General features: G+C 37.7%; 2 protein-coding genes and 1 pseudogene across 4 annotated transcripts; 2 read left to right on the top strand and 1 right to left on the bottom strand.

Annotated features, from left to right (window-relative positions):
- The first annotated feature begins 33104 nt into the window (after positions 1-33104).
- Positions 33105-97786, top strand: CHD1 (chromodomain helicase DNA binding protein 1). Of its 3 annotated transcripts, none has more exons than XM_026672717.2 (37): positions 33105-33495; positions 35725-35921; positions 47699-47900; positions 53025-53129; positions 53572-53639; positions 54895-55044; positions 56179-56450; positions 57833-58058; positions 61751-61851; positions 63430-63608; positions 65938-66065; positions 67365-67581; positions 68416-68505; positions 69033-69223; positions 70015-70203; positions 70321-70483; positions 71709-71861; positions 71984-72055; positions 73462-73611; positions 75796-75944; positions 77420-77516; positions 77604-77699; positions 78992-79168; positions 79295-79455; positions 79988-80029; positions 80533-80663; positions 83043-83181; positions 83559-83709; positions 86094-86216; positions 86497-86643; positions 87875-88129; positions 88591-88731; positions 90569-90747; positions 91104-91200; positions 92798-92855; positions 93223-93433; positions 95823-97786. In XM_026672717.2, the coding sequence occupies exons 2-37, from the start codon at positions 35869-35871 to the stop codon at positions 96166-96168; spliced, it is 5409 nt and encodes a 1802-aa protein (XP_026528502.1). In that variant the 5' UTR covers positions 33105-33495; positions 35725-35868; the 3' UTR covers positions 96169-97786. The 3 variants fall into 3 exon arrangements, with proteins under 3 accessions (XP_026528502.1, XP_026528511.1, XP_087814259.1); XM_026672726.2 differs by having other exon boundaries at positions 92801-92855; XM_087958133.1 differs by lacking the exons at positions 33105-33495; positions 35725-35921 and adding an exon at positions 41276-41313.
- Positions 97787-101788: 4002 nt separating this feature from the next.
- RGMB (repulsive guidance molecule BMP co-receptor b) lies at positions 101789-121181 on the bottom strand. Its single transcript, XM_026672696.2, has 3 exons — positions 120606-121181; positions 118368-118876; positions 101789-105330 (listed from the first exon to the last, which is right to left on the bottom strand). Exons 1-3 carry the CDS (start codon positions 120748-120750, stop codon positions 104671-104673), a joined length of 1314 nt encoding a protein of 437 aa, XP_026528481.1. The 5' UTR covers positions 120751-121181; the 3' UTR covers positions 101789-104670.
- On the top strand, positions 116004-116940 carry LOC113415346 (dicarboxylate carrier UCP2 pseudogene; annotated as a pseudogene).
- Positions 121182-143514: the final 22333 nt, after the last annotated feature.

Genomic DNA, 143514 nt, shown 5'->3' on the forward strand with positions numbered 1-143514 from the left:
ATGAATTGGTTTTCATATGCGCAAATACATTCTAGATATGATAAAGATCTCAAAACAGAAGGTTTTTATGATAAACTGACTGCTTTAGATAAAGCCCACCTGGGCTTTTACCTGATCTTTATTTCCTGAACGAGCCACAGCTGCAGTTAAAAAACCAAGAAAAGGGGGCTGTTTCAAAGGCTGCCTCTCGGCAGGCAGCGTGCTAATGATGTGCTAATGATGATTTATGACAATTTACAGCAGGCCGGCTCACAGCGGGCAGGGAAGCTCGTAAATCCCGAACTGGTAGTTAACCCTTTCGAATCCCACCCCTGGGGGGAATCCTACCAGCATAACAACTGGTTCGGTGAGCGTGCACAGTACTTGCAAAACAACTTCTCCTGCAAACAATCATCATCTTGTGTTGACACGCAGCATTCAGCTGTGCTGCACAAAGCAACTAAGGTAAAAATAAAGGACAGCCTAGAGCCCATGCAGGCAGGTGGGCCGAGGCAGGCAGGTGGGCCCAACTGAAGAAAAGTTGATCTTCAGAGAGAACCAGTTTAGTGTCAGCTGCTCTTCAGAGCTACCAGTTCTATAGAACCAGGCTGAACCACCCCTGTTTACAATACCGGCAGTGAAAGTTTTCCATAGTTCAGACAAAACATGAAGCTCAAGTCCTTTATTTTATTTCTATTAAAAATTAATATTTGCATATAAAAATGATAACAGGAATTTTTAAGAGGAATTACATCTTAGAGGATTTAGTGATCACTTCTAACAATGTAAGTGTTACTGAAGCTGAAAATATCACTGCTCCAAATGAAGATGTTAATAAATGTTGCAGCTGTGGCTGTAATTAACAATTACATATTTTTCAAAGCAGAGGTGAGCTGCTGCCAGTTCACAGCAGTTCAGAAAAACCGGTAGTTAAGATTCTGCACAATTTGGCAAACTAGAAAATCCCACCATTGGCTGGCCCCACTCCCACTCATTTTTTAGCCTGTTTTAGGCCATTTTTCAGGCCAAAAAGCCCTGAAAAATGCCCTGAAAATGCCCCAAAATGCCCTGTTTGGGGCTGGTTTTTTTGGCTATTTTCGGGCCATTTTGGGGGGTGAAAATGGCCTGAAAATGGCCCAAAAATAGTCTGAAAACAGCCTGAAAAACAGGCCAAAAATGGGTGGGGGCGGGGCCAGCTAGTGGTGGGATTAATCCCAACAAGACGAATCCTATCTCTGCCTTTGAGGAAAGTGGCCAGGAGGAGGGGATGGGTGTGATTAGTGATGTCACCCACCCAGTCACATGACCAACCAACCATACCTACCCAGCCAAGAAATGGTTGTTAAGATATTCAAATTCCACCACTGTTTCAAAGGTATTATCAAAACTGAAGAATCTTACAGAAATTTATGAAATACAGTCCTACATTTTTAAAATAGTTTTTGGAAGATAGATGATAGCTATCTATCTGGATGGATGGATGGATGGATAGATAGATGAGATAGATGAGATAGACACACAGACAGACAGACATGCTTGATAATATGATCAGTTGAAGCTTTGTCAACAAAAATATCAATTAAAAGCTTTGCAAACTCTTGCAAAATGTTTGAGAGGTACAAATGTATATAAATGAATGGCATTAAAATTAGCTACAGTGAAAGTAATGTCCAAGACATTTTGCCAACCAAGATGCAGCAAGAAATTATATCTTGACTACACCAATCAAGGATAGATAATTTTCAAGATATGGTCACTTAGGCCAGATATGGTGCATAAGCGCACCAACTGCCTACCGTCCCTGTCCTATTGTTTCTCTTATTCTTTGATTTTTCTTATCATGTTTGACCCAGGACTTTCATGTAACAGGTTGTGGGCAACTATATGGGCATGGAATACTTATTATCTTGTTAATTTATTGGCAAATCAAATAAATAACAAGATAAATAAATATTCCCACAGGGCTCTCTGCCTTCTAAGCAATAAACTGCCGTGAATAACTGATGATGTTCGTCCATCATGTTTGAAGAGGACTTTGACATCTAACAGGTTGTGGGCTGGTAAGGCCTATATGGGCATGGAATGTTCTGCCACATGTTGGGCAGACATGTGTGGTCACCATTGTTGCAGCATTTGCAGCTCTGGACTTTGCAAAGTGCTTGCTTCTCTTGTGCTGTGGTTGTTCTTCTAAACACCTCATACACCCCACATAAACAACTAATCTTTAGCTGTCCACCCCTTTCTTCCATATATTGGAGATAAACTTACAAGCTACTTTTATCTAAGTTAAAATTATTGCTGCTAATTGCATTCATTCTTTTTCTTTTTGGGACACAAATGTTACAATTTTATAAAAAGGTGAAAGTAACTGATGAACGCATTGGATTGGGCTTGTGACTGGAGCAGCTGTTGGGAGTTAAGCATGACCCTTTATAGCTTGTTACATTACATTATCTTTATCCTTGTGGGCACTTTAACCAGTCCTGATGAACAGAAAATGTGACTGTATGTAAGAGGACCACCTTCTGCTTTATGTTCTTGTTTTGCTAACAACAACAACAACAACGAAGAGAGAACATAATTTAACTTTCCTGCTGCCATAAAGCTTTGCAACCCACTCAAAGTTTTGAAAACTGAACTGCAAAAAAATGTGTATATGATAGAAGGTATTATATGTATTTATTCATTTGATATTGATGATAATTCAGGAGGATTGTATTTGTATACTTGGAGAAAATTTCTAAAGAGACATCCCCAAGCAATTTGAAAATCAGTAAGAAATCATCAATAGTTGCCTTCCAGATTTCTCAGAAGGAAAAACATGGGGGGGGGGGTGTTTTAAAAAAGACTTTGGTATTTGAGAAATATTGGTTCCTTTAATTTTGATTAAATACCCAACACTGAATGAAAAGTATATATTTGCTTTGATTTGAAAATCAAGTGGGCTATTGTGAATTTAGAGCTAAATTGTAGCCAAATCCAGTTACTTTAAAAGGTTTTTCAAACAGAGAATGCTTTCCCCAGTACTAAAAGAAAATTGTAGAATTTCAGTTTTTTAAAATGTATTTGCTTCTCAAAGGATGCTTGGGTTCTCTGTTAAGGCCTGAACACTCCCCCCACCCAGAAAATAAGTTAATATTTTTACAAAACAGTTATAACAATAACTACTTGTTATAGCTAATTATTAGATAAGTATTTATTATAGCAATCCCAAGTACAACTGGAAAACTCATATGTGGCTCTACTGATGGAAGAAAAGGAATCAGATTACTGAAAGCAGTGTCATGACATCATAACGCATGCCTTGCCCCTTTTCAACATGTGTCATGATATTACATGCTTGCTCAAAGTGCAGAGTTTATAGCACAACATCACAATGTTTCTTTTGTCAATCTGATAATTCCCACCTATCATAGTATCCTGGGAAAACTAGGTCCCTCCCATGGGTGCACATGCAGCAGTCCTGCAGCTGATCAAAATGAGATATATTTTTTTGTTTGAAGGCCCAGTCACGGAAACTTTTACCATCTTTCATGAAGAACAAACTGCAAAAGGAAGGGTCCAGCAGGCCATCTTACACGGTTTTTATGCATTGTGCTAGGCTTGCTAATTCTTAAAAGAGAAAAATAAGGTCTATATTTCTAGTAGAACATAAGACTTTTTCTTCTGCTTTCTTTTTATTTACTTGTGCAGAACTACCGTATAGAATGTGCATGCAAACCGAAGCCTTTTTTAATTGGATATTAGGATTTGAACTCATATAATGAAAGGAAGCCAGAAAAATAGTGAACAATTATATTTCCTTCCCATGCCCAAATGGAAATGTAGACATCAAAAAGTGAAACCATGATAAGATCTTAGAACTCATTTATTCCTAACAATCTTCTTATAAAAAATCATTTTACTTCAGGAAGAAAAATACCAAATGGCAGCTTGCTCTGAAAACAATTATAACTGAAGGACCATCAGTAAGTAAAGTCCACTTTATGCCCTAATAAGACTGAGATGGTCTGTCCTCAATCACAGAGACATTTTTGTTTTTCATGCTCCATTAGAAGAACAAGAAATACTCACTGCAGAATTAATGAGGCAAAGGTACTCCAAATTTAGGACTAAAGATTAATTATGTGCACAGCTATAGGTGATAAACAAAGGAATGGACCAGTCAACTTCATTTTAAAAGCAAGCAGAGGTAGGTCTGTCAAGCAATTCAAGAAAATCTTAGCTAATAATTGACTGACAAGGAATAATAATTTAGAATTAAGCATAATAATGCAATTTACTAATTTGATTTAAAAAGAAACTTTAATAGTAGGCATTCTTATTACAAAATTTATTATTGAGTGGTTCTTCAGTAGATAAGTTGATTTCTGATGCATCCCTTCTTATGTGGCAATATTTATTTTATTTATTTGTATCCTACCTTTACTATTTTTACAAATAATTCAAGGCAGCGAACATGTCCAACATATTTACCTTCTTCACAATACTGTGAGGTGGATTGGGCTGACAGAGAATAACTGGCCTAAAGTAGTTCGAATGGCTTTCATAGCTAAGGTGGAACTTGAACTCAAGATATTTCACTTTCTCATCTGGTTCCTTAATCACTGGAACAAACTGGTTCCTGTATAAATATGGACAGACAGTTACATGTTATGTGGAAATATAAGTTGGAGCAGAAATTTAAGGATGTGCAAAGTAAGAGAATATACTTCTACGACAGAATTCAAGACTACTGAAAATTCAGCCAGGGCTACCATATTGATACAACCACACTAAAACCTGTACTTTAGCATGAAACTTCAAGATGTTTTGAAATCATATAATCTAGGATGAAATACATAACTTTTACTAGGCTACATTCTAAAAATAGATTAAGATTGAAGCTTACATTTTAGTAAACACATGGCATAGATCTTGCAATTAAGAGAAATACAGGTGGCACAAGGCAATCAAAAAAGACATGAAGGGAGTTTAAAATCCCTTCAGTTGGAAAATGTTCAGCACCCAAATAAACATTTGCAGCCTTAATTACTGTCACTTATTCATTTACCTTATATAGTACATGTATAATTAGTGCTTAACAGCTTTTCATGTAAAGAAATCACGGCATGAATAAAGGGTGGTATGCAAGAGAAAAAAGGCATTTCCTTGCCCAAACACCCACCTGGCTGGCAGTTTAATTGTTTGATGACTGGCAGCGACAGTAAGGCTTCCATACATTCATAAGTTCAGGATAGTTTGCCATACCTGCTATTTTCTAATCACAATTCAGAAAAGTGATTTGCTTTAGTCCATAGTCAACAGAAATGCAGAGAGAGGAACGATGCTAGGAAAGGGTGTCCAGATGATGAAAAAACTCAGCAGTTGTTTTGTTTACATCTGTGCTAAGGGCTGTATTTCTGACAGCATGCATCATAAACTAGCACTTTGGGGGTTTTTTATAACAGAAGCTATATTTGATCTCAACCTTCCTCTTTCCACTATGTACTGTATTCAAGATGGACAGTGATTAATATTTATATGTTAGGGTGCAGGTATATACATATGTATGCATATAGCATATCTATATGTGTGTTATATGTGCATACACATTTTTAGAGCAGGCAACAGAATTTCATTTTTAATGTGTGCCAGAGTGCCTAGAAAAAAATTGACAATAAAGCTTATCTTATCTTATCTTATCTTATCTTATCTTATCTTATCTTATCTTATCTTATCCTATCCTATCCTATCCTATCCTATCCTATCCTTACCTTACCTTACCTTACCTTACCTTACCTACCTTGCCTTATCTTTTAGGTGCTATATACACCTATGGATAGTGGAAAGAAATCAGTATCCATTGAGATCAATCTGGTACAGGTAGTCCTTGACTTATGGTCATTCATTTAGTGACTGTTTGAACTTATAGTGGCACTGAAAAATGTGGCTTATGACCATTTTTCACACCTACAACTGTTGTAGCACCCCATGGTCACAGGATCAAAATTCAGATGCTGGGCAACTGGTATATACTGTATTTATGGTGGTTGCCATGTCCCAGGGTCATGTGATCCGGAGGTGGTATTCAGCAGGTTCTGACCAGTTCTGGAGAACCGGTAGCGGAAATTTTGAGCAGTTCAGAGAACTGGAAAATACCCCCTTTGACTGGAGATTTTACAATATCCTTCCCCTGCCACACCCACCAAGCCATACCCACAGAACCAGTAGTAAACAAATTTGAATCCCACCACTGATGTGATAATCTTTTGTGACCTTCTGACAAGCAAAGTCAATGGGGAAGCCAGATTCACTTAACAGCCATGCTACTAATTTAACAACTGCAGTGATTCACTTAACAATCATGGCAAGAATGGTCATAAAAAGGGGCAGAACTCATTTAACAACAAAATTTCAGGCTCAAAATTGTGGTCATAAATCAAGAACTACCTGTACCAAATGTATCCCAATGGATAGTGATTTATTTCCACTGATAGCCACAATTATTCCCATAGAGAAAAAGGAATATAATTTCTCTATTCTTTTATCATGTCACAGACTGATTAGAACACAAAGCCTCATCACCTTTCTCTTTCTCTTACTTTTATTCTGGAAACCAACTTGCTATTTATCACAGGATAAATAACCTATGGTTTGGTATTGAAGTTTTCCAATACAAATGATCAATGTAGAAATCAACAATGTTGGACAACTGGGAAGGAACCTGAATCATTGTGAGTCTGATAATAAGAAGGAATCATCTGAGGGCCACATTCAAGCAAAGGAGAAACAGTCTATAATCTGAACTAAATAGTGAAGTTTACTACAAAGTGACTCACACATCTGGAAACCATAGTTTGGGAACTGTGGGATTGAGTTTTGGTACTTTAAGGATGATTGTGACTAAAACCAACAAAGAACTTGAGCTTCCTGTCCCAGATCTGGCATTTTGATCCAAACACCTGCTTCAGAATCATTTTAGTATATGCAGCTGCAAAATTTATTGCCTCACAATAATGTTATATTCTAGATATTTCAGGAGACCCAAGTTTGAACAGCAGAAACTAGTCCTTAAAAAACATTCCCCAAGCACAGAAAGGTCTACCTGTTTCTTTGTCTGTAAATTATGAATCTCCCTTTCATAATTTGTGGATAAAATGTAACAAGTCAGTTGCCAATGAAAAGTTTTGCAAACTTTCAGAAGCACAATAGATAGTAGATAAAGACAAAGAAATGCTGCTAAATTATAGTTCCCAGCATATCTCACCATGGCTGGCCTCAGAGAGATTGCTGAGAGCTACAGTTTGGCAACATCAGGAAAGTTACAGATCTCACATCCCTGTTAGAGAGAAAGGTCATAAACACGAGAATCCACAAGATAATTTGGGCCAAATTACAATAAGGTATAATCAAGCAAATGCTACAGCTTACATGCTTTTGTCAAACAAATGACAAAAATTACATCATTGTAATCATGCACATTGTCATGTTTGTATCATCAGGATTTGCTGCAGGTGCCACTAGTCACAAATAATTAATATCAAACATATCTTAGTTCTCTGTACAATGCTGTGCTTCCAAACCTTTGGGTTAACTGCTGTTTCTTTAATCCTATATTTCTTCAAGAAAATGAATATCCTTGAATATTTCTGCAACTACACATTTTCTCAGTGTTTCATTTCCCCAATTTTAGTCATATATACCATAAAACCTTCCCCTTAAAAATAGATTAGTTATAGTTGCTCAACAAATGGACATTGTGTTAATACACAACTGGAATATGCTGACAGCTGCCCTGATCCACAGAAATATATTCTAGGTCACTACTTTGAACTTTATTCTACATATCTGTATCACCAAGCTCACTCAGTGGATCAAACACTGATAAGCACTAGAAATGCAGCATGAGAGAAAGATTGCAGGAAGCAGAAGTACTGAAATCTTTGTTGCCATGACAACAAACTCCTAATTCCATTTCCAAACGGAAACCATTTCCTAGATGAAAAAATAAAATAAAATCCCCGCATCTCCAAGCAAAATTGCACACATTTTGGGGGGAATCAATGGCCCTCAAGAGAGAAACTATAGACATCCACAAAAATTATGGTTTAAGATTTTATATATGATTTTTATATTACCATAAAAATATGTCTAGATTAAAGTATCACTTCACATGTCTGGGAGCTGCAGATTTTGAGAAGATATCAATTTATACTCTTAAGTGTGATTGTTATAAAATCTCAGTTTATTCATGAAGACAAAATTAGAGAATTTTTTAAAAAATCAGTCATCTTTGTTTTTCTAAAGCTGCTTGCCATTTTCACTGGGATCTTCCAATTGTTAAAACTGTCAGAATAATGGCTTACAATAACTGATTATGCATATGTTCTGTTTCAAAATGTAGTCCATTTGAGAAAAATGTAGTCTGGAAGAATTAGCAATCTTACCCCATATTGGCTGTGGGCAGGGAAAGAATTTGTTGTGATGACTTGCTGGCTGTACCAAATAGCTGACATTCATGTGCTTAGAGTTATTGTGTCAAAGCAATAAAAGTATGCCAGGTTATATTAGCAGTTTTATCTTTGGAAAAATGCCAGATTTAAAACTTACAGAGGTTACAGATGAAAAGGGAGGAGAAGGATTTAACAACTGTATAAAGTTATTCTTCATTATTCTGATGAAAAGAGAGAAGATTTTTTTTTAAAGAGAGATTATCAAGTCCAAATGCTATTATAGGAGATTGTTAAATTATTCATATTTGATAAGGACTTTAATTTGGCTAATAAGATCCTTCATATGAATATTCTCTCAATCTCTCACCCTCACGCTCAATATTTCAAATCAGTTCTCTTTTTCAAGTTATCTTTCCCCAAGCTTACTAAAATTCCTCTATAGAAGTTTAGGATGGTAAATACAGAGTTCCTATTAATATTTTAGTCCTGTTTAACCTCATACACACTGTCACTTTGTCTTGTTTTGCCTTACTCTTTTGTTCATCTGTGCCAACCGGGCTAATTCATATATTGGCTTATAATGTCCAATAGATATTCTAGCAGATACTTTGTTAAATCCATTTATCTTTATGAAACCTAAAAATAACCTCTAGAAAGTTGAAACTATAATTTGTACATACTTCAGCTAACTACAAATAATTGGGTAAAGAAACTGAACATGTTATATACAAACCAGGCAAATGTAATTTAAAGATAAAAATATTGGAAGCAAACATGAAGATAACATATGGAACTGAGGACATCTACTGACAGATGGAAAGAATTATTTCTTTTATAAATCGGGTGGCTGGTGAGAGAAGAAATAATAAAGCTTTTTTGTAGTCATTTACCCCTTTATTCCTTCATTTTAAATTAGTGGCATTCTAGATGTTGAAACATCATACTCAGTAACCCAAGCTAACAGGGTGAATATTGAGAAATGTATTTTAGTTCAGTGATATCTAATGGTTTAGAGGTTTATTATGAATTTTCAGGTGAGAGAAAAATGCAAAATTTCAGAATTGAAAAAGTTCCCTGATTGTAATTCTTGTGGATTCTTGGGATTGACTAGAGAAGGTACGCAAGAGCCTTCTTGTGAACCAGGGCATTTTTCCTTTTTATTTGTGGCATATCAAAGGTTGGAAAGATACAACTTTCTAAATGACCTTGACTCTTTCAGTCAAATAATTATGCAATTGGCATTCAATTAATTCATACAGAGTTTCTGTTCCCTGTTCCCTTTTTAGCATCTCCTTTCAAAAGAAATGGGATGTAATGAATTACTTTAGCAAGTAGGCCTAACTGCTCTATCATTTTGAGATTAACTATCTTCCTGCTTGTAGTAGTATTACCTCTACTAATGATATTTGCCTATTCTAACCTAAAGCCAGGTATGCAGCTTTATTAAACTCCCGGGAGAATTAATAAAAGTTTTCACTTAAAACGGGCAATCATTTGTATCTAATGCTATCTTAAACTTCTTCCTGTTGCCTTCTTCCTCTAACATCTTCACTAGGAAGGCACATCCCACACCATGTTGTTCACCTACTCACATAGCAGTTTCTTTGCTGCTGATCTCTCTTTGGTGATCTTGAATCACCCTGAATAAAGCATCTACCACTCAGATTCCAAGACCAAATCACACATTTCCAATCCCACTTTTTAGCCCATTTCAACATTCCGCTCTCATGTGTGTAGGTGTGAAATCTTATCTGTTTGTTTGTTTGCTCCAGCTCATTTTCTATCCTCATGCTATCAAGTTACCACAGATTATCACCAGAAGCATAGTTTGTATGCCTGGAACATTATGTGACAAGATTGCAGAAGTTTGCCTTCTCCATTCTGTCCTTTCCATATGGAGATTCTGAGTCAGTCTGACAGCAATTCTTGACTCTGTGTTTCTACAATTTTAGTAGTGTTGCAGAACTGAAATAAAGTTTTTTTCTAGCTTAGTTATGAAATTGAAATCTTTATCAAGCTAAATTTTTGTTTCTTTTGCTTTTATTCTATTTCACATTGTAGGAGACTGTTGCTTCATACCTGTTTCCATTTCCTAAACTTAATCTGTAAAGGAAAGCAAGGTGAACACTTGCTGCTCTGCTTAAAGCCCAGAGGAAAGAAGTAGGGGTTCAAATTGAAAAGAATTTTATCAATGGAGTCCTTGGTGTTTCCTGAGCTTAGCTGTTTTCTTGCAGACATTTCATTATCCAACTAAGTAACATCATCAGAATCTAGAATCTAGCTGGATAGCAAAATGTCTACAAGCAAACAAGCAAACTCAAAAAGTACCAAGCTCTACATAATTCAACCATCAGCTACATATATTCTGCAAATCTCTATGATATTTGAACTTTTCTTTCTTTTTCTTTTCTTTTTGTCTCTTTGGATTGAATAGGGATAAAGGGCTTCTTGTTACTTTATAACGGTAAAATATGAGAATACCTAGTATGGATTAGAAATACCCATCTCCTCCCTGATTATTTGCACCCAGAGGAACAGCATCCTGGGAGTTGAAGTGTTCCAAGGGGACTGTGAAGTAGCAGGAAGCTATAAGCATTAAATGTTATTTAATCATAATAAAACATACTCAACATCTCTTGCTTACAATGTTCTTCTTACTTGTACTTCCTCCCCTTCTTCCTTTCAATTACTTTTGACAAATATTAGGCTTGGATAAGACTTTATTTGAAGAAGAACAGCGCTATTTGCGTCATCAAGGCACTTGTACATTTTTCGTTATTATACATCATATTTCCAGTATACATCACAATGTACTGGCTATATCAAGTCCTTTTTAAATATACATCATAGTATACACCCTGGTTATAACCATTATTCTCATAGTCGTACACTATAGTCTCTTTTAAATACATAGTGTTGTACATCATAATTATAACTGTTGTTTTCATAGTTGTACCATAACATTCTATTCCATTTATCATTCCATACATTTTCAACTATATTCATGTACTGTCCGATAGTATGTGTACAGGCATCATAAATTAAACAGGTCTAATACACACAGACAAGCCCAAAGAAACAATTTAAGAGTAAATGCTGCTGCACTGAATCCCATAAAATGGAGACCCCCTAATCCGAACCAAACTATGGGCAAGTAAAAACATGAAAACAGAGAGACTATGGTTGCCAATCTCATGTACTTCATGTTTATTTCAGGCCATTAAGTTTCCTCCCTGCTTAACCAACAGGTAGATTAGACCAATGGGATAAATCTAAACAAAATTTTACTGCATTAGGAGATCTAATATGCTTTGGAGACTTGTCATAAGTTACTTGTTTCAATGTCTTTGTAAATTTGACATTGTTAAACAAATGATTGTAAATCAAGAACTACTGTAGCCCAAGGTCAACCAGCTGGCTTTGTGCCTAAAACAAGATTGGAACTCAGTTTCCTGGTTTCTAGCCTAATGTGTTAACCACTACTGTAATAAAAAGTACAATAATCTGTTAGAAAAAACATTGTTAATATAGCAAATAATTAGTGACAACTCAACTTTTACAGGGTTTTTTAACAAGAAAAACAGCATTAAGGTAGACAGACTCAAAACAATGAGAGCTATGAGGTTAGAAGACCAGATTAGGAACAGACCGTCAGGGAGAAAATCTATGTTGTTGCTAACAGTTAACAACTTGATGGCACATAATCAATCAATCACTGACTCTTCGAATGGTGGTTTCAAGAATCTTGTACAAATAAAATATTATTGTATGTTTGATCTAAGATATTTCTGGTTTAAGAGAAACTATTCAATACAGACAGATACTTAAGTGAAAAGTCTAAAGGGTTTCTTTAAAATCTGACATCTTTAAAACATATTAGCACATTCCTAGAAGCCTGGCACTCTGACAAATATACATAAGCAAAATCTATATGCCATTCTGAAGAGACAATAAACAAGCCCAAAAGGGAACAAAAAGATCAGAACACCTCCTCACCAGCAATTAACACTCAGACAAGCAGAGATTAACTCGAAGATTAACATTAGACCAAGAAACAAGAAGCAAATACTGTTAAGTATGGAGAATAACGGAGACCAGACATCTGACCAGTGACTTCAACTCTTTAATAAAGTAATAGAACATAACAGAGCAACGCTATGGGCAGTAGTAACCCTTTTATAGGGTTAGCTGCTGCCTTATTAACCAATGAAAATGTGCAACAAGTTCAAACTACTAACCAATAAGACAAGTCCCAAAAGTGGCCAATCAGGGACTCGTTCTGGCCCAATCCCAAGTTGTTGTATAAGGACCAATCAAGTGTGCAGGTTTTCAACCCCTAATTTGCATTTAGGTTATTCACTTTTATTGATTCACAACACCCCTCCCCCTTGGGTTCCGTTTGAGGGGAGCTGTAATAAAATCCTCAAGATAGGCAGGCCGTTTGGTCTGCCTGGATGATTTCCGAGGCTCCACCGGGTTTTGTCTAATGTCCGGTTCCGGTGGAGCGTTTGGATGACCATTGTTAAATTCTATTTCGCTGCACGGCGATTCCGTGCTGCATTCACTGTGGTTGTCTCTGCTACTCTGTGTTTCTTCGGGGTTTTGCAGTTCGTTTTCCCCCGTATTCAAGTTCCCTGAAAACGTCAACTCCCTCCCCGCTTCATGTTCCGGTGCTTCGCTGGGCTGTAGGGTTCCCGTTGACCTGCTATTAGTTGTATCAAAGTCAATTCCCTCGATACTTCCTCCCCCTTGAGTTGGTGAACCCGGGGAGTCAGGGCCGCTGGGTGGTAATCTCGATCGGAGCTGGTCTATGTGGCGTTTCCACACCCTCCCATCGTCTGTTAGCAGGCGGTAAGATCTAGGCCCGGTGAGGTGGGTAACGGTTGCGGGTATCCATAACGGGTCGCCGGAAAAGTTTTTGTCAAAGATTAAATCGCCTACCTTAAATTCCCGGCATTTGCTGCTGGAGCCGAAAGGTTTTTCCGGTGCGAAGCGGGGTGGAGCCGGTCAAGGTGCGATCGTATTTTCCGCCCCATAAGAAGTTCAGCGGGTGTTTTGTTGATCACGCTGTGGGGCGTGATGTGCTGCAACAAGAGAATTCGATTGATTTTCTCGTCTATGTTACCAAATTCCATTTTGTGAAGGGTCTTTTTTACAAATTGTACCATGCGTTCTGCACGTCCATTCGCCGCAGGGTGCGCGGCGAGGTTAGCGCATGGCGGATGCCCCGATCAGCAAGATATTGTTCAAAGGGCAATGCAGTGAACTGTGGGCCGTTGTCCGAGACCAACACGTCCGGAAACCCGTGTGTGGCAAATAGTCTGTTTAATTTATTAATAACTGAGTCTGTTGTAGTTGTGTGCATTCGATGAATCTCGAGCCAGTTGGAATAGGCGTCGACAGTAATCAGGAAAGTGTGACCTTTGGTAGGCCCCGCAAAGTCAATATGAATACGGGACCACGGTCCCCTCGGCGTTTCCCATTCGGTTGGGCTTGCTTTAGGTGGGGCGTTGCTGACGTCCTGGCAACGTTGGCACGTAGCGACCCAGGCCTCGATTCTTTTGTCGATTCCCGGCCACCAAGCATAGCTGCGTGTGAGTGATTTCATCCGCACAATACCCGGATGTCCTTCATGCAATACCGCCAAAACAGTCTGTTGCAATTTGCCAGGGATTACGACTCGATCGCCCCACAAGATACTGCCTTTTTGGGAAAACAGCTCGGTTTGGCGGGCTTTGAAAGGCGCCCATTCAGGTGCTATTTGGTCCGTCGGCCACCCCTGTTCAACCCAGCGTAGTATGTGTTGCAGAACTGGGTCACGTTTTGTTTCAAAAGCAATGTCTCTAGCCGTCAAGGGTGGTGCATGTAGAGCTTCAATCTGTAGTGTTGAGATGGTTGGGGCTGGATCCTCAACAGAGTCTGGAAGCGGTGTTCTGCTCAATGCATCGGCGTGGAGAATCGATTTCCCCGGGCGGTGTTGCAAGGTGTAGTTGTAGGCCGCCAAGAATTCAGACCAACGGGTCATTCTGGGGGACAATATATACGGGGTTGGTTTATTACCCGCAATGATCCCCAGTAGCGGTTTATGATCAGTGATTATTGTAAACACACGGCCATAAACATATTCATGAAATCTTTTAACTGCAGCAACAATAGCTAAAGCTTCTTTGTCCGGCTGACTATAATTTCGTTCAGCTTTAGCTAAGGTTCGCGAAAAAAAACACGATGGGGGCCTCCGCTCCGTTTGGTAACACGTGGGCCAGAATTTCCCCAACCCCAAAAGGTGATGCATCACATGTGATAGTGAGTGGCAGAGTCTCGTTGTACTGCATAAGTACTGAATCAGAAGTTAGCAATTTCTTTACTTGTTGGAAAGCATGTTGTTCCCGTTGCCCCCAAACCCACGTTGCTTTTTTGTCTAATAGTCTATGCAATGGTTCAGCTACTGTTGCTTTGTGGGGTAAAAACACATTATAGAAATTGATAAGTCCAAGGAACGCCTGTAGGTCTGCCTTGTTCCTTGGAGTGGGTGCCTTTTTAATTGCTCATAATTTGTCTTTGGTGGGATGAATTCCTTGGCTGTCCAGGAGATATCCCAAAATTCTACTTTTTCGGTACATAACTGGCATTTATCTTTTTTTACTTTGAGGCCTGCATTTTGGAATCTTCGTAAAACCTCCCCTATGTGTTACGATCGTTTGCGCCTCGGCTGTGGTTGGGTCTACAGGCAATTGTTGATACGCCTGGGCTAGATCTAGTTTGGCGAAAACTTTCCCGCCGCCCAGGGAATGGAGTAAATGTTGCACTACCGGTACTGGATAAGCACTTTGCTGCAGTGCGTGGTTTAATGTGGCCCGGTAGTCTCCGCAAATTCTTAGGGACCCATCAGGCTTGATAGGCGTCACTATCGGGGTTTCCCAACGGGCGTGGTCGGTGGGTTCCAGTACGCCCTGCGCTATTAGTTTATCGAGTTGTTCGTCGATTTTAGGCTTCAAGGCGAATGGCACCCGACGCGGCTTAAGGCGGATGGGTGCTATCTCAGGGTTCAAGTTAAACGAGATTGGGGTCCCCTTATACTTGCCTAGTCCGTTCGCGAAAACGTCTTGGAATTCTTGCACGAGTGCTTCCTCCCAATCGACGCTCTCGGCCTTGTAGACTCCGGCTACAGTGATCCTGAGCGGCCTGAACCATTGAAGGCCTAGAAGACTAGGCCTGTCTCGATCCATGACCGTTAGTGGTAGTGCGACGGTGCGGTCTTTGAATGAGACCTGGAATTTGCGGGACCCGACAACGGGAATTCTGTTACCCTGATAGTCTTTGAGTATAACCCTTTGAGGGTTAAGGTCTTGGCGGCGGATCGTGGGAATGAGCTGTTGGAACGTTTTCCACGATACCATCGAGAGGGAAGATCCCGAGTCTACCTCCATCACGCAAGGTTTGTTTTCGATGGCGACCTTTACTCGGATTTTCCCGGCATCAAGGGATGTAGCGTGGCCTATGGTGATTGTTTGGTGGGTCTCTTCCCGCCGGGTTTCTTCACGCCTGGTGGAAGTGGTGGACGGTTTGTTTCTGTAGGAGTGGTTCAGTTTTTCTCGGTGTGTGTCGAAGAATCCTGAAGATTGGCATTCGGCCTGTTGGGGTTTGGAGTTTTGTTTGCTTCTGCAAACCTTTGCGATGTGACCTCGTCTCCCGCAATTTCGGCAGAGCGCGTCGAAGAATTTGCAGCCGGATCGTGGGTGATTGGATCCACAACCAGCACACGGTCGAAATGAGTGTTGTGTGGGCTGGTCTCGCTCCGTTCGCAGTCGGTTGACCTCTTCCCCATCGCTGTCGGACGGGGACTCTAGGTCTTCGTGGTGAGTTGATACCGGTGTCTCTCTGTGCGAGGCGAGGTATCAGTGGCGAGTTTACGTAGCGGTGCGTTGGTGCGGCGCATTCGGGCTGCCGACTTCTTGGTCGCCTCTGCTGCCGAGGCTTCTTTAAGGGCATCGGTGAGACTGATGTCCCCCTTAGCCATAATTTTACTCTGGATCGTGCCGTCTTCTAGGCCCAGAACCAAACGGTCCCGGAGAGCTTCTTCTAAGTCTGTGAATCTGCAGAGGCCTCCAAGGTTTTGGAGGTCCGCGATATAATCAGCAAGGCTTTCACCTTTCTGTTGGTCCCTCCGGTAATATTCGTGTCTTCAGACTAAGGTTGGCACGGTGGGCGCGTAGTGAGCCCGTAGTAAAGGCTCGAGGATGTCCCAGTCCATCTCTTTTACCTCTGCTGGCTTGGCAAGTGACTTTGCCATTTTAAACACGGTAGGGCCGCAGTGGGTTAGAAATATAGCTCTTTTTTTTCCGGCTGTTGCATTTTTCAAATTGTTGGTCTCCAGAAACATCTGGAACCTATCCATGTACGACTCCCAGTCTTCGGTTTCTGGGTCGAATGGAGCGGGTGGTACGACACCGCTGGCCATGTTGCCATTGATGGTGCGTGTTCAACCACGTGCTCTGTTAGTTGCTCTGTAGGTTAGTCAGCTCTTCGGTCTCCGGATCCCACCTTCGTCGCCAGTGTTAAGTATGGAGAATAACGGAGACCAGACATCTGACCAGTGACTTCAACTCTTTAATAAAGTAATAGAACATAACAGAGCAACGCTATGGGCAGCAGTAACCCTTTTATAGGGTTAGCTGCTGCCTTATTAACCAATGAAAATGTGCAACAAGTTCAAACTACTAACCAATCAGACAAGTCCCAAAAGTGGCCAATCAGGGACTCGTTCTGGCCCAATCCCAAGTTGTTGTATAAGGACCAATCAAGTGTGCAGGTTTTCAACCCCTAATTTGCATTTAGGTTATTCACTTTTATTGATTCACAACAAGGAACTGCCAAATAGGCTAATAGTAAACAGCCCAATCAAAGAACCATCAAAATCACCCCCTCCAATACTAGCAGGGCAAGCCAATAGAATATAAAATGAGAGCAAATCCCACTTCCTATTTGCACTGATGATGTTGCCTAGTTTGTGTAATGAAACATCTGAAAGAAAACAACCAAGCTCAGAGAGCACCAAGGATCCTTCATGTTATATGATGTTCAAATCAGAGATAAGGAAATTTGAACTTGTTTTTGGACAAACTTTTATTCTTACCTCCTCTCGTCAGCAACTATACATACAATAAAAGGCCTAATTCATCCAGGTATCTTACTACCCCATCTCTCAGCCAGTCCTTGAGTATTGAAGATTTGTCTTTAAATGAATCCAAATTCCAGCTCCTCTGTAGTACAATGATGGTTTATTCAGCAAACAACAAATATTCTAAGCAGGCAAGAATGGCTAAAAGCCAGGCAAGGTTAGCATTGGGTTTGAGTTTGCTCTCTTTCCTTTTATTATCATTACCAATTAGAATGAAGCAAACTTTATCCAACTCTCACATACCAGTAGCTATTATAAAATAGCAATAGCACTTAGACTTATATACCACTTCACAATGCTTTTTGTCTCTCTTTAAACAGTTACAGAGTCAGCATATTTCCCCCAACAATCTGGGTCCTCATTTTACCAACCTCAGAAGGATAGAAAGCTGAGTCAACCTCGAGTCTGGTGAGATTTGAACTGCCAAATTGCAGGTAGCTGGCAGTCAGTAGAAATAGCCTGAAAAACTTCAATCTAACCACTGTGCCACCATGGCTCAGTCATCATTATCGTCAGCCATTCAGTCATGTCCAACCCTCAGCCACTCTATGAATCAGCATGCACCTCTGTCTTGCACTATCTCTTTCAGTTCTGCCATGGTCATCCCAGGTTCGTACCTTATAATATCCAATCAACAGGTACTTTTCAATTTTCCATAATTTTGGAATTAATTATAAAATACAAATAGCTTCTCATGGGAAATAGATCGTGTTTTGGTTTTTACAAGACATAACATAAATAAACAATTTTATTATTTCAAACACTAGACACTAAATGACAACATTTAATAGAGGGGACCTGAAGAATGTCTCTTCTGCCAGAACATATTGGGTTAGCAAAAACAGTTAGAGATAAGTGATCCTTCAGATATGTAGACTCTGTGTCATATGGGGTTGTATAAATAATAAACAGCACCTTAAACTGTACTCAGAAGCTGTCTGGCAACCAATGCAGTATTCGCAACAATAGTGACACATGGGCATGCTACAAGATGCCAATTATTGAGTGCTCCTGCATTTTGAAGTAGTTTAGCTTTTGAGTGTCTTCAAAGGCACCTCCCTATAGGCCACATTGCAACAATCCAGTTCTGAGGTGCTCAGGGCATCAGTAACTATATGAACAGCTTCTCAATTAAGGAAAGGACGCAACTGGTATGTCAGATGAACCTGTGCAAAGACACTCCTTGCCACAGCTGCCACCTGTTCCTTAAACAGTAGCTGCAGGCATAGAAGGAGCTCCAAGCTGTGCACCAATCTTGAATGAGGAAGGACATCAGCATCCAAAACCAACAACAATAATATCCCTGACCTAATGTGCTAAACAGCCACAGCCACTCAGTTTTGGCAGGTTTGAGCTGAAGTCTGTTCCCTCCGATCCAGACCCAAGCAGCCTTGAGACACTAAGACAGTTTTATCTATGCAGCTTAAAAGTTGAGATATTAAAGCTGAATATCATCAACATACTGGTCATACCAAACTATGAACTGGTGAATGACCTCACACAGTGATATCAAGCAGAAGAGAGAAGAATATCAAGACTTGAACAACCCATGCATAAGCAACTGTAGACACAATATCTCCTTCTCCATCAATACTGTCTAGAACTGACTGCTGAGGAAGGACATGAACCACTGAAGCACACTGAACAAGACTCAACTGTTGGGAGCACGAAAAGATTTTAAATGTTGAAGATATCTTGTGGGCACAGTTACAAAATGGTTGCTATGGTGGGTGTTCCAATCACAGTACTCTGATATGCTCCACAAGAAAGTGTTAAGCTGTAGCCTTACACTATTTTATTCTCTAAAAATGTAGAGAGAGGGTAGTTTGGCCCAAAGAACATGTTTGAAATATAAGTTATGTGTGAGACTGGCTTCCCATTCATCTTAATAGTACTAAAAATAATGACAATGAAATCATGCCCTCCATCTACATAGCAATGTTAACAGAATCTATTTACCAATGAAAATAGGTGGGCATGGAATGTTGCAAGTATACTAGATAGTCAAAAAAGAAAAAAGGCACCAGAAAAACATTTGAAGGGCAATGAAGAAGATGCACTGAAACTAATATATCATGAAGGCTTGCTGAGAACTAGAGAAACCAAGATAACCTGCAAGAAAGACCAGATGAAGAATAGAAAAGAGATACGGCAAGAAAAAGTATTACATAGCCGCTACATTAAAAAAGCGGACAAAGTAGATAACAAACTAAATGGCTAAAAGTAGAGAAGTTGAAGAAAGAGACCAAGGGGCTACTTCTGGATTATAATAGTGAAAGAGAAGTCAGTACCAATAATAATAGGCACCTTCGGTGCAATTCCAAAACAACTGGAACACCATCAGCATTGATAAAATCACGATCAGTCAATTACAAATGTCACATTTATTTGACACAGCTCACATCCTGGGATTGTATCTTTAACACCATCAAGCAACTACTTCTGCCTATCCCAGGTCTTTGGGAAGGACTCATAGGTGGACGAAATGCTAAATCAGCCTAAACATCTGGCTGATTATGCAGTGTACCATAACAACAACAATATTGTAGACCATAAGGCAGATAGGCAACAAAAAACTAGAACGTAATTGCCTCCAGAGACCTCAATCAGAAGTCAGGATTTAAGCTTTCAGTGGGAAACCTGCAAGCCTTCTGAAATTCATGTAAAAGTCTTTTTCAATTTTTAAAGACATAAAAATAAAATTGGATTTTAAAAAATCTGTTATGCGTATCTAAACATTTCTCTTTCTGAAATGTGCACTATTACCAGCTAAACTGAAATTTGTAATTACTGTTCATTTTTTTTAAGCACATATATACACAAATGGGGGATGTCCCATTTTAGAAATAGATATTCTCACATACTTGTAGCATCATAAAATCAATACTTTTGAAATTATAAAGTACAAGCAGATTCTCATAGATCGTGTTTTGAAATATCACTGTTAATGAGGAAGAGTTGAATCCATGCTGTACAGATTAATATACTGTGACTGAAGGTTATTGGAGAAAAGGAATATAAAATATTTGGGACATTTCTTCTCTTATGCTCTCCCATAAAATTATCAGTCCAGCTTAGTATATACATCAGAGTATTTCTCACAAATGATGATTTGCTAAAATACATTAAATTTTGCTACTGTTGATGTAAAAGCTGTCCCAGGCCAGCACCATATTAGTATCCTATTTGATATAAAGTGGTAAGTGTTGTGTTTTATTACAGAAATTGGCTGAATAAGCTTTCTGATGTTATCTACTTATAATAGTAGCTACTCACTCCAATCATCAGGTGCTGTTAATGCAAAAATAAGGCTTAGAAAATGCTGGGAAGAGGAAAAGCCACCAAAGATACAATTGTGTCTCACACACACAAAAAAAGACCTCAAAGGAACATAAATCCATCAACCCTACTTGCTCATCATTTGAGCTGACCCCTAATTTGAGGATTTTGCCTAAGACCACCCCAGAGAGAGATGTAATGTCAGCAGGGGCACATGTAACCTCATTACTATAATATTGTTCCTGCTACAAAAACTGTAGCCAGATAATCTACACCTTATGTGCAAAATAAAATCCCACGTGCCTTAAATTAGTGGAGCAAGACCATTAACCTCTCACTTAAAAAGCTCTAGTAATACACAATTATGTTGATATAGTTAAGCTTAACCTAGCAATTAAACTTTAATGGCCAAGACATAGAGAACTTCCTGGCAAATGAGTACAATTCACCTCAGGTCAGCAATTCTCCTCTGAACAGACTAGTCTTTGAAGAAGTTGCTGCTAGGGGCCATAGTTGTTAGCCTCCCAAGAGGATGATAACTTGGCCTTTTCATCTATATTAGTGGGGAGAAGGAAAGCTGAAAAAACTAATTCTAATGGTTCTATTTCAACCTATAAACACTTTATTAATATTTAGTACTGCAATCCACCAACTCAGTGACATATCCATATTAATTCAAAGAACCAAGTGAGGCCAGAAAGGTTTTCCCTTGTGATCTTTGGTCAAAATTTGCCTCGGGGACAATTCATTGGCTTTCCATTACATGTTTCAGGCAGGGGCAAAAGTGGACAAAGAGGTCACGGGAGGATCAGGATGAAATTATGTTAACATCCTCTACAACTTACTATTAAGGAATACATTCCATTATCCTCTAGATCAGGGGTGTCAAACTCACAGCCCGGATGCATCACATGCTAGCCATGCCCACCTCCATTTTAGCAAAGGGGAAAAAAGTTGTGATATGTCACGAGATGATATGACAATGCGAGTTTGACACCCCTGCTCTTGATAGAATTATTACTGATGACTTTACTTATTTAAGTAGGAAGCTAGTAAAAAGTGGGTATGTCATACTTATCTATGATTAACCATATTCAACTGCCTGGATTTGCATAATTCTAAACTAATTACCTAGACTGGGTTCACACTACCTACTATCCTAGAATATAAATCACTGGGTAATGATTATTGTGTCCCACTCACTTGGAGAAATGTTCGGTCATAGACTTGGGTGGCAGAGCTGATGGAAGAGCTTCACTTGTGTTACTTGCCAAATTATAAAGGATTCTCTTTTTAGTGTATTCAAGATTCACTTGATAAAACATCCAAAACACCATTTATTTAGTTTATTAAATTTATTTGCTGCAATCTCATTTTGAAGCACAGTTGTGTTTACTTTTTAAATTAGTGCAGAAGAAAATTTACATAAAAGTCTCTTCTCATCACTACCACAACCCTATAAAAATGAACAAGCTAAAGGAGAGATTGTGGAAGACCTAAAGTCATCCATCTGAACCATTCTCCATGCTCTGAGTTTAACATCTTTATCATTATTCTATTATAGTTTTTCTAGCAGAACAATTGTATCTAAGGGGGATTGCTTATTGAAATGTTCCAATTTCTAATGAAAATGCAAATCTGATGCATTTAAATATGCAACATCTTTATGCATTTAAAAGAGGCTGTTGAAATTAGCAGCCTAGAAATGGCAGAAACCCAGTCAAACATCTTTGCAAAATTCATTTGTAATAAGAAACTTCATGACTAATTGGAGAAAAAGCCCTGACTACAGCAATCTTCTTCCCCTGATGTTTAGAGCTGGGAATACCGCTGACAGAAACTGCAGGTGAAACATTCAACAAACTATGCCAAGCTAGTTCCTTTTTCTTTTTAAATCAGACAAGATAGCAGCTGAAGCATGAACATTTATTATTTCAATTTTAATTCCTACTCTGTCTTTCAGCCCATAGGGTGCTCAAGGCAATTACCAGTGCAAAACAAAACATAAATAAAAATTGTAATAATTAATAATCCAATTTGATTGCACTGTACAGGAAGTTGCCTGACTCTTCCCTGAAGAGAGAAAGAGAATGGGTTGGAGGCTACTTGCAATTCCTGAGAGAAGCCATACCATGGGTACAATGTAGGAAATAACCCTTTCTGTCTATTTGAGATATAAAAAAAAAACTAGACGAACCCAGATCTTCACTAAAGAGGAATTGTTCTGCAAATATTTCACACTATCTTATTTGTTTATTATTACAATTTATATAGCCACTCATTTTATTTTTATGATTCCGGGAAAGTTACAAATATTGTTAAATAGTTTCCTATTGTCCATTTCTACTTGCCATCAAAAGGAAGGAAGGAAGGAAGGAAGGAAGGAAGGAAGGAAGGAAGGAAGGAAGGAAGGAAGGAAGGAAGGAAGGCTTTAACAATAAGAAGACTCCACTTCTATTGTACTATTTTAGAACATATCATCTTCTAGTTCACCACAGCACAATCATGCTACAACAATATAAATTTCCCTTGTTTTTCTTTGATTTTGCTTTGATATTGTTTCTAGATAAATATAATTACTAACTCATGAACTGGTAGAAATAGGGAGTATTGCTTCCTTTATTCCAATATAATTCAATGGGAGCTTCATGGTGTTTAAAATTTGTTCAGTTTCACATCTTGAAGGTAAAGTCTAGTGATGATCCCATTTTTCTCCTTGTCTCTCCCAGCCTTTGGTTTCCCCATTAACATCTGATTTTCTGAGTTCCTTTCATGCCATCAGCTCATCTTATCCCACTCTATTTTTGACAATAGCATCTGTCTAGCCTTTCATCAAGTTGGAAGAAAGCAGAACTCCACTCCACTATTATTTGGTAATCAGAGAGGACATGTTTCACTTTATCTGCCTGTCTTCCTATATGTATCATTATTGCTTCACTTCCTTCCCTTGAAGTAGCTTCTTGTCTAGCAGCTATTCTATTTAGTTTGTCTAAAACTATAGAAGATCTGATTGGTTACACAATCATAAGGTTTTTTTTTTCTCCCTCAGTTTTGACTCTGACTTTGTGCCTTCGTATTTGTATCTTTATAGCACTTTAACTTGGAAAATGCCTAGTTGGAATACAGAAGGATGAGCAGACCAAGCAGACTAGAGCATACAGACAGAGTCCTGAGGCCCAGGAAATGGTAGTAGTCATTGTAGATATTGTAGTTGTGCTGTACTAAAAGAAGAGAGCAACAAAGCCAGAGCAGGCATAGATTTTTATATTTGCAATAGGACTTGGCCATGATTGGAACTGATAAAATACTGTAGAACAAGATAGGGATTGGCAATGTGGTCAGTAAATTTTACATGTTGGCATTGCAAGAATGGATGTGACTTTATAGACTTGACTGTATTTTAAATCAATAATGTAAAAAGACTTTCTTAAACATCCCAGTGAGAGCACATCAATGAAAAGCTTTTGACATAACCCTGATACTAACAACAAATCTTCAACTAGTATTTGCAAATAGATACTTAAATGAATACTTATTGGCATAATAATTTTTTTATGCCAAAGCAGAATGGTGAAGTGATCCTTTCCTAATTGAAATGGGTAGGGCTAGGGAGGCTGCTGCAAAAAAAAATCTTGGAAATCTTTTGTCATTCAACAATTTCTCACTATGTTTCTTCAAAGTGTGTCAGTCCTCAGATTCAATTGGTTCTTTTTTAAATCAGACACAATGCTTGCTTTGTTCCAAAAAATACACATATACCAAGTAAAGTAGAGCTAATTGATCCAGAGCAAAGAAGAATATGGATTTACGTATTGTGCTTAAATCAGAAATGTCAAACTCACGTCCTCACAGTGGTGTCATGGAATCTATTGGGACTTCCCCCCACTTCGCTAAACTGGGCATGGGCGTGGCCAGCACATGACGCATCTGGCCCAGGACCTGGGAGTTTGACAGCCCTGGCTTAAACTAAAATACAATTTGCTTGTTTACGGCTGAGCAGATTGTGTGAATCCAACCTCTGCTGTTTGTAAGCCAATTCTTATAGTTTTGCATATGTAAAGCCAACCTATCTTGGTTTATTCAAGAATTGGTGATTAAGCAAATCATGGTGTGCCATGGTGTTGGAATAAAGGCACAGCATTAGGGAATTTTGTACAAATCCTAATAGAAAACATTTAGGATTTAAAATTCCTGTTTCTGGTTTCTTAGAGCTATATAATATTGATGAAAATAAAAATAAGAGTGATCTTAACACTAATTAAAATAAAATTTTATTTCATTTCTCATTTATAATTATATATAAATATATAACTACAATACCAAAAACTTTCAATGCTGGGTTTTCTCTCACATAAAATATGATTTTCAGGCAGAAAATCTATGGCATTTCTCCATTAGAGGGAGCCAGAATCTTTTACTCAAAATTATAAAGTAATATTCATTAGCTTAATAAAATGAAATGAAAAGTAAAATTAATAAAATTAAATCTTAACAATATGATTTATGGTCTTGCAATTAACCACAGGAGTGTAACATTACAAAAGTACTTGAAAACATAATGGACTTGGAGGCATTGTAGAAGTGGAAGATTTTCAAAAACTTTTCATGGAACAATTCTAATCATCAGTAACACTTTCAGGCAAATGCACAATCAAGTCTTATTGATATGGGTCAACAAGTGAATGTTTTTCTGGATTTATTCCAAAATATTTAGTTTTATATAAGTATACTTATATACTTACCTATATTTGATTTCAGTGCCACCTGATACAAAACTGATTCCAGCCAGATCAGGTAGGATGGGTAGAAACAATTGGGAAGAGCCATTAATCTGGTCCTAGGCCATAAAGAGCTATTAATTAATAACTGGTTATCTTGAATTGCACCTGGAAGTTCATCACCTTATTATGACTCAGCTTTCATCCATCCCAAAGGCATCCAGGTGTAGTTGTACCTGGATGAATTTGCCAGCCATTAGAATGAATTTAGTTTCCCAGTGCAACCTCTCCTCCCAACGTTGCATCTGAAGGATGGGAGCCCTTCAGAACAGTTTGGGAAGAAAAATGTTCTTCTGCACAAGTGAAAACCTATCTCAGTGATTGATATTCCACAATGCCTTCTATACAATCTCCCAAATTCTCCTCACAGATTTTAGTGGTAAATGGATCACTCAAGTGATTATGCTTATTAGAGAATAGTGGTTATTTATTAAATCTAAGAGAACGGCAAACAAAATGTTGGCTGAAGTCTTTATATTGCTATTAAAGCAAGAATTGTGTCAGAAACCCTGACACTGCCTTAATAATTGTACAATATATAACATAGGAACTATCTGGTTAATAAGGCTATGCTCCATCTTTGAACAGTGTTTTGTCACAGTGGCTGGCCAACTAAACGGCACTGGTGCTCAAAAGCAGAAGATGCTGAACCAACAAGTAAGGCTTGAAGGCTTACTGCTCCTAATTTTGCTAGACAAACAGCTCTCTAAATTTGTCTTCCATTTATCTAGGTTTTTTTTTTATTCTGAAACCATCTTCATGGCCTGTCGCAGTGAATTCCATGGGATATGTATTAAGTAAAAGAAGTACTTTATTTTATCTGTTCTAAATGACCATACAATCAATTCAGTTGGATTATCCCTATCCTACAGTTTTAGGAGAGGAAGAAAAACAAGTGAAACATCATTTCAGAGTTCAGAAGCACTGTAGAGGCCGCCCATGAATTACCACCAGATGGCAATTGGAAAGTCTTCATACATATAATGTAAATCTTGATGGTTTAAAAAGCAAAGGCAACCTGACATATACTCTGATACCCAAATTATTTAGGTTCTTTTATGTCATAACCAAAACAAAGCTTGTTTAATAGCAAGCTGGAAATAAATGAAGTTACATCAACAAAGGTGCAACACAGGCACAGCTAAGTGCCTCATCATGTTCTGTACTAGCTGTAGTTTCCACACCAAGCTCAAGCTACCTAAAGTGCATAACTAATTCTAAGTTAACCAGCATCTGTCCAACTGTACCTGGGCTCTCCCTCCCTAGGAAAGGATATAATTGGGATATCAACAGAAGTACATATAAAGAATGGTTGATAGAATTGAGTATGTCTAGTTTAATGAAAAGAAGGACTAGGTGACATGATGAAAGTGTTCCAATATCTAAGGGGTTGCCATAAAGAAGAGGGAGTCAACCTATTCTCCAAAGCACCTGAAGGCAGGACAAGAAGCAATGGATGGATACTAATCAAGAAGAGAACCTTACGACTAAGGATAAATTTCCTGACCATTAAAATAATCAGTGGAACAACTTGCTTCCAGAGGTTGTGGATGTTTCAATCCTGGAAGTTTTTAAGAAGAGATTTGACAACCATTTGTCTGAAATGATATAGGGTTTCCTGCTTGACCAGGAGGTTGGACTAGAAGATTTCCAAGGTCCCTTCCAACTCTATTATTCCATTATCCCATAACTTGGCAATAAACTCTGCAACATGTAGAGGGTAACTTTTGCTGACAATGACTTTAGGACGATCCTAAATTACATAGTTCTTCCTGAGGGATGCAATTTTATTTAGGACAGACTGATAGCAATAGCAATAGCACTTAGACTTATATTGCTTCACAGTTCTTTTACAGCCCTCTCTAAGCAGTTTACAGAATCAGCATATTGCCCCCAACAATCTGGGTCCTCATTTTACTGACCTTGGAAGGATGGAAGGCTGAGTCAACTTTGAGTCTGATGAAATTTGAACTGCCAAATTGCAGTCAGCCGCAGTCAGCAGAATTAGCCTGCAGTACTGCATTCTAACCACTGTGCCACTGCAGCTCTGATAAAATCCTCTGGATTCCAAGTTTCTTCTGGATGGCGAACTACTGCTTCCATTAAGACCAGTGACATTACTTTATAAGTAAAAATGCATACATCATTCCCTAGCCCTAATTAACCACGTTCAGATAGCTCAAAGTAGTTGGCCAGACAGTTACAAACTAAGACTCACCTATTCAGTTAAATCAGATACTGTATCAAAAGCAACATTCAAGTTGTTTCAAGCAATTTTATTCCCAAAGGGTCTTATAAATGTATGACATGGTTTTCTAGGGAAGATAGCAGTACACATAGACCTTGCTTAATGACTGCCATGCTTAGCAACTATTCAAAGTAACGACTGTGTGGAGAAAGTAATTTTATGATCACATATATGGCCATTTAGCACCCCATGGTCAAGTGATTGACATTTAGGCACTTCACAACTAGCAGGTGTTTATGATCAATTGCCATTTGTGCTCTTCACAGCCAGTGTATCTTACAACAAGCTGAGTCTTACAAGCTGAGTCAATGGAGAAGTCAGCAGTAAAATTTCAAGTGGTCATCACATCTCATTTAGTAGCCCACAGTGACTCACTTGACTGCAATGGAAGTGACATCTAAGTTTGTTGTGATCCATGATGTTTCACTTAGTTACCAATTTGCTTAGTGACAGAATTGCCAGTCCCAATTGTAGTCAATAAGAAAGGACTACCTATAAGTCTTTTCCTATCCTAAACCATTCTGCTAGAGTGTTACTCGAGGGAGAAACAAAGTAAGCCTTTGTGGAGGAGGGTCCTTGGTGTTCTCAGAGCTTGGTTGTTTTCTTGCAGATGTTTCATTTGCCTATTTCATTAACATCATCAGTATTATAAGGCATGGTTTGCTCTCTATTTATAGACAAGCATCCAGTCTTATCAGTATTGGTTGAGGGTGTTCTTGGTGGTTTCTTGATTAGCCTGTTTATGGAGTTGGTTGTTTCTTGATTGGGGCTGCTTATCTAGATGTTGATTGATAGCCAGGTGTTGTGGTTTCCTCATTTGAATGATTACCTCTCTTGAATGGTACATAGATGTTTATGTGCCTATTGATGCCTGATTTGTCTGACTACCAGGATTCTAGGAATTTTCTAGTGTTTTTAGACTTAGCTTGATTTAGGAAGTTCCAGATGAAATAAAGTCAAAAAAGCCTCTTTTTTTGAGCTTTCACTGCCACGTGTTAAGTATAATAGTCAAGACTATATTGGCAAGTCTTACACTATTTGTGCCTTTGAGGTCTTCTAGAATGTTTCATTGCACGGAATTCTTTAGAAAACCAGGGGTTAGCCAATGTCTCACAGAGGGCACCCAGGAACAATTGTGCCAGTATTCCAGTATCGTTTTGTGTCCCATATATCAAGAAGGCCTTAACAAGATTCCTTCTAAGTATTCAAGACTTCATGATGTTCCACGGTTGCCTAGAGATGGTCATCTTAGTGGTTCTCCTAGAACAGGGCTGTCAAACTCACATCATCACAGCGGCATCACATGACGTATCGGGACTTTTCCCCCTTTGCTAAACTGAGCGTGGGTGTGGCTAGTGTGTGACACATCCAGCCCATGGGCTGGGAGTTTGACAGCCTTGTCCTATGGGATAATATGATACATAAGATCAAAATTTATGAACATTTGACCATCACAGAGAAAGAAATGTACCCCCTTCCCAAGCTATCTTTCTTTGAAACTCTGGCATTTTAGTATAAAGCATAGGTTTGGGGCAGTATCAGCTCTCTTGGAGCTTGGTGGACAACCAGCTAAATATGAGCCAGCAGTGTGCAGCAGCACCCAAAAAAGCTAATGCAATCCTAAGTTGCATTAACAGAGGGATACCATCGAGATCAAGTGAGGTACTAATATCACTCTATAAAGCCTTAGTAAGACTGCACCTAGAGTACTGTATTCAGTTTTGGTCACCACATTATAAAAAAGATGTTGAGACTCTAGAAAAAGTACAGAGAAGAGCAACCAGGATGTTTAGGGGACTGGAGACTAAAATACATGAAGAACGGTTACAGGAACAGGGCATGGCTAGTCTGGTGAAGAGAAGGACCAGGGGAGACATGATAGCAGTCTTCCAATATTTGAAGGGCTGTCACAGAGAGGAAGGAGTCAAGCTATTTTCTAAAGCAGCAGTTACCAACCAGTAGGCCTTGAGAAAATTTTGGTGAGCCGCAGAGAAATCTCACCCCCAGAGCACCCCCCCCCCCAAAGCACAAGGCTGCACTGCTCACATGGCCCGCGGGAACCCTCCCCGCCCACTCATTCCTTACCCAGCAAACTTCTCTGCTAAATTGCAATTATTCCTTTTTCCGACCATCTTCTGTTCTGCTGTGCTGGAAGATTTAGACTAGCTAGGAAGCAGGAAATGGTTGGATTTCTTGCTTTCTAGCTAGTCTTTAGATCTTCGGCTCTGCTTTTAAGCACAGCCAAACTTCCCATAGAACTGAAGGTTCTATTATTCAGTGCAGACTCATGGCAAGCAAATTTGAGAGACTGAGCTAGCCGATGGCAGATAGATCACTGAATGATTCTGTGAGAAACTCAATCTGCCTGCCTGCTTTGCCTGATTTGGGGTAAAAGTTGCTTTTTTAAAAATAAAAATTCAATATTTACATACATGGTATATGTTGTGAGTTAATTTTGTTAGTTTGCTTGCAAGCAAATTTTATGTGACAGACTGAGCTAGCCAATGGCAGAAACACAAATCTCTGAATGAATCTGTGATTCTGTGAGCAACTCAACCTGCCTGCCTGCTTTGCCTGATTTTGGGTAAACGTTGCTCTTTTTTTATAAAAAATTCAAAATTATATATTTATAATATTTACATACAAGCCATGCCCAGCCAGTCACATGACCACCAAGCCACACCCACAAATTAGGCCATGCCCACAGAACTGGTTAATGGTTTCTGGGATTTAAAATTATGAGTCTGATGGTCCCTGAGATCCAAAAGGTTGGCGACCCCTGTTCTAAAGCACTTGTAGGCCAGACAAGGAATAAAGGATGGAAACTGAACAAGGAGAGCTTTAACCTGGAAATAAGGAGAAACTTTCTGACAGTGAAAACAATCAACTAATGGAATAGCTTGCCCTCGGAAGTTGTGGGAGCGCCATCACTTGAGACTTTCAAGAAGAGATTGGACTGCCATTTGTCAGAAATGGTGTAGGGTCTCCCACTTGGGCAGGGAATTGGATTAGATGACCTATAAGGTCCCTTCCAACTCTGATTATGTTATTTATTTTTCATCAGATGCATCAAACAAAATGAGCTACATCTCATGAAAGCTTATGCCTTATGATAAAATCTATTTGTCATGAAAAGTGTCACTAGATTTTCTAATTATTTGACCATTATAGATTAACATGGCTCTTCCACAATGCCTATTATGGAAGCCATGGAATTCTGAGCTGGTCCTGCTATTGTAGTCCCTGGACCAGAAACAAGTTAGGGACATAAAAGTATTATTGCTTTGAGAGATTTCTGTTACCAACTAATCTTAATGTTACCTAAAGTTAGTCTAATGAAGCTACCCATTATTATGACTACCTATTCCTTTGGCTGCTGCTTCATTTTCATCATGCCATTATGATTAATCATAATTAATCACAAATTTGTTCAAATACTCTTCTAAGTAAAATCAAACAATTAATGTTATAATCTAGCTTGGCATAGCATACTGTATAAATGCCAGCAATAAATAATCCTTTAGACATACCTCCATTTCTGCTGACAGTTTCATAGCTGCTTTAACTCAGAGCCTTTAAAGAATCAATTCTTGAAAGGATTATAATACACATCATTTTGGCTACAAAAGTGCTTTTATGCAGCTTTTTGGTACGCAGTACTTATTTTTCCTTCAACAATAAATGGAGAGTTATTTTCTACATAGTCTTCTATCAGGCTAAGTTGTCACTTTCACTGCTTTATTTTTTAATTAGACAAAACATATAATTTGGATCTGGGACAATGTAATTATTTTCCTGAAAGATGTAACTCCTTGTGGGTCTAGCAAACAAATTCCAATTTACAATCGTGATAAACTTCCTAATGCTTAATGTACAAATAAAAACAGAATATCAGGTTTCTTTTTAAGTGTTCTTTGATATCTAAATCCTTTTGAGTTCTAATGGGGGAAAGAAATATAGGAAAGTTAAGAATTATTTATGGCAGAATTCTTATAGGGTTCAGAACTCTTCAAAAATTGCATTGTTCCAATATAATTGGAAATAAGTGAAACTGCATTGTAAGCTATTAATAAATCTATGCTTTTTTGAGATTGGACATGAGTGAATATAGAATTACTGTACAGTCAAAAATGGTAGGAAGAAATGGAAGATATTGGGACAGACAGGGAGTATTTCATTTTTTTCTTTTTTCTATTTTGATTAAACAAGAAACTGTTAACATACTTAAGTGATCATGTTTTTCAGAAGATTAAGTTTTAAATTTAAATTTAAATTAAATATTTAAGAGGATTAAGAAGATTAAGGACTAAATAAGGAAATAAGGAAATTGCTTCAAACTTAATTTGTGAATCATAAATTCCTATTAGGTGCATTAATATGGGTGTAATTCCCCTCCCCAATCCTGGAATTAGAATGTACATTTTCAACCAAGAGCAACTTTTCCCAATATTTCCTAAGTATAAAGCAAAGTTTCCATGAAATATCTACCACTCTATAATTTTACTTGTCACCTTATATAACCTATTACTTAGCTTTTTGACAACCAAGTTTTTGAACTGATGAATTTTCAAGCAGCGACAATTACTATATACAGATTCCCAGTTAGAAGAGTGAAAAATGAAGAGTTTTTATTCATTGGTCAGGATAAAGCAAATTTCAAATTATGTCAGTGTGTCCCCCCCATCCAATAAGTACGTATCTGATGTATATGTCACACACGCACACCGGGGAAAAATATTTTAATTAATCTTAATTGTATAGGAAGGCAAAGTAGTCAGTCTGTTGCTCCCGCGGAGACGTCTCCGTTTACCAAATACTCAATGCATCAGCAATTCCATCAGATTCAATGGAATAATACTTGGACTAAAAGATCTGGGAACCCGGAAGAAGGGAGAGAAATTTTACCAACACGAGATTCAGACCTGATCGAAATTCGAATCCAGTTAGGAGCGGCCCGAATTGGGGAAATAACCACCCCATCCGCAATCCCTCTCACGTGAGAGCTCGGTCCTTCTTTTTTTTTTGGCGGAGACCGAAAGGCAAAGCCCTCCAAATGCGCGCTCACTCCGCTCTCGGCCTCCACCCCCGCTTTCCCCGCGCGCCTCAGCTTCCAAGGCCGGCTCGCGCGAGCCTCTCCGCCAGCTTCCTTCCCGCGCTGACTCCTCCCTCCCCTTCCCGCTCTGTCCCACGGCTGACATCACGCCCGGGGTTTCCATCGGATGAGGGAGGGGGAAGAGGCTGCGTGAAACTGCTCCGGAGGCAGCGTGATGGCGGCGGCGGTGGCGGCCGGGAGGACTTAAAGCAACGGCGACGCACGCCTGCTTACCTCAGGCATTTTTTTTTTAACCCATTCCTTCCTCTCCTCCCCCGCCTCTCTTTCGGAAGGAGTCGCGCTCCCTCCCCCTTCTTTTGGGGGCAAACGAAGCGAAAGGGCCGGGAAGAGGCAAGGAGAGGGTGAGGAGATCCAGGCCGGCCCGGGAGCGCCTCTATTCTCCGCCGCCTCAGCCCTTTTTTTAAGGGCCCGGCTGCAACGCTTTCCGCCGCTTTTTCGCCACGCTGGTCTTCCAGAGAGGCCCAGGCAGGCCTGGCGACGCTCAGGTAAGAGCGGCCCACTGAAGGAAGAAGCAGGAGACCGGGCAGCGTTGGGTTGACCGGTAGGCAGGGAAGATCGACTTTCTCGCCTGGGCGCCTCGAGGTTGGGAAAGGGAAGGGCGGGGAGAGGAAAAAGTATCGGGGAGGCGGCAGTAAGGCTCCGGCCTGAGTGAGCTGGGAGCCGATTTGCGGCCTTCGGCCTGGAATGGGCGAGAGAGAGAGAGAGAGAGAGAGAGGAAGAGGGACGAGGCCCAGCCGTGCTTTCGGGAGAAGGCCGGCCTTTAGGTGAGCATTCGGAGAGGCGCCTGCAGGGGGCCAGCGCTGGGCAGAAAATTGTCACTTTTATTAGCCCCCCGCCAGATGTGGCACCGCGGCCCTCGCTTTGTCCCTCCCTCCCCACAGCGGCTCAGACGAAGCGACCACGCTGCTGCCCTGGCCTTGGGTCCGGCTTGTTTCATCTTCCCCCGCCATCTCCCTTTGTTTACCAGGCTGCGGCTGCCGAGAGAGAGGCGGTTGTGAGAGAGTCAAAAGAGTCTTTGGCAAGCGGGCGAGGGAAGGGCGGACGGGCCGCGGCCGGCTCTGAGAGGAGGGGGGAAAATCCCGGTGACGTTCATCGTAAAATAATAATTAAAAAAAGGCGCCGTGTGCGGAGTCGTGAGAGACACCCACGACGCTACGGGGGAACCGGAGGGAGGGGAGAAAGCCCATTTGTTTTGGCACCCACTAAATCCACGAGGCCCGCTCCTCATTGGCTGACAGGCTGGCGGTGAGGGTTACTATGCGCTGCCTTCCTACTGCTCTAAACGGTGGCCCCGCCTTTGCCTGGGTTTCCTAAAAAGAGGAGAGCGCGGGAGAGAGAGAGAGAGAGAGAGAAAACCCCGCACGAAACTCAGCTGGACTGATGCTGCCAATAGATGAGCTTTGGGCTCCGGTGTTAGTTTCCGTCGGTTCCAACGATGTGCCCAGATTCGCGCTGTAGTTGAGCAGGAACTTGGAACTTTTAATTAAAGCAGGCCTTTCTCTAAGTTAAAAACAGGCCAACCCTATATTATGTAAATTGTAATGATATATATATGCACGCTTTTTGCTATCCTAAAGCTGTCTTTTCATCTCAAGTATGAGTGGGTTAAAAATATGTGGTTTCCCTGCCCCCTTATTTTATAGTCAAGTGTCAATTTATAAAATAAATGAGTACACATCCATACATATCATCTATCCATCCATCCATCCATCCGAGAGTTGATAATACAATTGTATGAATGTAGTTTTTGTCATGTTCTGACATACCAGCATGTATGTCCTGGTAAATTTATTTAGGACTACCGGTAGTCCTTGACTTACAACCACATTTGAGCCCAAATTTTCTTTTGCTAAGTGAGGCAGTTGTTAAGTGAATCACTGCAGTTGTTTAGTTGGTAACACCATCGTTAAGTGAATCTAGATTCCCCGTTGACTTTACTTGTCAGAAAGTTGCAAAAGGTGATCATATAACTCAGGGACTCTGCTCCTCATAAATATGAACCAGTTTCCAAGTGCCTGAATTTTAATCCCATGACTATGGGTGTGCTGCAGTGGTCGTAAGTGTGAAAAATGCCTGTAAGCCACTTTTTTCAGTGCCATTGTAACTTTGAACAATCACCAAACAAATTGCTGTAAGTCAAAGTCTGCCTGTATAGTATGTTATCTTTTGTAGAAACTGGCACAGGAAAAAAAAATACATTGTTCTTTTTCCTGTGTCATACTTATTTGAATCAAATCTAATTTTCAGATATTATAGAAGTGCTATAGAATTAGATTTTCAAAAGCTAGTCTATATTTCAACAGTATTGATGATGGTTTTGTGAGTTTTTGTAAAAAATACTGAGGTAATGACCTTTTGATATAAAAGCTTGTAATTGTAAGACAGTGTATTTTGTATAACTCAACCTATGTTCATAATATTATGGGAACCCAGAAAATTGAGTTGAGCAAATTATGATTGTGTTGTATGAACATGACTCTATTATCAGGGTGGGATTGGGTTATGTGAATTAATTAATTGATGGATTAAAATACTATTTCTAAAAAAAAATTAAAACATTAAACTAGTTTGATCTTTGACATAAGTAATGTCATAGGACTGTTGCAAAGTAGGAAGGAGTGCATGTTCAGTTTGTTAAATAAATAGATAATGCTATTACAATATCTATAAAGTTGATTATGTGAACATTTCAAATAGTTCTTTATTTTTTAAAGGTAACTTATGCAAGAATCATGAACTGCTGAACACAGTGAAATATCTGAAGCACAAAGAAGAGAGCCTTGTAAAAAGATATTTTATATCCTGGTTGCAGGCTGGGATAATTTTTATTTATATTTTTATCTTGGTGAATATTTACAATGAATGGGCACAGTGATGAAGAAAGCACAAGAAACACTAGCGGAGAATCAAGGTACGTAGTGGGATTCACTTTAATATAATCTTAATATTTTTGTATAAGTAAATACTGTATGAAAATTTACATAGCTGTTTTTAGATTTCAAGCTTTATGTATAGCTTAATGCTGGTAAAACTATCTGAAATTACTAATAAGACTATCTTTACCTCCCCTGTATACATGCTCCAGATAGATTGTTTGTCCAAGTACAGTACATGCAAAATTATCTACACATCTGGTTGTACAAGGCTAAATAATCAATATGGGAGACATTTTTGGTCCTGCTGTATAAAGTTGTATCTATGTCCTTTGTTTCTGACAATATGTTCTGTTTCAGTAACATTTCAGTAGTGTATATGTTATAATCCTGATTAAAAATGGGAACAAATTGTATTTTACTCAAATGTACAAGAAGCAAGCAATAGTTAAATGCTAAGAGAACTTTCAGTTATGGCATGGGCCTGGACACTACATAAAAAAGAAATCTGAACCATCCTACTTTTTATACTTGTTAAACACATAGTAAGAAGTTCACAAATATATTGAAAATGCTTTAGTGCATGTGTTACAAAAATACAAAAAACAAATACACATTGAAGCTACAATTTGGTATATACTTACCGAGGAGTAAAATCTATTGAATTGAGAGAATTTACTGCTAAAAAGTTTTATAGAATGGCTAAGAGTCTATTTCAGGTATTTGTTTAACCTTTTCTAATGATTTTGTTACTTTTCAAAAATATATGCAAGAGAAAATGTATTTGAGCAGTTATCCTGAGAACGAAGATTGTTTTCAGAGATATTTTTACTAATATAGTACTTCCATTAGTATAGTTATAAATATGAAATGTTATGTAATAAATTAGGAACAATTTATACATGTAGATTACCTAGTCTTGGGCAAAAATCAAATTTAAATGATTATTTTATATCCAATGTACTGCATGAACCCTGTTGTTAGATTTATTACTCAATAAAGTGCATAAGATTCATTATCCTAAATGCCTCACATAATTTTACTGACCTTTGTACTAGCCTGTGATATGGATTACTTTGAGCAGGGCTCTTAAAAGCTAGATATAAATAGTTTAATATAGTCCATCTTTGTATTGGTTGTCCAGTTACTTATATTGAATATAAAGTACAGTCGTACCTTGCTACTCATTAATTGGTTACAGGAAGAGGCGCAATGGGTACCAGTTTTTTCCCATAAGGAATAATGTAGTGAGTCACAAGGCAGCTGACACCAACCAGTTCTAGATTGTGTGTTGAGTAGCAAACAAACAATGAATAAGGGACAAAGTTTTCACATAAAAATGTATTGAGTACCAAGTTTGATGAGTTTCAAAGAAATTGAGTACCAGTTAGAATATCATACAATTGGAGATGTTATTGTTTGAATAAGTTATTTGTTTGTCATTTCAGTCATTCATAAATTTTGCGACTAGTAACTATGCATCTTGCACCCAAAAATTTACTAAATCACAATAAATATTGTTTTTAAGAATTTGACAGTAAAAAGACATGTTTTTTATTTGAAACACTTCCAAGAGCAATTGTGACTTGATTCTTAGCTGTTCAGACATACGTAGCTATGTCATAATTGTGGTAGGGAGGGTGTGAATGTTGTCTAGGTTCCTTCCCCCTTCTTAGTCTTGCTCTTCTGGAGGCTTTAAGTGTCATATATCATGAGATGTGGTAGCAGATTGATCACCTATAACAATTAAGAACTTTCAGATGTATTATTGGAAATCACTTGTCAACGTGAACTCTTAGGGGGGAGCAAGAAGGGCAACAAATTTGCTTAAATATAGTTAAGATGATAGGTAAAGAATATAGATGGTGCTAAATTTTTGATAAAATCAGCTAAAGCAGTAGTCCCCAACATCACAGTCTGAGGCCCAGTGCCAGGCTGCATGCAGCCTATTGGGAACCATGGAAGTTTGAAGACACTTGCAAAGTTACATTTGTGCAAGAGGTGCATATGTGCACCAAATCCTCCTCTCTACCACTCCACTGCTACAATTGGTAGTCCGCAAAGCCAGAAAGGATATAGTTTGCAACTATGCATATGACACGATAATTCATAAACAGGAGTATGTGCTATAAAATTCTGAATAGGTCCTATTTGTTGAAAATACAATAAATCATTGATTTGACAGATCATGATACAATGGACTTTGTATAGAATGGATACATTTTTATGTTGATATACTTCTTTTGTATAATAATGTTGTTACACAAACGAGGTAAATTTTATATTATTAGTGTAATAGAATCATAATAATGGAAATTACTACTGGGATCAATTTTCTAAATTTGCAAGCATTTGTAAATAATGGAAACTTCGTCCAAGTATATCTTCAAAAGAGGATTTTATTGTATCAGAATTTTAACTCTAGATTATCAAGCAATGACAAGAAATGTATGAAGTTTTAGTTAATACATCTTTATTGTTTGTAATAGTCTGTATATCTGTTAATATATTTGTATATCTATTAAGTCTGGCTGTTTAATTGATTTGTCTCAGTTGCTTTGCTAGTTTAAACAGAAAAAGTATTTTGGGAAGGTTGGCAGGATATTGAATGAAGGCATTGCTTATGGCATCTGTAATTTCCCATCTGCCTATTCTTACCTACCAGAGTTTACTTTCAAAAACATCCCATTTCATGAGGAGGTTAGAAAAATATTAGCAGAGAAGGATATTTTCAGTTTCTTAGCATAATCACCCCAAATATTGGCCATAGTTGTCATAATTATTTGTATTCCAGTATGAATAAATACAAGTACCTATTGTATGCTCCGAAGTATGAGACGCACCTGTCTTTTGGGGAGGGAAACAAGAAAAAAATTGCCTCTGCCTCCCAATAATTTGCCTCCTTGCAGCAAACAGCCTGGTCAGCTTCAGTACAGCCTGATTGAGCAGAAGCAGCTGATTGTTGGTTGTATTGGCCTCTTGACGATCAGCTGTTTCAGGCTGCAGGGATCACCTATTGCTGCTTCCGCTCACCCCGTTTTCAGCCTTTTTTGTCCGTTCTGATCCCCGCCGCCAGGAATAAACCGAAAATGAGGCGCGTGGAGGCCAAAAATGGGGGGCCCAGAAACTGAAAATGGGGTGCGCGGAGGCAGAAATAGGTGATGGCAATCACTTAACAACCATGTAACTAACTTAACAACTGAGGTGGTTCACTTAACTGTGGCAAGAAAGGTTGTAAAATGGGGCAAAATTCACTTAACTGTCTTGTTTAGGAACAGAAATTTTGGGCTCAATTGTGGTCATAGGTCAAGGGCTATTAGTAGGAAACAAAACTAAATGAGCTGTAGAGCAAAGTAGAACAAAAACTGAAAGGAACAAGGTATAGGCACAAAGGCAAAGCTTGCTGTTGCAACATGATTCTGAAGAGCAATGTAACATTAAGCTTTTCAGTTCCTCGTCTACATTTTTATGTATGCTTTTTCAGAAATATGTCTCTTTATCTCAGTCCCCATGTATGAAATAAGAACAGGAAATGATCTGGTAAAATCATTCCCAAACTAAGTGAGAGTGGGGTTCAGTTATACAGATTTCAGGGTTGGCCATACTGGTTAGGAGATTTTGAGACATGATATCGAGCACTAATTGTCAGCCTTGATAACTTTAGGATTACTATTTTGGCTGGGGAATTCTGGAAGTTGAAATCCACACATATGAAAGTTGCTAATATAAAGAAATACTGCCTTAAAGGATACCCAGTTTGGGGAACATTAATTTAGGGTTGTTCTGAAGTTATAAATTGTATGTAATAATCTCTGAGCACTAGTATTTGATACAGATCTGTACAATAATGCTAATTGTAATGATGTTAGTGTTAATTCTAGCATACTAATTTATATATTCTTTTATCATTTCATACAAAAATAGCCACTGATTTGTGCGTTTAATGAGTTTCAGCAGAATTTTATTTCATTCCAATAAAGAGAAAGAAATACAGCCTTTAATTGATTTGTCAATAAGATCAGTTATTGTTTTAGTGATTATTGAGTAAATATTAAAAAAGATATACTATTTAAAAAATTATGTTTAATACTGAACATTTATCCTGGAATTACATAACTAATTAAGATTCAGTTTGATGTCAGATCTAGATCCAGTGGTTAAATTGCCAGCCTAGAAATCAGGAGACTGCAAGTTCTATGCCTCCTGTAGGAAAGCAATGTGTGTGTGTCTTTCTGTCTGTCTGTCTTACAATCACTATTTCTCTGCCCAAACCACCTCATAGGTAGTTGTTGGGAAAATATGTTTGTCACTATCATTTGACCATAAATAAATAGTTGCAATAAAAATCTAATAACTTAATTGTTTTAGAGACTATAATATACTGAGTAGCTCTTACTGCCTATACATTGTTTATAATACAAATTATTAATGATCTTTCTAGTTTCAAACATTTTTAAAAATCTATTGTTTTCACTTGAAGCCGATTAAACTGATAGGAGTTTGGTCACTGAAAAATCTTTATTAGCATGGTGTAGCTCTAGTTATTTTCAACCAGTATAATAATGTTAGATATCAAAGGTAAAATTTAGGCCCATGATAATTAAATCAGATCACCGAAGTATTATGTGGCACATAAAAATCCGTAGTTGGGGATTTTTTATTTAATGTGTATATTACATTTGTAAATTCTGTAGCGAGGATTATTGGAAAATCAGTAAGAAATAAATTTAAAACTAAGAACAGTAATTTATTAATCTTAATTAGGGGTGTCAAACTCAAGGCCTGCGGGCCACATCTGGCCCACGGGTTGCTTAGATCTGGCCCATGGGGCTGCCCTGGAAACAGCGAAGGACTGGACCCTGGTGCCTCTGCCAGTGAAAACGGAGCTCGTAGCCCTCCTGAACTCTGTTTTCTCTGGCAGAGGGTTGCAGGAAGCTGTCGTAGCCGAAAATGGATCTCAGGAGCCTGTTTTCTCAGGCAGAGTGCTTGGGCCACCACAGGCGCCCCCAGCACGAGTGACTTCAAGCTGGCCACACACACCCTGACCCCACCAAGGTCAAACACTACCCTGATGTGGCTCTCAGTGAAATTGAGTTTGACACCCCTGATCTTAATGGATTAACATACCATATTTCCTTGAAACTAATATATTGTCTCCAATGAGCTATTTAATATCCATTTGAGTGAACTGATCCGTTTTTCTGTTCTAAAAATTTCAACTTGTTAATTTTCTTAATTTTGTTGGTCTTACTAAGTCCAGATCCCTAATTTAGATCTCTTATGTATTTTCCCATACAGAACTTCTTTAATTCATTTAGTTGATTCATTAATTCATGCTTTTTATTAGATATTTCTTATATTCCAGATTGCAGTTTTCCAAACCTCATTAAAAGGTAGATCCTTGAAAATGGAACTCCAGTCTTGGCTTTGGTCAGTTAAGATTTTAAGTGTTTTGGGGAAGATAAAAAGTAGAAACTGTTAGAAATCTTTCTTGTATCCATAGCATTTCTGCTAAGGACAATATTGGTCCAATTTTAGCATTTTGATCAGTATGCCACAAGTGTAACGAAAGGAATGGATTTGAAATGATTTATCTGACTATTTAAAAGTGAAAAAAAATACTGAAGAATAAAAAGATATTGAGATATTCTGAATGCAAAATAGACTGTTTAGTATTGTGTGGATTAGGAAATTTTAAAGCTACAACTTTAAAAGCACAACTACAATGACGTGCAAAGACAATACTTGTTGATGTTTAAGAAACCTCCCAATTCAACTATCATTGGTGCTGCATCATGTCAGCCATGGAGGCAGATGTGCCACAGTAAACCTTCCATGATGGAAGTTAGCCCTTCTGGTGCCCCAAAAGCCCCCCTTCCCCTCCTTCCCCATGCTGCTCCTAGAAGAGATGGGGAGAGAAGTAGGAGAGAGCAGCTGCTGGTTCTCTGGTACCATGATGATCAGAGAATTATCAACATAAGATCAACACCTCCCTCACCTTTCAAATTTTTATTTTATATATATATATATATATATATATATATATATATATATATATATATATATATATATATATATATATATATATATATATATATATATCTTTAAGTTTTCATGGTACTTACATGTATGGCCTTCAGCTTTGTTCGGGTATTTTCCCACGTCATTATAGTTGTGCTTTTAAAGTTGTAGCAACGTTTCAGCAGAATCTCATCTGCCATCATCAGGCTTCTGTATTGTGTCCGTCTGTGAGTCAGACTTTTACAGTGGTTTCAGATTTAAATTTGGGGCAGCCTATTGCTGTGCCAGAATGGTTTTTTCTTCATCCTGATTGGTTGGGAGTCTTGGTCTGTGTTTATTGGTCTCGGAGTTTGCTGTGTTCTGCTTGATTGGTGTCTCTAATATCTTCTGTCTGTTTTTTGGCTCTTTTTGTATCTTGATTGGCTGGCAGCATTGTGTTACTTTATTGGAGGTCTTTAGTGCAGCTTGGCTTCGGGTAAAGGGACGGCTATCATTAGTTAGGAAGCTGGGTTTCATCTGGGTGCCTGGTTGGGATGTGTTTGAGCTGGAGGTATCAGAGGGGATCTGTTTGTGCCCAGGTGTTTGCCTGGCTTGTGGTGTGGAGATTTTTTTGTTTGTGAGTGCAGGCTTCCAAATGATTGACAGCCTGGTGGAATCATCTCTTCTGTTCATGCTTTCTGGTCTTTTTTCAATCTCTATGGCTTCTCTAATGATTCTGTGGCTGGAATTTTCTATAGTGGCTAGGGTTTTGGTGCCATTGAAGTTGATGCTATGACCTGTGGCTTCCATGTGTTGGACTAGTGAGGAAGTGTGTTCCAGCTTTTTGACTGCATTTTTGTGTTCATCCAGGCGGGTGCTTATTCTTCTATTGGTCTGTCCAATGTATGTGGCCGGGCATGATGCACAGGGGACTTTGTATATGCCTTGGTTTTCCAGGTCAATTTTGTCTTTGGGGTTTCTGAGGATGGCTGCTATTTTTCTGTCTGTTTTGAAGGCAGTCTTGATGTGGTGTCTGTATAGTATCTTACTAATTTTGTCTGTAGTGCCTCTTATGTAGGGCAGGACAGCTGTTCCATGGGTCTGTTCATCTTCTGGGTCTCTATTATGTCTCAGTGTGTTTTGTGGATCAAGTTGGTGATTTTGCTTTTGTGGAAGCCGTTGGCTGTCAATATTTTAGTCAGGGTGCATAGTTCAGTCTTAATGTGTGTCTTGTCTGCCAGGCGTTTGGTTCTAGTAATTAGTGTTTTGGCCACGGAGTTTATCTGTGCTGGGTGGTGGTGGGATTGGGCGTTGAGGTAGCGGTTGGTGTGTGTTTTCTTCTGGTATATGGTGTGTCCTAGTGTGCCATCTGTATTTTTGTAGATTAGTACATCTAGGAATGGTAGTTGTTTGTTTGTTTCTGTTTCCATGGTGAACTTGATTTTGGGGTGTGCGCTGTTTAGGTGTGTTAGGAAATTGTTTAGGTTTTCTTGTCCATGGGGCCAAATCACGAATGTGTCATCGATGTATCTTAACCATAGTTTGGGTTTGAGGATGGCATTGGCCAGGGCTCTGGATTCGAATTCTTCCATGAACAGGTTTGCAATGACAGGTGACAGTGGTGATCCCATGGGGGCTCCTTCTATTTGTTTGTATCTTTGTCCTTTGTATATGAAATATGTGTTGGTTAAGCAGTGTTCTGTTAGTTCCATGAGGTGTTTAGCTGGTTGGTATTTATTTTTGATGATTTCAAGGGTCTCTTTTATCGGGACTTGAGTGAATAGTGAATATTTGCATTTGTGTGAATGGAATTAAATAGGATAAAATGATTTAGAATTAAATTTCAGTGAGAAGTACTGGAAAGAGTATTTGAAAAATTTGTATAGGAATGATAGTGATGTGCTGTACTCAACAGTGGAATTGATTCAAATGTGATTGATGATGTCCAGGAAAAAATAAAGTTATTAAAATAAGTGAGAATATTGAAAGAAGGTTGAAGTAGTGTAACTGAAGAAATATTAAAACATAACTTGTGACTTATACAGCATTTTGCAGCTAGTTCAAGTGTGAATGCTACCTTTGTGCCTGATGATCGGAAGAATTCCATTATTGTTCATTTTATACAACAAAAAAAGAATGCACAATATAGCTTAAGAATGTTAAAGGAAGGACATTAGCAAAATTCTGATCAAAAGAGCATCAGTTTTTGATCAGAACTCAGTTTCTGCCATTCATATGTCTAGAGAAACCTATAATATTTACACCTGTGAAATTACCTCTCTAGCACCTTCCGCAGGTAGAAGTAAAAGGAAAGGATTTTTCTTATTTAGGCATTTGTGTCATAAGTTTTGACTTTCCTGTATTTCTGGTTTGAATGAAAGCTTAAAATCTAATACACTACAAAGATATACTCTTTCATCTATTCTAAAATCTGAATTGGGCCATCACTAAGTTCTCATCCATTCAAGTTTATAGAGGAAATAGAGATATTCTTTTTGTTAAAAAAACACACTAGTTTTCTACACTTAGATTATTTTGAAAGCTATGCTATGTGGTCCATTTCAATCTTTGCAAATTATATATCTTAATCATTTTTTATGGGAGGTAATCTTTTTGGTAGCTATCACCTCTGTTAGAAGGATTTTGGAAATGGGGATTTTTCAGAAGAGTCTATATCAGTGATGGCGAACCTTTTTGTTGTGGTGTGCTGAAAGCGCAAGCACGAGACCACCCACAATGAAATGTGTCCTGCCCCCTTGCGCATGCACATGCAACACTTTCCCATCGCCCCCTTACCTGCACTGCGCATGCATGCACCTTCCAGCTGATTTTCGGACCATTTGAGGTCCTTTTCGGCCTCTCAGAGGCTCAAGGGAAGCCTCTGCAGCCTTTGGAGGCCGAAAAATGGGCCAGTTTTTCAGCCTCCAAATACTGGAAGTGATGAAACAGGAAGTGATGAAACAGGCCTGTTTTTTGGCCTCCAAAGACTGCAGAGGCTTCCCTCGAGCTTCTGGGAGGCCGAAAAAAGCTTCAAACAGGCAGAAAACCAGCTGGGAGGTGCGCGCATGTGCAGTGCAGGTAAGTTTGCCTGCACAAATGGCTCTATGTGCCACCTGTGGCACACGTGCCATAGGTTTGCCATCACAGGTCTATATAGTTATATGACTGTATTCATTACAAATATTAACTTTTGGTTCAACTGGAACATAAAATTCCAGTTACAGTGACTGGAATGACTTTTTCCAATGTTTATTCCAGTTCTTGGAAGAAGAATAGCATAGGGATGTTGGTAGATCACTCAGAATATGTCCGGCATTTAATTGCACAAATTAGATTTTGGTGTTTTTTTTTCAATAAGTATATACTTTCAAGTGGGCTATATTAGGATATGAAATTTAGGTGGCAATGTTTTCTGCATGGATTCAAGTGTACATAGTTCTTGTTTTTTCCTAAAATAATTATGGTATGTTGGCCACGAGCATATAATCTCTGTCTTTGATAGCAGGTGCCCGTTGGGGCAGAAAGGCTATCTGGCCCTGTTTCTTCATTTAAGATTAACATTGTTGCTTCTTCTACAGGTCCTTTTGAAAGACATTTTCTTCATACCATAATCACTAGATTTCTTGTTTTCATGGAATTTTGAATGCTATCTTCCACCAATAAGAAAACATATATATCTTTATGATACATACATATCCTTAAGGTCTATTTTTGATGGTGGAAAGAAGGCATCCTCTCAGTTGAGCAGTTTTAGGAGTGAAAGAGCTGAAAGGAACTAAAATGGTGTCATCTGTATCTTATTTTTTGGCTATCAATGTTATTGTATACTTTGAAGTTACATGTCCCAATAAGTCCAATAATAGTCTCCCATCATAGCTTGCCATTGTGGAAATGCCTGAAGAAGCGAGGACTGGTATCCCCATATCCTATTTTCTCTTTGTGAAACCTAACTTGTGAAACAATAATAATCAAATAATTCATAGAAATCAGAGATATTTTTAGATTAACTTTTCTCATTTTTCTAGAAATAATCTGAAGACAATATCTTGTTAACAATAACATAATTTAGAAATACTTATACTATAATTTACATTTACATATGATTAAATGTACCTACTGTGATTATTTGTTGGTTGTGTATTTAATTCTTCTTTCAATCACCAAGCTTTGTAGTTTGAGGTTGCTGGAGGTGGATTTTAGGCTTTTGACACAAGTTTCCATAAGCCTCACATTGTATACTCCTACTATAGATGTTTTAGATGTGAACAGAAGTCTAAAACAGTTTAAATTGTTGGTATTTTGGAGATCCTTGAAGACATATCTTTTCACCCAGGCCTTCACAAAGATAGGCAAATGCTGTTTGATGGTGTTAAAAGTATCATCACAGGATGTAAGCTGTTTTTAGATTAACTTACTTTATTGTCATTGCACCTCGTACAACGAAATCAAACACCATCTTCAGTGCACATCATGACCATCAAAATAAACACAAAATCCTTCACACTCCACACATTGAATTGAAAACCCCCGACAGCACACCAACACTGCACTATAACGTAGAATTCAACAGAGCTACAGCCCTGGGATAGAAGTTCCAAGTAAAGTTGTCTTTTTGCTTTTTGATTGATGCTGATTTTGTCAATGCTGATGATGTTCAAATGATGCTCCATTGGGGGGGGGGGGGGGTTGCCCCCAAGGCAACTATTACTATTGGTATTATCTTTGCTTTCTTTTGTCACAATAGTTCTATTTCTATTTGCAACTCTTCTGAACTTTGTGAATTTCTCCAGTTCTTTCTCTTCTCTTCTAATTCTTTAGGTTCTTCTCTATTATACCAGCATGAGGGTGTGAGAGCCAATCATGTTTATGCAAATGAATATTGAAATTAGATAATACTAATACTTTATAACATTCTAACATGTTTAATATTTGAAAATAATCTTTTTCTATAAGTTCAATAAGATAAGGCGCATGATTAGCATCAAGAGAAGTGCTTAGGGACATAGTGTGCTGCCCTTGGGCATCATGTTGCTTATTTCTGCTTTATTATTTTTTTCATGGATGGGGTGGATGGACAGATAAATATTCCTTTTATAGAAGCATACATTCTGTTGAAGATTCTGAATATGTCTCTTTTATATTGGAAACATGATAGAAGTGTGCTTTTGCAAAAGAATGTTTTAGTTGCTGTGTTGTGAAAATTTCTTGGGACAGATTTGATCAAATTTAGCACAAATCAGTACAGCCAGTCAATTGCTTTTATTTATGTTTATATTACAAAGCTGCATACAAGAAACTGAAATATAAAGCAGTCTATAAATAAGCTTCACCAAATTACTGGCTTGCAAAAATACTTTCACCTCCCAATGATTACCATAAGAACAAGCTTCAAATGAAGCTGGCAGAAGATCACTGTGCTTCCATGCTAATGTAGAGGAAGAGAATTCTTTCCTGACTAGCATGGTAACCAAATTATGGGAGGAAAAATTAAGCCAATGTTCCCTTTGCTGCTATTAATATTACTACATTCAGGATGAAGTGCTCAGTTGCTTAGCAACATGATGCCTGAAATCATTCAGTGTTGTGTCTTTCCCATTTTCTAAGAACAACTATTCAATCCAATTTACTATTTGAATTGAGTGGAATGTTTGAATAGATTGATATCGATTTCATGGAAGTCCCAGTTTAAGGTGTAACTCATTTAAGATCTCTATATGTTCTGTTTTAACTCTGTTTGAGAAGTTTTAAATTTATAAATGAACATTTGTTTATTGCCTTCTTCCTAGCTTTCCTAATTCTAAACTTATAATTGCAGCCAGTCAGATGATGATTCTGGGTCAGCATCTGGATCTGGATCTGGTTCAAGTTCTGGAAGCAGTAGCAATGGAAGTAGCAGCCAGTCAGGAAGCAGTGATTCAGATTCTGCGTCAGAGTCTGGCAGTCAATCAGAATCAGAATCTGACACATCCAAGGAAAAGAAAGTCCAAGCTAAACATCCAAAGGTTGATGGAGCTGAGGTAAAATGAATTAATTATTTATAATTGACACTATTTTAAATTGATACTGTATTAACTGAGCATATGAAACAAAACTGGAGATTTAATAGTTACTTTGTTTTAAAATACACTGCAATGCTGGAGAAAGTAATTGATAAAAGCATTGCACTACATGTATTTATTTATAGCTGTCCATTTTAAGTATATAATTCAAGGGGTGAATAGTACACCATGTGCACAATTATTAGGCAACTGAGTATTTTGACCACATCACTATTTTTATGCATATTTTCCACCTCCAAGCTGTATAAACTTGAATGCTTAGTGGATATAAACATATCAAGTGATATGTTTTTGTAATGAGGAAGGGTGTGGCCTTAGGAGATCAACACCCTATATCCATGATGGTGAACCTATGGCACGCATGCCAGAGGTGGCACGCAGAGACCTCTCTGTGGGCACGCGAACCATTGCCCCAGATCAGCTCTGCTGTGCATGCAGGCGTGCCTCCTGCTGGCCAGCTGGTCTTCAGGTCTCTGCCGCACATGCACAGGTGCGGATGCATGTGGGAGGACGCATGCACAGGGGTCAGGGCACATGCGCAGGGATGCATGTATGCATGGGGATATGCATGCATGAGTGGGGGGTGGGGCACATGCATGGTAGGCGCACACACATTGCATTTTGGGGATGTGCATGCATGCTTTGGGCACTCAGTGCTGAAAAGGTTAGCCATCACTGCCCTATATCAAGGTGTGTATAATTAGTAGGCATCGTCTTTTCCCAAGGCAAAATGGGCCAAAAAAGAGATTTAACTGACTCTAAAAAGGCAAAAGTTGTATAAAGTATTTCAGAGGGATGCAGTACTCTTGAAATTGCTAAGATATTGGGGTGTGATCACAGAACCATCAAACGTTTTGTTGCAAATAGTCTGCAGGGTCACAAGAAATGTGTTGAGAAAAAAAGATGCATATTAACTGCCAAAGATTTGAGAAGAATCAAATTCAAAGGTACCAGGAATCCATTATCCTCCAGTGCTGTCATATTCCAGAACTGCAGCCTACATGGAGTGCCCAGACGTACAAGGTGTTCAGTGCTCAGAGACATAGACCACCACTGAACAAGACACATAAGTTGAAACGGTAACACAGGCCAAGAAATATCTGAAGACAGATTTTACAAAGGTTTTATGGACTGATGAGATGAGAGTGACTTGATGGACCAGATGGATGGGCCCGTTGCTGGATCAGTAATGGGAACAGTTCCACTTCGACTTATGGGCTGGGATAGTTAGAGATGAGCTAGTTGGACCTTTTGGGGTTGAAGATGGACTCAAAATCAACTCCCAAACCTACTGCCAGTTTTTAGAAGACACTTTCTTCAAGCAGTGGTACAGGAAAACGTCTGCATCTTTCAAGAAGACCATGATTTTTATGCAGAACAATATTCCATTGCATTCATCAAAGTATTCCATTGCATGGCTAACCAGTAAAGGTCTTAAAGATGAAAGAATAATGACGTGGTCCCCTTCCTCACCTTATCTGCACCCTATTGAGAACTTGTGGACCTTTCCTAAACTGGAGATTTACGGTGAAGGAAAACAGTACACCTCTCTGAACAGTGTCTGGGAGGCTGTGGTTGCTGCTGCACAAAAAGTTGATTGTCAACAGATCAAGAAACCGACAGACTCCATGAATGGAAGGCTTATGACTGTTACTAAAAAGAAGGGTGGCTATTTTGGTCATGGATTTTTTTTTTTTGAACTCTCAGAAATGTTTATTTGTAAATTTTGAGTTTGTTTATTATTCTCACTTTAACAGATACAAATAAATGAGTGAGATGGGCAAATTTTTGTTTTTCATTTAGTTGCATAATAATTCTGCACACTAATAGTTGCCTAATAATTGTGCACACATAGATATTCTAAGAAAGCCAAAAACTCACTTTTACTTTCTTAAATATTCAAGTTTGAGGTTTATTAACATTTTGGATTGACCAAGAACACTGTAGTTGTTCAATAATAAAATTAATCCTCCAAAATACAACTTGCCTAATAATTGTGCACAGAGTGTATTTATAAAAACAATATAACAACCCAGAATCAATTAAAATGATACAGTATGAGGAGGCAAAAACTCGAAATGTCCTGACCCTGTAGCATCTGGTGAAATGGGCATAAGCCCTCGGAGATGGACAGTCGCACAAATAACCTTGCTGTGCTAAATAGACCTTTAAAGATAATAATCAGCAAATTGAATTATACCCAGAAGCATACTGGAAGCTAATGCAGATCACACATTGGTGCTTTTACTGGCAAATTTTTTAGCTTCTGAGTGTCCATGTTGAAGCTTCTGAATGCTCTTCAAGAACAACCCTATGGTAAAATGCATTTCAGTAACTCAGTCACAAAGTGATTAAGGTGTGAATGACAGCAGAGCCTCCCAGTCTAGTAAAGGGTGCAATATACATTCAAAACAAATCTATACAAAATCTCTCCAGGTTGCACACCAATTCTGGTGGAATGTTACCTATCAAATATTAAAGATAAAGAATCACCAGACCAGGGAGCCCCAAGGTTTTGTTTTAACTCGGGTTGAACTTGAAAGAACTAAGGTTAACTTGCTCCCTCCCATTGCAGACTCAAAGCCTCAAACTACTAAGTAAAACACTTGACAATATCACTTGTGACAAAAATGAATATAAAGCTGAGAATTGTCAGCAATTGATGGTTTTTCATTTGAGGGATAACTTCAGGGGTTTTCTGTAGATTTTAAACAGGAGCAGAAGGAACTTTAAAGCACCCTAGAAAATATTCCATCTCACACTTTCTTGAGGTGACCCACAAATACCGCCAATGCTTCCTTGATATTATAACCTGGCCTGAATCCTGACTGAAAATGGTCCAGGTCCACTTCCTCTAGAGTACCCATAATATATTACCTCCTCTCCAAAGCTTCCTAAAAGAGAAGCTTAGAATCTGACAAAAATTATCCAATATAGTTCGATCGAAAGATAGTTTAACAAGCTAATGAACCATGCAGGCAGACCCTCCCTCTGTCAAAGAAGCATTCACTAAACAAGAACACAACTTCATGACATCTCCTAGCTGGTCTTGATGAACCATGAAGCACATGAAAACAGGTGATAGAACTCATAGGTCCAAGGACCCTGTCTATTTTCTCAGGGATAACTGGATGAAACTCTTTTTCTGATAAGCTGCCAAGACCATGCCTCAGATAAAACCTTTTTTCGATAAAACCTGCCCATCTAATGCCAAATGGAGAAGGATCTGAGCAACTTTGACTGATTCTTAAAATAGTTCTCAAAGTTACCCTGCAAGACTTCTCCAATCTCTCCTTTCCCCATGAGAGATTTGAGCACTTGAAATACTGTTACAGCATAATAAATGTATTGAATGAACCCTCTTAATATTATTTGTTCCTAGACAAGAAAGAGAAAAAAGTTGATGTAGAATTATTAATTTGTTTACTTACATTTAACAAGCCCATGATTAAAACTTTCTATTGGAAATAGCTTTTGTGAAATTTTGTTTAAAAAATAGGCATAAGAAAGATGGCCTATTGGAAGTATTTTTAACAATAACTTGATTTTGTTTCAATGCTTAGTAGCTGTTGAAGTCACAGCATTAAGCTTTATTTGCTTTTAAACAAACACAGCATCAATTTTACCACTCATTTTGAGCTTCAAAAATTTTACATAGTTTTTTTCTATATAGATTACTGACAAAAGTAATAAAAATTAAGCTGTGGGAATTATTGTGTAATAGAGACTTTAGTTCAGCATACCTGATAATACTATGGGAGGTGTTTTTTAAAAGTAGATCACCGTTTTAAAATAAACATTGGAGAATTATTTGAATGAGGTGAGTGTTATGGTAATTGTTTACTGTAATACAATAAGATTTCTGTTCGCTTTCATTCAGAAGCTTATATGTTGCTGTTTTACTGAATTTATTTTTATATTCCTTTTTTCCAAATGAATTCATACAAAAATGTTCAAATGTTTGTTTACATTAAAGTTCTATATCATAAAACAGTGGGAATCAAAGAATATAAAAGCAGTCCGGTTCTAGAGCAGCTTTACTTAGTAAATAAATATCCAATTAAATAATTATGTCTTGAAGTAGATTTTATGACAAGATAATGTAAAGATCACTGGAGTGATCCTTAGGAGACCATTTTCATAAAGGAATTAATTTGCTAAAAAGATCCTACTTCTAATTTCTAAACTATGAATTGGGATCAGAAGTAGGATATTTCCATATAATAACATGTAATTTTGTGTGCCACCGAGGATGGGTGGTTGGATATTGATAATTGTATTAATAATACATCTGTAATAATTTATCTATAACACTTTATAGTGCAAAATTATTAGTTAATTATAGAAGCTACAAATGTTTCATTGCTGAATCTAGGCTGAAGCCAGATTAACATTGATCTTAGATAATCATATTTTTATAAGCATTCTTGTAGTTGCTAGTTACCACCCTATTTGTCTAAAAAAAGGATAGCAATTTGAAAAAGGCATCTTTCAAAGAAGTAGAAATAATTCTCTTCCATAAAAAGTATTAACCACCACTCCCTTGAACAATTTAGTTAAACACACTTAGATTTATATACTATACTAAGTCACCTACCTGTTCTTAATATCCATAAATATTTTCCCAATTTCGCAGATTGCAGTAACTTAAATAGATTCCATAAATTCTGATTAGATAATATCCCATTAAGTTCAGTAGGTCTCCTCTAACTGTGTGGAGTGGATGCAAGTAGTGTTTTACAATAGCTAATTTGTCAGTCAACCTAAATTTTAGGATTAGCCCCAAAGCAATCCACTTGCTACCCAGAAAGCACTGTTTATTAAAGATGGTAGAGAAATGGCCCCTCCACATGGTAAGCATGTTTGTCCTTTATTATGCCTGTTAGGTTATTTTCACTGCAGGAATGATACTGCTACCTACATTCCAGCTATTTGCTGATTTACTTCATTGCCTAATGTTACTCAGTAAAGTTAGAAATAATTTGGGATCTATCTAACCAGAAAATTCATTAAGAAATAATATTAGTAACTGCTGCCATTGCCTTACCATTTTATAATGTTTTTATATGTATCCCACTTCAGTTTTGGAAATCAAATCCAAGCATTCTCGCTGTACAGAGGTCTGCAATGCTCAGGAAACAGCAACAGCAGTCAAAAGCAGCATCCATAAATAGTGGATCAGAAGAGGTAAATAGCCATGATCGAATTACATTTTTTTAAAACAGTTCAATATATTAAATACAAAATGGAATGATTCTCATTAAAGAAAAGTTACATTTCAGATTTATGACTAGAAGCTGTTTAGATAATAATTGTTTCCTTAATTTGGAATTGCATTGCATCTTTAAAATTCTTAACAAATCTATTTCTTCATTATTTTGATTAATATGCTTTAATCATTGTATAAAAGAGAGTTAAAGTCATTGACAGCACAACTTTAGGGACTTTGATCCAGTTGTCTTTTAATGGATCTTTATAGTTGGTTTTCTTTATTTCTGATTGTAGCCTACAGTTCCTTGGGTAGTTGGAGTAACCGTATATAAATTTGTCAGGCAGAACATACATTTAATGAATTATTATTAAATTAATGAGATGATAATAAAGTTCATACGTATTTCTTACTGTTTAGGAATCATCAAGTAGTGAGGATTCTGGAGACGACTCATCCAATGAAATCAACAGGAAGAAACATAAAGAGTAGGAAATAAAAAATTGCTTTATAAAAGTTGCTTCATTTACTTCATGCCTACTAATGCAAGTTTATTTTCAGAGATTTGTTTCTTATCCAAGGAATAATATGCTTATAATTCTTCATTGATTTTGTATCTTATATAATCATGTTAGGATTTGCATGGAAACATTCTAATGAGAGAACTTCAGGCAACTACAACAGAACTAACTAACATGACTAGTTTATGTTCCTTTTCAACAAGTTAGAGTAATGCTGTCTCTCCCACCTCTTGATTTTAAATCTAGAAAGTATAGATTTTCTTACAGTCATATTTAAATAATGTTGAGGAATACTTGGTGCATAATGCAATATGGAGGAGTTCTACCTCTCTCAGCTTGAAAATATAATAGGAGACTGTTATAATGGGCTTTAGTTTGCAGGTCTAAGTATAAGAAATACATTTTAAATTATACCAAAACTGCTTTATTTCTGAGATGTTCAAAGTAATAGTAGAAACCATTATAAATGCAGGCATGAACCATTGCCTCAAATTCAAATTCAGGACAGATGCTGACACTAGTGATTCTTCCTAGAGATAGAAAAATATTTATTGTAGTTAATATCTTGTATATCTTTGGCTCCTTAAAAATCCATTAATATGAATAAGAATTATAGAAGAATACAGCTATTTTTTTAAGCAACCTGTCTTTTTTGGTTTTATTTTTTAAAAATCTACTGTATTTATTATCTTTAAAGTAGGGCAAAGAGCTTGCAAAGAAATTGATTTTTTTCATATTTTTTCTATTTTTTCCTTCTTTTTTTCCTCATCCACACATCATAATCTCAAAAACATAAATTAACAACTTCTTAACAGTATATATTATGTGGATACCACTTTTTCCTAGACTTAATATTAATGTGGCAGTTATCAATGTAAGGATTTAGTTAATGCTTTATGTTATTGTTTTTAAATTATTCATGATTAAATATTGTCATGTGAAAATTTGAAAAGTTATATGAAGCTGAAATACCCACAAAACTATTTTAATTGTTCATTTTAGTTTACTTAATTAAAAAATCATGTTTATATTTAAAACCTTTTGCATACTTCTCCTGTAAATCTTTTATAATAAATTTTCTGCTAGATACACTATTGCTCCAAAATATGGTGGATAGTAATAATCTTTTTGTGAAACACAGTACTAATAACATTTTTGTGAATTTTTGAACAAAATTAGAATATATAGTTAAATATTTTTTCTGTAATTTTAACCTGAATAGTGAAGATTGGCAAATGTCTGGATCAGGATCTATTTCGGGAACAGTTTCAGATTCTGATATGGAAGAGAGCAGAGATAAAAGTAGTTGTGAAGAGAGTGAATCTGATTATGAACCAAAAAATAAAGTCAAAAGCAGAAAGCCTCCAAGCAGGTAGGTAATACCACTTTAGAAAATAAAAGTTAATATGCATATCTTTCCTTTAAAAAATCTTTTGAGGTACAAATTTGATAAATTGCCATCTAAATATTCATTCAGTAAATTATCTCTCCATGTGCTAAAAAGCTGGATTTTGAAAAGAAACATTTAATTGATGGCCTTAGATAAGCAAAGTTCTAATATCAAATGAAAATCTCAGTTTTTAGAAGAAGCAAAGTACAATTTTGGATTGATAAGAACTTGAACAGAACATGTGCTCTAATAGAAATGAGTGCATGTTGCCACAAGTCTCCAATGGGTTTGATATCAACTGCATTAGTCAAATTACCAACTGGTTATCTCAAATGGGATATCTCAGAGATTTTATGGATAGTTTAATTTGTGTTAAAGAGAATTAACTTTTGTGTTTATTGCTAAACCTGAAGACTGTGAGCTGTTACTTCATCCTATTCATCTGTCATAAAAGGAGGCAGAAGTCTGTATCTTAGCAAAGTGTTCCCTTAGTTTTCACAACCTAGTAGTGCTATGAATCTAGGCTTTCACTTAATGAACGTTTGGGCATGCATTTCTGATAATTTTCTAGATGTTAATGCTGAGTAGCCATCCAAATTGCTTACATGACATTTTCTTAATTGAATTTGCTTTTGTGCACCATAGTGTATTTTTTTTTAAGTCAGGATAATGTTTTTGGTTCCAAATGATAGTTGATATATTAATCTAACATTCCAGGGAGCACATGGAACATCATAGTTGAGATTCCAGCTGCTTTTTTTCATAATAAATGCTATAGAGAAATCCAGTGTTTGGATCACTTTGATAGGTAGGTTGTCCATTATTCAGCATTCAAACTACATTCCTCATTTATTTCAGTAGTGCACTATGTGCTGTTCCATATGCAAATGAATGGGCTGAAATTATTGTACAGGAAGAAAAAAATATGAGCGGATACTAGAGCAGTGAAGTTACTTTGTTTTAATACTTTACAGTTTTTATTCAAGAAGTTTACAAAAAATCTCAGTATTTGTACAGCCCACAGTTTTCTAAGAATATTCATCAGTCATTTTTTCTAGACATTGACTCAATAATATTTTGAAAGATTTATTTTTCTGTTATTCTTTATTATTTAAGAATAAAACAAAAAAGTGGAAAGAAAACTGCAGTTCAGAAAAAAAGACAACTTGACTCATCATCATCATCATCATCAGATGATGATGATGATTATGATAAAAGAGGTTCTCGCCGCCAGGCAACAGTAAATGTTAGTTATAAAGAAGCTGAAGAAGCAAAGACGGATTCAGATGATCTCCTAGAAGTCTGTGGAGAGGATGTTCCACAGCCTGAAGAAGATGAATTTGAAACAATTGAAAAATTTATGGATAGTCGCATTGGACGAAAAGGAGGTAATCTTTAATTTACATTAGAAAAATATATTCATAATGGTTAGAGTTTTGTTTTCATTGCAGTGTACATTGCATGGCTATAGGCTACTTCGGGGCCATGTGGCTTGAAGTATCTTAAAATGTTGTTAAATACATATTTTCTGTATAAAAATAACAGAAAATATATGTTCATGTAAAAGATTTGATGGTTTACTAATTTTATTGATAAAAGAACTTATTCTCTTTAGCTGACTTAGACATTATTTGTATGCTGCATGGTATACAGATTAGTCCTTAATTTTCAACTGGTGTTCGTTTAGTTTCGTTTAGTGACCTTTAAAGTTACAGTGGCACTGAAAAAAGAGACTTAAGGTTTTTCACACTTATGATCATTGCAGCATCCTGTGGTCATATGTTCAAAATTTGAACATTTGGCAATTGGCATGTATTATGACAGTTACAGGTCCCAAGGTCATTTGATCACCGTGTGCAACTTCCTGACAAAATCTTTGTCTTTACTCTTTCCATTCTTGGGGTGTGTGGGGGGAAGGAAAAAGAAACAGGCCAGGTATAGGAGAGATGATTGCTTGTCCCCTCCCTCCTTGTTTAAGCATTTTCTCTTCTCTACAAGGGAAGAAAAAAGAACCTAAATGATTTCTATGAAACCCCTCTTGGGTTTTTTTTTATTCCTCTCCCCCTTGCAGAATGGAAATATTTGGGAATAAGGGATCACATGCAAGTAAGCAAGCATGCAATGAGGAATACAATTGGCAGTTTGAGTAATGCACTTGCAGTTCTCTGCCCTGAGCCTATTCATGGCTGCTGCCTTTCAGTGTGTGGTGGTGGTTGTTGTTGTGTGCCTGCTTACTTTCTTGTAATCCCTTCCTTTGCAATCTTTCAGTTCTGTAAATGGGGGAGGGGGCAGAGAGAAAAATAATATTCAAGCAAAAATATTGTGTATTAACTGTGACGGTGATCTTGTGGTTCGGACAGTGCAAAGGGCATAAACCTGGGCATTAGTCATAACATTTTTCTCAGCAGTATTATAACTTTGAACAGTTGCTGAACAAGACAGTCAGTGAGCGAGATCTACCTGTATGCTAGTGATTGCCCAGCATAAAGAGGAAACTTCAGCTAATCAGCATCTCTAGCCCAAGTTTCTAAGTCTAACTTGGTATCTTACGGCAATCACTACATTTTTGTTATGAATTGGTTGAAATCACATTAGTCAATTCTTTGGCAGAATATTATTTCTATGAAACTTTTAATTTGACAACACTGCATCACATTATTGCATTAAGTGTCTAGAGAAGTTTGTATCTTAAAACCATCTGATATTTTATATTCCATCTAAAAATTGTATAGGATTGCAATTTTTTTAAAACTATGACTATTTTTCTTAGCAACTGGTGCTACAACCACTATCTATGCAGTTGAAGCTGATGGAGATCCAAATGCAGGATATGATAAATCAAAAGAATCTGGTGATATGCAGTATTTGATTAAATGGAAAGGTTGGTCCCATATTCATAATACCTGGGAAACTGAAGAAACTCTAAAGCAGCAGAATGTTAGAGGAATGAAGAAACTGGACAACTATAAGAAAAAGGATCAGGAAACAAAGCGTTGGTGAGTGTTTGCAAATTTTTATAACACATTCTTAACTTTATATATAATATTTTCATGATATATAAGGCAAATGTCATTAAATAATTTACATTTTCTAATTCAAGGTATTTCAGTACTTTTGATCACCAAATTCAGGGTATATTTATTGGTTTAGCAGAAGAATAAATAGATTTTATTTGAATGTAAAATCTTTAATAATACAGATAGTCCTCAACTTATGACCCCATTTGAAACCAGAATTTTTGTTACTAAGTAAGGCAGTTGTCAAATGAGTTGCACCTGAATGTATGAATTTTTTGCCAATTTGTTAAGTGAATTACACAATCATTAACTGAATCTGCTTTTCCCCATTGATTTTGTGTTTTGAAAGTGGACTAGACCATATATATAATCATTTCCTAAACAGTGATTATATATATGGCCACAGTACACTGCAACTGTTGTAAATGCATGCTGACTGACCAATCATAAGTCATTTTGTCAGTGCCATTGTGTATATGCCTGAGAAGGAGGAGGAGAATTGCCGAACTTTTCTTCCTCCCTTTGCAGCGCGAAGGCAGCCACAGCAGCCTATCCCTTTAAGGTATTTCGATGTGGGTGGGTGAGGAGGGACCATAAAGGGCATAGCCAGGCAGCAGGAGCTGCCTTCCAAGCAGCTCCACTACGAAGGAAGGGAGGAAGAAAAGTTTGGCAACTCTTCTCCTTCTCAGGTAAAGTGTGCACACACAGTGCTGGGAGGATCTTCTGCAAGGAGATGGCACATGGGCAAGTCCCTCCAGCACTGTGAGATGTGTGCATGGCATGCTCTATGTGTATGAGGCCGAGAAGGAGGAGGGAAGCAGCTAGGTTGAATGCTGTTAGCGTGGCTGAAGAGAGAAACCTGAGCCTCAAGAAGCAGCTGCCAGCGATGCCCTCAGGTGAAGATGCTGGGAGCAGGGAAGCTTGACACCCCCCCTCAGGAGCCATGAATCACTCACTGCCCCTCTGACACCCGCCACGTCTCCTTCCACCGCACTTCTCTTCCTCCTCACCAGAAATTTTAGTTTTGGGGAGACTGAGGGATTGCCCCACCTCCCTACCAGCCATCTGGTCTTCAGTACTGGCTCGTCAGATTCTCACCACCAGTCCAGAGGTTCCTTCCCTCTCCCATTCCACGAACAGAGAGAGGAGAGGGAGGGGAGGGAAAGAGAGAAGAGACAGAGAGGGGGAGAGGGAGGTAGGGAAAGAGAGAGATACATAGGGGAGGGAGGGAAAGAGAGGAGACGGGGGAGAGGGAGGTAGGGAAAGAGAAAGGGAAAGATAACTGTAAAAAAAATAGAAAAATTGCTCTTTGAGTGTTTAAGGTTGCAGACCCTGGGTTAGGAAAACACCATGGTGGTTAAGTGAACCTTGTGGTCATTAAGAAAACACTGGTTGTTAAACAAGTCCATTTTACCTAATGGGCATTTTTAACCAGAAACCAGAAGGAATTGTTGAAAACTGGCAAAAAACATTGAAAACCAGTTACATGACTGTGTGGGATGTTGTAACTGGTCATAACTCTGTGTGTGTGTGTGTGTCTGTCTGTCTGTCTGTCAAAATTTCAAAAATAGGTCAAGTAGCTCTGGGGAGGTCAGTTGTAAATTAGAACACTTGCTAAGCAACCGGCCACTAAGCGAGGACCAATTGTATTTGGTTTGCCAATCACCTGGCCACCTGGCCATGACCACCCAGTCACATGACCACCAACTAAGCCACGCCCACAGAACTGGTTGTTAAAAAAATTGAATCCCACCCCAGCTAAGTTATATGTTGGTTAAAATATTCATTTTATAAAAATGAGATGATTTCAGTCTATAGCAAGATGGTGTCTTGTCTTTAACTATATGAAAAAAAAAATTCAATATAACTTAGTTCTGGCTCTATAATGTATAAGTCATTAAAATGTGACTAAAGTTCCAATTATGGGTGTACATGAAATAGAAAATCCTTTTTAAAAACACAGCAAAACATGGATTCCAGAAATTCTGCTTAAAGCATTGTTTGGATTCAGCAGAAACAAAACTCTATAGACATTTTAGTTTCAGGGCTTTTTAGATTTTTTTAATCCCACTTAGTTGGGATTAAATCTTAGTTTTATAAATAGCTCAGCAGGATGGTGAATACTCCTTCCTTCTCCTATTTACTCTAGTCTAGAACAACAACCCTGTGAGATGAAAGAGAATGACTAGTCCAAAGTCACCCAAACAGCTTTCATTCCTGAGATTGGACTACAACTCACAGGCTCCTGTTTATAGCCTGGTGCCATAACCAATCAACTAAACTGGTCTAAGCCAAAAAGTTTTAGCTGAAACAAAATCCAGAAGGAATCTGAGATTATTTTATAGGGCAAGTAAGTCAAGACTTGTGAATGTCGACCCATCTTCTTCCAAGTGAAGCCGACCCAACTTATCTTCCCAGTACCTGCTCTCCCCTTTCAGCCACTGTCAATCCATGTTTGACCAGTCTGACCACCCATTTTCATAGAACTTTGCCCCTCGTTTTTCCCCTGCCCCAATTTAACCATCATTACCAGTGTATTAGCCTGTGTGCATATTTTTAATTATGAAACTGATTACTAGCAATACAGGTTCGCAGCATGCCTACTCCACCAACTTCTGTTCTATAATCTTTGTAACCTTTCCTTTCTCTTAGCTATGGCTGCTAATGCTGTTTTCAAAGAAATTCCTCAGCTGTGGTATTTCCATATTATTATCCACACATTCTGCTTGATATATTGTGGTATTTTGATCCATATCTAGACCCATGCAATCCTATTTCGTTTTCATTACAAACAAGGTATAGGGTAGTTGTTCCATGCACAGAACAATTTGGGTATGGAATATTTTATATGTTGTTACTTCCAGTCTTTTTCATACTCCTAGCTAGGATCTAAATACCTTGGTATCAACTGAATGTTCTTCCTATGTCCTCACTTTCCTGAGACTAAGGTTCATGTGATCTAAGGAAAAGATTGATCTTAGGCCATGAGGTACATGTCAACAAGTCCTAAAGTGACTTAGCTAGCTTTCTCTTTTTCTTGTTACTCTTTTTTTATAATATTTGTTTCTTTTATTATTTATATCTAATAATATAATTGATAAAAGATTATTTAATATAATCTTCATTTATATTTCTTAGCTAATGAATTTTCATAGCTAATCCAAACCAAATGTTATGTATTTAAAAGATACAATGAAAATATTTTTTTAAAAAGGAGTAGCAGTCAACTAATTAAAAAAATTTGAAATAATAAATCAACCCTCCCTGAATATGGATGTTAAGAGGTCAAACTAGGTTTGAAGGTTTGTGAAATCAAACTGTCTTTCAAGATCTTCTTAAAACCATGTGTGAAAGTTTTACAGACCTCCTGTATAATTATAAACCATTTTTAGTATCTTGTCAGAAAGATAATACCTAAATGCATTAGATAATAATCTTCCATATTAACCCAAATCTTTGTCTAAATATTTGAGAAAGAGTTTTGGGGATTGTGCAGGATAGCATTGGGAACTCAAGAAGCCATATTTAGGACCCAAACGTTGAAAGTCACAACTCTGTAAAAGTCATGGATGGGGTGGTTGTCATCTCATTAGATAAGAGTATTTTCATACCCTGAAATCAGTATCAATGTTTTTTTTAATGATGTCACTAACTGCATATTTTCTTTCCAGGCTGAAAAATGCTTCTCCAGAAGATGTAGAATATTATAACTGTCAGCAAGAACTTACAGATGACTTGCATAAGCAGTATCAAATTGTAGAAAGAATTATTGGTAGGTGATAAGACTTGAAATTTGAAATATACATGATTCAAATATATTTAAATTCATAATATTTCTATAAAACATTATTTTAAATTCATTTTATTTATTAGCTTTTAGGCTTAAATCCATTGTAATCACAGTGACTCTGTTAAAATTATTTATAGCCTGTCCCTTGATATTTCCAGGCTTGCCCCACAGGCCTTGAGTTTGACACTTCTGCCTTATTCCATAGGCAGAACAAGTATCCTACAGAATGTACATCAGGACTTCAGGAAAATCTTCAAGAAGTACCCTATGAAATTAGTTATTTAGGATAGTGGTTGTAATAGTCCCATCCTCACATTATCTGTGGAGGACTGTCTCTGATCTTATGTAGTCTTTTAGACAATAACTGCTCATCCTCTTCCTCCCCTACTATGGGTTACATCTAATATCTGAAATGGTACAAGGTTTCCTGCTTGAGCAGGGGGCTGGACTAGAAGACAGCAGCGTCCCTTGCAGCTCTATTCTGATTCTAATGCATAATTGCCAATACCCAGATTGGCATATCTCCAAGAGGAACTCACTCCCTTTCTCTTCTATATGTATCTCAGTAATACTTGCCTAATCCATCTGCTGATCCAAGACCAAAATTTGAATGAGAAAGGTTATATTATGGAAAAACCTGGCATTCAGTAGCAAAGGTTGGAGCTCATAGTATAGCAGTGTCCCACTACTTCAAGATGAGATGGAGAGTGGAGGAATTGAAGTAGGGCAGCTCATCCCCTGTCTGTTCTCCTATTACTATTTTGATACTATCCTTTCCTCATACTCCCTTCCACTTCCCATTCTGATAATTAATGGAGTTGATTATTTACTTCCTTCCTTAATATCTTTCCAGCCTCAGCTAAACCTTTCTCCCTGTGGCTTTTCCTTCTCTCTAAATGGAGTGGCCCCCTTGTCATACCTTTACCTCTTGGAGGGTAATTTGCACTGTATTGCTTCTACAACTGACATATGTCTGATCCCCAATTTCTTCCTACTTCTGAATTAGTTTAAACTATTTAGTTTTTTACCTTTCCCTTAGAAGCCTACATGCACTTCACTTTTGTTTGGGGGAGAAAAGGACACTCCGTAGTCCCCTTTTTTTGTGAGCTACTATAGGATTCAACTTTCTTCCCCCACCTATTTAGCATCCACATGAAACCACTGGGTGAGATCATCCAACAATTTCTTTCCCATGTACCTTCTGCTGAAGTTGTCTCTAGCTTTCCCAGGTTTAATCCTCTGGCTGCCTCCTCAGATTGCATTCTTGTTTTGTTCCTTTTTCATTCAGTCCAATTCCTTCTCTGATGCAATTTCAGCTTTTTAACTCTCATTCATAGATTCCCCAACCAATTAACCATTCTCTCAAAACATTTGTCACTTTTTCATTTTTTTTTCTTTTTGCAAATCTTTCCTTGTTAAACGATTATATCCACTCAAACTCAGATGTTATTAACGAAATTGTATTTTAATCAGGTTTTGTGTACAATCTGTTCTTCATGATTCATTATTTAAGTGAACAGTGGTAATGTTGCTTTTCATTTTTATGCTTATTTTCTATAGCCCATTCTAATCAGAAGTCAGCAGCAGGTTATCCAGATTATTATTGTAAATGGCAAGGTCTCCCTTACTCAGAGTGCAGCTGGGAAGATGGAGCTCTCATTTCTAAAAAGTTCCAGTCACGCATTGATGAGTACTTTAGTAGAAATCAGTCAAAGACTACTCCATTTAAAGATTGTAAGGTAGGTAAAATTTAAATTCTTTTAGTAAATGTATCATATTCAGCATTTAAAATGCAGGTGTTTTTATTATGCAAATGGGATTCCATAAATACAGGCAGATATAAATCAAATAAATATGAGTCGAGTGGCCCTCAATGTAAACAAACATTTCACATCGTAAGTGGTGATTCAGTTAAGGTTGCCTTTCTGTGCCAGGTTCTTATTGACTTTTATTTCCTGCTTTTTCAACCACAGCTGCTTTGTGCAACACAGCTGCGGTTGAAAAAGGAAAAAAGTGCTTTTTCAACCGCTGCGCACCCACAACGTAAAACCGGTCGGATCTCACCCCTGCCCTGAACCCTTGTTTTCAGTTGTGGATCACAAGATTGGCATTCCATGATGACAGCTCCTGGTTAACCAACTTATGGAAAAACTATCAAGAGGGAGACAGTTTAAAATTTTTTTGAAAACATAAAAATATAATCATAACAATGGAATCATTTAAATTCTGTGAAGAAAACTTGAAAAATGACATGTTTCATCAATATTATCTTTGTACTTTCAATAGGCAGGCTAATTTATTTATTTAACCAAGCAATCAGTTAAATAGGAAAATAAGCAGGAATATTAGGTATTAGTATTAAATTGCTTCAGCTACTGAGTCTCCATTCTTAGAGGGTCTCATAGCATGTTGTGTCATATGCAGTAAGCTGCTATTTTTGCAGCCATATGAAGAGCAAGTACTGTAAATGTCATTCAGTTAGATGGATTATTTATTTCCAAAGTGTAAGCTGTGACAATAGAGGGAGGTTGATTTAACATTGAACTGTCCCTCCATACCAGTGGTGGGATTAAAAAACTTACCACCGGTTCAGTGGGCATGGCTTGGTGAGCGTGCTTTGCGCACGTGCACACACTTTGCACGCACACATCAAACATACTTTGTGCAGGCGCAGAGGTGTTCCAACTCACCTCCTGCAAGCCTGCACTCTTCCGGTCGCTTCAGCAGTTTCCGCGCAGCACTCTTCTGTGCCGCGCAAAGCAGCTACGCTTCAAAAGAAAAAGAAAAAGGTGAGTATGGGAGTCCGGGCAGGTGGTTGGGCCCAACAGCAGATCGGCAGAGGCTTAGCAGAACCGGACCAAACTGGTAGCATACCACCACTGCTCCATACTTGTGGAAATGATTATAACAATTTTACAAGTTTCTGTAAGGTACTGGTGGCAATCTCAGTGCCGGGTGAAAAGATCTTTATTCTTTTCAGATGAAGGCTCCTTCTGTACAATCAGGTGCAATTTGTGGACAATGACAAGGTATCTTTTGGCTTATAGGCTGCCTGTAATATTCCCAACTGATAAATTGGCTGTGTAATCATAGCTATGGGCTAGAATACAGGAGTAGGAAATTGCTCTCTCTGGCAATCTGTAGCCTCGGCCAATGAATTTCTGACAGAGGGAAAGGGACTTCCTTCCTGATAGGTGGAAGAACCTTTGGCTGAGGCCAGAGGTTCTCAACACTCATGTGCTTGCACCATTGCTGCCATAAGATAGTAATATCTTTTTGAAAGTCTTTTTTTTACATTAGTCATTCTTTGTCTCCTATAATCAGTAGAACTTTATTTAATGCGCTGTCTCATTATCTTTCATCCTTTTAACACTTTATTATTTCTAGTACTCATAGCTGTTTTTGAATTGGCATTTGTATTGGGGGAAATAGAGTAGATTGACTGTACTAACCATAAATTAATGTGGGGAAGTGAAGTTACCCTTCATTTAAAAGAAAAACCTGAAGCAATAAACACAGCAGTCCTATCACCTATTATATGTGCAACTTTTAATTCCCCCAAGCCAAGAAGTTGTCTTCCTGGGGAAGGGGCTTGAAGAGATATGTCCTAAAGAAGTTTAATCGAAAAGCAAAATAATAGGAGGATGAGATTTTTCTTCCTTTTAGCAGGTGCCCATTACATTGGCTTGAAAATTAAAAAAGAAAACTGAAGAGCTGCATGCTTGAACTAGTTGGGTCTGTTGACTGCCTTAGAACCAGATAATTTTAAATGATTAACAGCTGTAAATCATAATCTAGTTTCAGATCTTTAGTAGCAGTCCTGGTCCCAGTTTCTCAGCAAAGTGTAATCAGAAGATGTTTTTTCATTGTGTCATGTGTTTAAATACCTGCCTGTTATTTTCCTCTAGTACTCTGGTCCACAGATCACCATCGCATCACCTCTCCCTCCCCACCCAATCATTTTAATATTATCTCTGTTGTCTTTGAATGTCAGATAGTATAAAATTCAGGTTTTCAGTTGAAAGCGAAATAAGGAATAAAAATAATATTTCTTTTTTACTTTGGTAGGTTCTGAAGCAAAGACCAAGATTTGTGGCTTTAAAGAAGCAACCTAATTACATTGGAGGTCATGAAAACCTAGAGTTAAGAGATTATCAATTAAATGGACTAAATTGGTTAGCCCATTCATGGTGCAAGTATGTACATTTTAAAAATCTTACAACTGTATATTAAAGTGCATATATATTTGATCTGTTCAGTTTTACTAACAGAGAAAATAAGTGCCATACATTTTCATTTAGCTCATTTATTTATTTATTTATTTATTTGCTTGCTTGCTTGCTTGCTTGCTTGCTTACTTACTTACTTACTTGCACCGTTAACTGGCTGGACTTCTTGCTGTAGAATTTTCACCATTGTCTAGGACTGAGAGAATGACTTGCCCAAGGTCAGTTGGACTTGCTCAGCTGGTTTTGTGTTTAAGGCAGGACTAGAATTCAGAATCCTGTGGTTTCTAACCAGTGCTCTAACCACTATGCTAAGTAGGTTTTCTTATCTGCATAAATGTGTTCCATTCCTATTTGAAGGTGCAAAAATAATTATTATATTATAAAGGTATTTCAAGTTTAACGTAGGCACTTTGCAAAATTGAAGCATATTAGGACCTTAGAACATTTAGAAGTAAGAATCTTGCTTTCTGTACATGTTTAACCCAAAGTACAGTTTTACAATCGGATAAAATCTATTCTTTCCCTGCTCCTTGGGATTTTAAAATGTATTTAATAATCTAATTTAGCAAAATGGGAGAAAAGTATTGCTGTCTTATTAAACCATGAAGATCAAAATCTTGCCAGCCAGTTATATAGCAACAAACTGCACCAAAAGAGAAAAATATATCACATATGTGGTGTTATACAGAAAAACTGAAAAGTATTAGAAGGAAATACATCAAAAATTCGGAAAATATATGTGTGTGTGTGTGTGTGTGCGCATGTGTGCGCACGCACACACGACACATTGTATCTGACACATTGTATAGCAAAGATAAATTCAAATATTTTGAATAATAGCTTTTAGGAAAAGAGTCAAGTGGTCAATAAAAAATAATAACAACAGATATTAGGAATAATATCCAATGATTAATATGCAAAGTATACTGTAAATATTTAGGTAGTGGTTAGCAGGTTTTCTTGTTTTTTGCCGAGAAGATAAATTAGTAGTTCTCTTACTTCTACTTTACTTTTTGTATCTTTATTCTTGTTTCACTTTTTAATAATCTGTCAAAGTTTATGGAATTAAATGATAATGTAAAAATATTTTCAGACCTTTATTCTGTCCTTCATTCCATGTGAATTACAATATGAATAAGTATTGTAAAAATAAGTGAAATAAGTTAATATTTAAGTAACTATATTGGTCAAATTTAATTTCTAATATGTAGGAATTAATGAATCTGTATATGATGTTTAACTTATTTTGTTCATACCACTTTACAGGGGAAACAGCTGTATTCTTGCTGATGAAATGGGTTTGGGCAAAACAATACAAACTATCTCCTTTTTGAATTACTTATTTCATGAGCATCAGTTGTATGGACCTTTCCTGCTCGTAGTACCTCTTTCCACCCTGACATCTTGGCAAAGAGAAATCCAGACTTGGGCTCCCCAGATGAATGCCGTAGTTTATTTGGGAGATATTACCAGTAGAAATGTGGTAAGTGGAATTGTAAGTTAATGGGAAACACAGATCTGGAAGTATTATTTGTATAGTTGTGTAACTTTAATCCACATCTATACTGAAGAGCTTTTATATTAATTTTTATTATTTATAATTTGTTTTCAGCTAGACATTAATTAAAATATAGTGACATTTAATAGTTCGATATTTGGTTAAGCAAAAGAAAATAGACTGTAATATAGGAAATAGAGCTCATGTGGAGTTTGTATTTATCACATCTCTTTAATCAGCTACAGATAGAATTAAAAACTGATAGCATGGTTGAATAGTCTGGATTTATTTTTTCATTTGATACTTAATGAAATATTTTATCACAAACAAAACATTAACAGAATTCATTAGCCACTTTACCCACTTATTTTTCAGCTAATATATTTTAAAATGTTTAATGTTTTACTGATAAACATATTTTATCATTTTTTATTGTGTTGGTAGAGAAATAGCGTTTTGATTTATTTCCATTGGCATTTATTATTTTCTGATCAACTTTTGACTTGATCAGTTGTTTAAGTTAATGAGAAAAGCTTTAAAAACTGAAACTGCTGCTTTTTAAGTCTTTTGATTGAAATGCACTCCAATCTCTTCTCCAGATGGATAACGGGTTATCAAGGATCTTCGCTACCTTTTCTTATAGAGAAGTTAAATAGAGCTGTTTATTAATCCCATTTATATTTTGTGTTATCATGTTTTTATATATGCAATTTTGTTTGGATTAGTGGTTTAAAATTAAATAAATTATTTATATTAGCTGTTTCATAGATTTTTTTAAAAATAACCTGTGGCCTTGAATCTCACTGATTTTGTCTATAGATAAGAACACATGAATGGATGCATCTACAGACCAAACGGTTAAAATTTAACATTTTATTGACAACCTATGAAATTCTGCTGAAAGATAAGGTTAGTAATTAGACTGATTAATTTAATAATTAACTTCTAAAGATTAAAATTATTCAGAACGTTACTTTTTTCAATTAAAAATAAGAAACTAGATTGATTGTTATGATATACACCAAAAACTACCAAATATGGTTTGGATGGTTTGGACATTTCTCTTCAAAGATGAAAAATGAGGCCTTTTATAACTACCCCCTCCACCAGCAGACTGAAAGGGGACATTCTTAACAAGATTGAAAGAAACTGTGCACTTATAGGATCCATAATCTTCCTTTCCATCAGAATTATGGGAAAATGTATGACTTTTCTAAGGCTGGTAGAAATAATTTCCATCCTGTTGGAAGGGGGGGAAAAAAACTTATCAACACTATCCTTCCAGGACTTTGGATAAAATGGTTTCTCTGTCTTCTTATATTATGATTCATTTACCTGTGTAATTTTGATTTCCCATAATTTAAATTGCTATGTTAAAAAATATTTTTCCTTTTGAAAGAAAAAATACTTACTGGGTTTTTTTCCCTTCTAAAAAGTCATTCCTTGGAGGCTTAAATTGGGCCTTTATAGGAGTAGATGAAGCCCATCGATTAAAAAATGATGACTCCCTCTTATATAAGACATTAATAGACTTCAAATCTAATCATCGCCTTCTTATCACTGGAACACCTCTACAAAACTCCCTGAAAGAGCTGTGGTCCCTGCTTCATTTCATCATGCCAGAAAAGTAGGTAAACACATTGCATGGCCTTATTGATAAACATACGTAGTAAGGTTACAGTTTGGTTTGTATTTATCTCATTTTAATGAATACAAACTTATCTTTCTGAACCGCCTTGTTTCAGTTCTGTTTTATTTTGGGTGCTATTTTTACTCAGATAAAACTTGATAATTTTGCTACTTTATTATATTTAGACTTTAACTTTTAAGAAAATCAGTAACTATTAAATCAAGAAATTTAAACTGCCTGGTTTGGACGTCAATTACAAATTCTCAAGAAGTCCACCTTTATATACATGGCTGTATGGAAGAATCTTTTAATAATTAATTTTCACTGACTTTAAAGGGGAAAAATATCTGAAATAAAATCCAGTATCAGTGAACCGATTTAGGGTTTCTTTTTAACATAAATAGAATGAATCTCATAGCTCATTTTCTTGCTTACTATAAGGTAAGAATATATGAATGGTGCTGATGGTTAGTCCAAATACCTACTTATGTCTTTGATGATCAACTAGATCCTTATAGAAACCTCACTGAACACGATATCAATATAAATGTCATTTTCCTCTCCTTATCATAATTATTTAAAGTTGTATTGTTTATAATACTGGAGGTAACATATTGCCACAGTTGAGTGATCCTTACACAAGGATCACTTGTAATCTTAAGTATTAATTTTTGTATCCTGAATATATAATAGTTTCATTAAGTATTAGTTTCACTAATATTTGAATTAATTTAATCTATTTGAATGTATTGCAAATTAACAATGTGAGGATTTTTTTTAAATTGAAGATTCTCTTCTTGGGAAGATTTTGAAGAAGAACATGGGAAAGGAAGGGAATTTGGTTATGCAAGTCTTCACAAAGAACTTGAACCATTTCTGTTGAGGAGAGTTAAGAAAGATGTAGAAAAATCTCTACCTGCCAAGGTTGAACAAATTTTAAGAATGGAAATGAGTGCATTGCAAAAGCAGTATTACAAGTAAGTCATTTATTATGTTATTAGAATGATACAAAATACATTCAAATTACCATGTATCTGTTGTTTTATGTTCTGTTTTCTACTGACTTGTTATCAACAATGTTTTTAATGTCATAGGTGGATTTTAACAAGGAATTACAAAGCCCTAAGTAAGGGATCAAAAGGCAGTACCTCAGGCTTTCTGAATATCATGATGGAGCTCAAAAAGTGTTGTAATCATTGCTACCTCATTAAGCCACCAGATGATAATGAATTCTATAACAGACAGGAGGCCTTACAGGTAAATATCCATTAAATTGTTATATTACATACTCCAAGATTCACACATTATTTTGAGTGAAATATAGTAATTTGTCACTCAAGGTGCTGGTTTTATTATATTTTTACAGTTATATTACATATATCTTCTTTCAGTTATACAGTTTACAAAACAGAAAAATAAATGGAATAATCAAACCTCATTGCATTCTTTGACAAAGTGACCAAATTAGTGGATTAGGGAAATACTATGGATATAGCTTACTTAGATTTCAGTAAGGCAAGGTCCCTTCCAATTCTGTTATCCTATGTTCTAAGCAAAGGAAAATAAGTAGATTAATGATATCCATTTCACTTAAGAACTCTAGCAAGAATGACTGGCTCTGGGATTTGGGTACTGCCAATTTCAGATCTTTGGTGCTGGAGGGAGTTTTTTGAGCCTAGACAGATCCGCTATATAATCTGGGGGTCTTTCTTGATTCGAAAATTAGGGGGTAGTTGTCAATTCAAACCTTTATTGTCAGAGTACAACATGTGTACAATATTGCCTATAAAGGTCTTCACACAATTTTGTGTCTTGCACCAGTCATGCCTATTCCTGGATGGGGTGCTCTGCTCACAGTCATTCAACTCAACTCCTAGTCATTTCCCAATTGGATTACTGTAATGCATTCTCTATGGGGTTGCCTTTAAGAATATTTGCCTGCAAAGAACTGTTGTCTTAAATTTTGATCACAGAAATTTATTTCAACATCTTTTGTAAAACTGAAAGCTTACTTTTTAAATATTTATAATTACATTAAGCAACTGAAATTATTTGTAAATTTGTTTTATGGCAACTGTTAGAAATTAAGCAAATAAGCAATAGCGCTGAAAAAGAGAGACCTAGGAAGGCATACCCTTTATAATAACTTTCTCATGATAACTATAGGTAAGGTTGAATTGGGGACAATATGTGAAAGTATGTATGTAAATATTTAAAGGACAAAGGTACTATGTCCTTTACAGGATACTAATAGTCCTTGATACAACTATCATTAAATGAATATCCTTGATATAACCATTCACTTAATGACAGTTCAAAAAAGGCCTTAGAAAAAGTAATTAAAACTTATACTCACACTTACAATTGTCGTGCCTTCCCCATAGTCACATGATCTAATTCAGGCACTTGGCAAACATTTTTTTAAAAACAAACAAAAACAGAAAACTGTTTGAAAGTGTAATACTTTATTTTTCATTTAAAGAACTTAATCCGGAGTAGTGGGAAGCTAATTCTTTTAGACAAGCTGCTGATTCGTTTACGAGAGCGTGGCAGTAGAGTACTTATATTCTCTCAGATGGTGCGGATGCTGGACATCTTAGCTGAATATTTGAAATATCGTCAGTTTCCCTTTCAAGTAAGAACGTTATTCTTTAGCTACATGACTGTGACTGCATTTGTTTCCATTATTGAATTATTCATTATTCATACTTGTTTACATACTTACACAATTGTTTTATTTCTCCACCTCTCCCTCAGAGACTAGATGGGTCAATAAAAGGAGAATTGAGGAAACAAGCACTGGATCATTTTAATGCAGAAGCCTCTGAGGTAGGCAGCTAATTGTCTTTTTCTTTTTTTAAGATAAGTGTTGTGTCCCAGACTAAACATGCACAAACAGATACAAGCAAGAATTAAGTTTCAAAACTCAAGCAAGTATGCTTTAAATTTCCAAATGCAAAGCAACAGACAAAAAAAAAAATAGACTAGGATCCAGGAGTCAGAGTGTAATAGAAGGTTTGTCAGTCAATTGAGGGGTCTAAAATCAAAGCCATGAGATTCAAAAGTCAAGATTCAAAGTATGTATACTTTGAAGTCTGGGTTAGTGAATGGTTGTGTCCAACAGAGAGGCTTTGCTTCGCTGCTTTACTGAAATAGAATCTGTTGATATTGCTCATTATGGGAGGGTACATGTCAGCCTTATGAAGTAGACCTAACAGTAAACATGACCAGATGACTTCATTCTATTTTATTGTAATGTTACATTCACAGAATTTTGCAAGTCTGAAAGTACTCCTCCTCCACACCCTTTATAGTCCAAAAACTAGGAAGCCTCTTGTCCCATCCACATTCTTATTGTGGGATAGACTGTCTTTCATCTGATTGTTCCTGTTTGGGTTTCGGTGCCTTGCCTCGCAAAGTCATTTCCGAAGACCATTACAGCACAGATCGTTTCTTATGAAGAGCTTTGTAGAGCGCCTTTGCTCTTTTCTCTTGGTGGTGTACTCTTGCATTAGGGGGAAATGGCAACTCAAAGTCCTATCTCAGGAGGCCAGTGGTAGTGCTCTTGTTGATTACCGAAAATCCTATCATAACTTCCTACAAGTCCTTAGGATGGTGACTCATCTATTAATGCTAAACAGGCTGCTAACTGGTTGATATCCTTGTTCAAGTCTGAGCTTGCCATAACAAGGATGAGTCTAATAAAATAATAATAATCTTAATATGCTGAATTTATTTTTTCTTGTACACATGAAGAAACAAACACAACGGGTAATATTTTGTCATTGTGGTAAACTCCCGATTTAACAGGCTAGTTGAGAAAGGAGTATCTGCTAAAAATGAATGTCTATCAAATTAACAGTTTCTTGTAATCGTAAAAACAATGACTAGGTGGAGCAGGTAAACACAACAAAGCTTTCATACATCATTCTATCTCTCCTCTTTTCTCTTTAGCGGATGCTAGTGTTGCAGATCTCATCTGCCCCAGTCTTCCTGAGCCCACTAAACAAAGATTAATAAGTTAACTTAGAAGTTTACTGTACTAAATTATGGCATTGATGTAAGCAATAGGCCTATCAGATAGAGCTGCATAAATCCAGAAGCCTATGAGGTTGCAGCAAAAGGACACAGAAAGCTCTTAAAATTTGCCTTCCATTTAATTTAGACAGCTAAGCTCATACATATGTACAGTATCATATGCATTTTCCACTATTTAATTCTTCTCTTAATTTCAGGATTTTTGCTTTTTACTGTCTACAAGAGCTGGAGGTCTAGGTATAAATTTGGCATCTGCTGATACTGTTGTCATATTTGATTCTGACTGGAACCCTCAAAATGATCTGCAAGCTCAGGCTAGAGCACACAGAATTGGACAAAAAAAACAGGTTTGAAATTTAAATTCTAATTTGATGCTGGGTATATTATTACAACACAAACATTTAAATTTTCCTGCATTTTATCTCTAATTTGGATTCATTGAATGGTTAATCAAGGTAGTTAAAGATGCCTTATTCTTGTGGTTCATTGCTGCAGAATTTTATTCCTTGAAAATAGATATGTCCATTTAAGTACATATATTGAACTGTTTAGAGACAAGTAATTTTCAACTAACAATCCCCATTGGTACCCGAATGGCATCATGAGACCAGACCTGATTCTTCAACCATTTTTACGGTGATCATTAAGTAAATTATGTGGTTGTAAGTCCAAATCATGTGATCATTTAAGTCATTCCATTCTCCTGAGTGGACATTTTTTGCCAGAAAGCAGCTAAAAAAAGTTCCAAATTGTGGTCACCGGTTGCAAAATGCCTGAAATATGAGGGGGGGCAGGCAATGATATGTTGTGGGAGCCAGCAGTGCTACCTATATGATTCAAATATAATACATTTGTAAATAATACAATGCTTATTGTTCCATTTCAGAATATACACTGCTCAAAAAAAAATAAAGGGAACACTTAAACAATACAATATAACTTCAAGTCAGTCACACTTCTGTGAAATCAAACTGTCCACTTAGGTAGCAACACTGATTGACAATCAATTTCACATGCTGTTGTGCAAATGGAATAGACAAGAGGTGGAAAGCATAGGCAGTTAGCAAGACATCCCCAATAAAGGAGTGGTTCTGCAGGTGGTGACCACAGACCACTTCTCAGTTCCTATGCTTTCTGGCTGATGGTTTGGTCACTTTTGAATGTTGGCGGTGCTTTCACTTCTAGCGGTAGCATGAGATGGAGTCTACAACCCACACAAGTGGCTCAGGTAGTGCAGCTCATCCAGGATGGCACATCAATGTGAGCTGTGGCAAGAAGGTTTGCTGTGTCTGTCAGTGTAGTGTCCAGAGCATGGAGCCGCTACCAGGAGACAGGCCAGTACATCAGGGGACATGGAGGAGGCCGTAGGAGGGCAACAACCCAGCATCAGGACCGCTACCTCCGCCTTTGTGCAAGGAGGGACAGGAGGAGCACTGCCAGAGCCTTGCAAGATGACCTCCAGCGGGCCACAAATGTGCATGTGGCTGCTCAAACGGTCAGAAACAGACTCCATGAGGGTGGTATGAGGGCCCGACATTCACAGGTAGGGGTTGTGCTTACAGCCCAACACCGTGCAGGACGTTTGGCATTTGCCAGAGAACACCAATATTGGCAAATCCGCCACTGGCGCCCTGTGCTCTTCACAGATGAAAGCAGGTTCACACTGAGCACATGTGACAGATGTGACAGGGTCTGGAGACGCCATGGAGAATGTTCTGCCTGCAACATCCTCCAGCATGACCGGTTTGGCAGTGGGTCAGTAATGGTGCAGGGTGGCATTTCTTTAGGCACAGCCCTCCATGTGCTCGCCAGAGGTAGCATGACTGCCATTAGGTACCAAGATGAGATCCTCAGACCCCTTGTGAGACCATATGCTGGTGCGGTTGGTCCTGGATTCCTCCTAATGCAAGACAATGCTACCTCATGTGGCTGGAGTGTGTCAGCAGTTCCTGCAAGACCAAAGGCATTGACTGGCCCCGCCCGTTCCCCAGACCTGAATCCAATTGAGCACATCTGGGACATCATGTCTCACTCCATCCACCAATGCCACATTGCCCCACAGACTGTCCAGGAGTTGGGGGATGCTTTAGTCCAGGTGTGGGAAGAGATCTCTCAGGAGACCATCCACCACCTCATCAGGAGCATGCCCAGGTGTTGTAGGGAGGTCATACCGGCACGTGGAGGCCCCACACACACTACTGAGCCTCATTTTGACTTGTTTTAAGGACATTACATCAAAGTTGGATCAGCCTGTAGTGTTTTTTTCCACTTTAATTTTGAGTGTAACTCCAAATCCAGACCTCCATGGGTTGCTAAATTTGATTTCCATTGATAATTTTTGTGTGATTTTGTTGTCAGCGCATTCAACTATGTAATGAGCAAAGTATTTAATAAGAATATTTCATTCATTCAGATCTAGGATGTCTTATTTTTGTGTTCCCTTTATTTTTTTTGAGCAGTGTATATTGCTCCAAATAGTAACTTCTGTTTTGCTGTGTTACTAATAAATCTTTTTTTTCTTTTACCCATAGGTTAACATTTATCGTTTAGTGACCAAAGGATCAGTAGAGGAAGAGATTTTGGAGAGAGCCAAGAAGAAAATGGTTTTGGATCATCTAGTCATTCAGAGAATGGATACTACAGGAAAAACTGTATTACATACAGGCTCTGCACCCTCTAGGTATGAGTGTGTGGGTGGGTGTTATAGACCTCCCTAAAGTACAACAATAATGTATTGATTAGTGAGGTGTAGTTCTTTTGACAAATGTTCATATATATTTCTGAGAATCCCCATTTCTCTTCATTCCTGAATTATTGGGATATGCAAGGAGATACCTACCTGTTGCTTCATTCTTCCACAACAACTATTCTATAGAGACCAAATTGAAGTTGCTAAAAAGGGGGAGAAAAATGGTGAGGGGGATATATATTGAAAAAGAAAAGGGTGTGAGCAAAATAAGACATTTTTTTTTGTTATAGGCAGTCAGAAACAAGCAGTTCCCAACCTTTCCAGCTTGGTCGACCGGTGTGGGAAGGGGGGATGGTTCCATGTGAGCATCAGGCACGTGCATGAGCTGCAAGCACGTGCACGCCACTTGCGTGTCCCGGTTCCAAACAGGCAATGGCCCAGTAGTGGGCAGCGGCCCAAGGGTTGGAGAGCCCCTGGTCTAGAGGATCAAAAAGTCAATTATATCTGAATGTATTTTTTTAATATTTAGTTATTATGATTATTTAAACACTGCCCAACTCCAGACAACTCTGGGCAAATTACACATTAAAACCTAGAAATTATAGAATGAGAGTACAAAACATAAATATGCATGCAGAAGAAAAAAAAATACATGAAAACAATTTAAAAACTCTACATGGGACAACAACCACTCTATCCCAAGGTGCAGGGGAGTAGCCAGGTGTTTAGTGACTTTGATTGTGGGAGGAGGAGCAATGTGGATCTCTAGTATTTCAGAATGTAGGTACTGTGACTGAAAAAGCAGGTTTAGGTCCCAAGAGATGACATTGTTTATTTGAGAAGTCCTAGATCTCACCTAATTTTCCTGAACTTATTGAGCAGGCTGAAATATTGGAGGTAGGCAATTCTTCCAATAAACTAATATTTGAGCTATGAAGACTTGTATGAATGGTAATCAAAATTTGGAATTACACTGGAAGCTAATGATAACCAGTGCAGCTTTCAGAGCAGTGATGTTACTATTGTTAATAGTGTGCATACTTATTACTGCCTGTGCTACCAGCACTTCAGAGTGGCTCCAGGAACAGCTCCATGTAGACTGATCTAGGAGGCTGTTTGTGAAATGACTATGGTGTGAATTACCATCTGAATGGCTTTGTGATCCAGAATGGGCATAATGGCTGCAATGGTTATATGTGAAGTCTGTTTGGACCACAACCACCACCTGGTTTTTGAGGCCCCAGATTGCTGCCCTATGCACAAAACTAAGGATGAAATATCCACAGAGCCAAGGGGCCCAGATTATAAGAACCCCACTTGGTTTTGTCAAAATTGAGCCTGAATCTGTTCCTCATCCATACTTACACACACTCCAGATACCAGGATGCATCACATGAATGGCCTGGGTTGAAATATACAGCTGAGTATCCTCAGCAGTCCTTAAAACTATTATGCTTCATTTTCAGCTCTGCTCCTTTTAACAAAGAGGAACTGTCAGCTATTCTAAAGTTTGGTGCTGAGGAACTTTTCAAAGAACCAGAAGGGGAAGAACAGGAACCGCAGGTACAGGCAGATTAACTTCCTTGCATTTTATTTATCTGTAATTCAAAACCAAAATTCAATTGTATAATTTTTATTTTATATTTTTAGGAAATGGACATAGATGAAATATTGAAGAGAGCTGAAACACGGGAAAATGAAACTGGACCATTAAGTGTGGGAGATGAATTGCTGTCTCAGTTTAAGGTATTAACATGCATGTTTACTTGTAAATGAGCATTTCTACATTTGATGGTATTCATTTCTACATAAGGATTCATAGAGCTCTAGTTTAAATTAGTTGAGCCTTTATTTCCATTACATCAGAGCTTTTAATGCAGAGGAATAGAAATAATTGAAGCACGTTTGGTCAAATATGCAAGTACAGTGGAACCTCAGGTGACAACTGTAATCCATTCCGAGAATTCAATTGTCACCCAATTTTGGCATCCCCAGAAGTGCATGCGTGAAAAAAAAAAAAAAGGTGCGGTGCAGAAGGGGAAATCGGCACCGAACAGCAAATTGCCGCGCCTGTGTTTGGTTGCCACCTGAGCACCCATTTGCGACCAGAAGTAAAACCTTTGGTCGCAAACGGAAGCGTTCACGACCAGAGGTTCCACCTGTATTACAATTAAATGAATTGGTTTCTTTTCAATATTTTATTGGCTTGGGCTTTGTACAACACAGATAATCTTCACTTATAGTTACAGTGGCACTGAAAAAAAGGTTCATGACTTCTCCTTGAACTTATGATCATGTGATTGTGAATATGGTGTGTATTTACAATGGTCACATGATCAATATTTACAACCTTCATATCTGGCTTCCAGCAAGCAAAGTCAATGGGGAAGCTGGCAGAAGTCACAAGCTAAAGTCACATGATGCTATGCTTAACAACCATGGTGTTCACCTAATGACTACACAGAACTGATGTCATAAATTGGGTGTAGTCACATATTTCACTTTATGACCTTGTTACCAAGTGACTAACTAACTGCTGGTCTCGGTTGTAATTGATAAGTGAGGATATTTCTATTAGTCATATAAAATTTCTCATTCTTTAGTTGTCAATCCAAATTGTTGACATGAAAAATCCAGATTTTTTTTCCGCTCCATAGTTACCCAAATATACATATAATCTATTTTATATAGTTCCTACAGCTTTATAGATTTTGAAGTTATATGGAACCTGCAACAAAATAAAAAATAATATTTTTCTCCTTTCTGTTCTTCCAACTCTTTCTCAACTTACAAATGAAGATATTTGGCTATCGGGGCAAAAGAAAAAAACCACAGGAGAATTAGATTAACTTTGATTATGAGTTACTTGTGTTCTTGCTAATTCTGTTTTTTGGGATTTGAAACAAAAGCATTGATTTGTCATATCTAAAGATCTACATAATATTTTAAGCAAGGGTTTATTTATATATTTTGTCACAATATGTACACTATATAATGTGTGCATTTATATTGTGTCTGATAAAAGAATATTTTTACAGGTAGCCAACTTTTCCAATATGGATGAAGATGATATTGAATTGGAGCCTGAACAAAATTCAAGAAACTGGGAAGAAATAATTCCAGAGGTCCAGAGACGAAGATTAGAAGAAGAAGAAAGACAAAAAGAATTGGAAGAAATTTATATGCTTCCAAGAATGAGAAACTGTGCAAAACAAGTAAGCTTGACCTTTGAAAAGGATTCACTTCTTCATTGTCTTTTGTTTTAGAACAATTGTTTATTTGAAATACTAAATATTAGGATTGAATTTGAGCACTTTGGCACTCTTTTTTTTTTAAAATAGATAAGTTTCAATGGAAATGAAGGAAGACGTTATAGAAACAGAAGATACTCTGGATCAGATAGTGACTCTGTCTCAGAAAGAAAACGACCAAAAAAACGTGGAAGACCACGTACCATTCCCCGGGAAAACATTAAAGGATTTAGTGATGCAGAGATTCGGAGGTAAGAAAAACATCATCATAATGCGTATTATCCTAATCTATTTCAATTTAGAAAGTACAAATGCTCCCATAGTATATGTGTTATATATGTGTCAAAATGGTGTTTTTTTTCATTTGTGAACGTGAAAAATTCTGATATATTAAAATCCGTTTTTATTAAGTTGGAAATTAAACGGCATAGTTGAATGCTTCTGTAAATTCAAACAGCAAAAATTAATTAGATTTGGGTTATAGTTTAAGTAAATATCTAACATTCTTCAAATTGATAAATGATAAATCATGAAATGATCATTTGTTCCTTGTTAATTTGTACTGTTATACAATTTAGGTATTACAAAATAACTGATAATATTTTTATGCATGCACATCAGCTTTTCTAATAGTCTTGATATGAACTTTGAGACATTCATTTCTAATTTGTCATTATTTTCTAAGATTGATAAATATTTTTCTTTTCTCTTATGTTTGCTTATATTGGTTTATTTTAAAACAAGAATAATTTTCTTCTTAATTTATCAAATTGTTTTTCTTAGGTTTATCAAGAGTTACAAGAAATTTGGGGGGCCTCTTGAAAGGTAAATAAGTGGAATTTCTCTTTCAACTATCTATAGTGAAGTATTCCAATGCTACTTAAAAGACAAACAAAAGGAAAATGTATACAGTTCTGTGCATGAAAACCAGAATTCTAGTAGCATTTACTTATTTCTTCAACAAGGATTTTTTCTATTTAAAATTCAGTAAATAGAATTGTCAAGTTTAGATTATAAGAAAATAATAAGGATGAAAAGGCAAATTAAAAAACTAGAGATGTAAAAGCTTAGAAAACAATGTCACCCTCTCTCACACAAAAAATAGGGATATTTTTTGTATTCTTGACCTTCAATTAAAATCTTTGGAAATAAGGAAAAAAACTGTCAGATGCATTACTGAAAATATCAATTACTATTGGAAGGAGATGGATTGATTGCCTTTCCTTCCTTATTAAGAACTTTGTTGAAATGTCTAGCATTAGTGGTTTTCTAATGATGTAAAAGGTTTGATATATTGAAACCGGAATTGTAATGTTAAACTGTTGCAGGTTAGATGCCATAGCTAGAGATGCTGAATTAGTGGATAAATCTGAGATAGATCTCCGGCGGCTTGGAGAGCTTGTACATAATGGATGCTTCAAAGCTTTGAAAGACAACTCATCTGGACAAGAAAGAGCAGGTACATAGTACTCAGCAACAGTTATGTGGTTATGAACCCAAGTAAAGAGTTCAGATTACACCTTTTTGCTCCATAAAAAATCATAACATCTCCCGGTCGTGCCTTTGAGTTTATGAACAGGTTATTACTGATATGGCTGACAGCAGTTTCCCATTCATTGTAGTGTTTTCTCCTGTTTCCAGTTATATCCAGTATAGCATGTTTGTTATCTTAGAACATTACTGGCAACAATCACAAAAATTAAAAAGTGAAAAATAGTTCTAAAGTGAATGGGAGACACAATAGATTATTTTCAGTAACTCCCATTCCTTTGCCTCTTTTGGCTAATGCTAAATATACCCATTAATGTATTTCTCCAATGCTATATTAACTACTCTTATCTATTGGGCTAATTTCTCATTGTTTTAAGAATGTAAGAATGGATCTGCCTCTATTAAACTTGAAGAAAAATAGTGTCATACTTAATAGTTAACAAGTTACATTGGCAATTGGAACCAGAATTTCTGTCATTAAGCATTGTCATAATAGTAGTATGACATAAAGCATGACATCACATGAATGCATAACTTAGTGATAGCAATCCCAGATTCTCTTGCTATCATTAACCGACTCCCACCTGTTGTTAGTCAAGGACTCAACCCTATCCAGACTATTCCTGGCTTGGCTCTTTCCAGTCCTGAGCCTCGGTTCTTTTAAGATAAGGGACTGTCTTCCCCTTCAGCTTACCATTAACTGCCTATTCTTCACCATCTCTGCCATTTTGGCTTTCTTGCAACTGCCTTGCAGAGCTGCATGGTCCAATGGCTGTTTGCCATTCTGCAGCTCTGGCTTTTTGGTGTGCAGTGCTTTTCGGCCTGCAAGAAGCCCCTGAGCTGCAACATGCAGCCGATCCCAGCCCAATGAAGCCACAACCACCTCAGGAATCCGCAGCACCTTGTCATGAAAGCTTCAGCTACCCCAGAAAGACTCAGCCATCCTCACCAACCTGTACTACAAGGCTTCTGCCACCCAGTGCTCCACTGTTTGAGGTGACTTGCTATGTTCTTGTTCCTGTTGCTGATGTGGGCCTTTGCAATGCAGCTGCTGTCTGCATGAGGTCTTCCCCAGGTCTTGTGAGGAAACTGTCACATGCAATCAAGCCATGTGCAGTCAGCAGCTGCCTTTTGAAGGACCAGTATAGGATGCTTGGTCAGCATCAGGAGCAATTAGACAGCAGAGGTCAGCTGGGTGTGGAGTGCAGAGGGCCAAAAGGACAGAGATGGTGGAGGTATGTGACCGAGGAAGGAGGGGAGTTGAAGTACCCCTGCAGTCATAAGTCGGGCTGGGCTGCCAGGCACCCAAATTTTGATCATGTGCCTGCCAGGTGACTTTAATTTCAGAGTCTGGACATAAGCATTATTTGGAGCCAAGGTGGCACAGTGGTTAGAATGCAGTATTACAGGCTAATTCTGCTGGCTGCCAGCAGTTCAACTCTCGCCAGCTCAAGGTTGACTCAGCCTTCCATCCTTCAGAGGTCAGTAAAATGAGGACCCAGACTGTTGGGGGCAATATGCTGAATCTGTAAACTACTTAGAGAGGGCTATAAAGCACTATGAAGCAGTATATAAGCATAAGTGCTATTGCTATTGTTTTGTACTGTGGTAACTTCGAACAGTCACTGAACAAATAGTCATAACTCAAGTACTACCTGTACACTTAATATTACCAGTATTAGGTAGTACAGTGGTAAGATTTGATATAGGTAGTCCTTAACTTGTAACCATTCCTTTAGTGACTGTCCAAAGTTACACCAGCACTGAAAAAAGTGACTTATGGCCATTTTTCACATTTACAACTGTTGTAGGAACTTCATGGTCATATGATGAAAAATTCAGGCTTTTGACACCTGGCATGTATTTATGACAGATGCACTGTTTTAGGGTCATGTGGTCACAATTTGTAAGCTTCCCAGCTGGCTTCCAATAAGCAAAGTCAATGAGGGAAGCCAGATTCTCTTAACAGCCACACTTAACAACTAGAGTGATTTGCTTAACAATTGTGGCAAAAAAGGTAGTAAAATGCAGCAAAAGGTACTTAACAGTTCCCTTGCTTAGCAACAGAAATTTTGGTTCAATTGTGGTCATAGGTCAAGGACTATATTCATAATTATTGTTTCATTTGTTTTACCTCATATTTTTAAAAGTCAGCATTTCTAGTCACTTTGTTTATATTTTATTCATTATTTATTTTTGAGACATAATTTCATTTAATTGGCTATATCTCCTTGGGTGGTTTTGTATTGAACTGTAGGGCCTTTTGTTTTTTTTCCACATTTTGAAATATTTATATAAAGAGAATAAGAAAGTCTAATACTTTTCCTTTGTTGCTTCTAAATTTAAGGAGGTAGACTTGGAAAAGTTAAAGGCCCAACATTCCGAATATCAGGGGTACAGGTAAATGCAAAATTGGTCATCTCACATGAAGAAGAGCTGGAACCATTGCATAAATCCATTCCTTCAGATCCAGAGGAAAGGAAGAGGTTTGTATGTCCATACTTGTTTCCTTAAGTAGAAATTCTGAAAATCGTAGTCATGCTGGCAAGTGATTTAATTCGCACATTTTATTTTATTGTGGCTGAATTCTGAACTAGCTCCTGAGCTTGTGATCCTATTGCCAATTTGGTGACACTATTAAAGTGACTGTGTATATCACTGCGCCCATGTTAAACATTTTAATGCTCCCCAAATAATCACAGATCATTCATCATCTATCAGTTTTCACAGAACTGTTAATATACAGTGGAGAAATAAGTTTACAATGGTAATAAATGTTTAGTTAAACATGTTCTTTCTGTTTTTTAATGCTTATGTTCTACTCTTAGACATTACTTCTGAAGCATACTCACTTTTTATTTAGATACACCATTCCTTGTCACACTAAGGCTGCTCATTTTGATATGGATTGGGGTAAGGAAGATGATTCCAACCTTCTAATAGGCATTTATGAGTATGGATATGGTAGCTGGGAAATGATAAAAATGGACCCAGATCTCAGCTTGACACACAAGGTAAGTCCTTTTCTATTCATTGAATATAATGTTGCTTGAAAGATTAAAGCTGTTTCTTAGTGGAGTGTTCATAGTTATTTTTTTTGGAACTGTGTAGTGAGAGATTAGCTGGTGCCATACTATCTTAGTTAATTTAATTGGGATTTTATGTTTTTACTGTTTCCATGGTGTCTACAGAAAAAATAAGGAAAATATTGTTATATGGGTTCCTCTTACCTTTTTGCTGCATTTTAATCAGCAAAATATTTCAAAGTCATCAAAACGTAAATATCCTGTCCTCAATAATGCCATCTACATGATTCAGTACATGTCCATAAGAGAAAGTGCCACAAATTGAATGTACATTTTACAGTATAGTACTTTTATATTACTAGTATATATACCAGTATATTACAAGAATGAATAGGAACTTTACATTTAATTCCGTATTGTTCCATTTCATCTGTATATGTAAGTTTTCTTTCTTGGTCATGCAGGAGTATTTGTTTATTGTTCATTTTATCCCATATATCTTATTTTATAACTCAAGGTGATGAAAATATAATATTCCTTCCTCTCCTATTTTCCCCACAAAATTATATCTCAGTGTTTCTATGTATTGCACTATACAGATATATTTATTTATTTATTTATTTGTCAATCGCTTACAAGATAATAGGTATAAGTATAAACATAGTTATGAATACATGAAATGGATACATATAAGAAAAATAAAAAGAATCAATAGGATAGGGGCGGTAGGCACGTTTGTGCACTTATGCACGCCCCCTACAGACCTCTTAGGAAAGGGGTGAGGTCAATAGTAGACAGTCTAAGGTTAAAATTTTTGGGGTTTGGGGAAGAAACCACAGAGTCAGGTAGTGCATTCCAGACATTGACCACTCTGTTGCTGAAATCGTATTTCCTGCAATCAGGTTTGGTGCGATTAACCTTGAGTTTGTATCTATTGTCTGCTCTTGTATTGTTATGGTTGAAGCTGAAGTATTCATTGACAGATAGGACATTGCAATGTATGATTTTATATACTATACTTAGATCAGACCAAAGGCAGCGTAGTTCTAGGTTTTCTAGGTCTAGAATTTCAAGTCTGGTGGCATAAGGTATTCTGCAACAAGTAGAGGAGTGGAGAACTCTTCTTGTGAAATATTTCTGGACTTTCTCAACCATGGTTAATATCAGATACATAATGTGGGTTCCAGACTGATGAGCTGTATTCGAGTATTGGTCTAGCAAATGTTTTGTATGCTCTAGTTAGTAGTGTGATATTACCAGAGAAAAAGCTACGTAGGAGTAGGTTAACAACTCTTAATGCCTTTTTGGCTATGTAGTTACAGTGGGCTCTAGCACTTAGATCATTAGACATGAGTACTCCAAGGTCTTTGACAGAGTTTGGATCATCAACAAGGTCTTGACTATTCAGCTTGTTTTTTTTTTCTGATTTTTTTTTGCCAATATGTAGGACAGAGCATTTATTTGTTGAGATTTGAAGTTGCCATTTGTTTGACCATTCTGATACATAGTCGAGGTCTTTTTGAAGGGTAGCAGTATTGTCTGTGGTGTTGAATAGCTTTACATCATCAGCGAAGAGAACACAGTTGCTCTTAATATGATCACAGAGGTCATTTATGTAGAGTATGAAGAGAGTTGGTCCTAGAACACTGCCTTGGGGGACACCACTGTTGACAGGTACAATTTTGACCATTTGTTGTCTGTTTGATAGGAATGCTTCTATCCAGTTATGCAGGTGTCCAGAGATACCATAAGATTTTAGTTTTAGTAGTAGTTTGTCGTGTACCACTGAATTAAAGGCTTTACAGAAGTCTATGTAGATTGCGTCTATTGCTTTGCCCTGATCGAGTTGTGTAGTCCATATGTTTTTGCAGTGTAAGAGTTGCAGATTACATGATAGTTTTTTTCTGAAACCAACTTGTTTATTAGAGAGTAGGTAGGTTGTTTCTAAGTGGAGGATAATGGATTGGTTAATAATTGATTCCATGACTTTACAGGTGATGCAGCATAAAGAGATCGGTCTGTAATTTTCAACTAGGCTGGGGTCTCCCTTTTTGAAGATGGGGATGACCATGGTTGTGACCATAGTTTTGGCAAGGAGCTGGTCTTGAAAGATTTTTCAAAGATTATGCTTAGAGGTTCGGCTATGGCAGTGGATAGCTTTAATTTAAATAGATCAAAACATTCTACTTTAATGTGAATACATTATATTGTGAGCCTCTCAGAATCAATTTGAAATGGGCAGCATCAGATTTGAACCAAATAAAAAAATATATAAAGATCTATGATGTATTTTCAATTTTAGCTTTTCTGTCCCTATCCATTATATTGCTACTAATATATTCTGAAGAAAATATTTTAAATTGTGCTTTCAGATTCTACCAGATGACCCAGATAAGAAACCCCAAGCCAAACAGTTGCAAACCCGTGCAGACTACCTCATAAAATTATTAAATAAGGACATTGCAAGAAAAGAAGCACAAAGACTTTCTGGAATAGTAAGTAACTTTTGTTGCAGCAAAAACCAGTACGCTCAATGTTCATTTTATATATATGTAATATATCTGTTCACATTGTTTACATTTTGAAATTATCTCTATATCTGTCCAAATAAAGATACGTTAAATCAGGATTTTCCCTGAACAAATTGTTTATGCTTGTTTACTAATTAGCTCTGGTTATGGTTCTTGTTATTTCTAAAATTTAAAACATATAACTCATTGATTTTTAGAAACAATAAGACACTAAAAATACTCACAATGCTTTTCTGATATTTAGGGAGGTTCAAAGAGAAGAAAGATAAGAATGAAAAAGAGCAAGGCCATAAAAGCAATAAAAATGAAAGAGGAATTAAAGAGTGACACATCACCACCACCTTCAGATAAGTCTGATGAAGAGGAGGAAGAAGAAGAAGAAGATAGCAAGGTAAATATATTGAAAATGTTATCTACTAAATTTATTTAGCTTTTTTATTACATTTTATTTAGTCTTTCAAAATGGTATAAAACTGATATCAAAAAACAGGTTCAGGACCTAAATGAAATTTCTAAGATGATTTCTGGTGTATTTGTGTTTTGGATCCCATGGTAAACTAGCTCTCTAAGGCAACAACTTGAAGAATGCAATCAGCATAAAAGTGAAATAAGATGTTTTTGTTAAACCTGTTTTAACAAATGTCTCTTATTAGAAGTCATCACTAAATGGTAGTGGAACATTGCATATATTTAGGATATTTTATTCTTGTGTTTTTGAAAGTGCTTATGACCTCAAAATCATTTAAAATATAGATTTTTAAGAAGATATTTTATTTAGTGCAAAAAACAGTAGTTAAGATTTTTAAATGTTTTTTTACCTCAAAAATGTAACATTATTTAAAGTTTCCTAAGTTAAGAATCAGAAATTGCAGTCTTAGTAATCCCAAGTTTCCTGCTTGTTTTCATTCCTACATTACAAAATAAGATTGAAATTTATTTGTTTCTTAAAGTCTTAAAAAATATGGCTGGGATTTTGATCAAAGAAGGGCCTCTTAACATGGTCAAAATGCAACATTATAATAAAAATATTAAAATATTAAAAGCAGAGACTAAGAAAATATGCAGTTAAGATGATAAATAGTAAAAAAGAATGGAAGAAAAAGTATTAAGATAAAAAGTAGAATGAACTATTAGACATTCAAATTCTAACAGATGTTTTTATTTTTTTACGTTTCCTGTGATTGCTAGGCTGAACAAAAAATAAGCAGTGATTAAACAACTATTTAAAATTGTAATTGTAAACTGTTGCTTGAAAAGATTTTTGTTTTAATGAAATATATTAATAGAAAATAATACAATAAATTGGGAAATGGTAGATACTTTTAAGTATTGTTTCCTTCATCTCTTATTATAAATAGAAACAATTTAAAAGTTAGATTTAAATAGCAAAGAATGTCCAGTGATTTTAACACTCCAAATCCAATCTCTGAGCAATAAGAGATACCAAAAGAAAAGCTAATAACTGACAAGTGGAATAAAATAAGAATGTGTCAGAACTAATGACAAAATTACTAAATAATATCACTGTTTTCCTGCTGTTTCTGATGGATATCACTTGTGTATTTATATGCCAATGAAATGTTTAGATTTTTCATTTCAGCAAATATATTTATATGTTATAGGATGAAATGGTTTCTTTGAAAAATTCAAGTAAGATAAAAATGGAGAAAGAAAATGAAGAACATCTTGATGCAGATATTGCCTTGAAAAAGCAGGCTGATGAAAAAAGAGAAACTAAGGAAAATAAAAAGGAACTAAAAAGGGAGAAAAAAGAAAAAGAGGACAAGAAGGAGATGAAAGAAAAAGATACGAAAGAAAAGAGGGAAAGCAAAGGGAAAGAATACACCCACAAAGAAAAAGAAGTTAAAGAAGAAAAGGTAATTAAGCCCTATTAGATTGCCTGATCTCTTTTATGGACAGGGCTATATTCTAATACTCAAGAGCTAGCCAGTCTTTTCCAGTTATTCACATGTTATGTCAGGAGTTCCACTCCAAATGTATATGGGGCAGGAAAAATAGCAACATTTAATCAAAATGAAATAATGCTAAAGTTTTTTCTTTTCCTTGCGTAAAATATTTTAGTTTAGTTACAGCTTTTGAAACATATTGGCAAATCTATCCCATATTGAGGAGTGAGTAGAACACTCAAATTTGCAACTGAGGTTTTGCACCCCCATTCTATGCTTCACTTGGAGGGGGTGTTCCTCATCGATTCACTCTGAATGAAATCTAGGCAGTTCAGGGTGCTATAGAATAACAAAGCATATGTAAAATGTTGACTGTCCAATATATTTCATTGTTGGCAGCATTTTAAACACTTAATTTTTTTTATTTGTAGACAAATGATTATAAATCTGATAGCAAAGACAAAATAAAGAAAATCCCTTCAGCAGACACACCTCTTCATATAACAGCAAGCAGTGAACCTGTTCCTATATCAGAAGATTCGGAAGAGTTGGATCAGAAAACGTTCAGTATAGTAAGATTATCTTCAGTACTAGCATTGTTATTTGATCATACCACTTAGTTTGTCTTATTGTGAATTATATATGTGCAATCTGTTGTCAGGGGAAAACATCCATATAGAGTTAAATAACTAATGAATTTGGAGCTCTGGCAGATTTTTTAAAAAGTGATGCTTTATCACCAGCAACATCAACTAATATGGGAGCAAAGGAGTGTTGAGAGGTAGAATTTTTCTCAGCAGGCAAAATTTGGCAAAGTTTAGTTGGGCTCTGATGCACCATTGACATCTCCACAAAGTCTCCTTCTACAAAATGGCATTGCTGGCCAAGATGTTGGGTGATTATGACAGACTGACTATCTGTTGTTATTTGATAAATGGATATACTGCTTTTCATATTAGACTTTTAGTTTTTGTACAAGAATTACTTCATGAGGTGGGCTGAGCTGAGAGAGAAAGACTATTCTAAAGTCACCCAGTGAGCTTCCATGACTACAAAGTTGAACTACAAACTTGATCTTCCTAATCCTGGCTTATCACCTTAACCCATGATGGCGAACCTATGATACGTGTGCCGGAAGTGGCACGCAGAGCCATCTCTGCCGGCATGCGAGCCGTCACCCTGGATCAGGTCCACTGCACATGTGCCTCCCGCCAGTCAGCTGATTGTTGGGTATCTGCCGTGCATGCGCATGGGGCGGGGGGGAGTTGCGTGCTCATTGCATTATGGGTGCACTCACACACACACTTTCAGCACGCAACAACGAAAAGGTTAGCCATTGCTGACCTTAACCCTTTAGATCTTTTAGGAGGATAACTGTTGCAGCATTGAATGTTATATTATTCTACCGAACTTTAAATTAGATGCTTGAGAGACTTTAACTATACATTTGCCTGGGATTTGGCCCCATGTGAATTATATGCAGTGTGAATTGCATATGATTGATTTTTAACTAAAATTCCAAAAATGCATTAAACATACATGACTATATTTCTTTAGATCTATGGAACGATTATATTATTAAAAGATCCTTTGCCTTTTACTGATACTACACATATTGAGCATTCTTGGATTTTTGTTTTGTTCTTCATAAATTATAAATAATTGCAAGTGGGCTTTGTAGATGGGTTGATACTCTTTTTGTTTTGATTTCTCATTTGTGTTGCTGGAAAGAGCAAAATTAGATGAGGAAAAGGAATCACACAGGTCAACTTGTGGTAAAAAAGGAACTCATAATTTTACTGAGTTCCTTCTTATCAAACATCCTCTTTACGGCAATCTATACTATGTCAAATATTAATGGCCTAGCCTTTGTATTGTTCCTGTCACAATAGACCATCCCACTTACTAAAGATTATTAAAAGGGCTTTCTGAAGATTAACCATACCTGTAGAAACTGTCAGCATGGGATCTTAGTTGAGATTTCAAAATCATAGGAAAGTTGTAACTACTTATTCATTGTTATGTCAAAAGAATAGAAAGGGAGTTGCACTTAAGAGCATAGTTAATGATCCTATGACACTTTCCCAGTTCAAAATGTGCCCATGACCCTGAAATAATTGGAAAAACTTGATAGAAGTTGCAAAAGGTACTTCTGAAGTTTGTTTGCTTTTTCCATTTTCCAGCATTTCAGTAATGCTGATCTACTTATGCATAGTTAGTTTTAAATATTGATTATTTTAATCTGAACTTTAATATAAAATTGAAAGTTAAATTAATTTGTAATAGCTTTCAATATAAGAGAACGGTGGTAAGTGGAATCTTCTATAAATTTTAGTGTATATGTAAGGATCAACTTGTTTAACAAAACTGAATATTGTTTGTGAATATATGAATATCATTTTTTTACAGTGCAAAGAAAGAATGAGGCCTGTCAAAGCGGCATTAAAACAGCTGGATAGACCAGAGAAAGGACTTTCAGAAAGGGAACAACTAGAACATACTAGACAGTGTCTCATAAAAATTGGAGACCATATAACTGAATGTCTAAAAGAATACACAAATCCTGAACAAATTAAACAGTGGAGAAAGTAAGTAAATACACAGATCTATCGAGCTTTTAGTTGCTTTATCATTAAACAGTTTATAGGATTACCACTAGGTGGAAGTTGATCTCTGTTACACCCGCTACTATGTTAAAGTAATATGTTGGAACCAAGTATTCTCTGGCCAGTTTAAGACTTGTATTTTTGTGCAGATTATTCCATAATTAGCTACCGAGTTCATTTTTTATCTGGAATAAGATAAAAATTTGTCTTTGAATAAGAACATCCAATAAATAAGGCAGTGTTGAATCATAGCTGTAATTTACTGATAGTTGAGAAATATAATCTGTTAAAGGGATTTCATAAAATTAAGACTAAATCTTTTTCTTTTTCAATTTTAGGAATTTGTGGATTTTTGTTTCCAAATTTACTGAATTTGATGCTAGAAAACTACACAAATTGTACAAACATGCAATTAAAAAGCGCCAAGAAACACAGGTGAGAGGAGAGGATTATTAAATTGTTGCAGATAATGCTGCATGGTGTTTTGTTACGAAAATCAAATATAAAAAATGTTTGGACTTCCGGTGGTGTTTTCATTGAGGACGAACCAGAGACTGCAATCGTGCACAGCTTTGATCCATGCTGTTCCCATTAAAGGGCTTCGAACGGGGCTAGAACCACCTTGGAGGGATGGGGAATAAGGGGGAGACCGCCTGTTGGGTTGAGGGGAAATGCATCTCCCCTCCCTGGCTAGATAAACTCCCCCCGAAGAAGGGCTGCAGCACTGGCTAAACACGGCCACCATAAAGACGGAGAGCTATCCGGGACAAAGGTTGTGCAGGAGCAATGAAGAAGCGGACAGTGTGGAGACCAGGGAAACCAGGTGCAATATTTGAATATAAAGGCACCCTGGATTTAAAGTTTTAAGAGACTTGTAAGAAAGATTGGAAAAGTGGCGACCAGAGGGAGTGGGGGAAAAAATTGGACATAAGTGAAAGTGGCTTTGAACTTTTTGAGTTAAATTGAAAGAGGAAGCTTGAAGAAAATATCTGCTTAAATTAGAGTATATTAAATTATATGATATTGGCACTAAACAGGCATAATTAAAAGCTGAACTTGAATGTGCCAAAAAGAAATAATACTTAACAATTGGACTTATTGGATTATTGAAACTTAAAAGCCTTAAAAGGGAAAGGAAAGTGAAAAGAAAAGGTGGAACTTGGACATAACAGACAGCGCCACCTAATGGTAAAGGAAAAATTTCAGTGACTCTTTAAAAAGTGTTTGGTTCTCTAAAAATTGGAACTTGATACAAAGTAAGAAGAACTTTGATACAATAAGATAGAAACCCTGAAAAGTGAAATTAACGTATTATAAAGGAAGAAGAAAGAAGCTTGAACCCTGGGAATGCTAGATGACTTTGAGAAAAATTTAAAACCCAACAAAAAGAACTTAATAATAAAAATATATAAACATTGGACTATTTTGACCCTGGAAAATTGAAACAGGATTTAACAGAAGTGGATGGCTAGAAGCTGGCTAAAATAAACTACTGGACAACCGGACTGGATTTAAATACTGAAGAAAGAGACAAAAAAAAAAACCCTAAAACTGAAAGAGGTGCACAAAAATGGCAGAATTTTGTTTGGAAATAAAATTGGACTTAAGTATAAGGGAAATGATATGTGAAAGAGTGGAACTGTGCAGTATTGCCTTAAAAATATTAGAAATGGCAACGTTGGAGAACAAAGAAGAACAAGGAGATCCAGAAGGGGAGGAGTTGATTAAAAAAAGACCAGCCTCAATGAACAAATGGAGCAATGAACATTAAAAGGGGGGGGAACGTTGCTACAACTTTAAAAGCACAACTATAATGACATGGGAAAATACCCGAGCAAAGCTGAATAACATTACATACATACATACATACATACATACATACATACATACATACATACATACATACACATATGTATGTATGTATGTTGTCTTTTGACCCGGTGCCAATCCACAAACCAGGGATTGGGGATCCCTGATCTAACTGAAAGTTATCAAATGAAACCTAGATAATATTTTATTTAATTTTTTTCAGCAGTATAATGAACAAAATATCAATAGCGGAGTGAACACAACTTTGATTAGAAATCCAGGTAAGCTATTAACTATTATGCTAATTGTTACACAGTATTGTATTATAAGGACATACTCTCCATACTGTTTTCATATTCCAATTTTAAATATCTCTATAAAATGAGAAAATATTTCCATTCCCAGTTTAGTATAACACTATTTAATTTACTTTCCATAAACAAAATGTCATATCAATCAGTATATATTCTGCCCTGAATTTCACAGTTCTCCAATTTTAAAAGTGTAATTTGCATAGAGATGTGTGTATATTTGCATAGAGATGTGTGTATATTGGAAGAAATAATATAATGTTATGTTAAAGATAATTGTTTGCAAGCATTTGCAAATATATAAATTGCTGATGCACTTCTGTTTCCATTTAAGCAGATGTGGAACGATTAAAAGAGAACACAAATCATGATGACAGTAGTAGGGACAGTTATTCCTCTGATAGATACTTATCACAGTATCATGATCATCACAAAGACAGACTTCATGGAGATTCTTACAAAAAAAGTGATTCAAGAAAAAGGCCCTATTCCACTTTCAGCAATGGAAAAGATCATAGAGATTGGGATCACTATAAACAGGATAATAGGTAAGTTGTGTGAAGTTTCTTCTGTCCAGTGCTCCCAAACATTTCATAATTCTTCCTTATCATTAATAAGGTAAGTATGTACTGAGTTCAGAAAATAGATAACATGCCTTGAACAAAAAACATAATGTAGTAGGGAAAGACAGTATGAAAAGGATCAAGACTATGCATCAGACTCCATGAATCTACATGAGCAGAAATTGATTCCCTTCTCACAAACACACACCTTGTGGGAGGAGAGCAGATAAGATGCCAGGAGAAGACAAAACGTGGCAACTATTAGTTTCTGTTCTTATACTTGGCATGTATTCCTCAGTTAACAACCACTTGTTCAGCAATCATTCAAAGTAACAATTTTTGCTGAATGAGTGCTGGTTAAACTGGTACTTGAAGTTCCAATCATCCCAGCACCCGCCATGGTCATGTGATTGTGATCTAGATACAGCCAGTTTGCAATTATGACAGTCATAGTGACCTGTATTCATGTGATTGCATTTATGGCCTTCTCTACCAGCTTCCTACAAGCAAAATCAATGGGGAAGCCAGTAAAGAGAGTCACAAGTTGCTCAGATAAGCCTCTCCCATTCATACACCATCAGCCTCTGTGCACTTGCACCTCACCAGCCACCCAGAAACAACTCCCCCACCCAGAAACAAGCCCTTCCACTTGCTCACATTCTCCCATCCAGCAGTAGCCACCTCAAGCATCACCAGATTTGTAGCTTGCCTCCACAGCTATCTTCACATCCTCACTCTCTCTCCCACCCAGCAGTGGCCACTTGCCTGCTTGCAAGCTACCTGGGATGTGCAACTTCCTGCTGACTTCCTCACTGACTTTGCTTGTTGGAAGGAGGGATGCAGGTATTGCTAATGCTAAGCAATGCAGTCATACGGTGCCTCACTTTTCTGTTATATCACTTAGCAATGGAAATGATGGACCCAATTGTTGTGGAAATTCAATAACATAACAGTAGACTGCATAACAATAGACTTCCAGTACTTATTTTATCCATGTATTTGCATAACATTAGACTTCCTGCATAACAATAGATTTCCAGTGCTTGTTTTATTCACGTATTTATTAAATTTGTATGTTATCCAATTCCCAATGTTGTTGACTCATCCGTGTAACAAAATAAAAAACAGCAAAAATGCTAAAAATAGGCAGCAATGAAAAAAGAGGAAAAACCCATACAAAGCAAAGAAACTTCACTCACAAAAGTTCTAGAAAAAAACCTGGGTCAAATCCCTTCAAAACACCACAAGTCATCCATCCAGGGGAATTCTCAATCCCCAGGGCAGGTGCTTCTACAGAGAAGGCACACTTCTGGAGTCCCAATAGAGAACATTGTTTAGCTGAAGGAACTCAAATTGCTTCATGCCTAGAATTGAACAGGGTTCAGAGACCAGAGCCTGCAGCTGATACATGTTGTCTCACAATTTCAGAAATAAAACTATTGGGAAGGAGTAGTTGGAGGAAATGAATAAAGTGGGCAATACAAGCTACAGGCTACTACTTTTTAACAAGTAAAAATTGGTTGTGGCCTTTGTATCAGTGCAGAAGTATTGGGATGGCTCCATAGGGAGTACATATATTGGTGATAAGCCAGCAGTATTGCCACCTCCCTGTTAAAAAACAATTCCAACAGTTTAGGTGTAAAAGAACAGAGGCTCATGAGTACTTGTGTACAGAGATTTTGTACTGGTACCTGAAAGAAATCTATGTTACACATTTCTTCTGTTCCTATAGAATCTGCCTTTTTATCTGAATTTATCTCCACATGTAATTCTGAGTAATTGACCCAGCATATCCCACTTAGTTTCCTCATTTTCTTTTTGTGATTTTTGTCAGCTCAAGTGGCTGATTAGGTGTGATATTAAATATATGCATATGATAATGTTAAAGGCATCTGTTTTGAAAGGCTAATTATAAAAATAATGAGTATTTAAAGAGAAAATTATATTCTTTTCTAGTACAATCATAGAACAGCTTTCCCCTTGTGAAAATAGTATTTACATACTAACACTAATATTGATTTAAAAATCCTGAGGTCTATAATCACAGGAAAAATTAATCTTGTGCCATTATAGCAGATATCTTGAATAAGGTTGCTTTTCAGCCTTTATCTCTGAAGACTGTCCACACACACACACACACACACACACACACACACGACACACACACAGACTTGGGGGGGATCTTCCCTTCTGTGAGATGGGTGGTTTCTAAATTTGGCAAATACATAAATACTGTAAATGCCACATTTCCAAAAGTGCAGCTTTACTTTTAGAAAGTTGTGAAACCTTTATAAAGAAATTTGGGTTGGAGATTCTAAAGCTATATTATTTTAAGTTAGCTTCCACTATAATAATTATTTTTCTTAATTTTCAGATACTACAATGATAGTAAACACAGAAAATTAGATGATCACAGAAATAGAGATCACAGATTGAATCTGGAAGGAAGTTTTAAAGACAGTCGATCACATTTAGATCACCGGATACATTTAGATCATCGATCCAGTTCAGACTACAGTCATCATAAATCTTCAAGAGATTATAGGTATCACTCAGACTGGCAAATGGACCACAGAGCTTCCAGTAGTGGGCCCAGGTCACCATTAGATCAACGGTCACCTTACGATTCTCGATCTCCTTTAGGACATAGATCTCCTTTTGACCATTCAACAGATCATAAAAGTACACCGGAACATATGTGGAGTAATCGGAAAACATAGCAAAGACTTAACATTTCATGGACTTCTTTTTAGCCATACACAATAAAACTAACACAGTAATTGCCTTACATGACTTGAAAGATGTGGACCGGATGTGCTCTGAGTAGCAGTATTGTTACTACTTTCCAGTATGCTAGTTACATTATCCACACAGAAGAAGAAATATTTTTGTATTTAAAGTTTTAATGCTGCACTGTGCTGCAAATGTTGTGGCACATTTTTTTAAAGAAATAGGAAATGTTTACTTTTTACAGGGACCTCAACACTGCCCAACTTAGACTGGATCTTATTCTGAATTCCTTGTCAATAGTTTTATCCTGAATATAGTTTAAATTATGCTTTTAGATGAGTATTCACATGATAATCTGTGATAGTATTTCAGGAAAGAGGATTTTTTTCAAAGGATGTAATGACCTAGTTCACTTTCCAAAGCGACTTGTTTACGTTATATGCGACCACCTTGCCGCTTTTTCATCACAAGCTTGAATATTTAAATTCTGTACCTATAATTGTAAAATAGTCAGGCATTCTCCAGTTTGATCAGTTGTAATGCCTTTTTACAAAATGACTGTAAATTATTGTAAATTAATTAAATGAGCTTCCCCTCCCCTGACTTTTTCTTTCTAAATTGGTTTGGCTGATCATTTCCTTTAAAAAAAATTTTTAAATAAAGTTCAGATGAAATAATTAGTCAAAATCTAAAGAGGAAAATAACCTGTCTGCCTTTATAAGAAGAAAATTGAATTCTATAGATTGGATTACATGCAAATGAATTTTTATCTCCTGATATTTAACTCAGGTTGGACAATTAGTCCATTATCTCATTTATGTTTATATGCCCCCAAGATGGATTGTCTTAAAAGTATATTCAAAGCTATTCTGAAGCTAAAATGAGCATGTTTATCAGAATAATTTTATTGATTCAGTCATATTTATCTTATGTAATTTTGCATTTCAGCAAATAAAAGCTACACTCTAAAAGTGTAAAGTCCCTGTTACCGATTTGCTTGGGTTAATTATTTAAAAAACCTGTTTTGGTCTAGAAATAAGCAGTTAGGTTCTAACATTGGGTCTCAGAGGCTTATTCATATCCTCAATTATTAGCTTGGCAAAAATGATGGACTTGGCTGCTTTAATTCAGAGTTGTTTATTTGTAAGGAAGTTCTGGGTTAAAAATGCATATAAAAGCTGTTATCAGGATTCTTTTGGGAATTTATAATCTTTATTTCAGCTTAAGAAAGTTATTGTTTAAACTACAATTTCTGTGACATAGCAAAGTCATGCGAGGTTTTTTTCTTATTAGTGTGGTGCAACAAACAGCAACGGATGTTGACATTTTTAAATTGAATGCCTAGCACAGCTACGTGGCTTCTACTTTTTTATCTCTGCCAGCAGATCCCTAGGTAAAAAGAAAACATTGCTTAAAATCAATGCCAGCTCAAATTCATACCCTCCTTTGTTTATATAGCTAAGCAAGCAAAATTGTCTTGCTAAAACCTTGATTTTTCATTATGAAGTTGTTTCTGCTTACACATTGTTTTGTACAAAGCTTGTAAAGTGGTGGTTACATATTTTAAGAGACAATTTTTCTTGTTTGTTGCAGAAAAAAACAAAGCAATAATTTATAAAAATATTTATTACAATATGAACTTTACATTACAGTCCATTTCATTAAGATGTTTGGAGATTTCTTTACACCTATGGGAGAGGTTGTGGTGGAAGAGGCAAGCTTGTGCAAAGTTAATGTCTGCAAGTATTTTTAAATGGGGACAATAAACAAATTCTTATATTTTGTGAATTTGTGACACTAAAAAAACAAGTTTTCTTCACTCATCTGAAAAAGTTGCAAACATGTATTGAGAGATAAAACTATTTTCCCTTAATATAAAATACATTATTTGGAGGTGATACATTGTCTGTTTCAGTCTGTGGAAGACTTGGGACATGTGGATGGAACTGATTACTCTTGTAATATCTGCCTGCAGTGAAACCAGACATAATATATGTTGCAGAGCAGAGCAAATTATTCTTGCTAGTTGTTTCTGCATTTCAGCTGGTTTGTATGCTCATAAAGAAAGTCCTCAAGGGAACTGGAATTCAAAAATGTTGTTTTTCTCCTTACTTCACAAAGAAGTATTTCTGAACAATACTTCCGAACACAATAGTTTTTACAATTATGTTTTTACTTATACCTATTATTTGTAAGCAATTGACAAAAATAAATAAATAAAATAAATAGCTTTCCACAAAAGATACAATAGGAATACTTTAAATGTATTTTTATACAAGATATAATTCTAGAAACTAGGTCTAGCAGCAGTTTTTAAGGAAACCAAATAATTTACATAAAACAATGTATTCTCATAATACCTTGTTATTGAACAGTTATTTTAAAATGTTTATTACAAAAATATTGTAAATTATAAACAGCTTAATACATGTCATTTGTATTTGGATTATGTGGTAACCTATATTAACAATTGGTTACTTGCAAAGTTTTTGGGGAAAAAATGCAGGGATCTAGGTATTAAATTTCGTTATATGTGGATATATAAGCCCAAGTGAAAATGAGATGCTAATGAATAAAATTTAAATAATGTTGAAACCAGGGAAGGAAACACTGGATGGGAATCATAATCTTTATATGCATAAATTATCTTAACATTTTTCAAAGTGTGCTACTTGGTTTTGCAATTTATGAAGCATCTAAGATAATGACCAACAGAATTAAGTTGTATCTAGGTAAATCTTGGTACTGTACTGCAACTTAAATTCACCCTATTTAGACATCTTTTATGGCTATCCATCCTCTGGTAATGCTGTTTAATGTCTGTTTTTATGAGCCATGGCGGTGCAGTGGTTAGAATGCAATATTGCAGGCTACTTCTGCTGGCTGCCTGCAGTTTGGCAGTCCAACTCACCAGGCTTAAGGTTGATTCAGCCTTCCATCCTTCCAAGGTGGGTAAAATGAGGACCCAGATTGTTGGGGGCAGTAGGCTAACTGTGTAAACTGCTTAGAGGGCTGTAAAGCACTGTAGTGGTATATAAGTCTTAAGTGCTATTGCTATTGCAATGTTTGTCGAACCATGAAGGCAACTGATGGGACTTGAAAAATTGAATACTGAGTTTACTGATCGATGAATATCTATATACCACTAACATTTATCATGTCCTTTTTCTGGGCAAAACAGTGCATCATAGGGCAACAATTTTTGAACCAAGATACCTAACATGGTTTGATTTTACAGAATGCATCCAGAAGTCCTGGCTCCAGAACTCCCAAGGGATTGAAATTTTAGAAAGTTGTGGTTGCTTCAATGCTACTGGCTGTTGCTGGACATCTTTAATAATTGCTGGGCTGTTTAAATATTTTTAATGTAATAATTGACTAGTTTTGGTTGCCAGATGAAGGCATTGAAGATGCATGAATCTTTTTATGCATCTACCAGTCATAAGACACCAGGGTAGCTTGCAGAAAAGATCCACAAGAGATGGCAAACCTACATACATTTCTTTAAAATGGCTTGCCTAATACTGAAATATTTTTATGAATTAAGCTAGAGGCTACTTAGAAAAATATGGCATTTTTAATAAGCAGAGACTCTTCTAAATACAATGACCTTAAATAATATACTGTATCAAGCAGACCTGCAACATAATGGGTAAAGAACATTGTATTGCATGTACATGCTTTAGAATCAAAGATGGTGAAATAATTTCTAATATTAATACCTTGATCCCATCATTTATCACAATACATAAACATTGGAAGTAACTCGTGGTTGATCACAGGAACTACACATGAGGCAACTGTTGATCTTGGACACAACAGTGTTTTGATTCAGAAGATGTCTATGAACCCCAGCCTTGGTGTTGACAATACAACACCGAAGTTTTGTAATGGCAAAGGTAACGTGAGAAAAGGCCTTCATAAAGCAACTTTTCATTGCTGCATTGCAGCCCATGCATGGACCCGCATATTTCTGTAGAATGTTCTCTATTGATAGGAAATATTGGAGGATTTTTGAGTTTAATGCATCAGATGATCTTGTAAGATGAGACAAATAGCCAATCAGATACGATGTTGGTATTGATTTTCCTAAAAGGAAAGGAGCTACGATCACAGAATTACATACCTTAGTTCTGGTTTTGATCTTTCCAAATCATACTTGATTTTAATCAATTAAGGAATGCTACTAGAAGAGAGTAGTGACTTCCATTTTCTTTTGAAGCTGTCCTTGCGCTATGCAGAGCTAGAAAAATGTCAAGCGGAATTCTAGACTTGGAGAAGAAAGATTTCCTCCAAAGAAAAGACTGGGTTTTTAAAATCAATATATAATAGTATTTCCGATATGCAGAAAGCAACTCATAACTCTGCTCACAAAAATCAGCTCTGAAGGGCTAGATTCAATCATTTGCCCTTCAGAGCTGATGCTAGTGGGCAGAGCCACGAGTTGTTTTCTACTTATCAGAAATATTGAGCATCACATTGATTCATTCAACTTGCAATAGTTTTGGTGAGGAAAACCTATTAGTTGCAAAATTCCATTGAGTACTTTGAACTAGGCTTTGGGTAAGAGCTTTTTGGGGACTTGGAACAATTCAGAGGTTGCTTGCCCAACCCAAGGCAAGAAGTCTAGCTCTCGTTAATTAGTTTGCAAAACACCAAAATGGTCAATCTTGCAGGCATACTCATTTGAATGAACATTAAGCACATGTAGAAGGATGAAACGTACTTAACCTAAGAGAAAGCTGCAAGTTTTGGAACCTTTGAAAAAGTTCCAATAACTTGAAAACCACAATCAGACAGTCCTGTCAAATTAGAGACAGGTTCAGACATTTTTGTGTAAAGGAAATTCTTATGGTAAAGTTTTGTTAAAAAAAAATTATTATACCATTAGAAAGTGAACTCTTGGCTCGTTACTGCTTATTGGCTATAAAAATGACAATTTTCATTAGGACAAAACCAACATTTTAACACACTACAGAAAGTGATATCCTTTAACACTTGCTTCAAGGGCACAATTCAAGCAAATATTTTGAGCAGTTTCTTTAAGCATCATTCAGCTAAAGTTCACCATTGGTTAAATTTTGTCCTAAGACACAGTGATCCCTAAAGCCCCTTGAAAAGAATTAGTTCATTACACTGGGTGCTCCTTACCATCCTTGTCTAAGACCCCAGGCAATTTATTTCTTCAAAGGATTTAATCTGTGTGATTGTTTGATAAGACTCTCCACCGTCCACTCCCCATAAACACCTTCTGCAGAGCTCTTCCAACATTGGCATTAATCCTGCAATTAGTAAATGGACTTGCCAATCACGGTTGAATCCATGCCTCTCCCACTCATCCTGATTTTTATGGAAGAAGGTAGTTGATATTTGCAGACACAGCGTCTGGCAAAACCATTACATTATTCATGAAGCTTCACTGTTCACTTAATTGCTCTGTAGGGCTTTAGCCTCATCTCAATAAGCTGTTGCTTTGGTTTCAGGCACTGCACTTTCCTCTCAAAATTTGGAGATTGGTTGGATTTGATTGGAACACACACCTTTAAGTTACATTACTGTCATCGACTATTATATACTGGCAACCAGCAGGGGTCAGTAATGGCACAAACATTCCACAGCATGATATGTAACTTTTTTATTCTATCATAATTTAAAGTATACACTGCACGGTCACTTTTCTTTTTCACACAAACATTTACTTAATAGTATAGCCATGAAGCACATCTAAAATGGTTTGCAAAATATCGGGCATACTGTGGGTTTTGTTTTGTATTCTTTTTCTCAAGCATAAGTCTGAAGCCTTCTAAAAGAGACAGTCACAGTTGGAGTATCTGTGAACACCAATGTTCTCTTCTAAGTATATGTTTTCTCCCAGAGACCACTCACTAGCTTCAAACAATTCATGTTTGGCATTAACTAAAGATATTTTGACTATGGTGGACTTTTAAAAACCAACATGTGCGAATAACATTTTCTTAAGAAATCCCACAGTGGGACAAGAAGCAAAAAGCATTCCCAATGCCAACTTTTCCAAAATAGCATTTATTTCTGGATTTCATAATTTTCAGTTATTTGTTGTGTATTTTTGTCAGCACACGCATGTATGCACATTTTGGGAATGCAGAAAATGAGCATACACCTGTTTACAATGGGCTTACATTGTAGCTACAACTCTAGATTTGTCTAACCAGACTTCTTCCACAAATACTTTTTCACTTGGCACATAAAAATATGAAAAAATTCAACTATTCTAAGACCATCATGTCTCTCCATACGAGACGGGAAAAGGGACAGGGAAAGGAGAAATACAGTAAGGTTGGCTTCATATTCTATGTTGCCTTATTGCCTTAACAACTGACCAAAGGCAGAATTTTAAACATTTCGTAGCTGCAAAAACCAAATAATGTACTTGGGCCACAAAAACCGAACCTCAAGTTCATCCTAACACTCTGAGATCAGGCACATTTTGAATATACAAACTAGCAAGCAATTTTGCTTGTATTTGGTGACTTTAAGTAAAAGCTTATATTATTATGGTGCTGTCACTTTAAAGCAGACAGAGATTTTACTCAAGCTCAACAAGAATTCACATGTCATGAATCCAAGCCAAGCAAACTAGAAGTATGTGCATAACTAGGAGAGAGTTTCAATCAGTACTACAAACCAGTGTTTTTCCACTTCAATGAAAGTTACTGAACACACAGGACAATCCAACTAAATCCAGGCACAGGCAAATGGTGGCAGTATCAGTCTTTGACACTTCTAGTCTCAAATGCTGGGTAAAAGCCGTGCTTGATTCCCAGATCAATCGTTCAAGCACAAAAGAGCATCTATCATTACACAGTCCAAGGAACCACTACCATGCCTTCCTAGCACAATGCCTTATTTTGCTGATTGCTGTTCATTAAGTATAGCTAAAGTTGAGTGTTTTTATTAACCAGAAACTCCAGCAATCCTTAAAGCACATTTAACCTGAAATGATCTGAAGCAGGCTTGTCAGCCTAGTTGCTAGCATGGGGAATGATATTCTGCTAATAAGAGAGTAAGAAATGCTTGTTCAGCTAGCAGTGAATGTTTTATATAGATTTCTCTGTGTCTAGAGTATATTTTAAGTACCTAAGTGCAACAATTCTAGCAAGTGTTGGAAGAAGATATGTTCACACAGGAAATAAAACACTGTAAGTATGGAACACTTATACAGTCTCCTCAGGGGGGAAAACCCCCAAAAATGGCATTTGGGCACCCCCCAAGTTTTACTTGTGCCATTAAGTTCTTATTGGCTGTAGCTTCTATCAGAGATGCATCATATAATTAATAAACAGACTGTAGTCCATCAAAACTGATGTAATAAATCTGCCAGTCTTTTTACATATCCAAAATAATGTTTATGTGTATGTTTGTACTTAGACCAATGCAGAAGGTCTTGCAGTTGAGCAACTTGCTAAACTCGACAAAGGAATGATAATTAAGCTGTCCTAACCCCTCCTGGGCAATATCCATTTTCTTAATTTTCTACCTTTCTTTTCAGACAATTTAAAAATTATGCTCATTACCCATTTTTATGGTTTTTTGATGTTGCAAAAATGTTTAGGAGTAAAATTAAGCAAGTAAGGCCTACCACTATCTTAGGGCACAACATTTAATACAAACCACTTGAAGACATCCATATAGATATGAGAGAGATTTGAGTCCTCACCCTCCCCAAAAAATTCTGGGAAGTCTTTAGGCCTCATTCTTATACATCTGGAAAGAAAAGAGACACTGCATTCTATGCGTGTCCTTCGCTAAATTCATAGAAAACTTTGTATTTTGTACTTGTATATTAGAACCCAAGTACAATTTTTAATGCTAAAAAGCAAGTTTTGGAAGGAAGCAGAGATTTGCTGCATCAGTAAACATAAGATGCAGTTGTGAATGCACTAATTCTGAGGGCTGATGGCCAATAATTGCTGCATTCCTATGAAATGGAGGCTACTGGCCCAGGGTCCAATGTAAGTCCTAGGCTTGTCTTAGACCTAGGTATACATTATCTACCTAGCAAAATTCTTGTGTTGCCATAACTGGCCAAAAGAATGGCAAAAAAGAAAGAAAAGGAATCAAATAAAACTTCTAAGTGTATGAATTAAGCTAGGCAATACTTAGAGGGCATACTGGGTATGATATATGTACAGATGAATATATGCTTTACATATTACCTAGGGTCACATAAATAGTTAATATATAAAAAATAAAGTGCTTTCTATTAGGTCCTGATGAGAGGATATTATAAAATGTTTCACCAACTGCAAAGCAAAAAAATATTACAATCAAAAGAATATTACATCCAACATACATAGGAAAAAGGTTAACACAATTATATACAATCCTCTGGATGTCCCAGGACAAAAAAGCATCCCTTCATATACACGGTATATACATATATGTTCTTAATATATTATGACAATATATATTTTAATTTGTTCTCTACAACAACCATCAATGAGGGGAGGATCCTACAAAAAAACAAGCAGAAAGCCTACAAGTCCAAGTCCAAGTCCAAATTTTTCCCCCTGAATACTGCCCTCATTGTTGGGGAAGATGTGCCATCTCTCCTTCCTTGGATGCAGCGCCTCAACATCCTGCAAGGCACTGTGTGCAGCAGCTGTGAAATTGGCATCACCGGTGGTGAGTAAATCAAACACACAAGAATGAAAATAGATGTCCTTCAGCAGCATCTTCTCGTGGCACTTGGTGGCTGCACTCTCCAGTGTATATACAGAATGGGTGTGACTTGAAGCACCAGAAGGAAGGAGCTGCCCCATCACTGGTAAAGGAAGATGCCCACTGTCATCAATGCGTTCACTGGAAGGGCAGCCGTTCACACAGAGCTGCAGGTCCTGGCTCTCCTCATAAGCCAGGGCCAGCTCTTCTGGCATGCGAATTGATAGTGTTAAGTAACGACCAAGCTGGCGCACAAACACAGTAGTTCCAATGTACCTAGCATGCATTTCCACGTATTTGCCACTCACTCTTTCCACAATACGCAAGCTTTTGGGGTCTCCATCTCCACCACTAGTTGTGCCATCTACAAAAGCTGCTGGCAAATCATCGGTTACTGCCTGATACACCTTCTGGTCTGTACAGTCTTGGTAGGATTTAAAGATAATGGTAATCTGTGGGGAAAACAAGAAAAACAAGAGAGTTAGAACGGAACACTTCACATGACAGTTCATTGGTATGTATCACGGAACATATCAATCCCATCACTTAAGAAGCCCTAAAGAGGAGCATCTGTTGTCAAAAATATAGCAATGTAATTATACAAATTTCAGGAACGAGTTTGTCAATTCAGAGGGTACAATATTTCCAACTCATTATTGCACAACTACCTTATCTTCAAGGTTATCAGATCAACATGCCACTATTTGAAACAGCTAAACCTTTTAGGGAGAACTCTGCTACTAAAAAAGCAGGGCTCCTTAAGAGTAAAAGTAGGGGACAAGATTCTGTGCTGGTGTTTCCAGCCATACCAATAAGGAGGGTATTCATTGTAGAGAATCATAAAAAAGTGCCTTCAATGTACAAAATGGTAAATTTACTCCATTTCAGAATATATCACATTCATAAGATTTAATGGAAACAAGCACTCTTATCTTAGTGGAATGCAAACACACCTCTTAAAATTATCCCAAGGCTGATGTGATAGAAAAATATGGCTCAGTCGATGTCCACCCATAAATGTAACAGTACCAATCACCTGATCAGCGGCTTAAGCAATTATATTCTGAGCGGCAGTCTTCATAATACAGACAATTTTCAGGCAAATAAACAGGCTATGCAAGGCTATGAGTCCTCATAGCTCTCTTCTAATTTGTCAACAAACTTTTGTAGGAAATCTGTCTACAAAGTCTTCATTTATTTAAAAGAATGGCAAGTTGAAGAAAAATTGAAAATGAAAAATATCCAGAATGGTACGTGTTTATATAAAATTCATCCACAAAACTTCAGAAATATTTTAGAATTGATCAAAATGGATTTTGTTTTCTTTTCAAAATTGACTAGATGAGACAGTGGATATTTATGATTATAGAGTTCAGAGCAGCTGAACAGTTATTCCATGGTTGGGGGAGGGGGGAAGATAATGGCTTCTCTGTTAACAATTTCATGTTTCTTCAAACTTACTGGTCAATGCAACAGGAATAACATTTTAATTATTCTTTTACTGAATTTATTATTTGCCAGGACACATTCCCCTAGTGCTGGGGTGTCAAACTCAATTTGTGTTTGACCATGGAGGCAGAGGCAGGAAGGTGGGGCTGGGGTGGGCATGGAAATGCAAATGCAAAAGGGGAAACATTTCTCGATGCCTCCATGCCTTGTGATCAAAATGCCACTTTTGCTAGTAATTTTGTTTTGCCAGCAGTCTGCCAGTGAAAACAGAACTAGGAGGGCCACAGGTGTACCTCACATCACCCCTGTTTTTGGCTGACACTGCCTCCTCCAGCACACCCCCATTGAAAATGGAGCTCAGGAGGGCTGTGGGCACTCACCCTGAGCTCCGTTTTCAGCTGCCACAGCCTCCTCCAGCACGCTGCCAGCTGCCACCAGGTTGTAGATCAGCCCCCAATTGACCTTGGCCAGGCTGAGGCACCATGGACTGGTCGTTTGCTGTCTCCAGGGTGGCCCCACAGGTCAGATCTAAGCACCCCATGGGCCAGAGCCTTGAATTGGTGGCTGCCCTAGAGGCTCATTTTTATAAGGTCTTAACATACATAATAAAAATAAATGTAGCTTAAAAATTCTTAACCAAAAACAGACAAAAACATTTGCTTTCCAAATGTTTTGTAGTCAATTCCTCTTCAGCAAAATGGCTAAGAGCAAGATTGTTGGAAACACATAATAAAGCAATAAACTGTCTATTTCAACCATAGGCGGCTCCTGGACTCAGAGCTGATCTGAAATGATACACTGAACAGAAAGAAAATCAAAATAGGAATGTTTTTATTCATTCATAATATGAATTCATTCATTTAGTTTTTACAGCTGCTCAATCATACACAGCCAAAACCCTAAAGAAAGGAGAAATTTAAGCAGACTATTTGAACAAAATGTTTCAGGAGGGGAAAACATCAAAGCAAATGTTTACATATCCACCTTACTTGTTTATGAAGTCATACCTTTTAAAGATATTTAAAAATATTTTAAAGATTACTTTATTCCCTTCTAAGGTTTCTAGTATTAAACTTCAGAATAACTAGTTTTCATAATCTGTCTCTTACATTTTCCTTACTGAGTTTGTGCATCATAAAGCACAAACTATTAAGATATTTGTATTAACATTTTCATTAATTAGTATGTCCTATACTTATATTCCAACTATCTTCTCAGGAGCCTTGAGGATGGTTCACAAAGAATTGCCCCTCACCCAAAAAAGGAACTGACTCCCCTCCCCCAAAGTTTATCAAAGAACTCAACATAGGTGTTAGAACTTGATGTATTCATATTTGTTCTCTCTCATTTTTAACATAAGCTGTCAATTAAAAAAAAGTCAAATATTCATATTAGGAAGGGCACCACAGAATATTCTTATCAGATACTATCATGAACATTTAAGCATCCCTCAGCTTTTACAAGTATTATTATATTCAGGATTCTCTCCCTCCTGTATTCACCATTCTCCTCCTCCTATACCAGTGATGGCAAACCTTTTTGTTGTGGTGTGCCGAAACCATGTGTGCGCCGGCACCCACAATGCAATGCACTCTGCCTCCCTGCACATGTATGCGCAACACCCCTGCCCAATGGTGGGATTCAGCCAGTTCACACCACTTCAGGAGAACCGGTTGTTAACTTTCTGAGCATTTTTGTGAACTGGTTGTTGGAAGAAATCATTAGGGCAGAGAACCGGTTGTTAAATTATTTGAATCCCACCACTGCCCCTGGCCTGCCCCCTTACCTGCACTGCGCGTGCACGTGCCTCCCAACTGATTTTCGGCCCGTTTGAGACCGTTTTTGCCCTCCCGGAGGCTTGAGGGAAGCCTCTGCAGCCTCTGGAGGCCGAAAAACAGGTCTTCCGGAAATACTGGAAGTGCCCATTTTCAACCTCAGGAGGGCCTCTGGAGCCTGGAGACCATTTTCAACCTCCCAGAGGCTCGAGGGAAGCCTCTGGAGCCTTGGGAGGCTGAGAACAGGCATGTTTCAGCACTTCCGGTATTTCCGGAAGGCCCGTTTTTCGGCCTTCCGAGGCTTCCTTCGAGGCTCCAGGAGAGCAAAAACGGCCTCAAACGGGCCAAAAATCAGCTGGGAGGCACGCACATGAGCAGTGCAGGTAAGTTTGGTTGGGGTTCGCATGCCTGCACAAATCGCTCTGTGTGCCACCTGTGGCATGTGTGCCGTAGGTTCGCCATCACGGTCCTATATCATCCTTGTTTTAGCTCCACTTATTTGCCCTTATGCCACCAAATTGGAATTTTCCAGCAATTTCTTCATGCTAAATCACTTAGACTTTTACCTGTTTAGCCCAGCTGGTCTTCAGTCTCTCAAATGCATAGCCACAGGCCATCACCAGGGCCATGTGACTTTGAAAGGAAACACGTGTTTACATTGTCTGGTCCTGAGCAAGAATTGAGTGCTCTCTATTCTACCAGAGAAAACCACAATTTCTTTTTGAATGATAATGTTAGAGTCTGCTCACAATTCTGTGAGGAACTATACTTTGGAGATTTCACTAGTTATTGGTTGCATAAGCCATTCTTCTCTTGATTTTTCTCAGGAAGAGAAGGAAGAATCAGGTAATGCGATAAAACTGAGAACGAGAATAAAGCAGCTACTTTTTAGTGGCTGAAAAACTCCAATCTCCAGCAGCATAGACATGGGATACACTTTGTAATTAAACTAATGCTGCTTAGCAGAAAAAGCTATCAGCCTGAGGAAAATAAGAGTCCTGAGCAAGTTCACTCATACCTAAAGTGAGAGATCAGTTATACAAATTGCGATTAATTAGAGCTCTTCCTTCCTTCTTGCTGATCCCTTCAGCCTCACCATCTTGCCACAAAACTAATTGCCATAATTCTCCCTATTAACATCACTTTGAGCTATGTTCTCTTTCATTCCACGTAATGATTCTTTTGTTGACAAAACAGTTGATTCCCCTATTTTAATGAATTGCATTTAGAGACCTGAGATGAAAAATTTAAAGCAAAGCCCCAAAGAGTAAGCATAGCTGCTTCCAATGATGATTTAACATTGGAGGGGCAGCCCTGTAGTATTGGGCCTAATTTCATGCTTTCCACATACTACGCCAACTTTTGCCACATCAAATGAAAAGTTCCCTAGTCTAGCATCCAGCAGACAACTTAGCAATATAATTCCCAGATTCCCCTTGCTAGGGCAAGCTTTGGAATATGATCCATGTTTTGAAGGCAAAACTCCATAAAACTCACTTTCCTTACTATGTGTATGTTTTGAGTTTCTGAGATAACACATGACCCCACACATCAGCCCACATGTTCTGGCTCTCCTTCATTTTTCTCCTATAGCTCATGGGCCCTTCAGAAGACAATAATTCCCAATGTCTGATCTAAAAAAAATAAATCAAAGGGATACCATGTGGAGAAACCGTCGGATCCTTTTGAATTCTGTTCTTATTACCATATCGCAAAGATATGAATATCCAAAGTAAGGCCTAGGTAACACATCCAACTACCTTCGTGCTATAGCATTCTAGGACCCATGCCAAATAGGGTTTGCCTTCCGCTTGCCACAAATGCAGCTGATCCTCTCAATGTATCACTAAAGGCCACATGATGCCCATTACAATTCAACAAACTTTCCCAATATTTTATAACAAGGATTGTTAAATAAAGGGATGTAATATTAGAAAGATGGCAATATATTGCAGCGCAGTGCAGTGCAGTGCTTTCAGCTGAACACTCTTCTCATTATCTCATTCATCCATTGTATTGGCAAAGTAACCACGAGGAAGAAGATGACAAAAAGTTATCTTTTCCAAAACATTTTATCTGGCTTTCTAAACAAACAAAAGCTGTCATTTTTATGTTCTGTTGGAGCCTGTTTCAGCGAAGATTTCAGTAATTCCCATGTTCAAAGACCTAATATTAGCACCTGTACATTCACAGGTAATTTGGCCACCTTTCTTTCAAGAAGCATATTCCTCTATCTGCAACAGATCAGTTCCAAAACAAAATTTGTGTTTTATAAAAACAAACACTTGAAACAATACTATGGGAAAGGTGAATGCTTAACACACAGGTATTGCTGATGTCAAGGACAATGTTCTGGCAAGTACTCATTATTATACTAACTATTCCCAAAGTAAACATTGACTATCCATCACATTTAAAGCTATCTCTCTGCCTTTGGTGTCTGGAATTGTGAGAATTGATAAGCAAGATACCTGGAAGGCCTTAGATGACATAGAAAGGAAAACAGCATTCTTGTATTCTTCTCAGCTAACATTTATTATTTTCTCTCTGGATTTTTTCCTTGATCATGCTACGGAATACATGAGAAAAAGTATCTTCCAAGCAATTGCAAAATTAACATGAGTTTGTCCCAGCTGCTGCTGAATCCTGCAAGATAAAAGCTTGGAACACCTAAATCTTTCCCCCCCAGAAATCCTCTGGGTTTTCTCATCTTGGCCCTGGCCTCCCGCTTTGGACAACTAGCTTAGTAGTTTCTACTAGCACCATCTATCTTTCAGACAGTGTTTCACATGGTATCCACCATATGTGGCAGCTATAGGACCTTCACATGTTATACTGTCTTGATACTCTATTTCACGGGTATTAAACTAGTATTGTGACGTTTTGCATTATTCTCATTCGCGGAGCTGGGATGGGCGTGGCCTCCATGTGATGCATCTGGCCGCGGGCCACAAGTTTGACATCCCTGCTCTATTTCTTCAGTATAAGAAAACTGTTATATTGAAGAAATAAAAATGCAAAAACTGAGGTAATTTAAATAGTGCCATCTAAATCAATGGTTGCCAACCAGTGGGCCAGGGACCACTGGTGGTCCACAAGAACGTTTTGGTGGTCCGCAGAGAAATGTCCCTTCAAAGCACTCCCCCCGAAAGCAATTAATCCAGGCTGCGCCGCCCACATGGCCTATCCACCTGGTGGCCCCCACCCTTCAGCCGAGCGCAAACCTTACACGCAAGCTGGAACTGGAAGGTAAGACCAATGGAAGGGGAGGGAAATCCGCCCTGGGGTGGCTTGCTGACGTTGGTGGGAAAGTCGGTCCCATATTCCAGAGCTGCAGTAGTCACAAGACTGGCCCTTTGGTTATCCCAGAGCAGCTCCTCCAGTCCATGGCAGGCTGGTGCACCCAGGTGGAGCAGCAGCTGCTCCGTAATGACCAGAGGGCCAGTCCTGTGACTACTGCAGCTCTGGAATATGGGACCGACTTTCCCACCAACGTCAGCAAGCCACTGTCAGCCAAAATTCCTATTAGTGGTCCCCGGATTTAAAATTGTGAGTTTAGTGGTCCCTGAGGTCCAAAAGGTTGGCGACCCCTGATCTAAATTATCACAAAAAATGGGAGCACAATCCAAGAAACACTAATAAAAAGTCAACAATTATTTTTGGGATATATATATTTATCAATACAGAAAGATATTTTTTTCTAGAGCAAATGATCCTCTGATTTGATTCCCTGGGCTTCCCCAATGTTTTGGAGATCTTCAACATAAGGCTGCTGATTCTTTTCAGTCTTTCCACACAGTTCTCCTCTGCTCTGCCTTTATAATTTATTATTATTATTTCAAACAGAGAGAAGACAGGGTAATCTCACTCTGTACATGTCAAGAAGTCATTCTTCGCCTGTAGAGATTTAAAGTAGGCCAGTTTACAAGCTTACTATTTAGTCTTTTGCTAGGAAAGAAAGAATTTACTATTCTTGGATTGCAATTTTACACTCATTTATCTGGGAATCCAATCAGTGAGTTCAATGAGACTTAACTTCAGAGTAAACACATGCAGGTTTGAAATGTTCCTTTTAAAGTGCTAACTGTCAATCAATCCAACTAGAGACAGTTCCATATGCACATATATTGCACATTACTGCAAAAGTGTTACAGAAGACTAGCAAATGCATTTCTTCATGGACACTAATATTATCAGAACTCAGCTGATTTTCCCCCAGAGAATTATCCCATCTAGCTGCATATTGGGTTGCTCTGTCAATTATTCCTCCTTTAAAGGTTTCTTGAAATGAAACCTTGCAGTACATACCCCCTCACCCTCTGAGCATGATCATGAAAATGCTTTTTGAAAGTCTCTGAACCTCCAAACACCATCAGCATTGCTTACTTGTTTCTCTGACCTAATCCATAAACTGCAATAACTTACTCTGGCACATTTGCTCTATACCACACCATTTATTATTAATAGATGATATTGCTGTCCATTTAAAACATCAATGCTTTTGTTAAACATTTCACCTCCCCTTCTGCCAACTCTCTTCCTAAACTACTTTGCTTCTATTCATTCATTTTTAATGCATCTCTTCCAGTTGATTCTGTAGCTCATCAGTAAGGTACACCTGGCTAAATTCTCTGCCTCCAGGGATTATTCACAATAGAAATGTTTGCATTGTACACTTTACACATAAGGCTGAAGTCCAAACTCACTGGGTGGCATTACGGTCTTACTCTCCTACTAATAAATGGAGATTCTTCACCGATTTTCTGAAAATGCCTCAAATGATTTCACCTATAGGTAAAATAGATATTAACACAGCACTAACATCCTTTTTTATGTAATGTAAAATGTCCTTTAGATGACTATTCATTCAGGGCAATATCATATTTGCACGAAGTATTTACACCAAGACAAATTCCTTGTGTGTCCAATCACACTTGGCCAATAAAGAATTCTATTCTATTCTATTCTATTCTATTCTAATTCTATTCTATATGAAAACAGCTCCTGTAGATACTGAACTAAAAGCCTACAGCAAGCATTGTGTGAGCAGGAGGACAAGGCATATAGCATAACTTCCGTTTCTCCAAATGTTTAATATATGCTTGAATACCAGTAGGATGTCATTTGCAAGTATTCAGCAACTTAAGCAGTTAGTTTTAACAAAAATGGCTCATAAAACTCAGAACACCAACAAAACAGTTCCCCCTGCTTTCCAGCTGCTCAGCTTTTGACTACCTATGGTAACCAGAGTACTTCAACATCTTTTCCTCCACAGGTCAACTTGATGTCACTGCAGACTAGTCAATTGCCAATATTAAGAGTTAGGAATGAGTATATGAACATGTGACCCAGTACGGCAATTAGGGAAAGCAAATACATCTTGCTGAACTTGCAAATTTATCAGGTCCAGGGCTAGTCTAATCAATTATCTTAAACACCAATATATTATTTGTAAAGGGCATTGTGGCCAGCTTCCAACTTCAAAAAAGGTGGTTTTCTATTAAAGACTTTCTGTGTTGAGTTTATGCACCAATCAGCATCAGCCTTGTAATATGTAGAGCTACAAGATATAAACTTATGATCAACTAACATCCAATTTGCACAAGTTGTTCTCTTGACAAGATTCTCAACTCAGCAAATCAATGACCACTTGCAAACCTTCACTGACCATCTTTATTCCTTTATTAAATTCAAGCATGGTAGTTCAGAATAACAAGACAATAACTTTTAGTCTTCATATAATGACAACTCTAATTCCTGAGAGCAATTGAAAATCAGTGTGTGGGTATCTGGAAAAAATGTGGATATGAATTATATTCAAAATTGTAAACCGACAAAAACTGAATGTAGGAGATATTAATTATATTGCTGTATAAATATATAAAATATTTAATGCATCCCTATGCATGTTAATATTTTATTCAAGTTCAAAATGTGATTTAAAAATTCTTTTTACTGTAATCTTAAAGATATATCAATTCAATAATATGAGCTTTCCTTATATTTAAAATTATTTATTAATTGATTTAATATTTTTCTTTTATTTTTAGAAGAAAGTTCTAAAAAAATAGGAAATACTAATGTTTAACATGTGAAAAAAGTTTTCCATGTTTTCATATGCAGTACATTGTAAACAGTGCACAAATTATGCAATTCATTTTAATGCATAAACTTTTCCCTGTTGTGTTCAATCACACAGCGTATTTTACTGTTCCAAGTTTCTTCTGTAATTGACCTGACATGCCAATAGATGGTACTTCAGGACCAGGTCTGTCTAGCCGGCATATCTGCCTATGCTCTCAACACACAGTGAGGCAGACTGCTGAACAGCCAGTTTCAGATCATGAACGGTAGACCTCTCATTATTTTTACTTCCTGCATTTTCTGCCACAGGAGATTTGTAAAAGATACTGGCTTTCTAAGTGTTTTTAAAGGGCAAACACCACTGAAGAAAATGACTACTTTATTCAATTATACCTGAGATGAAAGATTCAATCCATGAGAAAAAGTGGGAAAATATGAAGAGGAACAAATTTCTACCAAAGTTACAAAGAGAGCAATTCAAAAGGCATACTTTGCAATATTATTATTGGTTGCTCTTTCAAAAAAAAGTTAAACCAACAATAAATAAGACAATTTATTTGATTAAAAAATATGAATACCTTTTGGCTCCATATTCTGGGGGATTCCAATAGATCCTACTAACACGAGGCAGTCAGTCCATTCAGAGTCAAAGTGATAATAACCCCAAGTTCTCTATTTGATACAGTGAGTGTCGGAAAGTCCATCTGCAGCAACCATCACAACAGTATCAACTTTGGGGAGATGGGAAACAATGCTCAGAAAGGCTTAAGCTTGGTTCAATAGCAGCCTTTTCAATTTGGCATTGTTTCAGATAGATTGGATAGAAAACAATTCCCATTGTTCACAATCTTTCCTGAACTACAAACCAAGGTTTGCACATTACTAATGTTTCAGTTGGAGTTGCCATTTTAAAGATACAATTATTTTTTTGTCTGTCCAGCCTTTTGTTGTGCCCCTGCCCCCCTTTGGAGGAGGGGGGGGGGGTTAAACCTATTGAACACAGTTCTAAAATATTTTGAGTGTTAAATCTGCACATAAAAAGTAGCATTTGAGTATCTTCTTTACAGACTTGTTTAGGCATGTTAATTGAATAAATATGCTGAATTAAAACATATTCAGAATCAGGTACATGTATAACATATCACACACTGCATAACATTCTCATAGATAAATATCTAAAAAAACAAGCAATCTATGATGACCTTTTATTACTCATTTTCTCAATATATATGTAAAAGATTCTTCTGACTTATGTGTGAAAGTAATATATCACTCTTCATGTTGATACCTTATTTCTAGTGCCTCACATTTTTCACCATTTCCTATTGAGCAGTTTTCTTCAACAAAACATTATGCAGTTCTAGAACAAATGTACATTTCTTCATTTATCAAGGAAAGAAGTGTGTTTTGCCAACACACGACGTTGCTGCAGCGCTTAGCCTGTGCTTCGCTTCCCCCTCCCCCTCCCCCGATTGCAGGATAAATATTATGATTATTCGGTGTCCTCTTCCTGCTCTTCTTTCTATGGCACGTCCAGGGAGTTCGGCTGAATTTGTGTCGAATCAATTTGACAAATGGGAAACCTTTAGAGAAGCTTGATCAAAACCGATCGACTGATTGGTCCTGGCACACTTGAATAAGAACACGACCACCACATATGAAAGGAATCTAAGTTTTTAAAAGGTGCCATCCAACTTGCTTGCGTTTGACAGAGCTCCTTTCTCTGGTCTTCTGTCTCTCCCACTCCTTTTGTTGGCTGCTTTTGAACCCTTCACTCCGTTGTTGTCTCCACCTGAAACCCTCCTGAGCCGCTCATCATGGTTGGATTCAAGCCCTCCGATGTTCCTCCAACAGCGACCATCAAGTTTTTGGGAGCCGGGACAGCGGCCTGCATCGCCGACCTGATCACCTTCCCTCTGGACATGGCAAAAGTCTGGTTACAGACCCAAGGAGAGAAGAAATCCCACGTCACCCCCAAAATGGCACAGTACCCCCAAAATGGCACAGTCTTTGGCACCATGCCCACGATGGTGAATAATAAGGGTCCCAAGAGCCTCTACAATGGGTTGGTGTCCAGTCTCCAGCGCCAGATGAGCTTTGCCTCAGTCCGGATCAGGCTTTATGACTCGGTGAAACACTTCTACACCAAAGGCTCAGAGCATGCCGGCGTGGGTAGCTGGCTCCTCGCTGGTTGCACCACGGGGGCAATGGCGGTGGCCCAGCCCATGGAGGTGGTCAAAGTGTGATTCCAGGACCAGATCTGGACAGATGCTGGCTAGCGCTACCAAGGCACTTTTTGCATGCCTACAAGACCATTGACAAGGAAGGGGTCCAGGGCCTATGGAAAGGGTCGCTGCCCAACGTATCCCAATACACAATTGTGAATTGTGCCGAACTGGTGACCTACAACATCAAGGATTCCCTCCTCAAATCCCATCTCATGACAGACGACATCCCCTGCCACTTCCTCTCCGCCTTTGGGGCTGGCTTTTGCACCACCGTCATAGCCTTTCCAGTTGATGTGGTGAAAACCAGATACATGAACTCTCCTCCCGGCCAGTACAGGAACGCCAGGGGATGCGCCCTCAGGATGCTCCAGAATGAAGGACCTTTGGCTTTCTACAAGGGCTTTACACCCTCCTTCCTTCGGCTGGGATCCTGGAATGTGGTGATGTTTATGACTTACGAACAGCTGAAGCGGGCACTGATGGCTGCCCGGGCATCGTGGGGAACGCCATCCTGAGCCAACCAGCGAGGCACAGTTTAAACTTTTGCTCCCGTCCTATCAGTCCGTTTTCTGCTTGTTTCTAAAACTCTGTGGATTTCCCCATTTTAAAATGTTAGAATGGTTTTAATTATTACACGTTTTGGCCTGGCTGTAGCTGCTGATTCAGGATCTGCAGATATTCCTGGTGTCTTTTTTTTTTTTTTTTAAAGTAATTTATCTTTGCTGGACCACAGTCCAATCCTCCATTTTTAATGCCTGCTGTTCAGAAGAGAATGCTTTTTTAAACATGCTGGAGTATTGAAGATGCCCCCACTGCCGCTTATCTTACACAACGTTACCTGAAGTCTGTCTTACTTCCGGTCCTAACCTGCTTGCACACCCCTCTTAAACATAAATGGGATGAATTTTATTCCACTGTTTTGCACCCTCGGCTTCGAGCCATCCTAAAAGGCTGTGCTTAGCCCATTAATTGTAAATTTAATGTTCCCCTCTTTGCCAAATTGGGAAAGAATCAACTTTCCCGAGCCGGCTGGAATCCTAGACGTCTTTTTTTTTTAAATGGCAACCTTCTCCAAATTGCTGGCATTTGGGGAAGGGGCTGCAATGTGTTTGAGACCCTCTCCTGCTTGGCTTGTAAGCACCTTACTCTCATTACAAAGCCTGAGAATTTGCTGAGAAGCTCGAATCCAGATTTTCCCCACGTTTAAAAACTATCGTCCTTTGGCTGCAAATTTGGGGAAGAAAGAAAAACGGCCAACACATGATCGCAGCCTGGCTAACTATGAAATTCTTAGACTTGAAATCTGAATAATCACCAAGAAGTTCACAAATGCATGTCCAAAATTCCATATTGAGGAACCACTAAGCCAGCTTAAAGGAAACCAAGCCAGCGGTCTTATGTCCAATATTACAGTTACCCAAAATCCAGGCAAATGTCACCTAAAAGTAGCCCTTGACCTAGAACCACAATTGAGCCTAGAATTATTTTGAAAGCCATCTCTTTCCATCTTTCAAATTATTCAAATTATTTTGAAAGCAATCCCTCTCACCTCACCATGTCCTACCCACACACGCACAACCCAAGCCACTCTGTTATCCTTTCCCTCCTATTACATCCTCCAAAATATTAACAGATCTTGACCACCAAAATCCTGCCCATGAAAATTCTGAAAGCAAACAGAAACATCAAGTACTCATCACCGAGTACTCTTACTCTCTTCTCCAAAATTGTATGCACACTAATACTTCAAAAACAAACTTTTTCAGATCAGTTGCAAATTGCAGTTGAAGGGCTGGCCAACTACGCCTTCTTTAGTTGCCAAGAATCAACTTAATTTTCCTCACTGACAATAGATTATTACTTTCAGGTATTATGAAAAAAATGCTAACCTTCACAACTTTTCTGAGCTTCTGAAGCTAGGCGATAAAGGATAACATCTGACACAAAGCATACCTTATTTGTTGCAGTAGCACTGGATCCTGGGACCACAGGAACATTTGTCACCTGCACTGATAAATAGTTGTTGTCTATGAGTGGCCAAGCCCCTTCCACTTTGCATGTCTGAAAATGATCCTTAAAGGTCCGTAGATGGGGATCTCCAAACAAGCCACAGAAAAAGTAAGTAGGGGCAATCTGCTCTCTTCCATGATAATCTCTGGTTGCCTGACGGCCGCTGTAATTGCAAGGATCATGAATAACTTCAGGATTAGTAGAGGATGTTGGACCATCTTTAGAACAGTTTCTCTGGCTCATGAGATCACCAATTCCCAACACAGCAGAATGATAGACCAAGTTGCCGCGGCAGACTTTGGAATTGCGATAGGTACAAGCAGAATAGGCCCGGAGGGCTTTGCAAAACTCCACATCAAAGCCATCAATGGCTGAGTTCAGGTGAGACGTTAATGATATAAAGTCTGTAGTGCACTTCTGGATTCGACATGGTGTCTGCAACTGACAATCACCTGGGCAGAAGATTGAACAGGGAAATGTTAGCATTTGATATAATTATGTTCTTTGAGAAAAGACCCCAAATTCCTTTAACACAATAAAGTCATTGGAGGCATGACATACAAATTTAATAAACCATCACCATCTACACAGGACACTAAGTGCATATAGTATATTGTACCAATAGCCATTTGTTTTCCACAATAGCACATTAAAAAAAAAGGCAGCCTTGCCCTCTTATGGTTATTCAAAAACAAATCCTACCAGTTACTGAAGAAATTCTCCCTAATAAAGGACAAGCAGAAATACATCCTTAGTCTATGTTAAATATCCCTTCTAACTGATGGATAATCAGAAAATCTAGAATGATTTTTGACTGATCCTGAATGTCCGAATGGAATCACTTTGTTTCTTAGTAAACAAGTTTAACAGTATATTCAAAAGGACTGTTTTTTAAAAAACCTTGAATACAGTATCTGTCCCCAAACATTTGAGGGGAGGGGGAGAGAACATGATTGTAAACCTAGAAGAGGTATAGAGCTTCACAGTGTTTTATCAGCAATCTTTATTTGTAGTTCCTTTAACAGCCACACCAATTTTATTATTTGAAACACTGAACTTTTTAGGATTCTGTGCTGCTTCACTACATATTTACAATTCAATTCAATAAACTAATTAAAAATGCAAGATGTTACTAGCTTCTAGTTGTCTAGCTTAATATTCAGTGACAGTAAAAATATACCCTTAAAAAAAAAAAACCACCCTCCAATCTCTCTGTACATAATTCACTCACACACACATTTTCAGCTGAAGCCTTCTATTTGTGTCCTAGCCCAGGGGTCCCCAAACTTGGCAACTTTAAGACTTGTGGACTTCAACTCCTATAATTCTCCAGCCAGCAGCTGGAAGTCCACAAGTCTTAAAGTTGCCAAGTTTGGGGACCCCTGGGCTAGAAGGATGCCTTTCAGCACCGCGATTGCTCCGCTTTCCCCTCCCGAGATCCTCCACTGGCGGCGGCGGCGGCGGCGGCAGCAGATCACGGGAGCCGAGACTCTCTTCCTGCCCGCGGAGGGAGCGGCAGCGAGGAGAGAAACCCGATCCCTGCTCCGATTCAGTAAACACCAAAGGCGCCAATCAAACCCCGACGCAGCCATTCGCCGCTCCTCCCCCCCCCCCTCCTAGAACCCGGCCGACTGCGCGCGGCGGAGCGGACGCCGAAGCCCCCCTTTTTTAAAAAAAAAAAAAAAAAAAGACGGGCAAGGGACATTTTGGCACAGCCGGGGAGGCCCTTGAGCGGGTCAAACTCCCCGGATTTGTAGATCAAAACAAAGGCGGGGTTTTTTTTTTCAATCCAACAGGCGTAATACGCCTTGCATGATCAAACTATCCCCCCGTTTTTCTTCCAAAGTGGATTGTTCCAAACTTCGGATTCCGCGTCCCTCTCAGCGACAGACTTTCTTCAAGTTGTACTTTTTAAATATTTTCCGATATTTAATACTTCCAATAAAATCACCGTGTTTTTTTCCTCCCGAAGAATCAAAAGTCTTAAAAGACCCATATTTTTTTCTTTAAAAAAAAAGTTGAAATACCCGAGATAACTCTTCGCCCCCAAAAAAACCCATCAACTTCGTGGCTCATTTGATTCCAAATCCCCATTAAGACCACCCCGAACCTCCCTTCCCCCCTCCCTCCCCGGTCAGAAAGGGCCCCGGCTGAGAAGGAAGGGGCGGCGGCGGTTATTACCTGCGTGTAGGAGCAGCCCGAGGCTGAGCAGCACGACGAGGGCAGCCGAAGGCGGGGGGCGCGGTTGACGACCGGGCTGGCGTTGCTGCTCCTCAACCTCGGCGGCGGCGGAGGCGATGGCACAGAAAGGGGCCGCTGTCCCCATGCCCGTCCATGCAGCTCTTCGGGATTCCGGCGGCGGGGCGGCGGGGCTGAGGCATGAGCCGGGGGACGGGCCTCCGCGCTTCCTCTTTTTCCTCCTTGCAGATTAACCCCACGGTGGAAAGAGGCCGCCAGGCCACGCAAGGGAAGAAGGGCCCAGAAGGGGCGGCATCGCAGAAAGGCAACAAGGGAAGGAAGCAGAGGAAGAGAGACAGACACACACACACACAAAAGCGGGTGAGCGGGAATCCAGATGCACAAAAAAACAACCACCACCACCACAGGCGATCGGGCGAGCGAGAGCAGCCTCGCTACCCCATTAGCTGGGGCCGCGCAGATCCGGCGCGAATCAGGGCCCCCTTCCTGCCCACTGGAAACAATCTCGGCTCCGCGCTCCCGCTCCCACCTCCGCGAGCTCGAGGCTCCTCCCGCCACGCTCTCATTGGCTCAGCGGGGCCTGTCCAATTAAAACAAAGGCAGGCCTCGGAGGAGGCCGGAACTCTCTAAACTGGCTGTTGAGAGAGAGAGAGAGAGAGAGGGAGGATCCGTTGTGCTCCGCCTCTTTTAAGTTGTTTGGCTTTGGATCACAACACTAAGGGGGGGGGGGGAGTTTTGACGGTATAGAGAAGCACGCTAGACAGCTTGAAAGGTCGTTGAACAGAGATTTCTGTCAAGACCCTGTACTGCCGAAAAGACCCTGAACTTTGTTGCGGGCAGTGCTCCCAAATATAAACAGAACTATTTTATTTTATTTATTTTAGTCAAGCATGCATTTGATTGTGTATATATTTATGTGTGTGTGTGTATGTGTGTATAAACATGATTATTAATACATGAAAGATACGAATAAAAGGGAACCAACGTGCCTACCGTCCCTCTCCTATTGTTTCTTTTTATTTTTCTTATATGTATCCATGTATTCATAACTATGTTTTTACTTACACCTATTATCTTGTAAGCAATTGACAAAAATAAATAAAATAAATAAATAAACATTAAGACAGGAACGGTAGGCACTTGGTGCACTTATGCATAACTAAAGAACATTATTTATTACTTATTATTTAGTTATTATGCGTAACTAAACATACATTCAGCCAATAAGTGCTTTACACAAACTTGAACAGGAGGGGAGGGGGGAAATGGTGATTCAACTCTTGTTTCGTGAGGTAACTAAACAGCACAATTCAGGCAAGAAGTCTTCAAATAGAAGGCTGGGAAATCTTTCCAACTCGGACTACTCAGCCAAGTCTGCAGGCTGCGGGGTTGGTTGTGAGTAGTGGAATTGTTGCCCCAGGGGCAGGGGAGTGAGCTGATGCCTTTCAAATACACAGACGAGCAATTTCTAGTAATTTGGTGCTCCTAATCTATGAGCAATAGGTTTGTTTTTCTTTTTAATTCAGTGACTTCATGAAGCATTAGTTGAAGTCTTTAATTAAGAGAAGCTCAGTTAGAGGTGACTCCCATTATTCCGCATGATGTAAGTTCTCTTGTTCATAATTAAAATTGCAGCATTCTGATTGTTCAAGAACTCATTACAGTGGGGTTGATCTATTTTTATGTGGATGTAATTGAGCTATTAGAACAATCCCATTTTAACATAACAAAAATTATATGGCTAGTATAATGCGGCTTATCATTAGCCAAATATCTTTCAATTTATGGTAATTCCTAGGAAATAGTAAAGCTTGCAGGTTTGCCAACTTTAAAGTGGCTTAAACAAGTTAATTGAGAACGAATCTGCTTTAGTGGTTAAGGCACTGGGCTGGTGACCTGGAGTGACCTGCCAGAGGACTAAAAAGCCATCTTATGTGCCCTTGGGCCAGTCACTCTCAGCTCTAAGGAGAAGGCAATGGTAAAGTACTTCTGAAATCTTGCCCAGAAAGCTGCATTGATTAATCCAGACACTCGCTTAAAGTAGTCAGCAATTGACCCCAAGGCACCCAAAAAAGTTAATTGAAGTAACTAATCTGAATTTTAAAAGTGATTTCCTTAGGGGTATTAGAATGGTGGCTAGTAAGAAAGCTGTTACTGAACTAGTTTAGAGATTTGAGAACAACTTTTTTTTTTCACCAGTAAGTAAACTGATACTAGTCGGAAGCACAATAAATTTGTAGAGAAGCAACCAATTTCTTTATAATTAAGTGTAAAATTGAATCTAATCTTCATGAATGGTCTTGATGCTTACATACACCTTTCTTTTTATCAACTATCAAAGTATTATTTAAGACATACAAGCAGTGGATTAATTAATTTCCCCATTCCCCTCAACTTGTGGAATCTTTGAACTACTTGCTATGCAAAAAAAAATGGAGCTGGATTTGCACCTGAATGCCTCAATTGTAAGAAAAAGTACTTGAGAACCTTTAGAGTAAAATTTATAAGAGCAGTATCTCAGCACTTCATTTAAAAAAGTGTTGTATAAGTATGAAACAGTTATGTGCAACAGTGGGCAATTTTTTCTTCCTGTGAAAGAGCAATTTAAAAAAAAATCATACTTTAACTTAATTCTGAAATAATTTATTCTAAATTATAACTGCAGCCACAGTATATGAGTCATTATTTGTACATTGGTTATAAAATAGCTTCTGCTAAGGTTTGTTTATTCAGAATTTCACCCTGCTGAATCCAATGGGATTGATTCCATAATAAAGGTATAAAATGGTAGCTTTGGTGAAAATGTACTTTCAAATTACATGTTCAAGGTAAGTTTATATTGCATTGACATAAGTTAATGTGAAAAAACCATCAATTCTTAGAAAACCGCTTGTACTAGACAGATAGCCTGAATGAGCGGTCCAGTCACACATTCCAGAGAGCCAGTTCACTGTATTTTTGCCTGCAACTGCCATCCTTATAAAAGGCTCCTTATCCTGTATATTTTGTCTATGCAAGGTCACAGGTAAAGTAACTTTTGCCACTGCTTATCTCAATACAAAGCTTTATTTACTTTAAACTTTTTATGGATTGGTCTATTCAAAGTACAGATATAAGACCAGGAAGAGTAATATATTTGCTCGTGCAATTGTCTTTCAATACACAGAAGCCAGGGAGCAAGAGGAGATGCATAACAAAACTTGTGATTTAGCAAACCCATTCCTTTTGTTAAAAAGTCTTGGCTTTATATAAATAGATGAATGTGCAACAACTCAAATATGCGTGCAGAAACTTTGGTATCTTGCAGTTACTTCTAGTGTTGAAGATGATAACCTAAACATATTCAATTTTAAGCAGGTGTTTCACATCCACAGCTGAGTTGTTTAGTAATGCTTCTGTTTAGCAAGTATTTATTGGAAGCCTCTTGTATTTCTGCTTATACTCACATCAGAATCTTGGGATTGCATAGTATTAAAAAAAACTTTAATAAAACAAAACCTAGTGGGTGTGGCTAGGCTAGGGTTGTCCCTACGAAATCCCTCTCTCTCTGGCAGAATGAGGTGCAGGATGAGATACAGGCTGAGGCAGAACATGACTTGGTTTTGCTTTACTATGTGCATAATCTTAATCATTGATTTGTAAATCAATTTCTGTACACTATACAGAATGGTAAACTTTAAACTAATTTACAATACAATGACAGCTACTTGGAGTTTATTCATATAGTTATGTCTGAATCCTGTTTATGTGTCATGATTCTAGTTATAAAGAATGAGTACCTTTTCCTTATGTTAGTTCATCTAATACTTATTCATTGGTTATTAGTTTTATCATTAGCAAGGTAACATTTTATACTTTAAAATATTTTAGGGGGAAGTCATATATTACAATATGTAAATCAAGTATTCAATAGACAAATCACTTAAAGGATAGTAATATTCCAATCTCTATCAATGGTTTCAGCAATGAACATTTTTGTATGAATTCTGTGATAATGCTTACATAGCTTACCTATAAGATGGAATTCCTTGCACAATTAATATATTAATGTAAATGCATAATATAAATATTATTCCTGGAAGCAAATTCCAAATGAAGAAATATGTATGAGCTGAGATTTCCTATGCTATATTGTACTGCGCAACAGTCTTCATACTGTAGAGGGCATTCTTGAGTTATTGTAAACATTGTGAAACATTACTGCTTTCACTTAAAAAAAAACCTACATGTCATCAAAAAGGTTTTACAGTATTGATCAACTCTAAATGCAGAAAATATTGAATTCGATACATTTCATTTACATATTTTGCTCCTACAGAATATGACCATAATATTCGAGTATTAATATTAACCCTCCAATAGGACTTTTAGCCATTGAAATTCTCTGATGTGTTGAACTGTTACTGTTTGACAGCATTTAATTTTTGAAGTGCTAGCAAAAGTGATTGACAAATCTCAAAGTATATAAAAATTAAACAGAAACTTTAGCTGTAAAAAAGTCACTACTCTTCTTGCCCCAATATAGGATCTTCCTTTGGTCTACTCGCTATTAATGCATATTTACCACAATTCATCTACTAACCTAGATGCCTTTAAGGGGGAAATGTGTACAAGTCAGACCTTGAAAGTAAGTGGGCACTTTTGAAGACATTGGAGATGGCATATTTCTAAATACAAGTTGCAGCAAGATAATAGCAAAGGATGTCTGTGTTTCCTGCTTATGAGCATCCGAAACATTTTTAGATGATCACTAAGCAAAAAAATACTAGATTAAGGTAGTTTTCCAGAAGGAATATCTTTATAATGCTAACAGTTTAGCAATAAGACCTTTAAATGCCAAAGTCAATTATGTTCTACATAACTTAATTGAAAGAAAATGCTAGCACTTACATTCTAAGTAAGTAATGAAGCCTTAACAAAACTGTGATATACTCTTCTGTGAGCTATGACTAAAATATATGTATTTCATTGTTTGGGTGTGGTCAAGACTTTGAGAAAACACAGTCATGTCACAAACATTTTTTCCTTACAAATATGTTTCTATAAGAACACCCTATTTTGTTCAATAATGGATCATCCATTTTCACAAATGATTAGCCACACTCAATTATTTAATTTGTATATATTAATCCTTACCAACTTCCAGATGCCCAGAGTACAGTTATAATTTATTTTGGAATAAACCCAGTTTCTTTCAGCAACTTTGTTTTTAAATATTATTGCAAGTTTTTGAGAAGTGGAGTACGTTTTAGTATTTTTATTGTGAATAGATTATACTGAAGCATTAAGGGTTTCATTTGTAGTTAAGATGTTTAAGTGATCCTTTTAAATTTAAAATATTTCTAATGCACTTTATATATATATATGTGTGTGTGTGTGTGTGTGTGTGTGTGTGTGCAATATAAGACCTAGTTTGCCCTACAACAACTTGGAAGGTTGGGTTCAAAGAGTGTCTGGCCCAAAGTTACCCAGTGCACTCCCTCATCCCTTTATCATTATCTCCCCCTCCCCCACAAAAAACTCAATATTTTCTGATTTAATCAGACTGGAGTGATAATGCTATTTTTGATTCTATGGATATTTCCTTAGGAACAAGATCTACTGAACACAGACTACTGGACTTTCCAGTAAAAACACATAGAATTTGTTAATTTCTTCTAAGAAAAGGTATCTCTACAAATCCTACATAAGGTGAGAAAGGGAACAGAACTGAATCATCACCGCACATAGCTAGATACATATGCAAGGCACATTAGGAGTTTCAAAACAATATGTAATTTCATTTCCCAACCCGCTCCATTATCAGTTTAACAGACACACCATTTAATTCCCATGCGCTGAAATTCTTGCCAAGACAAATATCTCTCTGAAAGTTGACTAAAGAGCTGGTGTTTGGGAAAGGAATTAGAGAAATGGAGCTTCAAACTGGTTACTTCAGGGTAAAGGCTAGCTGCCCTTTATAACTCCTGCCATTGCCATTGTTTTGCTCTTCTACCCTACTAAGAAAATATCAGTGTGCATGCACACACATAAAAAGTGCTGAATAAATCTGCCTTGAAATACTTGGCTACTTACATCATCATCTTTAACTCTTCCTGTGCTGAGCAGATTGTGGAACGTGTTATACTTGCATGGAAGAGGAGAAGACCCTTGGTAAGTCAGGACCTGATCAGTAATCGCAAAGACAAACAGAAGATGAAAATTAAGATGCAGCAGTAATATGGTCCTTTTTTCACAACCAAAGGAAAAAATAGGGGAGGGGGGCTTGCAGCCGGGAACTGGAAAAATGCAGAGTAGCAGGTGCAAAAAGCATTTGGGAGCTGCTGGCCAGCAGGGGAAACAATTCACTTCCTGCCCATTTATCTCAGGAAACCAGCACCCTTATCTTGCTGAAACAGAATTAACCTCTCACTAACCAGGCAGCATGAAGAGATTTGCAGGGTTCTTAATATGTCTCAGGACAGCTTTCTTTCATTCTGACTTTCCTTTTCTTTAAAATGTGGGCAAGACATGACTGCCCAAACTGGAAAAATCAGTTCTGAAATTACCAAGGGCATCACACATTGCTTCTTACCAAAAAAGACCCACAATCCAAATCTTATGACATCTTAAATAAAATTGAAGGAGAAGGGTTACTGCAATCAACTAAAAATTTGAGAAGGCTCAATTGGTGCCTTTTAAATTCCAGCAACAAAAAACCAGACAAAAGTAAGCTATATTACCATTGATTTCCCCCCCTCCCCAAAAAGTATCTATTATTTTCTACTTCCAAGACAAACTCATGTATTTATTCATCTACTATACAGTGTGTATGATCAGTCTGCTTTATGACCTGTTTTGTTTAGCACAGCCTACAGAATCAGCCCTGCTTGACTGAGCCATTCAAATCCTACAGACATTTTATATGGAATAACCTCCAGTGACATTGTTGGAAATTCCTACTTCCAAGTAAACGTAGATTGAGATCGGGCTATTAGATTACTCTGCAGTGCTCTCCCTAAAGATCGGCCGCGGGAAAAGGGATTTGGAGATAGCATCCGAGGCACTTTGCCCACAACTTCATTCTCAGCAAAGCAAAGCTTAGCTCAGGAGAACTAAAGAAACCGTGAAAATAACCAGCCTTCTTCCGACTGAATCCACTACACTCGTTCACCTGAGCCACAGTTGGTTGGCGATGACATCCAAAGAAATGGAAAGCGGCTGGCTTCGAAGTAAATTCTCATAGCCTTTCCCCCTCCAATTTCTCATTAAAAATTAACAGTCTTCCGCTACTTCTTATTGCTCCTGTTGCGAGAAGGGGAGCGGGCCCGCCTTTTCGCAAACGTAATCTTTACCGAAGTCCTGCTTCAATAGACCATTCCGTTCCCCGAGGACAAACCCGCGCGGCTGAGGTAGAGCGGTCACGCCTTGTCCTTCAGGATCGCCTTCCTCAGGTGAGAGCGTCCACCCTTCCGTAAGCGAGGCTTCAGGATCGCGCTTTGGATCCCGGCGCGGGTCTCCGGCGGCCTCAGCGCAGCTGCGTTCATTCCCGGGCCGGTGGACGTACGGGATTGATACCCTGCTTTTCCCGCCGGCGCGCCAGCTCCAGGTGTTGGGGTTTGCTCAAGGCAGATTCCCGCCACTGCGCCGTCCCAGGAGCCTGCTCCCCTTTTCCCGCTTCCAAAGTTAAGAAAAAGCCGGTGGGAAAAAAAAAGCAAAAACACCGCCCCCCGCCCCGCGGTTTTCCTCTGCCGTCTCCTCCCGCCCCAGCGGCGACCAAACAAAACCACTCACCGCAAGCATCGCCTCGTTAGTTTCTCGCCGAAGTTCTCCTCCCCCCACCTCCCGCCTCAGCGGAGCCGCCCGCCACAACAGGAGCGCACCGCGCAGAAGGCACCTTCTTCCCGCACCTCTGATCCCAAGGGCCGGAGGGGCGCCTCCTGCGCCGCGTGGCCGGCGAACGGCCGCGACCCCGTCGCCGCAAAGCGCGACAGATCCTCTACGCTTGGTTTGAGTTTTGACACAAGGGGGGAGGGGGAGGGAAAGAAGGGCGAGGGGGGCTCTGTCGTCTCCGCGAGCCTGTCTCCGGGATCCAAACGAGGAAACGCACGTGGGCTCGGAGCTGCTTAAGGAGCGCAGGGAGACCCGGACCTGGTGCTCGCCGCCGCTTCCGCCTCCTCGCCCGCCAACGCTTTCCCCCCTCCCCGACCGAAACCATCACAATGTTACCCGCACATCTGGATCATTGAAAGGTGATCCTTTCCGATGTGGGGGGAAAAAATAGATTTTTCTGCCGTCTTTTTCAACATGCTCTCTTCTTTCTCTCTGCCCTCACTTCCCACGAGTTCACGATGCAGTTCATCTTTACTTTCCCCCACCCAGCACTTTCTATCTGCATGCTTTCTGGATTACAGCAATCTTTTAAAATAAAATAAAAATCATTGGTTCTATAAAACAAAATAAAACATCTATATACTACTAACACTCTTGGGTCTGCTCTTAACGTTTAATTGGGTGAAGCTGCGTTCATAGGGCAACCATTTTTGAACCAAGGTACCTCAAATGGGCTTATAGAATGCGTCCAAAACCTAGCACCCCCCACCCCCATAACTCCCATGGAATTAAAATCTGGCAAAGTTTTGACTACTACAGTGCTGTTGTGTGCTGTGTTGCCATGGCCACATAATCATCATTTCCAGTACTCCGCTTCCTATAAGGAAAGCCAATGGGAAAGTCCCCAGAAAGTCACAGGTTGTTGCTGCTCCCAAGATTAGTTTGGCTTTTTTATTTTTTTTGCCTGCCTGTGGTCATTCTGTTCCTCTGTTTAGCTAAGGAAATAGTTCTGAAACAATGACTCAGTAGTTCATGGATTGCCTGAAACAAAGCCCCAGACAACATCAAAAGTGATCACAAGTGTAACCTAACTTATTATCTCTGAAAGGTGAGACTTTTACCTTGGCAGATCTACAAACAGTTGTTTCTAACTTTCATAGTGTGGGTCTTGTGAGGAAGTCTAGACAAAAAGCACAAGCAGGAGTACTAGCTCTGTCTTTATTGTAAAATTATATTAACAGACTCTTACAAGATGAACTACTTCTTCCATTTCTCACTTTTACTGTCCCCTAGGGAAAGCCCCTCTGAGATGCTTTTGTCACAACTACTATCTTCAGAGGCAAATTTTATTTATCAGGCTGTTGTCTCTATTGCATTGCTTCCTGTCTCCCAAGGTCATCCTCACACACTATTACACATAAAGTGTTTATTGTTATGTTGCCTTATATTGATTCCTTAAAAGTAAATAATAATCACATACAGTCACCAATAGGCATGATTGTCTTTTATATGTCTTTCCACATTCATTTGTATTAATTGTCTATGGCTCTTCTTCCAGGCAGCAATTGTACATTGTCAGTTTACAACAACTCTAGTTCCAATATGCCTATCTTTTTATTTGGGAATAAGTTCCATTCGAACCCAGTTGTTATATTTTTCAGGAGAGATATGTTATTATCAAGGGTGGGATTCAAATTTTTAACAACTGGTTCTCTGGCCGTGGCTTAGGTGGTGGGCGTGGCTTGGTGGTCATGTGACTGAATGGACATGGCTTGGTGATCATGTTATTGGCTGGGCTCAATATCACTCACAACTCAATATCACTCACATCAAGGCACGCATCTCCTCGCCTGGCCTCTCATGACTGTGGGAATGCTGCAACAGTCGTAAGCGTGAAAAATGGTCATAAGTCACTTCTTTCAGTGCCATTGTAACTTTGAATGGTTACTCCACACAAGCAAAGTACCAGCAAAGGGGGGGGGGGCACTCCAGAGACGTTCCTGAGACAGGAAGCCTAGTCCTGCCAAGAATGTAATAAGGGTTAACGGAGAGGCAGCTTCTGTAAGCAACACCAGAATGTTTCCTTCCTGCCCTCCTTACAGGATTAGGCCAGTAATTTCTTCTAACAACCGGTTCTCCGAACTGCTTAGAATGTTAACAACCGGTTCTAGCTAATAGGTGCAAACTGGTAGAATCCCACCCCTGGTTATTATGCATTAAAAGAAGCACCAGATAACTGACAGAAGTAAGCAAGATATTTGTGCAAGTGAATATATTTGGAATTTGGAGAATGTTTTTGTTGTTGCCATTCTCAGGCTACTCCTCACTTCATGTTTTTTTTAAAAAATGCAAAAGTTTCAATGATCCAGATGTTGATGGCAACACACTGCCATTACCATACTTTAGAATTAAACTTAGAAAAGGTTTAGAAATGTGAAATATAAATAAATTACTCACTATGCAATATTTTACACAATTTATTAATCCTCTGAATAGTACTAAAATAAGACTACTAGAATATATATTTAGTTATATGACTACAGTCTTAAGATGACCCTCTTGTGAGATGACGTAATGTGGAAATGTTATAGGGACAGGAGGCTCCAGATCCCAGGAAGCTTGAAAAAGATTATTTGTTCTGAAAATCAGTCACTGCAAATCATTAACTAACTAATTGGTTCATGGATAAAATTGTTTTAATCTGCTTTAAGATGAAAATTGGAAGGATACAAATGCAATGGCAACAGTAGAATCTTGTAATGTCTAACACAGGGGTCTCCAACCGTGGCAACTTTAGGCCTGGCGGACTTCAACTCCCAGAATTCCCCAGCCAGCTTTGGTGGCTGGGAAATTCTGGGAGTTGAAGTCCGCCAGGCTTAAAGTTGCCAAGGTTGGAGACCCCTGGTCTAACAGGCTTTTGAGACATGAGATCTGACGAAGACAAGGGTTCCTTGTGTGTTTAACATGTAATTCCTGGATAGTCAAGCAAAAGGGGAACACAGGTGGATCCAAATAACAATTCTGGCCCACTGGCCAGAGATTTTCAATTGCTGGAATTAAACCAGGCATCCAAGAGATTGTAGCTCTCACCCAATAAAATCAATAAACAAGATGATGGAATCAGTCAATTCCCAAGGGAGAACCTACTAAAACTACAGACCAAAAAAAAAAGAACAAGAGACTACTACTGATTGTCATCTATACCTCACAGCTCAAGCTACTCAAACACATTATTAATAAGCTACAATCCATCTTGGACAATACCGTCACTCTTTTTTAGATACTGAATGGCAAGCCCATACTTGCACACAGACAACCAGTCAACTTGAAACAAATTCCCACAGCAACAAAGAAAAAAATAGAACAAAGATATTAATATGGGGTGCTCAAGCAATAGAAGCCATATATTATAAGCAAACAGCAAAAGTAATGATAGATGGAGAATTTACAGATTCTATTAATATTAAAAAAGGTACAAGACAAGGATGCCCATTATCTCCTTTGTTATTTATATTGACTTTGGAAGTGTTAAATAGAAATATTAGAGAGGATACAAACATAAAAGGAATGAAAGTTAAAAAGGAGGAATTTAAATTGCAAGCCTTTGCAGACGACTTGGTTTTTATCTTGGAAGATCCTCTAGAGACAGCTTTAAAACTACTGGAAAAGATAGAGATGTATGGTGAGATGGCTGGCTTGAAAATAAATAAAGACAAAACAAAGATTTTGACAAAGAACATGTTGTTAAGACAAAGAGAAGAGCTGGCAGACCTATTGAAAATTCAAGTTACGAACAAAGTTAAATATTTGGGGATATATTTGACGTCAAGATGTACCACACTAAAAGAGAATAACTATATTAAACTTAAACAGCAGATAGCATCTGATCTGAAAAAATGGGAAAACCTACAATTGTCATTGATAGGTAGAATTTCAACAATTAAGATGAATATTTTACCCAGAATTTTATATTTGTTCCAAACAATACCAATTAGGTTAGGTAAGGATTACTTTGAAGAACTAAATAAAATTGTGTTGAAGTATATATGGCAAGGTAAGAAAGCGAGAATAAAATTAAAACTTTTACAGGATGCTAGAATTAGAGGAGGATTTGGCCTTCCTAATTGGGAGTTGTATTATCAAGCTGCAAACTTAATGTGGGCTAAAGAATGGATAACGTTAAGAAAGACCAGATTGTTGGCATTAGAAGGACATGATTTATTATTGGGTTGGCATGCTTTTTTATGGTATAAGGGAACTAAATAACAGGGTTACTTTAGAAGGCATTATATACGGGAATCGTTATGGTTGAATTGGGAGAAAATTAAGAAACAATGTTATTTGAAAATCCCAGTTTGGTTATCAACTATTGAAGCTTTTTCTTATCCTATAACCTATAAGAAGGAACAAACAGTTAGATATGGGGAATTACTAGATGAAAAGGGTGAACTTAAAACGATGCAAAATTTAGAAGAACAAGGCATAAAGATGAATTGGTTTTCATATGCGCAAATACATTCAAGATATCTTAAAGATTCTAAAATGGAAGGATTCTATGATAAATTGACTGATTTAGATAGGATTTTGACAGGTACTGATGAAAAAGTGATCAAAAAATTATATAATTATTTGTTGGAAATTAAATTAGAGGAAGAACAAGTTAAAGAAACAATGATTGCTTGGGGGAAGAATTTTGGATATGGGATAGATTTAGAGAAATGGCAAAAATTGTGGTCTCAAAATTATAAAATGACAATGTCAACAGCATATAAAGAAAATTTGTATAAGATGTTTTACAGGTGGCATTTCCCCCTGACAAGAATAGCAAGAATGTTCAAGAATAAATCTGAAAAGTGCTGGAAATGTCATCAGATACCTGGCTCATATTACCATATGTGGTGGACTTGTGAGGACGCTAGAAAATATTGGACTAGAATTCGCATATGGTTGGAAGAAATGACAAAGAAACATATAGATTTGAAACCAGAGATTTTTTTATTGGGAATCTTACCTGATACATATAATAAAAACTTAAAGTATTTGATTGTAAATGTATTAACAGCTGCTAGGATCGTATTTGCTAAAAATTGGAAGAATGAGAAAATACCATTAGAAGAAGAAATTATTAAGAAAATATTGGAATGTGCTGAAATGAGTAGATTGACATTTGAAATTAGAGAACAAGAAGATAAACAATTTTATGAAGTTTGGGATCTATTTTATCAATGGTTAGATAATACAATATAAAATATTTAGAAACCTAGGAAATAATGAATATACAAATTTTTTTTGGTTTTGATAATATTTTGATAATATTTTATTAAGATAGACTTGGTATGATTTTATGATTTGTTATAAAATAAATTAACTAAACTATAGTTATCTCGCTTAAGTATGAATTAGTAAAATTATAGTCAAATGATTGTTTAATAATGATATTAGGATATATAATTGTTGATTGATAATATGAGTTATTATGTAATATAATTATGATGACTATGAAATGGATGCACAAAAAGGAGTGGTAAACCAACCGATACACTGTCTGTAAATTTATGAAGGGTGATGATGTTTTTATGTTATGTTTTATGTTTTATGTGTTTTTGTTTGTTGTTAAAATCAATAAAACTTTTACTTTAAAAAAAAAAAAGATATTAATATGGGAACCAAACACATATCCATACCAGCAGCTCCACCCTAGGCCTCAACTTCACTCACAGGATTAGGGGTGCCTTCCATGCTCTTCTAATGTGGTATATGCCATCTTTTGCCAACAGTGCCTATCTAAGATTATTCTTAAGACAAAGAAGTCACACTTTGAAAAAAATGATTAATGGCCATAGGTTTGACATCAGGACTCAAAACAAGGACAAAGTAATACCAGAACATTTTAGTCTCCCAGAATACCCCATAAGAGATTTCAAAATAGCTGGTTTAGAGCAAAGGAACTACCAGTACAGTGTAGTGAAGAACAGTTGAACTGTGATACATCGAGAGGTTTCAGACCATTTCAGAAATTCTTAACAAAACATGGATTTTTTTAGCACATTACAATTGTTAATTGATAGGGTCCTGATGATCTGTCTTATATGTAACCTGCCTCTACATACCCAGTATGACTTCTCCTCTCTTTAAATGTAGCATCTCATTCCAATTTAAATCCTGGCTCTGTTAGTCAATCCATGTATCTGATGAAGTGAGTTGTAATTAACAAAAGCATATGCCTTTTAATAAAAAGTGTTACTGGAAAAAGTGTTACTATACTTTCATGATTATTTGCTACTATAGATTCATATGACTCTGCTCTTATGGTAAAAAAATGGACTATAATCTCTAAAATGGGCTTGATATACAGTAATTAAACCCGCATGCATACAAAATCCAAACTTTATCTCAAAATCCAGAACTGTAGGTAATCCTTGACTTGCACCATTTGTTTAGCAACTGTTTGAAATTACCACAGCATTGAAAAAAGTGGCTTACATCCAGTCCTTACATGACTGTTGCAGCATCCTCGCAGTTATATGAACAAAATTTGGGCATTTGGCAACTGGCATATATTTATGACAGTTGTAGCATCCCGGAGTTATGCAATCGCCATTCGTAGCCTCAGCTGGCTTCCAAGAAGCAAAGCCAATGGACTAAGCTGACTGACTTAATGACTGCGTGATTCACAAGAACTGTAGTGATTCACTTAACAACCATGGTGAAGCAGATTGTAAAATTGTGTGTGACTCTTAACAAGCTTCCTTGCCTTAGCAGTGGAAATTCTGGTACCATTATGATATAAGTCGAGGACTACCTTTACTCAGGCCTTGCACAATATGGTTCATGATGACAATTGTGCACTCTTGGTCACTTGCCTTGCCCACTGCAGCCCCCTAGAACAGGGGTCACCAACCTTTTGGACCTCAGGGACCATCAAACTGATATTTTTAAATCCCGCAGACCAGAGACCCTGGGAAAATCCCCCAAAAGTCTGCAGGAAAATTCCACACCCCGTTTTCCTACTGATCAATCATTCTTTATTTGAGATCGCAGGATACCGTCTCCAACTCCAGCTTCTCAGGCGGATAGAGAGAGACATTTGGTTTCGTGCAAAGAAAGCAGCAGAAACAGCAGAAGTCTTTCTTTCTCTTCCCCAAACTTCGCCAGAAATGAGTCTTTGTGAGACTTGTCGCACTGGCGCAGCCTCTTGGAGCAGGATGCCTTGTAGGGTCCCAAAGACTCATTTCTGGTGGAGTTTGGGGGAGAGAGAAAGACTTTTGCTGTTTTCCTTGCATGCAGCCAAAAGCAGAAAAAGAAAGAAGTGGAAAGAAGCAGCTTCGCAATGCAAGCGACGCAAGCCTTGTGTTCCCACGCAGCCTGGAATAATAGTTTTGGGGGGTGCTTTGGGGGTGACATTTCTCTGCGAACCACCAAAATTTTCTCACGGACTGCCAGTGATCCCCGGCCCACTGGCTGGCGACCACTGCCCTAGAATATTCATTTGTTCATTCATTTATGGAGTTTTCTTGCTCCTGTAGATATAACCATGACTTCTGTTGTAAGGGGAATACTTTTTACTTTTTAAAACATTGCATCTTATTTTAAGTGTATATATGACATATGTATGTTATTGTTTGGGGACCATATATAGCTCTGGCACCTCAGAATATCCATCCCTCCTGCCTAATTATTTCAAATCACAATTTCTCGGGAGGCTTTTGAGATAAACAACAAAGACTTCTTTTCCCAAAAAGCTTCTTGTACAAAATGGTGATGGCAATACACATAACATCACCATATAGTGCTGAGAGACTATTGCTTGGAAAAGGTAACACTGAGATTTTACTCCTCCATCCTCACAATTCACATTGGCAATTGAGAAAGCTGTAGCTTTCATTCTCTCTCTGCTACCATGAGCATAAAAATGATCCCACAATAAAATAATGATAAAGGAGTTCAAAGCAATTTCAGAAAGCTCCTCTTTGAGCCTGTTTACCAATGCAGCTCCAGCCTCTTTCTGACTCCTTTCTCATGTCAGAGTTTTTTGCCTGGAAAAAAGAGAATTTCAGTAAGGTTAGTAGAATCCCTCTCTCCAGAAAGATTAAGCAGCATGCCTAAGTACTTAGCTTGTTAGGATTAAAGTAAACATGAGATAAACACATTGTAATTTGGTCCAGAGTTGCCCCCTTTGTTGTCATTATCATCACAAGGGACCTTTGCTTTGGCAGCCATTTGTTAGTTGATCCTTGTCTGATTTGCAGCTTAGAAGAATGATCCCTTATGAGGTTACTTTTGGGCTTTCAGCAACTGGAAACATTGAAAAGGAAGAGGCAGAGAAACCTGTCCATTTTATTTGGCTATCCTTCAAAGTTTAAGGGAAAAAAAGTTTCACCATACTTTTATACAATGCTAAACAGGCTTCCTTTGAGTTGCTTGGCACACAATGATCTGTTAAAAGCAGACAAAATGTTTATTTAAAATTAGTGCACTTTTGATATGTTTGACTCCAGTTCCTATTATTTCCCAGTTAGTCTAATATCTAGGGATAGCTGATAAATTAAGTTTAGGGATTCAATAGCAATAGCAGGATCCAATCTGTGTCGGTGACCAGACCAGAGTTTTTGTCTTCTGAGCTTCTAACACAGAGTTGATCCTGCAGCATTATTCTGGGGCATGTATATTCACCTTTGTTTGTGAATAGTGATAGCACTTATTAGCCGTATACATCAATTCACAGTGCTTTACAGCACTCTCTCAACAGTTAACAGAGTTGGCATACTGCCCCCCAATAATCTGGGTGCAACAATCTGTGTCCTTGTTCTACTGACCTCAGAAGGATGGAAGGATGGGTCAATCTTGAGCCAGTTAGGATCGAACGCCTGGCAGTGGACAGAGTCAGCCTGTAATGCTTTATTTTAAGCACTGTGCCACCATGGATTCAGCTTTTGAATAAACTTTATTTATCATTGATTGATCAATCAAATTTATATACCACCACTAAGTGGCTCTCAATACAAAATTAGTTTTCACTAGATATCCAATCATTAACCTGTCCTCCTTTTTTTATCCTTACCAGACTATGTGCTAAGTAGAACTCATTTAAGCACTAATTTAATTATCTCTAAATGCAACATGTTCAGACCCTTCTCTCTGATTAGCATTGCATCTCCACACAATAGGTTGTTTAAAAAGGGAAGTTATTGAACACAAAGTATTAGCATACAAAAACCAAAATATTCCAGTGATTTAGTTGAGGCAGTTAACAGATAAGCAAAATCATGTTCTCATTCAATATAAAAGTAGAATATAATACAATAAAATGTATGGTATGCATTGCCCTTATAAGACATGAAGAGAGAGAAGGATGTGAAAGAAGATCAATTGGCTAGGATTTGAGTTCTCGGGGTATAGCTTAACAACCTTTGTTAGGATGACCACAAATGAAACATGGCTAAGAAGAAAGCTGATAATAGAATTCTGATGTAGAGGTTAAATTAAACCATAAGAATATAATAATTGTTGAAATTTATGCACCAAATGGAGCCCAAGAGCTCTTCTATAAAAACTTACATTATATAATTAGTGATGTTGAATGTGACGGGATCTGAATAATTGGAGATTTCAATGCAATTGTAAATAGAACAAGAGACCACAAATACAACAATATAAGAAAAGGAAATAAAAGAGCTCTCCCGAAAACATTCTTTGACATGACTAAAAACTTAAATTTGCTTGATGCCTGGAGAGAAAGAAGCAGGGGAAACTACTACATATACTATTCTAATTATCATAAAGCAGAGTCTAGGATAGATATGGTGTCGCTTTCAAAAGAAATAGATTCAGAAATTCAAAAAGTAAATATAGAAACCAACCTCTGGGCTGACCATAATCCTATAAGCCCACAATGGAAAGGACACAAGACTATGCCAAGATGGACTTTCCAACGGGGAATCCTTAAAGAAAAAGAATTTAGATTAAAGATGGAAAAAGAAATGGATCTTTTCTTTAAACTGATTAAACAAGATGACACATCTTTGCAGATCCTTTGGGATACAGCATATCCCAATATCCCTCCTGAATGCAGACTACAAGATCTTTACAATGATTATAGTTGATAGACTTAAAAATTTTCTGAACGAATTCATCCATAGTGACCAAAATGATTTCCTACTGAGACAAACTAAACATAATATAAGAATAGTCTAGATATTCTCAAATTCTATGGAGCACATAGTGACCGACAGGCAGCACTACTATACCTAGATGCTCAGAAAGCTTTTGATAATATTAATTGGCCATTTCTAATACAGAAATTACAACATATGGACATTGACAATATTTTTCTGAATATAATTATGGCAATATATACAAAACAAGAAGCAAAAATAATAATAAATGGAAAAGTGACAAATAATTTCAACATACAAAAGGCAGGAGCAAGGTTGCCCTCTCTCACCACTATTATTTATATTTACACTGGAGGTTTTAGCAAGGACAATTCAGCAAGAGCCTCAGATAAAAGGGTTGGAAATCAAAAAATAAAATTTTAAATTTAAATTTAAATTAAAAGCATTTGCTGATGATTTAGTCTTTATTATGGAAGATCCTGAGCAAACAGGCCCAAGATTAATAGAAAAGCTTGAGGAATATGGAGAGGTAGCTGGCCTGAAAATAAACAAAGGAAAAATGAAAAGTATAGCCAAGAATATGACTTGTAAACAAAAAGAAAATCTAGCCAAAAATTTAGATATCCAAATATTAGAATTAGAATTAGAAGAATTAGAAGAACTTTATTGTCATTGTACAACGAAACTGTGGATGCACCCCAGCAACTGTTCTCAATACAATAAAACCAAAGCACTTAAAAATGAAGATAAGAAAAATAGAGTACCCACGTCTCCATTTGCAATTTGAGAGTACAATATCTACGAATATACACAAAATATACATCCAACACTGACTGTAACGCTTTGCTGAGTATAATACACAAGAGATGGATTGTACTGTAATATGTCTGAATGGGGTATTGAGATTTCACATCTTTTCACATCTTAATAAGGTAGTGACATCGTGTTTATTTGCGGTTCGGATGGCCCAGGGAAAGAAACTATTTGTTATTCTAGTGGTATGGGATTTTATTGACCTAAAACGCCGTCCAGACAGCAGCAGGTCAAAAAGATAATTGCCAGGGTGTGAGGGGTCTTCTATAATGGCCTTGATTCTGCTTTGGAAGCGGGACCTGGCTGAATCTTCCAGGGAGGGCAGAGGGCAACCAATGATCTTTTGAGCTGTGTCTATCACCCTCTGTACAGTTTTCCTGTCCTCAACTGTGGAGCCTGTATACCACACACCCAGACAATATGTCAGAGTGCTTTCCACAGAGGCTTTATAGAAAGCCAGCAACAGCTTCTTATCCAGATTATTCTTCCTGAGCACCCGCAGAAAGTGCAGCTGCTGCTGAGCCTTCTTCATTATGGCCTTGGTATTAGGGGACCAGGAGATATCAGCTGAAATATGGATGCCAAGGAATCTGATTTTTTTTTAAATAAAGTTTTATTTGGGTTTTCACACATACAAAATACAAGTAAAACATCTTTTTTGAAAATAGCATGGTCCCGGGTTGAACTTTTTTATACAGACACAAAACTGAATTTCATGCTCCTTTTTGTATTCTATTCCATATCTTACACTATTTTACATTTTCTATATAGTTTTTCCCCTCTTTAATTTTCTCAATTATATTTTGATTATCTCATCTCAATTCAAATCATTATATTTATACTTTTGTCTGTTCTGTTTCAATTTCATATTATCTTTTCTCATTAAACAAATTTTCTCCTGTAGTTACTAATTGGAGTATGACACCTTTATATCTTTTAATTACATCCATTCAACTCTTATTTAAACTTCAATATATATCTTAAGTTTATGACCTTCAATATAATATATAATACATAACTTCCAATCAAATTCTGCTTGGTACATTCTTATAATACACACCATATTCTTTAAAAAAAGAAAAAAAAGAAAGAAAGATTGTAAATATATGTAATTATAAACCCTCATTCCATTCCAGTTCAGTTCTATCATTAATAATCATTAAAATCTTAACATCTTTAACACTTCTGTTCAATTAAATATCATACCAGCCGGCTCAGGGCGCTCCAGTGGCGAGCACGGATCGAAGCCTCGCAGAGACGAGGTTTCGGTCTGTTGCTGAAGAAGCTCAAACCGAAAGCCACCAAGGAATCTGATTGTAGGGACAGTTTCCACTCATTCTCCATTGATGATGAGTGGGGCATGGTCCTGTCCATGTTTCCTGAAGTCCATAATCAGTTCTTTGGTTTTATGGACATTCAGTGACAGATTGTTCTGTGAACACCAGATAGACAGGTTCTCTACTACTGCCCTATATGCCATTTCATCCTCTCCGGAGATTAGACCAATTATGGTCGTGTCATCCACAAACTTTATGATGGTGTTTGTTGCATGGCTTGGTGAGCAGTCAAAGGTGTACAAGGCATATAGCAGGGGGCTCAAGACACAACCTTGGGGGGAACCAGTACTGAGTGTAATAGTGGAAGAAAGGTGGGGGCCAAGTCTAACAGACTGTGGTCTGTTTGTCAAAAAGTTCTTAATCCAGGAGCACGTGGGGGTGGGGACTTGCAGATTATACAGTTTGGTTACTAGTATATCTGGGATGATAGTGTTAAACGCAGAGCTGTAGTCCACAAAGAGCATCCTCACATAGCTCTGTTTGTTCTCCAGATGACTCAGCGCTCTATGAAGTGTGATGGCCACAGCGTCCTCTGTAGATTGATTTGCTCTATAAGCAAACTGATGTTGATCAAACGAGGGCAGGAGGCAGTCTCTGATGTACTGTGAAACTAGTCGCTCAAAAACCTTCATAATGGAGCTTGTTAACGCTATGGGCCTATAGTCATTGAGAGTGTTTATATTTGTTTTTTGGGGAGCGGGGATGATGGTTGAAGCCTTCAGGCATTGTGGGATGATGGCATGTGTTAAAGATAGATTGAACAGCTCTGTAAGAATTTCTGCCAACTGGTCAGCACACGCTTTAACTACTGCACCAGGAATGCCATCAGACCCAGTAGCTTTCCTGGGATTTACTGCTCTCAGTGTTTTTCTCACCTCATGCACCTGAAGAGAAAGAGGTACAGCGTCATGGTCCTCATGAGGCAGTATGTCCAGGTTCTTGGTGGTCTCAAAGCATGCAAAAAAGCTGTTTAGCTCCTCTGCCAGAGTGCTACTGCTCTCGCTGTTTGGTGGGCCCTGGCCTTTATAGTTGGTCAGGACATGTATCCCCCTCCACATCTGCTGTGGGTCACTGTCAGTAAAGTGGCCCTCGACCTTCCTCCTATACATCTCCTTAGCATGTTTGATGCCCCTTCTCAGCTCAGCTCTGGCAGTGCTGTACTGTGAGGTGTCACCTGCTCTGAAAGGTAGGTCACGGGCCCTGATCAGAGTCTGGACTTCACTGGTCATCCAGGGTTTCCTGTTTGGGAAGGTCCATATGCGTTTGTCCACAGTGACATTTTCTACACAGGTCTTCATGTAGAAAAGCACAGTCTCTGTGTATAACTCAAAGTCCTGTTGTTTGAAGATGCTCCAATCTGTGCAGGCAAAACAGTCCTGAAGCTGGAAGAGGGCATTTTCAGGCAAGCATCTAATAGTTTGACTGCTAGGTTTAGTTCTCCTCCTAAGGGGAGTGTAGGCTGGTAGTAAAAGTAGGGTAGGATGGTCTGATTGTCCTAAGTGGGGAAGAGGTTTTGCTCTATAAGCATGCTTAATATTTGAATACACATGATCAAGTATGTTTTTTCCCCTAGTTGGGCACTTAAAATGTTGGTAAAGTTTGGGGAGCACAGTTTTTAGGCATGCTCTGTTGAAATCCCCAGCAATGATGTGAATGCCTTCAGGATGAGCTCTCTGTTGCATGGTAATTATGTCTTGAAGGTGACTGAGTGCCATGCTAACATTAGCATCTGGAGGTAAATATACAGCAGTGATGGTAACTACTGTTAGCTCCTGTGGCAGATAAAACGGTCTACACTGAACAGTCATGGCCTCTAAATCTGGTGAGCAATGGCTGTTTGTTATTTTGCTGTTTGTGCACCAGTCTTTACATACATAAATAATTAGACCCCCTCCCCTTCTCTATATTGTGATCTTGATGGTGCAAGGTCCAGTCCGCTAGCTCCACTGTAGCATCAGGGATTTGCGAGTGCAGCCAGGATTCTGTGACGATTAGCAGACAGCATTCATGAATTGTGTGATTGTGGGAGATCTGCAGCTGTAGTTCATCCACTTTGTTTACGAGGGATCTGGCATTTGTGAGGAACATAGATGGTAATGGGGGTTTCTGCGGTCTCTTCCTCAATTGAGTTAGCAGGCCTGCTCTGCATCCCTGCTTCTGTTTTCTCTCCCTATGCCATCTTCTACGCTTGCTTGATCCAACAACAATCCAAGGAGCTCCTGGAGATCTTGCTAGCTCCAATGGGACATTGTGGGATTCTGTATAAGCATAGTTGACTTCAGTTTTGAGTTGCCGTCCTATACTTATCAGGTCTTCTCGACAGTACATTAGTCCATTGCAGGATGGAGTAAAATGCAGGAACAAAAAGAAGTAAAAACACAAAAAGAAGAACAGACGTCGGGAGCATTGAACCGCTGCGACCATGCGCAACACCATCTTCTGGCCAAAATAAAATATCTAGGAATTACCATTTCGACACACTGTTCAATGATCAAAGAAGATAACTATGAGAAACTACTGAAACAAATAAAAAAGTTCTAGAAAGTTGGAACAATTTAAGACTCACTAATAGGAAGAATATCAGCAATTATATGAATATATCACCTGAAGTCCTATTCCTGTTCCATAACATACCAATTAAATTAGATAAAAAATTCTTTAAAGATTTGAATAAAATGGCACTAAATTTTGTATGGCAGGGAAAGAGACCTAGGATTAAATTGAAACATCTTCAAGATGTAAAGAAAGAGGGGGATTTGGCTTCCCAGAATGGGAATTATATTACCAGGTGGCAGCCTTGACCTGGATCTAGGA

The sequence above is a fragment of the Notechis scutatus genome, chromosome 2 (genome assembly GCF_049901735.1).
Source record: "Notechis scutatus isolate UNSWTSFEM ecotype Mainland chromosome 2, rNotScu1.2, whole genome shotgun sequence".
NCBI lineage: Eukaryota > Metazoa > Chordata > Lepidosauria > Squamata > Elapidae > Notechis > Notechis scutatus.

Bases quoted from the DNA above. Each gene is read 5' to 3' on its own strand.
- CHD1 (XM_026672717.2), top strand. From the start codon at position 35,869: ATGAATGGGCACAGTGATGAAGAAAGCACAAGAAACACTAGCGGAGAA. The intron at 61,852-63,429 runs GTAGGTGATAAG...TATTTTCTATAG, and splicing joins AATTGTAGAAAGAATTATTG to CCCATTCTAATCAGAAGTCA. The intron at 83,182-83,558 runs GTTTGTATGTCC...CTTTTTATTTAG, and splicing joins GATCCAGAGGAAAGGAAGAG to ATACACCATTCCTTGTCACA.
- RGMB (XM_026672696.2), bottom strand. From the start codon at position 120,750: ATGGGGACAGCGGCCCCTTTCTGTGCCATCGCCTCCGCCGCCGCCGAG. The intron at 118,877-120,605 runs GTAATAACCGCC...TCTTCTGCCCAG, and splicing joins CGGGCTGCTCCTACACGCAG to GTGATTGTCAGTTGCAGACA. The intron at 105,331-118,367 runs GTATGCTTTGTG...TTTTCCCCACAG, and splicing joins GTGCTACTGCAACAAATAAG to ATTACCATTATCTTTAAATC.